General features: G+C 46.9%; 4 protein-coding genes across 6 annotated transcripts in view; 1 reads left to right on the top strand and 3 right to left on the bottom strand.

The window, feature by feature from the left end:
• The window catches only part of Gp6 (glycoprotein VI platelet), a 14,396-nt gene extending 13,355 nt beyond the window's left edge, over window positions 1–1,041 (bottom strand). Inside the window, exon 1 of the mRNA XM_027430714.2 lies at window positions 1,008–1,041. Within this exon, the coding sequence (XP_027286515.1) occupies window positions 1,008–1,041 (34 nt within the window). The remainder of the gene's footprint in view (window positions 1–1,007) is intronic.
• A 10,202-nt stretch (window positions 1,042–11,243) lies between these two features.
• LOC113830773 (leukocyte immunoglobulin-like receptor subfamily A member 4) lies at window positions 11,244–79,578 on the bottom strand. Its single transcript, XM_035449176.1, is given in 8 exon segments — window positions 11,244–11,408; window positions 11,492–11,544; window positions 24,268–24,552; window positions 43,979–44,071; window positions 48,091–48,324; window positions 48,327–48,374; window positions 67,796–68,080; window positions 79,485–79,578. Coding segments are annotated over 8 exon segments (1,257 nt in total).
• A 24,989-nt stretch (window positions 79,579–104,567) lies between these two features.
• On the bottom strand, window positions 104,568–124,414 carry Rdh13 (retinol dehydrogenase 13). Of its 2 annotated transcripts, none has more exons than XM_027430712.2 (7): window positions 124,227–124,414; window positions 122,927–123,045; window positions 120,503–120,658; window positions 110,461–110,565; window positions 108,324–108,536; window positions 107,077–107,178; window positions 104,568–104,985 (listed from the first exon to the last, which is right to left on the bottom strand). In XM_027430712.2, the coding sequence occupies exons 1-7, from the start codon at window positions 124,289–124,291 to the stop codon at window positions 104,741–104,743; spliced, it is 1,005 nt and encodes a 334-aa protein (XP_027286513.1). In that variant the 5' UTR covers window positions 124,292–124,414; the 3' UTR covers window positions 104,568–104,740. The 2 variants fall into 2 exon arrangements, with proteins under 2 accessions (XP_027286513.1, XP_027286514.1); XM_027430713.2 differs by lacking the exon at window positions 124,227–124,414 and adding an exon at window positions 123,389–123,542.
• A 17,715-nt stretch (window positions 124,415–142,129) lies between these two features.
• The window catches only part of LOC113831486 (epidermal growth factor receptor kinase substrate 8-like protein 1), a 16,695-nt gene continuing 14,645 nt past the window's right edge, over window positions 142,130–144,179 (top strand). Inside the window, exon 1 of one of the 2 annotated variants that reach the window (XM_035449565.1) lies at window positions 142,130–142,176. In XM_035449565.1, the coding sequence (XP_035305456.1) occupies window positions 142,160–142,176 (17 nt within the window). In that variant the 5' untranslated portion in view covers window positions 142,130–142,159. The remainder of the gene's footprint in view (window positions 142,177–144,179) is intronic. The other variant, XM_035449564.1, reaches the window with a different exon arrangement.

Here is a 144,179-nt window from a genome sequence, read left to right on the forward strand (position 1 = left end):
GAAATGAGGCCAATTACTGCCCCTGCCTCATTCAGCTATGGGGCATTAAATGAGTTATATCTTCTTTAAAACCAAGAGGGGAGGAGTCATAGACTAATGGCTAACCCATAGTAAGTATTGCATAAGTGTGTTACAGAGTGAGTGACAGGTTGCTTGCATTCAGAGGATGCTCAACAGCCCCCTGCCTGCTCTGCCTCTTTAGGCCACGAAGTTCTTCTGATAAAATGAGGCAACAACGGTGCAACCTGAAAGTACCAGTCTAGTGAAGAGGAGACCAGAGAAACGCCTGCTCCGCCGAGTATCATTTGGCAAAGATTCTAATGTGCTCTGCCATTAAAGCATTTACAGACAGATTGGATTTGTGAACTAGTCCAAATGCTGTCAAACCCACATGGAAACAAGAAAAGGTGAGATGAAGAGGGGAAAAGGAATGAGAAAGAAGAAAAAGAGAGGGGGAGAGAAGAAGCACGTGAAGAAAGAAGGAAAAGTTGATGACCTGAGTTCGATTCCCCAAGGCTCAACATGATGGAAGGAAATAAGATGCCCTCTGATCTCCGTGATATACAGGCGCAGGCACGCCCGTGTGTGTGTGTGTGTGTGTGTGTGTGTGTGTGTGTGTGTGTGTGTGTGTGTGTGCGCGCGTGGTGTGTGTGTGTGTATGCAAATACACACAGACACACAGAGAGAACAAACATAAATAAATGATTAATGTTTTAAATGGAGAGAGAGAAAGAAGGAGGAAGAGAGGAAAGAAAGCAGCCCTGGTGTTCCTTGTATATAGGGCAGAAGTTTGGCCAACCCTGGAACACCTGCTCAAGTGTTCTGGCCAAGCCAAAGCAAACCAAAACAATTAAACCACTTGTATCTCCTCTCTGTTTCTCCTTCCAACAAATGGAACTTCACAGACTTGTTCTTGTTCTGAAATTCACCCCTGACAAGATGTTTTTCATTCCTTTGTACACAGAGACTGTTTCAAAGTACTTCCCAGGTTAGCCCACAGGACTCACCAAGACAGAAGAAAGCAGGTAAGGCTGGAGACATGGCTCTGCAGCCCGGTCCTGAGTCCTGTGGCCAAGCAGGGAAGCTGTAGTTGCCTGGAACATAGGCACAGGATGTGATGAGGGTGAAGAATTCCCTCCTCCCTGATTCCAGAAGCCCCAGCTTTCCTAATTGAGAGACATCAAGACAGGGCCCTCTCCTCAATAGGATGACTTGCACACAAGCTCCTGACGTCACCACTTATCTCCTCTTGCCAGCTGTCTGCCTGCAGGAACACGACCTATGTCCTAGACTCCCACAAAATTCCTCGTAGTCACTGGGAAAGGCTGGTCCAAACTTCATATGTCTGTCTTCGTTTGGTCAGGTTCAAAGGCTATTCCAGTTCCCCAAACTCCAAAGGGCTGGGGATGTGTCCAGAAATGACTTTCTTGGCTCAACTCAAGCTGGACTACAGAAGGATCCTCGTGGTTAGATAAAAACCAGCATTCCTCAGAAACTTGTGAAACAGTCCCAGTCTTCCAAAATGAGCCATCTCCCTTACTTCCGAGGGAGATATGGTTTAACATTGACATATACCTATGGCTGCCTATCAAAGCCCATGCTAACCTACAGGCTTCCACAGTCCATATTCACAAATACCTATTATAATGCATTTAAAATCCCTCGAACTAGCATCCTGGCCCTTCTCACCTTCCCAGGCTTCTCTTCTCCTGCATAGCCATTTGTTCTCTACATAACAGCAAAGTTTACCCCTGTCCACCTCTCTCCATTGCTGTCTCTACTGTCCTCTGCTATTCCCACTTTCCTAGCCCCAGCCATGTCCAGTCTGTTTCTTTTTCTGCCGACTCTGGACTCTTCCAGATACCTCTGGATGTTCTCTCCATCTTGCTCACAATTACCTTCCCTCCTAGTGGAGTGGCCATTTAGTGGAGTGGCTTCTTTATTGTGCCTTCCCCCAAAACACATATACCTACTGGGTCATTATAATTCCAAAATGTGAAAAATTATATACCTCATTCCTAGACGACAGGGAGATTGCTTAGCAGTTAAAAGCACTTGCTGCTCTTCGAAAGGACCTTCATTTCAGTTCCCAGCACCCACATTGGGTTGCTCTCAACCGCCTGTAACTCCAGCTCCAGGGAATCCGATGCCCTCTTCTGGAGTCTGCTGTCACCTACACTAATGTGTACAAACTCACATACACACATATAATTATTTTTTTTAATTTTCCATGCCATAATTGATGAGCTTTTGGCAGGCAACGGCTGCTGATAGAGGGAAAGTCATCTTTCTTCTGCGGTTTGGCCCATGGTAGGTTGCCCATATTTCAGGGTGTGTGGGCAGCACTAATTGGATTTAGTAGGTTATAAAAAGAAGAGGAGGGGGGAAGAGAAAGTGGCCGGAGAAAGTGGTAAAGAGTACTTGCTGCTCTTCCAGAGGACCCAGTTTACATCCAGACATCAACACTGGGTGGCTGACAACCCCCTGTAACTGCAGTTCTGCGCAATCTGATGCCCTCTTCTGGCCTCTGCAGGTCCCTGCACACATGTGACATACACACACATGAAGAAAATTAAATCTTGAGAAGAAAAGGAGGAGAAAAGAGGAGGCCTGGAGCTGGAAGGACGTGTGGTAGGGGTTCTAACATGTTATACTCATGTATGAAATTACTACAGAATGATTAATGGGAAATGAAAGATAACAGATACTGGTAAGGATGTGGAGAAGTTGGAGCCTGGGTGCCTGACGAAGATTGTGTGATGTGGTGCAAGCCCTATGGGAAGAAAAAGTCTGCCCTGGCATATGTTTCTTGAATCTTGTCAAGCCCTAGAGCCAAAGCCATAACACTCTAACCACAGCACAATTTTGGTAGTGGCATTGCCATGTACACATCAAAAATGAGTCTTTTAAATTTTATTTCTATTAGTATTTTTTGCCATGTTAGAAATTGAACCAAGGCCTTTCATAGATAAGGCAAGTGCTCTAACCATTGAGCCACAGCCTCATCCCTTACTGGTAGGTTCGAGGCAAGCTTGCTAATGTTGAGCCACATCCGAAGCAGCTCGGTGGCAGACGCTGAACAGGCACTGTACTCAACAACAAATCCACACCCCCAGGTCCTCAGTGGTGAATTCTAGACCAGTGCTCAACCTCTGAGCCACATCTACACCTCTCAGTGGGGGATTCTAGGCAGGGGCTCTACCACTGAGCCACATCTACAACCCTCAGTGGGGGATTCTAGGCAGGGGCTCTCTACCACTGGGCCACATCTACACCTCTCAGTGGGGGATTCTAGGCAGGGGCTCCACCACTGGGCCACGCCCCTAGCCCCTCAGTGGGGGATTCTAGGCAGGGGCTCCACCACTGGGCCACGCCCCCAGCCCCTCACTGGGGGATTCTAGGCAGGGGCTCTACCACTGAACCACACCCCAGCCCCTCACTGGGGGATTCTAAGCAGGGGCTCTACCACTGAGCCACACCCCTAGCCCCTCAGTGGGGGATTCTAGGCAGGGGCTCCACCACTGGGCCACACCCCTAGCCCCTCCTAGGCAGGGGCTCCCCACTGGGCCACGCCCCCAGCCCCTCACTGGGGGATTCTAGGCAGGGGCTCCACCACTGAGCCACGCCCCCAGCCCCCCACTGGGGGATTCTAGGCAGGGGCTCTACCACTGGGCCACGACCCCAGCCCCTCACTGGGGGATTCTAGGCAGGGGCTCTACAACTGGGCCACGCCCCCAGCCCCACACATTTTAATATAAACTGCACACTGGTGTAAAAGTCATTCATCTGTCCATTGGACGCTTGGAGTTTATCACCTCCCTGTACCTCATCTCCCTGTACATCAGAAGAAGAACATTTATCTGCTTCTACCGAAGCATCCTCCACCACTTACCCAAAAATGACCAGGCAGATTATATCCAAACACCTTTACCGTAAGACTGTAAGCAACAATTGGCCGTCACTCTATGTGCACCCTTAATGGGCTTATGTGAGACTGTCTTAGATATACAATCATATGAAAGTTGAAAGGAGACCATTTGGAGGAAGAGGGGGACCAGTAAGAGGTGACTTCAGAAACTACCAAAGGTAAATATGAACAAAATACACGTTGCATTTGTATGAAGATGTCATTGTAAAATCCATATGTTACAGTGTAATTTTTAGAGTTAAAAAAAAAACTATCTATATCACATCCCCTCCTCCCGAGGCTCAGGAGCCATCCTGGAACTGGGGGCAGAAAGACTGTAAGAGCCAGAGGTGGTGGATTCCCATGAAGGATTGTTTGGACTACACAAAGTCAAGGTACATGCCGTATTGTTATGTGATCATCAGCGCAGTAGATCTGTTAAAACATGAATAATACATTGAGCCACCAAATGACTGTGATGTCAATAGTCAATAAGAATGCCTCAGCTCTATTATAATCTTATAGGGCTCCCATTGCATGTGTGACCCATGGATGAATGAAACAGCACACCAGTATGCAACACACAGCTTATGTACCCAGGAGGACACAAGCTTTCAAGTTTACCTCACTTGATGTCAAATTGCATTTAAGAGCTGGCACGCACTGGAGGTTTACCAGATGGTTCAGCAGGTAAAAGTGCTTGCTGCACAGCCAGGTGACGGCATTTGATCCCTACCTCAGTGGGTAAATGCACCTGCCATGCAAACCCAAGGACCTGGGTTTGATCTGCAGAACCCATTTAAAGGTGGACAGAGAGAACCAGCTCCATCAAGTTGCCTTTTGGCCTCTATATGTGAGCCTTGGTGCAAATATGTCCTTATATGCTGTTGTTGTTGTTGTTGTTGTTGTTATTTGTTGTTGCTCTTATTATTGCAATAAATAGTGACACACAAGCTTCATCTATTCCAGAAGAATGAGGGTCTCTGTATCCCCCCATACACCCCAACCTGGGGCCATTCAGCCTTCTAAGCTCTGCCAATCTGAGAGCACATCAGCCTGTGAGCTTGCTACAAACTACATAAACCAAGCCCAACTTGACTGGAAATCTGAAAGTGAGGGTGAGTTCCTTCAAAGAAGACTATGTTCTTCTAACAGACTTCCCCTTTTCTAACTTCCACCACCACCACCCCCAGTTACTGGAAATTCTTGTCACTTCTTTGTTTAAAGATGTAACAGCCCGGTATTTGCCTTTATTGTGAGATGGTGGTGGTGGTGGTGTGTGCGTGCGTGCGTGCGTGTGTGTGTGTGTGTGTGTGTGTGTGTGCAAGCTATGTGTACATGTTCTGTGTGGTGCGTATATGTTTGTGTTGTGTGTGTGTTTATGTTTTATGTGGTGTGTGTACATGTATGTGTGTTTGTGTGTGCATCTATGCATGTGCACTGTTAGGGTGTATGTATTTTCTGTGTGTGCTGTATGTATGCTCTGTATCCAAACTTCTTTTCACAAGGTCACTAGTTATATCAGGTTAGGCATCCACTATACTCCAATAGCATTTCATTTTAACTGTATTAGTTATACCTTCAACAACCTGTTTCTGAATAAGTTCACATTCTAAGCCACCAAGGGTTAGGATTTCAATATGCAAATGTGAGGACGCCATGTAACCCCATATAGTTGGTATGAAATAACATCACTTTGTTGCTGCAACTTTAAAATTTTGCTGTGGTGGAGGGCCCAAAGAGGAATGTGTTATGATAAATCTTTCTGCCAAAAGCTGCCAAGCCCCACCGCCACCTGTGCGCTTTACGCCAGCCGCCCACCCGAGTTAGGGCCCAAATTAATACCTAGAAACTTGTATTAGGTTCAAATGCTGCTTGGCCAATGACTAGGATTCTCAACTGTTAGCTCAGTCTCAATTATCATAAATCTATATATTTTATAAGACTTAAAGAGGATGCCTTTCGCTGGCACCCTCTCTTGCCAGTGGCTCACATGGCTCTGCTGGAGGAGGTGAAGGGGAAAGGGGCACTTCCTGTTTCTCCTTGCTTAAATATGAGTCTCCCTGCTATGTCACTTCCTGCCTAGATCGCCACTTCTCTACATTTCCCAGAATCCTCTTTGACTCCTAGTCCTGTCTAACTTGCTGTCTCATTGGCCGAACAGAACTTTATTAAACAATCAATAAGAAGTACTTCCCCTATCAGGAATGCATGAATTTCATTGGGAAGGGAAAATATAAGAGCTCTCCTGGGTAATCTGGGCGCAGTGGTGAGGGGGTGAAAGGACAAGAACTTGAGGATGTGGGTTGGGTAGGCTGGGTGCAGGAGGCAGATTGGGAGCAGGATGGAGGAGGGAGTAATAAGAGACTTCCTGATGGGAGGCCATTTCAGAGTTATGGAGAATCCCTGCACCAGAGAAACTCCCACGAATCCACAAGGATGAACCCAGATAAGACTTCTACTGGAGAGGGTGTCTGGATTGGCCATCTCCTGTAATCAGATTGATGACTAATTGTCCTCAGAGATACTCAATTCAATAACTGATGGAAGCATATGCAGAGATCACAGCCAAGCCCTGGGATGAACTCTGCAAATCTCGCTGAAGAGAGAGAGGAGGGATTGTATGAGCCAGCGGCTTCATGACAAGGGAACCCACAGAGACAGCTGCCCTGAGCACCTGGGAGCACATGACACCAACAGTTAGGGAGCCTGTGTAAGGGACCAACCTGGGTCCTCTGTGTGTATGTGACAATTGTGTAACTTGCTCAGGGGAGGTGAGGAACTTCTGTCAGTATGTAAAATAAATGAAAAAAAATGTTATATAAATAAAATTTTAAAAAGAGTTTTGTTACTGCTGCTGTTGCTGTCATTATTGATAACATTGCTTTGAGACAGGGTCTCACATACCACTGGCTGACCTAAAACATGTTATGTAGCCAACAGTGACCTTGAGCTCCTGATTCCCCTGTCTCCTCCTCCCGAGGGCTGGTATTACAGCCTCCTCACCCACTTCTACAATTTCCACTTCTCCAATTCCCAACGGTGCTGAACATTACCCTAATATGGTCATTTGGGGCTTGCATTTCTCTCCTCTCTTAAAGAACAACTCACCAGACACACGCACACTGTGAGGCCAGCAGGTGCAGAAGCAGAGTCTGAGCTACACCTCCAAGCGCCAATCACCCCTCCTTCCCCAGAAATGGCCACACTATTTCACCACCATCCCCAGTTCACGTCCACTCCACATTCTCGGTTTCTTCTAATTCTTCTACTCCCCACCCCAAAACTACCTCACAGCAGCTCACTGCCCCTGCATTCAGCTTTCTTCTTCGCTTTTTTTCATTCTTTCTCTCTTTGGTAAATCTTTAAATAATTTATTTATTATTCGTGCATGCATATAATGTGATTGGCTCGAATCTATCTCCCATTCCCTCCCTTACAACTTCTCCCTCACTTTTCCTGGTCAGCTATCTTCATATTTTTTAGAGACAAGGCCTTACATAAGAGTCAGTGCTCTCCTTCTACCATGTAGATCTCTTGGATCAAACCCAGGTCTTCGAGCTTCACTGAAAGCACCTCTATCCCGGGAGCCACCTGACCAGCCCAGGAACTCTCTCCAGCCCATATCGAACTGGGTTGCCCAGGGCCGGTCTTGATCTAGAAGCGATCCTCTTACCTCATGCTGCAGCTGAGGCTGCAGATGTGAAATGACCCCTGAGAGATAGTTCTTGACACCCACACTAACGAAGCCAATTCAAAGTATGCAACTCCTTTATTAGACAGCAGCCAAGATCAGGGTTCATGCCTCAGAGTCTCTTAGTGACAGAGCTCAGGGGTACAGCACTTGTTAAAGACAAAAAAATCACAATTACATCAGTGTTGGAAGAGAATCCGGGCAACATCTATGTCTTTGCAAAGCTCAGCAGTATTTTCCAGATAACACATGACAATTATTTCTCCTTTTTTTTGTTTTTGTTGTTCTTCTTCTTTTTTGGTTTTTCATGACAGGGTTTCTCTGTGTAGCTTTGGAGCCTATCCTGGCACTCGCTCTGGTCACCAGGCTGGCCTCGAACTCACAGAGATCTGCCTGCCTCTGCCTCCCGAGTGCTGGGATTAAAGGTGTGCACCACCAACACCCGGCATGACAATTATTTCTAATGTATACTTCCTTTTAGTTATTTTAGTTTTATGTTTTAGCCTACACAAATACCAGTTATTCTAGTCAATATATCTGGGCCAGAGTCATGAACAGTCCCAAAAGCATTGCCAAGGTGGGGGGTGGGGCTATGCTGGGGGTGAGGTGAAGGCTGAGGAGTTTCTAGACACAAAACAGAGTCAGGACAAGATGGCATCCCCTTGGCCATTTAATCAACATGTCTACTTCCTACCTTCTTTTGTCAACATTCATTGAAACCATTATTCTGTTATAATTTTTATTCTTTAAGAATTTCATACATGAATAGGATAAAATATCTACAGGGAACAGATGAAGTCCTGAATGAATGTGTATTATTGACATGGACACAGCCATATCAAGGACCTCAATGCCTCAGATGCTCGGAAATGGCAAAGCCTCCCCCAGGTAAGACTCAGAGGGATGGCAATGCCTTCCTCTGGTCCATGTAAGAGTGTTTACAAATTATTTGACCAGTGTGGGCAAAAGCTAGCAGCCACAGCTTCCTCTTCCATTATGACTACAATCTAACATTTCTCCCTTGCAGAGATCTCTCACTGAGACTAGTGAACCCCTCCTTGGGCTGTACATAATAACAGTAAGTAGTTGGGGCACTCCATCGGTGTTACTGGCGGTGAGAGAGTAGACCAGTTGTAGAGGTGGAAACACAAGACAATAATGGGGAGAGAGTATGAGCAAAGTACGATGGTATCCGTGTGTGAAAATGTCATAATAAAGCATATTACTTTATATGCTAATTAAAACAGTAATAAAAAACAAAATGAACAAAGACCTGGATTTTGTTTGTCTTCAAGAAGATATAAAATTCCCAGCAAGTATGCAGAAAGGTGTTTGATATCACTGTAAGGATTCAGGCATTATGCTGGCCTACCCCTGTCTCCTGGCAGAATGCACTCAGATGGTATCCTGGTCAGCCCAGGTGCAAAGGACCCCTTTAAAAGAAAGGCCTCTGCCCACTTACGCTCTCTTTCGCACTCCTCTCTTTCCCGCTCTCTTTCTGCTCTCTCTTTCCAGCTCTTGCTTCTCTCTTTCCCCCTCTCTTTCCTGCTGTTCCCCTGGGGCAGACAGGACTTTGGACTTTTCCTGTCTCCCTCTTCTCTTCTGTCCTCTCTGTGTCTCTTTACCTCTTTTCTCTTTCATTCCCTCCCCTTTCTAATAAAACTCCTCACTTAAGCTCTGTCTGCCTGGCATGTTTGTCCCTCTGCCTCCGTCACCCTCGCGTGCCATGGAATCCACCAACGTTCCCCATGCGCTCTATCATAACAATCACTAATCATCTTATACATGCTAACCAAAGACATCACCTCACACCTGTTAACATGTCCATCACCAAAGAGAAGAGGTGACAACGGGTTGACAAGGGTGTGGAGAATAGGGAATCCTGTGTATACTGTCAAAGGGAATATAGATTGGTAGAGCCTTTAGGGAAAGCAGTATGGAGGTTCTTAAATAAATTTGAAAAGTGTGTTACTAAATCACCTCTTCAATGTGCACTAGTGAAATAACATCACCACCTCATAAAGATTCTTGCACTCTGTGTTTGTTTCAGTGTGATTCACCATACCAAGTGATGGCAAGAATTCTCTTTATTCTTGACTTCTCCCTGGTGCCTGTAGGTCCCTTGAGCAAACCACCTGGAATCCCAAAGTTTCACCGAAAACGCCCTAGTAAGTGACTGCCTCCTCACCTTCTCTATTAGTAACTTTAATGGTAGCTGTGATAAAATTGGGTTGAAGAAGAAAGGGTGTCCTAGTTACTTTTTCTGTTTTGGTGATAAAACACACAGACAAAAACCAACTTGAGGGAGAGTCCAAGGTTACAATCTATTGCCGTGAAGAAGTTGTGCCGGCAGGAGCCTGAGGTACCTAACATATTGCACCCACAATCAAAAAGAAGAAAGTTATGAATACTTGTGTTCAATTGACTATCTCCTTTTTGTACAGTCTAGAATCTCAACCCAGGAAGTGTAGTGGGCAGGTCATCCGACCACAATTAACCTAATTCAAATAATCACTTACACACATGCACAAAGGTTAATCTCCCAGGAGACTATATATCATCAAGTTGACCATTGAGAGCAATCATCACCAAAGGTTTATTTTGACTTAGTTTGATGGTATGAGGATAGAGTAGAAAAGGGCCTCTAGGTATAGCAGCAGGAGCATGATGCAGCTGGTAATTCTGTATCCATAGCAGGAAGCAGAGAGAGGTCGCTGAATAATGATGCTACACTTACTTTCTCCTTTCTATTCAACGTAAGACCCCAGCCCATAAAATAATATCACCTATATTCAGAGTATGTCTTTCCACTTTCAGTAAAGATCTCTGGAACATATCTGAAAGACACACCTATGGATTATGTCTCTCAGGTGATTCTAAAACACATCAACTTGACAGCTAAGGTTTAAGATCACACTGTTGAGGTGTTCGTCACTAATCATCGGGAGTCCAGATTGCTCAGCTTGCTTCTTTCAGTAAATGATGGGAACTGTGTCTTACTAAGTTAACATGAGCCCAAGCAAATTGTCATCTGCACACACCTGTAGGCAGCATTTTCCTGTTATGACCACCTGCTCCCAAATAACCAGCAATCACTTCCCAAACAACTAACTCAGTGACTTAATATAATTTATAAATGTTCGGCTGATAGCTCAGGCTTGTTACTAACTAGCTCTTGCAACTTAATCCATTTCTATTCATCTATATACTGCCTTAGGGCTCATGGCATTTACCTCTATCCCATTTTGTATGTCCTACTCATTCTCCATCTGGCTGGCAACTCTTCAAACTCCCCCATTCCTCATGCCATCACTCTCGGTTTGGCTTTCCCACCCAAATTTATCCTGTTCAGCTATTGGCCAGTCAGCTTGTTTCTTAAACCAATCATGGTGCCACATACTCACACGGTGTACAGAAGGATTATTATTCCATGGCACATATCTGACAGGTACACCAGTCAGTGAGCAAATCACAAGGGATCAGAAGTTTGCTGAGCAATGTTTATGAGCTCCAGAGTTCCTTCACCACTAACAAGCTTCTCTACACTTGAGTCCCTTGGAGCTCTGTGCTAATGGCTTGAGTTGGAAACCGTGAGAAGCATCATTCACAGAGGCACCTGGTGCTGAAGAAACGCCTGCACACCTAGCTCTGACTCTCCTCTTGGGACAATGTGAGGCTGGCATACACACAAGTCTGTGAGGATGTGCCCTGGGGAGCATTGGATGGAAGAGGATCTATGATCTCTGTGAAGTTGTCTTGGCGTAGCTGGGCATAGGTCACCTCCCGTGAGTGTTCTGCTGCAGACACCTGCCATCATGAGACACAAAGTATGAAGAGAATTGCCAGGTGGGATTCGGGAAAAGGAGGGCAGGGCAGTGGGGAGGGCTCACCTGTGAGTCCACCTTCCTGTAGTCCTCAGGTTGACTGTCCTCCAAGTCACCATCTGGAAGGAAAGGTGAGAAAGTGGGCATGTTTCACATGAGTTTTTAAACTATCTTGTTTTATGCTCTATATTTTAGAGAAGACCAGCAGAACCTGAGTAAAAGACAGCAACGTCACACAGCAAGGTGGCACCTCCCACCCCTTCTGCTCGCCCCCGGAGGCCTCCTAAGCCCTACGAACACCCCTTTCCTCAGAGAGACTCACTCCACCTTACATTTATTTTTTTCCTCCATGTCCATGGCTGGGCTGGACCTGAGTGAGAAGAAGTGGAAATGTTAAAGTATGCCTGAGAAATTATCCAAATGGAATTTTTAGGGGTTGTGGGTGTAGCTCGATGGCAGAGTGCTTGTCAAGCATGTAGGGGCCCTGGCTTCAATCCCCAGGACTCAGACAAAAATCTTAGATAGAGATGCAGGGGTGTATTTATTGGGAGAGCCCAAAATTACCTACCTCTTATATTTCACTTGGCTGCTGGTCTCACCATTGGTGGCCCCTACAGAGAGACAACGATCAGTCTTAGAACCTACCATGCCCATACACCCCTCCCAGATTAATCCCCCACTGACTCTTGGGACGTACTGCATTTGGCACAATGGCAGCAGAGGCAGATGAGGAGGAAGAGGAGGAGGAGAAAGCAGACAGCAGCAACTGAGGCCCAAATCACAGTGTGGTTGTATGTACCTAGAATTAGAAAACAATAGTGATCCGTTATTAAATGTCAGTTCTATTAAGTCACTCATCCAATCAAACATTTATTGAACACCTACCTTACACCAAACACAAACCTAGGCATTTAGGAAACGATAGGCAACATCTGCAACAAAATAATTAAAGCAACCAATTCGTGCATTGTTGACCACATAGGCAGTATCTATTATGAGTCTTTTAAACACAGTCTTTTTTTCTTTCCATCTTTTTATTTGAATTAGAAGCAAGATTGTTTTACATGTCAATCCCAGTTCCCTCCCCCTCCCATACTCCCCTACAGCCCCCCCAACTAAAACTCTACCTATCACATATCCTTTCTGCTCCCCAGGGAAGGTGAGGCCTTCCATTGGGGTCATAAGAGTCCATCATATCCTTTGGGATAGGGTCTAGGCCCACCCCCGTGTGTCTTGGCTCAGGGAGTATTCCTCTAGGTGGAATGGGCTCCCAAAGTCCACACCTATGCTAGGGATAAGAGCTCAACTACTACAGAAGGTTGCATAGATTTCCAAGGTCTCCTCACTGAAACTTATGTTCCTGGGGTCTGGATCAGTCCCATGCTGGTATCCCAGCTATCAGTCTGGGGACCAAGAGCTCCCCGCTGGTCAGGTCAGCAAACACAGAGTCTTACTATGTAGCCCAGGACAACTTCAACCTTGAGACCTTCTTGCCTTCAACTGGCAAAAGCTGGGATCATGGGCAGGCACCAGCACACCCAACTGATGAGGCAGATTAAATACAATAGCAAAGAAAATTCATTTGGGGAGATGGTCCTTAAAGGATAAGAAACACCCAGCCCTCTGAGTCTCAAGGAGAGCTCTTCCCATATAGTCTATGAAGAACATACACTAATCTTGACCAGGAGCCTGAACGAACCATGTACAGAATGGACAATCAGGAGACAGCAGGGGAGGCTGCTTTCTAATAAAGATTAGAGATCAAAAGAGACATGAAACAGTCAGAAACTGAAAACCATTGCAAGCTACGAAGGCAAGTATAAATGAAATAACACCAACTTTGGGATTGGCGTACAGTGACTAACGCATTGTGTCCTGTTTGTTTTAAAAAGAACAGAGCCTCTTAACAAATGCTGGAAAACTCTGAGTCAGCATGGCTGAGGCTTACACATTTGTGTGCTGCACAAGTCACAGCAGCCAGGAAATTGAAGGAGGCCAGATTAGACGTGATGGGGGAAGTACTTCTGTGTGTGTCTATCTTATTGATTGTTTAATAAAGTTCTGTTTGGCCAATGAGCCAGCAAGTTAGACAGGACTAGGAGTCAAAGAGGATTCTGGGAAATGTAGTAGAGAAGTGGTGATCCAGGCCGGAAGTGACATAGCAAGGAGACTCATATTTAAGCAAAGATGAAACAGGAAGTATCCCTTTTCCCCCTCTGTTCTTCCTCCAGCAGTGCAATATGATCCACCGGCAAGGAGGGATGCCAATAAGGCGTCCGATAAGATAAGTCTTATAAAATATATAGATTTATGAAAACTAAGACTGAGATAACAGATGAGAATCCTAGTCATTGGCCAAGCAGCATTGTACCTAATACAAGTCTCTCTATGTATTAACTTGAGCCCTAACTCGGGCGGGTGGCTGGCGGAGAGCACCCACGTGGCAGTAGGGCTCGGCGGTTTTGGCGGAAAGATTTATCATAGCATAGATGTCCATCCACACATGAATGGATGAAGAAAATGTAGTGCATAGACAGAGTGGAACTTTACACAACTGGAGAGAAAAATGAAAACAAGGTACACATAAGAAAATGGATGAAACTGGACATTTTTGGATTACACCAAGTAAGCCCAACTCAGGAGTGATAATAACACATGATATCACTTATATATGAAATTTCCATTTAAAATGTGTGTGGTGTGCTGTGTGAGTGTGTGTGTGTGTGTGTGTGTGTGTGTGTGTGTGTGTGTGTGTGTGTCTGTGTGTCTGTGTGTCTGTGTGTGTGTTGAAACTAAGAAGGGAGTTAAGAGAAAAAAATTCAAAATAGGTAGGAAATTGAAAGTATAATGAAATTACATAATAGGAAAGCAGCAGCAGAGACTCTTGGTGGGGAAGGAGCAGTAATAACACATATGGCCTTGAACAGAGATCTCTGTGTGTGCACCATCATGCTTGGCCTGAAATTTTAATTTAAAAGGTTAATTGAGTCAGTCATTGGGTGGCACATGCCTTTAACCCCAGCACTTGAGAGGCAGAAGCAGGTGGATCTCTGTGAGTTGGAAGCCAGCCTGGTCAACAGAGCGAGATCCAGCACAGACATGGTTACACAGAGAAACCTGTCCCCAAAAAAGCAAAAGAGAAAGCATTTTAGTTAGAAGCAAAGAAGGCATAAGGCTGGTGAGATGACTCAGTGGATAAGCATAATTGCTTTAGAAGCATAAGGGTCTGAGTTCAAATCTCCAGCATCCACACACATACAAGCACACAGAGAAGCCTAGCTGGTTATGTTTGTGACCTCAACACTGGGTGATGGAGTCATTAGAGTTTCAAGAGGTCGGTAGTCCAGGCATGCATTAAGCTAAGGTCTAGGAGTCTTGCTGAAGAAAAGGAGGAGGGAATTAATGAGCCAACAGAGAGTCAGGATCATGATGGAGAGCCCACAAAGACAGCTGACCTGAACTCATGAACTCTGGACAGATAGGGAGATGGCATGGGACCAACCTAGGCCCTCTGCATGGGTGTGATGGTTGTGTGGCCTGGTCTGTTTGCAGGGCTCTTACCGGTAAGATCAGGACCTCTGCCTCGCACTTAGCTGGCTTTTGGGAACCTGTTCCACATGCTGGATTCCCTAGCCCAGCCTTGATGCAGGGGGACAGGGAGAGGAGCTTGTCCTGCCTTGACATGATGGGCCATGCTTTGCTCAAGCCCATGAGAGGCCTGCCCCTTGCTGAATGGAGCTGAGGAGGAGTGGGTGGGGATACGGGTAGATGGGAGGGGAAAACAGGAACAGAGGAGGAAGGGGAAACTGTGGTCAGAATTTAAAAATGTATGAAAAAAATATTCATTAAAAAAGAGTTTAGTGGTCAGCTAGCCTAGCCTAAAGAGCAAGCTGCAGGTTGGGTGATAGATCCTATCTCAAAGACATAAGTAGGGTGATAGAGGAAGACACCTGACACCTTGCTCTGGCTTCCATATGTGGGCATGCACCCACACCCTGTGAACATGCACCACACGCCGCACACATTTAAAAAAAAGAAGAAGACAAAAGCAGAAGTAGAATCTAATTACAGGAAGGAACGAAAACAGCTAACAGCAGAGACGGGACACGGGAGAGCACAGAGAGGGACGGTAACGATGAGACCAAAGAACAATGGCACATGTGTAAAGATACATGAGTCCAATCTATGACTTCATGTGTCCTAATAGGAAAACACTTTTCTTTTTTTTTTTTAAGAAAATGCACTTCTGCACCCACAGCTAAACACTGAACTGAACTGGAATCCAGATGCCGAGAAGGACAAGTGATGAGCAAAGGGGTCCAGACCAGGCTGGTGAAACCCACAGAAACAACTGACCTGAACAAGGGGGAACTCTTGCTCCCAGACTGATAGCTGGGATAACAGCATGGGACTGATCCAGACCCCAGGAATATGGGTTTCAGTGAGGAAACCTCGGAAATCTATGGGACCTCCTGTAGTATTGAGTACTTATACCTAGCATAGGTGTGGACTTTGGGAGCCCATTCCACCTAGAGGAATACTCCCTGAGCCTAGACACACGGGGGTGGGCCTAGGCCCTATCCCAAAGGATATGAGAGACACTGATGAACCCCTAAGGAAGGCCTCACCCTCCCTGGGGAGCAGAAAGGGTATGTGATAGGTAGGGTTTTAGTTGGGGGGGTGCGGCTGTAGAGGAGGATGGGAGGGAGAGGGAACTGGGATTGACATGTAAAACAATCTTGTTTCTCATTCAAATAAAAAAATCAGTGAAAAAAGTAAAATAAAATAAATACATGAGCGAAAGAAAAAAGAAAATGCACTTCTGTTGATGGTATTGATTAGCAATGTGACAGGATCTACCTAAGAGACAAGCTTTTGGGCAGGTCTGTGGGGGGTAGCCTAGATTCAGCTAGTCTCTAGCCTTGCCTCTGAGAGACCATACTGATCAGATTAGCTGAGGTGGGAGCACCCACCCTAAAGGTGAGAAACACCAGTCCCCAAGCTTAGACCACTGCACTAAAAAGGAGAAAGGTGGATGAGCTGAAGCAGCCATCTCTCTCTCTCTCTCTCTCTCTCTCTCTCTCTCTCTCTCTCTCTGCTGCCTGCTTCTTAAAGACTGATGCAATGTGACCAACGGCCTCAAGTTCCTGCCACCATGCCGTTCCCACCATCATGAATGCGCCTCAAGTACCTCAAACTGTGCAATAAAGTGAAGGAACCGGCTTCCCTTTTGGCAGCCATAATGGTCGAACACGTGCTTCTATGACCTTGACCTAGACACTAGAAAGTCAGATGCCTGTCTCGTGACAGGGAGCCAATCAGAAGTTACCTGGTGGCGCTATGCTTTACAACCCTGGGTGTGCTTTACGGACAAGCGCACGACAATGACGTAGAGAGCATAGCAACCACCCTGGGAGGGCCTATGAGCCATAACAACCAGTTGACCAATCAACACAGGGCAAGCCCTCCAAGCCTGGAGGCACACCAATCATGAGCCTGTGCGTACCCCTAGACACTCCCCTTACGCTGCCCTATAAAGATCTATGCGCAGCAGCTTCAAGCCGTCTTTTCTAGCCGTCCACCATGGCGGGTGGGTGAAAGACCCAAGCTAACATGGGGTTAGCTCGTTAAATTACAATAAAGCCTCATGCAGTTTGCAGCAAGCTCTCGAATCCGCCTGGTGATTGGGGTGACCGCGAACCTGGCCTGAGACCCCGGATACTTGAGTTTTCGGGGGTCTAACAAAAGTAAACCGTGACATCCTTAAATTATTTTTGTCACTAGCTTCATTACAGCAATAAAGGGGATAACTAGAACACTAACTAGTTTTGTTGCGGCCTGGCCGGCCTCAGCTCCAAACCACGACAGCCATGAGGTTCGGCCCGAGTGGGGGACGTGGTCTTGAAAACTCCTAGCAACCCAACAGCGACAAAGACTAAACACAGGCATCTTGTCATCTCTAGAGAGCTCTCGGTTCCATTTTGTAAAACTAGAGTCTCTTGTTTATTTAGCATCTTTTTGGCTGTTTTCTAACCATGCTTCCATGGCCACGAGGAGGCCATTTCTGTCCATCTGTTGAGTCCTCTCTGCTCCCTCGCTCCTAACTCTCTGTCCTCACATGTTATTTACACACCTAGCCCCTCCATCCAGGTGGAGGCCTATTCAAATGCTTAGATGTGAAATAGGGGACATTCCCCACTGAGACCATGTCATTCAATAGCAAATCAGTTAGCATCCACTATTCAATGCAGACCGGAGCTCCTGGTTCCTGGAACCGCTGGGAATTTCATAATGGAATTTCCCTCGCTCCCGACATACTAGCATATACAAAAGATGGGAATTTTTTCAGCCAGAAAGATGGAGTAACTGATGTAAATGCCAGAACGTAGAAGAAAACATGGGTCCTCATATTGAGCAAAATAAATCAGATTCAAATAGTATGTGTTCAATCGCCTATGTGGAATATGGATAGATACATACATATATACATACATGCATACATACAAAGATTGATACAACCCACAGTTAAACCTTGAACTGAACTGAAATCCAGATGCAGAGAAGGAGGACTGATGAGCAAAGGGGTCCATACCAGGCTGGTGAAACCCACAGAAACAGCTGTTTCTGAACAAGGGAAAACTCTTGGTCCCCAGACTGATAGCTGGGAAACCAGCATGGGACTGATCCAGACTCCCTGAATGTTGGTGTCAGTGAGGAGACCTTGGAAATCCATGGGGCCTTTTGTAGTGGATCAGTATTTATCCCTACCATAGGAATGGGCTTTAGGAGCCCATCCCACATGGAGGAAAACTCCCTGAGCCTAGATACAAGGGTGTTGGCCTAGGTCCTATTCCAAAGACTATGACAGACTTTGAAGACCCCCTATGGAAGGCCTCACCCTCCCTTGGGAGCAGAAAGGGTATGGGATAGGTAGGGCAATAGTTTGTGGGGGCAGGGAAGGAGGGGAGGGAGAGGGAACTGGTATTGACATGTAAAATAATTTTCTTTCTAATAAAAAATATTAATACATAGATAGACTATAGATACATGAGAGATAGATGGATGGACAGACAGATAGATGTGGACTCTGTCAATACAGGGATAGACATGAGGGGGATGCATGAATGCTTTCCAATTGGGGGCTCTGTAGATATGTGTGTTAAATGTCTGCAGGAATGAATTTCAAATATCTCATTGGATATATAGTTCTGAAGATCACAGAGATATCTTGGCTGCCGCAATAAAATTAAAATCCATCAAAAATGTTGCATAGAGTGGACACTTAGATATGTGCAGCCCCCTACAACACCCTGTGTGCCACCTGCTCACATAAAAACTCATCATGTGCCATCGCCTTCTCTATTCTACAGGGATTTCTTCCTCCTGCCTCCTCAAGTCCATCTTTCCATCTTTAACACGTGTACTTGACGTTTTCTATCCCAAGCCTTCAATCGCAAGTGTTCCCCAAGTTGAACCTCTATGGCCCGGTCCATTTTGGTTCCCATACCTGAAACATGTCCAATCTCTAAAACCCCAAGACATCCCAAATGACCAGAAGTTCTAAGATATAAAGGAATAAGTCTCCTCCCTAAAGAAATCTGGCACTGCTGTTCTGAGTTCTCTTCTGTTAATGTTTCCTACATTCTTCACTGGACTTGAAGGGCCGATGGTTGTTCAGAGGTGGCACTATAGTAACAAAAGGTGATGGGTCAGGGAAGTGTAGTACTCATCCCTCATCAAGGAAACTTCATTATGCAACAGACAAAGACCTTTACACATTACATTACATATAATACTACAAACATAACAAACAAAATGCAAAGTTGTCGAGCTCAGCCACAATGAATACGTATACAAAACAACCCCTACATTGTAAAAGAGAGGAAGGAAAGATTGTAGAAGCCAAAAGATCAAGGAATATGTTGTGGGATTGTGTCTCCTGCAAATGTCAGAAGTAACACCCAAAAAGTTCTACTAACATGACTGCCTAAACATGAGCTGGACAAAGACAGCAGAACAGAAATGTCAAAGTGGATGGAAGAAAGCCCATGAGCCCTCAACCCAACATAAGTAACTACAGAGAACTAGGAATTTCCCACTGAGAGTGGGAGAAATAGTCTTCCCCAGAGAAGAGAAGACCAACTGGTTATGCAATACCAAATGGACAGCTCTGGAAACACACAACACCATAACACAGACTGAGCAGGTATTAGACTGAACATATATTAGAAATATATATGTATATACATGTATGCATATAGAAAAATGTGAAAAGAAGCCATGGATTTGAAAGAGAGCAAGGAGGGGTAGGGGGAGAATTTAGGGAGAGGAAAAGGAGGGTGGAAATGATGTGTTATAAAGGTAAAGATGATCTCTTAAGACAAAAAATTGATATCAAAAAATCACCATCAATGGAGGAACTAGCAGATTTTCCATCACCATAGTCTAGTGATGTACTTGTCTCACAGACAACACAGAAACGAACATTGGAGGATAACGGTCACCAGTCAAGTGGCACACCGTCTTTTACAATGGTTGCCATTATGGATAGGTGAATACTTCTATTCTCCAGATGGATCTCCACTTGTATCCGTCCCCAAAATAATACAATTAACACTTGATGTTCAGAGTCCATAATGTAAATGAAGCGATTACACTCAGAATAGCAGCGCCCTGGGCAACATACAGCACACAGGAGACGTAACAGTGGAATTCATATATGCCACATGGATCTCTTGAGTCTCTCTAAGCACAAGCATAAGGAACAAGAACCAGACATACTTACCCGGGATGGACAACTCAAGGGGATCACTAGGGAGTGACCACAAGTAGGGATTGTTTTTGTAAGAGCCAAAGCATCTGTAGGTCCTCCTGTGTCCTGGGCTCACAGGGGAGGTGAGGAATGTGTTGTGAGACTGACTTGAACAGTTCTGGGGAAAGGAAGCATTTCCACCTCTGCAGAGGATGAAGATGTCAAAGAAACGAGGTGGCTGACAGAGGAGAGTCACATTTCTTCCTGAGAAACCCTGAGGTCCTGAATCCACAGTAAGGGATGGCTTCACCCTGTAAACACCTGAAATAAAGAGACCTTGCTATTAGTTGGTCATGGTGACACGTGTCTTTAATTCTAGCACTCAGGAGACAGATGCGGATGGATCTTTCTGAGTTTAAAAACAACCTGCTCTATACCCAAGTTTCAAGGTCAGACAGAATTACATGGTAAGTCCCTGTCTCAAAAGAATTACAAAAAGACCCTTCTCTTAGTTAAGACCTCTATTGTAGTGATGAAACGCCATTCACAATAAACAAGTAGAGGTGGAAAGGGTTTATTGGCTTACCCTTCAACATGGCTGTTCATCACTGAAGAAGCCAATACAGGAACTCACACATGGCAGGATGCTAGAGGCAGGAGCTGATGCAGAGGGTGCTACTACCTGGCTTGATTCCACTGGCTTGCTCAGCCCACATTCTTATAGAACCCAGGACTCCTGCCCAGGGGTAGCAGTGCCCACCATGGGCAGGGCCTTCCACATTAATCACTACTTAAGAAAATGCCTGGCAGCTGGATCTTTTTTTTTATATTAAGATTTAATTTTATTTTTTCTCCATTTTTAAATTTAAATTAGAAGCAAGATTGTTTTACCTGTCAATCCCAGATCCCTCTCTCTCCCCTCCTCCTCTGCCCACCCCCACTAACACCCTACCTATCCCATATCCTTTCTGCTCCCCAGGGAGGGTGAGGCCTTCCATAGGAGGTCTTCAGAATCTGTCATACCCATTGGGATAGGGACTAGGCCCATCCCCCGTGTGTCTAGGCTCAGGGAGTATCCCTCTATGTGGAAAGGGCTCCTCCCAAAGTCTAGGGATAAATAATGATCTACCACAAGAGACTCTATAGATTTCCAAGGCCTCCTCACTGACACCCATGTTCTTGGGGTCTGGATCAGTCCCATGCTGGTTTCCCAGCTATCAGTCTGGGGACCAAGAGCTCCCCCTTGTTCAGGTCAGTTGTTTCTGTGGGTTTCACCAGCCTGGTCTGGACCCCTTTGCTCATCACTCGTCCTTCTCTGCAATTGGATTCCAGTTCCGTTCAGTTCAGTGTTTAGCTGTGGGTGTCTGTCTGCTTTTACCTTGCAGCTGGATCTTATGGAGGCCTTTCCTCAACTGAGACTCCTTCCATTCTGACGACTTTACTTGTGTCAAATTGACAAAAAATTAGGCAGGACAGCCCCGTTACTTTTAGACTGATTAAAAATGGCCTACAATTCACAGAGTCTGACCAGAGAGAAGAAAAGATGAAGACAAAAGGAAAGTCATCTCTTGCTAATCTATCAGGATCACAAAATAGGTTTCTATTATTTTTCCATGAACCAGGATCATAGAGAGGCTCTACATATGTAAGAAGGCTGGTGGCAAATCCATGAACTGCATCCGTTAGGAGCTATAGTCACAGTTCTGAGGAGAGCCCAGAACAGGATCAGCACAGAGGGAGGATCACAAACTAAACCAGGGGGTCTGAGTTGGAATCTTAGATGGTGGAGTTCTTGCCTAATATGCAGAGTGCCCCTTGTTCTATGCCCACCACCCTATGAATGGTGTCTTTGTCCAGGTCAGTAACGCTAGTGCTAGGAGACGAGAAGCAGAGGGATCATAAAGTCAAGGTTATGTTTGGCTACATAGAAAGTTCAAGGGCAGTAATTCATCTCATGTCGATCTGCATTGGCTGCATTCGCCGAGGCTGTGTAGTGAGCGTACAGGCCTGAGCCTTCATGGAGATGGAGCCTTCCCTGGAATCCTCAAGCCTCTGGCTGGCCTTCAGCACCACAGGGACACGTTCTCAGTCCCTGTTTCTGGAGGGATTCCTTTGAATTGAGCCATCTATTATGACTGCAAGGTCTTGCCCATTTATATCAGAACTGTTCTGTTAACTCATGAAACGTATAGTTAAGCATTCCCTTTCTCCATTCCAAAAGAGCTTCTCTCTCCTTCCCCTTGCCTTTTCTGAGCTGTAAGGAAACCTCTTGAAATTGGTGTGAGTTTACTGAGGTTTCATCACACAAAGGGAATCTTTCTTGTGCCATTAACCACGTAGTTGGTACACAGCACTCCAGGCTTGGAAATGTGCACACACACACCACTGCTGGCCAAGCAGCAAAATCTTGAGATGGGAATGAAATCCCCTAGCATGTGTGGCGTGATTCAGATCAAAAACAAAGAAACAGGACTCTAATCAGTTTTTTTTTCCTCTCAGACTTTATGGATAATGTGACCTACTCATATGCAAATTTTCTATTTCTAAAATTCCTACTATGACATTCAGTGCTGTTCAGCATAATTAAACAATGGTTTTTTTCCAACTTTTTATTTGAATTAGAAACAGGATTGTTTTACATGACAATCCCAGTTCCCTTCTCTCTCCCGTCCTCCCCAGCCTCCCCCCAACTAACACCCTACCTATCACATATCCTTTCTGCTCCCCCTGGATGGTGAGGCCTTCCAAGGGGGTCATCAGAGTCTATCATATCCTTTGGGATAGGGCCTAGGCCCACCCCCGTGTGTCTTGACTCAGGGAGTATTCCTCTATGTGGAATGGACTCCCAAAGTCCACACCTATGCTAGGGATAAGTACTGAATTATTACAAGAGGTCCCGTAGTTTTCCGAGATTTCCTCACAGAAACCCACGTTCCTGGGGTCTGGATCAGTCCCATGCTGGTTTCCCAGCTATCAGTCTGGGGAGCAAGAGATCCCCGATGTTCAGTGGAACTGTTTTCTTGAAATTAGATTATTCTTTTATTTCAGGATGTTTCACTGCTGACACTGGAGATGAAATGTAATTCATAACTTGCACTAAATGTATATTTCTTTTCTTAAACATTTACCATTCTTATTTATATTTTTATGGATTAAAATTTATAAAACACAGATCAGTTAATATTGCACTTAAATAATTTTACCTTTTTAATGTGTTTTTTTACTAGACTAATTCTGACTTAAAAACGTGGAGGCATGAACAGAGTTTACAGTGGGCGCAAGCGTTTGGGAAGAGGTGGTCGCTTCTCTGTGATCCAGAGAGCACATGGTGTGCCTTCTGGGTTCTCACTGCCATTTCCTGGGTTACACCCTCTGACTTGTCCATTCTGACTCGAAAACTAGAAAGTTGAACTTACCATAAATTACTACTAGTAGATTAAAACCAAACCTTTGAAGCAAAAATGAAAACAATAAAATCATAATCTGAGTAGAAAAAAAAGAAAGTTCAAGGGCTGTATGAGACACGTGAGAAGATGTCTCAAAGAAACCTGTCAATAAAAATGGAAACTGAAACGGAAAGGCTGAAATGAGAGAAGAGAAAGAGGCGAGAGAAAAAGAGTAGAGTAGAGCAGATAGGGGAGGGGAGGGGAGGGGAGAGAAGAGGAGAGGAGGGAGGAGGGGAGAGGAGAGAAGAGGAGAGGAGGGGAGAGGAGAGAGGAGAGGAGGGAGAGGAGGGGAGGGAGGGGAGAGGAGGAGAGGGAGAAGAGAGGAGGAGAGGAGGGGGAGAGGAGAGGAGAGGAGGGGAGGGAGGGGAGAGGAGGAGGGGAGGAGGAGAGGAGAGGAGGAGAGGAGGGAGGGGAGAGGAGGGGAGGGGGGGAGGGGGGGAGAGGTGGGGAGGGGAGGGGAGGGGAGGGAGAGGAGAGAGGAGAGGAGGGGAGGGGAGAAGAGGGTAGGGTAGGGGAGGGGAGGGGAGGGGAGGAGAGGGGAAGGAACGTGAAGAGATACAGGGCAGGTGTTGGGCAGATGTGGTTCAGTGAAGGACACATCACAGACTGATGCTGAAGAACAGTGTCCTTGGGCAGTTACTCACCTGTCACCACCAGCTCCACTTTGTCACTAATTTGTGACCATTCACCTCCCTTGGTGTATTGACAGTAGTAAATCCCTGCACTGCTGTGTGTCATATCCTGCAGCCTGAATTCAAACACCTCCTGGGCTCCCTCTGGGGTATGTTCAAACCATTTTCCATCGGGTGTAAAATGGCTTAGACGAGCTGTGGTCACCCCTGGAGGGGTCCTGCAGAAGATGCTCACATCACTGCCTGTGGAAACCACAGCTCCTGGAACTGCCCAGATGGAAGGTTGGGGTGGTGGCCCTGGAGAGACACAGGAAAGAAGCCCTAGTCTACTGATTTCAGGAGAGACAGCATACCAAGCAGCCATACAGTCGCCCAAAACAATTACTAATCAAAAGAATGCCCCAGAGACACGACCATAGGGCAATATGTGGGGACAACGCCTCTGTGGATGTCCCTTCTTCCCAGATCACTCTACCTTGTGTCAACTTGAAAGAAAACTAATCAGCTCACCTCCAAAGTGAAGCCTCATCAGTTTCAGAATTCAGTTTCTGGCATATTTCTGAAGACATAATCATCTTTACTGTTCACAAACAATGTAAGAATAACTCTCACACCTTAGTGCTATCAACTGTCCAACTCCTTGTCTCCCCAGAGTCCAGGAATGAACCCAGGGGTTGGCATTCCGATCACCACAGCTCCCCACTTCCTTGGCCCAATCAACAGGAAATCGCATTAAATCACTAACCTATGTCTGGCCTGTCTCTTACTTCCATTAAAACCCAACCACTATGACCACCTCCAAAAGCACACAAAGTATGAGAACCTCTGAAAAAACTGAACCCCATGTATGAAACACCCACATTAGACTTCATTTATTCACCTCTATTCATTAAGCTTGGATCTTCCAAAGAACAGATCTCAGTAATAGTGCCAGAAACAGCCAAGGTGAGAAGAGGCAGGGAAGAAAGAAAAAAATTGACACCAAGTGTCATATCTTCAGGAGGGAATATTGTGTGCAGGTACCACCTCCTTGGGGGCATTTGTTTCAATATCCATCAGAGGCAGATATCAAGTGGGCATTACTAGCATTTGATGGAGGATCTCCACCTCAAAGATGTCTACAATAGCAAGGACTAATCATTAAGTAAGTGTGCCAGTGGCTGCCAATGAAAATCCCATCTCAGGATCTACCAAAGATGCCACAAGCTCCTCCCATGCTACTCCCAGGCAAACTCAGTTTCCCTTGGATAAAACAGAGAACAGACTCACCATACTGTGCCCAGATCCTCTGCTCCATTAAAAACACTGAAAACAAAGCAAAAGGCCTGATAAGAGAAGTCTGTCTTGTTATACACTGATCCCAACCCCAGAGCTCAGATCAAGAGACCACAGACAGATGGACAGGCTGGGGCCAGGGAAGACTCCTCTGCAGCCATAAGGCCAGCTCTTCATAGAGAAAATGATCTGTGAGAGGAGCCCAGGATATAAATCTCTGATTCTCTATTCCTTACCACTCTGGCTAAAAAATAATGACCCCCTGTCTCACCAAGTCCCAGAAGAGCAGCTCCAAGGCCCATGGCAGTGCTTCATGACAGATCTCCACATAAACAGAACTCAGAACCAGTGACAGAGTCCACACAGAGGGACACACTCATGAGAATGAGAAGGCTGAGGGACAGGGTGGTGACATCCACCACAAAAGAGGAACAGGATATGTTCTTACACAAGACCTCTCTCTGACTTCATTCTACCCCACAGCTCTGGGATGGGCAACAGTTCCTCTGTGCACTTACAATTCTGGCTTTAAATTCTCAATGACACAATTTAAAGGCATAGGGGGATGCTGTTCCCTGGTATCCCCATATCTGGTGTAGGAGACTTTAGCCAATATTTCTGTCTGAATTGCAGCCAGACAACACAGATCATGAATGTAAAGTTTACTGGAACAGCTAGACTCTTCTTGTTGGGACACAGGCAGACACCAAATGTGACAGCATGGACGCTGGGGACCAGTGCCTCTGTAGTGTGTAGATGTTCTCAGTAAATTCCCCTGACCAGATAACTACAGAGCCAAGTCCCTACATCTGACTGACAAATCAAAAACGAAAAATTGAAAACAGAAGATGGAACTAAACAGAGAATTCTCAGAACAAGAAATACACATCGCTAAGAAATATTTTCCAAAGTGTTCACCATCCTGAGCCATCTCAGACATTCAAATTAAAACTAATTGGAAATTTCATCTTACTCTAGTCAGAAGGGCTAAATAATAAAGTGAAAGTTGACATCCAGTTCTCTTGGAGTATGGGCTAGGGAGAGAGGCAGACCTGGAGAGGTGATGGAGGTGACAGGTGACAGGAAGGAATGAGGTCTACTGTCACTGCCCAGTACTCTAAAAAGGATGCTATGCAACACTCTGGAGCTCATGCAGACTCAGTCCCTGAACCTGCCTCCTGGCCACGGGATACTCCAGGCTCTAGGCGATGATGGAGGCCTGAAATGAGGAAAGGTTCACTGTCTGGATTGGACCTCCTAGAGTGCCCACCATGGTCTGAGATACATCAAGAGACCATGTCGGTATGGACGGTACACAATGCTGCCCCAAGCTACGATAAAGTCTGAAATCCATGTGTGCATCAGCCATTGCCTGATGCCTTGGTGATGTCCTTGGGTTTTTCTGTCTCAGGGAGCCACGCTGGTGGGAAAGACGAGTGAAATCACCTCACACCATTTGGAGGCTCATGGTCTGTGCAGCCACCTAGGGTCTTGAGTGCAGTTCTTCAGCAACAGTGGCAAGAATTCATTACAAATGCCACAAAACAATGAGGAAGGTGATTAAGAAAGGGGGAAGTAGAGAAGAGAGCAAGGAGCTGGCAGCACTTGATTAAAAGGGACCGTTTGTCCATGCATACAGAGCCGTACATAGCCACACAACACATGGTGTAGTGACTTATGGCCATAGGGCCCCTGGGTTGCCTGAATGATAGCAGAGGCATCCTGCCAGATGACAGGGAGTGGGCCAGCATAATGCCTGAATCCTAAGAAGGAGTGGTCAGAGCTCCTGATATGGCCAAGGGCCATGTTGCTGTCTGTGGCCCACATTACCACAGAAACCCATGCAGATGCCTGTGTTGGGGCTGCCTGCTGATGCCAGGTTCATGTCTCTGGGTGAGGGAGATCTGGCCCTGCCATGCTTGGAAGAGCAGGCCCCAGCAGAACTCTTCTCAGTTGGTGACTTCTTGTGTGATGGTACCAGAGACTTATCCTCCCTTGGGAGGCTTGAATTAGGAATCTGACCATGCTCCAGTGAATATATAGACAACACAAAATGGATTTTTTTCTTTTTGTTTGAGGTTGGCGGGGGCAGGTCAGAGGGGAGGGGACAGACAAGGGAAATGGGGAGGGAAGTCAAATTATAAATAAAAACATAATTTTTAAAAAGGAAACAAAAGATATTCACTTGAACATACCAGAGTAGCAGAACAAGAAAAAAGCCACCATCTAAAGTAAACTGCCCTGAGCTAACACACATTCTATGCCTGAGACATACAATACCCACAAAATATATCTCTCTGATCACCCAGATCCAATACTCCAGTCTCATTCAGCTCTGTAGCAAACATACTTGGCAAACCAATCCCTGATTTCATCTCTCTTGGATCCCAGAGATCTTCTCCCTTCTACCCAACCCACTCCCACTCATTGTTTTATCCCAGACCCTAATCCAAAAGGGACCCCTTGCTAACGCAAGGGCCTCTCTCCTAGAGCAACAAATAGGCTGAAAGAAAACCCATACCTCTTCTACTACGCCTGAAATCCCATACCTCTAGTTTTATTCCAAGCCCAGAAGCAGGAAATATGTTGTGGTCTCCTTTTCGCTCTACCTCCATCCCTACGGTGTAACAAAAACATTCTCCACCAACCTACCTTCACCCAACTCATCCCATTATCCTAGCCTTCAACAGCAGAGAAATTCCCTGTGAAGATAGAAGAACAGGCCAGCAAAAGAGGCAAAACAGCCATCACACTCTCCACAATTCCAGACAGGAGACAAACCAAGGAAAAAACACACACACCAAAAATAAGAAATATAGAAATCGTCACATAGACCAACAAACCCAAATTCAGATGCCTATATATGACTGTAAAAGAAAGCAAGAAAAGCAAAAGAAATTAAATAGGTAAAGGAAAAAATTCAAAGACTTCAAGACTTGAAAATTGTAATAGAGGCAATAAAAACACATAAACTCAGGGAATGCTGGAAATAGAAAATCTGGGTAAATTATCAAGAACTACAGAAGCAAGCATAACCAACAGAATACAAGATATGGAAGAGAGATTCTCAGCTGTTGAAGATACACTAGAAGAAATAGATTCATCAACCAAAGAAAATCTTTTATTTTATTTTTTTCTTTTTTATTTAAATTAGAAACATGCTTGTTTTACATGTCTATCCCAGGTCCCTCTCCCTACTCCACTCCCCTGCCTGCCACCAAGCCCCTAACCTATCCCCTTTCTGCTCCCTAGGGAAGTAAGGCCGTCCATGGTGGTCTTCAAAGTCTGTCATATCATTTGGAGCAGGGCCTAGATACTCCCTCCTCCGTGTGTCTAGACTGAGAGAGTGTCCCTCTATGTGGAGTGGATTCCCAAGGTCCATTCATGTACTACAGATGAATACTGATCCACAACAAGAGGCCCCATAGATTGTCCGGACCTCCGAACTGACATTCACCTTCAGGGGGTCTGGAACAGTCCTGTGCTGGTTTCCCAGCTATCAGTCTGGGATCAGCTGTTTCTGTGGGTCTCTCGAACCTGGTGTTGACTACTTTGACCAAAGAAAATCTTAATTCAAACAAATCCTTAACACAAAATATCTAGGAAATATGGGACACCATGGAAAGACCAAACCTAAGAATAATAGGTATAGGAATCTCGATCTTCTGTGCCGGGAGGTGGTGGCACACGCCTTTAATCCCAGCACTCAGGAGGCAGAGGCAGGTGGATCTCTGTGAGTTCGAGACCAGACTGGTCTATAAGAGCTAGCTCCGGGATAGCCTCCAAAGCCACAGAGAAACCCTGTCATGAAAAACCAAAAAAAAAAAAAAAAAAAAAAAAAGAATAATAGGTATAGAAGAAGGCAAAGAAGCTAAGCTCAAAGGCACATGAAACACAGTCAACAAAATCATAGAAGAAAACTTTCCCAACCTAAAGAAAGAAATGACTACAAAAGTACTAGAAGCTTACAGAACACAAAATAGACTGCACCAAAAAAGTGCCCTACTACATAATAATCAAATTGCAAAACATACGGAAAAAAGAAAGAATATTAAGAGATCCAAAGGGAAAAGGCCAAGTAACATATAAAGGCAGACCTATCAGAATCACTCCTGATTTCTCAATGGAAACAATGAAAGCCAGAAGGTACTGGACAAACGTTCTATAAACACTAAGAGACCACGGAGCCAGCCCAAACTACTATAACCAACAAAACTTTCAATCACTATAGATGGAGAAAACAAGATATTCCATGACAAACCCAGATTTAAACAATACATATCCACAAATCCAGCCCTAAAGAAAGTACTGGAAGGAAAACTCTAACCCAAGAAAGTTAGCTACACTCAAAAAAAAAACATAGGCAATAGATAATCCCACATTACCAAAAGTAAAAAATGGGACACACACACAATACCAACAAAAACAACAAAATCAAAACTAACAAGAAGCAACAGTCAATGGTCATTAGTATCTCTCAATACAAATGGTCTTAACTCGCCTGTGGAAAGACAAAGGCTAGCCAAATAGCTATAAAGACAGAATCCATCTTTCTGCTGTGTACAAGAAACACACCTCACCTTCAAAGACAGATGTTACCTCAGAGTGAAGAGTTGGTATAAATCGAGGTCTTAATTGGTCTAGATTATGAAAAGCCAGAGTCAGATATAGAGGAAAATGCTGAAAGAGCAGAGATAAGGAGCAAGCCACTTCACACCTTAACTTTGAAGCATCTCAGGAGAAAAGAGAGTGATTTCCTATTTCCCTCTGCTTGTATCGTGCTTCTGTCCAGCTACCTCACTTCCTGTCTGTCTGTACAGACATCCAAACCTCTATAATTAGCTAGTGGCAAACTCCATTCTCTGACCTCCGGACTAGCTTTATTAGTTCAAGCAAGATATCACCAAAGGTTGGGAAAAGATTTTCAATCAAAAAGACCTAAGAAACAAGCTAGTGTATCAATCCTAATATCTAACAAAAACACCTTCAAACTAAAATTATTCAAAAGAGATGAAGAAGGTCATTTCATATTCTTCACAGAAAATATCAATAAAGAAGAAGCCTCAATTCTGAACATCTATGCCCCAAATACAAATGCACCCACATTCTTAAAAGAAACATCACTAAGATTTAAATCATGCATAAAATTCCAAACACTTAGAGTGGGAGATTTCAGAACCCCAATTTCACCACTGAAGAGGACTTCCAGATGGACAATTAAAAATAATTAAAGGAACTAACAGGAGTTATAACTCAATTGGGTTTAACATGCATAGAATGTTCCATTCAAACACATAAGAAAATACCTCATTCTCAGCACAACTTAGAACCTTCTCTAAAACTGACCACATACTCAGCAAAAAATCAAACATCAACACATATTAAATATTGGAATGACACCCCGTATCTTATCGCATCACCACGGTTTAAAGTTAGAATTCAACAACACAAATTACAGAAAGCCTACACACTCATGTTCAATTGCATCACTCCTGGGTCAAGGAAGAAAGAAAGAAAGAAATTAAAGACTTAATAGAATTCATGAAAATGAAGCCACAACATACCCAAACATAAGGGAAACTTTGAAAGCAGCACTAAGAGGAAAGTTCATAGCACTAAGTGCCCACATAAAGAGACTGGAGAATAATCACACAGGAGACTTAACAGAATATATGAAAGCTCTAGAACAAAAAGAAACAAACTCACCCAGGAGGAGTACACACCATGAAATAATCTAATGGAGGGCAGAAAAGAATAAAGTAGGAAGAAAGAAAACAAGACAAAGAATCCATGAAAAAAACAGTTGGTTCTCCTGCAAAATCAACAAGATAGACAAACCCTTATTCGAAGTACCCAAAAGACAGAGAGAGATTGTGAAAATTATCAAAATGAGAATGAATAGAGGAACATAACAACAGACACTGAGGAAATCCAGAGAATCATCAGGTCATACTTTGAAAACCTGAACTCCACAAAATTTGAAAATAAAAAGGAAATGCACGAATTTCTGGATAGCTGTCACTTACCAAAATTGAATCAAGAACAAATAAGCAATTTAAAAGGACCTATAACCCCTAATGAAATAGGAGAAGTAATCAAGAGTCTCCCAAACAAAAAAAGGCCAGGGGAAGATGGGTTCAGTGCAGAATTGTACCAGAAATTCAAAGAAGAGCTAATGCCAATGCTCAAATTGCTCCACACAGCCGAAGCAGACAGGTCACTGACAAAAACTTTTTGAGAGTCAACAATTACTTTACTACCCAAGCCACATGAAGACACAACTAAGAAAGAGAACTGCAGACCAATTACCCACATGAATTTCAATGCAGAACTACTCAATAAAATACTGGCAAATTGAATCCAATAGCACATCAGAAAAATCATCCATCATACTCAAGTAGGATTTATCAAGGGATGGTTCAACACAGGAAAATCTGTCAAAGCAATCCACCAAATAAACAAACTGAAATAGGAAAACCACATGTTCATCTCACTAGAAGCTGAAAAAGCCATGACAAATCCAACCCTTCATGATAAAGGTCTTGGAGAGATCAGGGATAATAGGAACATACCTAAACATAATAAAAGCAATAGACAGCAAGCCAGGAGTCAATGTCAAACTAAATGGGAAGAAACTCAATGCGATTTATCTAAAATCAGAAAAAAAGGAAAGTTTCCACTCTCTCCACACCTCTTCAATATTGTACTTGAAGCTCTAGATAGAGCAATAAGGAGATCGGGGGGATGCAAATTGGAAAGGAAGAAGTCAAACTTCGACTATTTGCAGACGATATGATAGTTTACATGAGTGACCAAAAAAAAATCTATCAGGGAACACCGACAGCTGATAAACACCTTCAGTAAAGTGGCAGGATACAAGATTAACTCACAAACATCAGAAGCCCTCCTATGAATAGACAATAAATAGACTAAGAAATACATCAGAGAAACATGAGACAATACAATATGCACAAACAAAATAAAATAAGATGGAATAATGCTAACCAAACAGGTGACAGACCTGTATAACGAGAACTTTGAGTCTTTAAAAAAAGAAATTAAAGAAGATACATGAAAACAGAAAGATTCCCCATGCTCTTGGATAGGAAGGATCAACATGGTAAAAATGGAAATCTTGCCAAAAAGCAATCTACAGATTCAATGCAATCCACATCCAAATCCCAACACAGTTCTTCACAGACCTTGAAAGAACAACACTCAACTTTAAAAGGAAAAACAAAAGACCCAGGATAGCCAAAACAACCCTGTACAATAAAGGAACTTCTGCAGGCATCACCATTCCTGACTTGATGTTCTACTATAGAGCTATAGTCCTGAAAACAGCTTGGTATTGGCACAAAAATAGACAGGTAGACCAATGGAATTGAATTAATATACAGATATTAACCCACACACCTATGAACACCTGATTTTTGACAAAGAAGCTAAAATTATACAATGGAAAAAACAAAGCATCTTCAACAAACGGTGCTGGCATAATTCTGGAGTGAAAATGATTGGAATAGAATACAGGTAGATTTTTCTCACTTCCACATCTGTAGAACCAGACAGATGACCCTGGCGAGCCTTCACGGTCTCAATGCATTTACGTGTGGGTGAGATCCAGGTGTCCTCCACAGCAGAGACAGTGTGTGTTTTCTTACTCGGGACTGTCGGGTTCGCACAGGACATGAATTGGAACACATTTATAATATATAACCGTCACCACATGACTCTTGGATTACACGAAAAATGCAGTCTGAAAATAACAGCTTGCTTCAGTGTGAAATATAAGCAGCTCTACATTCTAAAACCTGAAGAGGTTCATTTGCATAAATGCTATAAATAAGCCAATTGCAAAAAAAATCAATAAATCCTAGAGTTGAGAGCAGAAATACATATTATATGAAATAATTAGCCAATGAATTTAAAGGAGTTTTTTAGAAAAATCAATAGTATGGATAACTGGACTTCAAAGGCTTTTCCCAAACCATCTGATACATAGACTAGATTTCCAGGTCCCGTGGAGACATTGGAAAGACACAAATGCAGTAGTCAGTGCTAATGGGAAGGGCATAGGACATTTTTAGGCAGAAATCTATTCATTCAGTTGGTTTGGGGGGGGGGGTTATTTCAAGACAGGGTCCTGCTTCAGTCCTTTGAGCGCAGGGATTAGAAGTACTGCCACCACACTGGCTTGAACTCAGCTCCATGAGCCGGCTAAGCATGTGTTCTGCCACTGAGCCACTCCCAGCCCTCTTTATTTCCCTGAGACATGGCCTTGCTGAATTGCCTAGGCAGGCCTTGAACTCATGGGCCCCTTAAATTAGCCTCTCAGATAGCTGGGATTACAGACCTGCCACCAGGTACAGCTAGAAAATCATGCTGCTATAAAATCGTTTGTCGACTGTTATAGCAGTTAAATTTGAAATGTTTAGAATGAATTTTGTGTGAATATATATACATTTTTCTGGTTGATTCACAAACCTATAGAATAAAGCCATTGTACTCTTAAAAAATAGAAAATTGCGTTACCTTAAAGGAAGCATGTGGTAGTCTTCTAGAGAGGAAGGAAGTGTTTGAGACAGGGCCTCATGTGACCCATGCTAGCCTCAATCTCTGTCCTGCTGAAAGTTCCCAGGTGCTGGCATACTATATAGCAAGGAAATCTGAAACAGATTTGTCAACATAATGCCTTTGTGAGTCCATCCTTTTATAATGTTAAGGAATCTTCTTAATGAAAAAAAGAAAAATTATCAGTGTTAGCTGAGTATGTTGGTGCAGTCATGTAATCCTAGCACTGGGAAGAAAGTGGATGTAGGAAAATAAGGACCATTCAAGCCCAAATGGGCCACATGAGACCCTGTCATATGCTAGAATCATTAAGAGAAGGTAGCTATAAAAAGCAACCAGGACTCAAAATAAGACAGCAAACAAAGACAGAGAACATAGAAGTAGCCAATGGGAACTTGTGTGGTAGAATGGTAGACATAAATTGTATTAGTAATTCCAAAAGCTCTACTTGTTTGTATGGGTTTTCTTTTGTTTGTTTTTTGAGACAGGCTTTCTTTGTGTGTAGGCCTGGCTGTCCTGGAACTCACTCTGTAGACCAGGCTGGCCTCGAACTCACAGAGATCCACCTGCCTCTGCCTCCCCAGTGCTGGGATTAACCCAAAAAGAATTTGAATAGGCTGGTTACTATGGTTGAAAGGACACTCTTTTTCTTGTTTAAATGGAATACTAGGTTGCTGGGCGACATACCTAGAATTGGATCCCTCGGGAGGCAAAGATAAGATTGCTGTTGTTTCAGACTAGCTTAGGGTACATAGAGCAACTCCACCTCAAAAAAAACAACCAACCAACCAAAAAAGATAATGCTACAAAAGGATTGAAATTAAGTGATGGGGGAGAGAAACCATGCTGTCGAGATATTAACCAAAGAAATCATACCAGGAAGAGTTCAAGAAGAAACAACAAAAATGATTTACCAAAAAAGTAGGGGGGAAGATGACATAATGTGCAAAGACTCATTTCATTAAAAAAGATCTGAATATCTTTATTTGTATGTAACTAATAGCATGGCCTCCATAAATAAAAAGCAAAGGTTAATCAAATTACAAAGACAAAAGACAGCTAGGCTTTAAGATCCCTGTCTTGAGCAAAATCTGGACAGAACATTTGAACAAATACCACTGAAAGGCCTAGCAGACATGGACTCCAAATTTACAAGCTATTCTTTTATATATGAAATTGTATTTTGTGTCTGGAACTTCAAGTCTGAATAAGTATCAACCAGTTCAAATTATACACAATGCCTTCTTGCAAAGGACTAGGGCTGTCTCACCATATATTTGGAAATATATTTGAAATCCCACCAGCAATGGAGGAGTGTCCCCCTTACTCTGCCCCACCACCACATGTGAGCTTTATGCCAGCCGCCAGCCAGAGTTAGGCCCCAATGAATACACAGAAACTTGTATTAGCTACAATGCTGCTTGGCCAATGACTAGGATTCTCATCTGCTAGCTCAGTCTTAATTATCATAAACCTATATATTTCATAAGACTTATCTTTATAGAGGATGCCTTTTGCTGACACTCTCTCTTTTTTTTCATTCATTTATTTAGTTCATAAATAAAGTCATGCACAATGATGATACAGAATACAGTATGTTCACAATGGCATGGCTAAATTAAACCAATTAACATGTTATATCACATATATTCATCATTTTTGTTTTGAGAACACTTAAAGTATACTATCTCACAACTTTTAAAATATAGCATATTGTTATCAACCATATTTATCATGCTCTCAGTAGACCTCAAGACTTCACAGAGTCCATGCCTCTTGTCCAACTGCAGTTATATATCCTTAAACCAATCGTTTCCCCATTGTTATAAGACCCACATTGAAGCCTAATAGCCACAATTCTGCTCTCTGTTCCCATAAGTTCATCATTTCTAGGTTACACATAAAATTGAAATTGTGTGACATTTGTCTTCCAGTGTGTCACTTATTTTTTTTTGGCAAGCATAAAACTTTACTACTTAATAAGATGAAATCAAATTTGCATGCACAGGTGAGCACTCTCTGAAACACCTTGGATTCATCACATACTTGAGTTTCAATGAGTGTATATATATATATATATATATATATATATATAGAGAGAGAGAGAGAGAGAGAGAGAGAGAGAGAGCAATATTGGCAATATGTTATGCATCAATAGCAGCAACAGCTTTTCCAGGATCTGCAGTCCTCTGAACAAAATTGTAGAGACATCCAGAACACTCCATTTAAAAACAAAACAAAAACAAAAAAACAAACATCAACAACAAAAAAGTAAAAAACAAAATCGCAGAAGACAGCACAGTTGTATTACTCTTGTGGCACCCTCTCTTGCAGTGGCTCACATCCTGCCGCTGGAGGAGGCAAGGGGGAAAAGGGAACACTTCCTCTTTCTCCTTGCTTATGAGTCTCCTTGCTATGTCATTTCCGGCCTGGGACACCACTACTCTACTACATTTCCCAGAATCCTCTCTGACTCCTAGTCCTGTCTAACTTGCTGTTTCATTGGCCAAACAGAACTTTATTTAACAATCAATAAGATAGACATACAGAAGTGCTTTCCGCATCAGCCCACTGCATCAACTAAGCAGGGTTCTTCAGAGCTCAAGAGACTGCAGCATCGACCTTGGGACACACGGAGTCTGCACCAGGTCCTCTGCATATATGTTATTTTGTTAGCTTGGTGTGTTGTGAGACGGCTAACAATAAAAGCAAGCTTGTCTCTGCCTCTTTTGCCTGTTCTAGGGACTCTTTCCTCCTATGGAGTTGCATTATCCAGCCTTGATATAACAGCTTTTACCTTCTGTTATTCTATCTTGTTTTAATTTGTTTGGTTGTTACCTCTTGTAAGCCTGCTTATTTTTCTGAAGGGAAACGGAGGAGGAGTGTATCTGGAGGAAATGGGTTTTGGAAGGGAAGGAATAGTCATGTGGAGAGTGGAAACAGTGATCAGGATGTATATTATAAGAGAAGAATCTATTTTCAATTTTTAAAAATTAAGAACAGACAGGCAAAGCTCAGGACAACCAGATTCCACCTGCCCAGACCTGAAGCCCAAAAGGGGTAAAGGCCAGGCATTTCAAGAACCAGCCCCCATCTGGCCAGACTCCTCTGCTTCACTTCCAGTCCACAGCCATCCCCTTGTAGATCAGCCTGAGATTACTGTTCATCCAGACTGCTGGCGGTGCCCTGAGGGCGATCTGCACCCCTGGCGTGGGTAAAGAGCAGCCCTGTCCCGGGCCACCCTGGAGGAGGACACCCAAGGCAGGCTGGCACTGTGTCACCCCTCGGGCCTCCAATGCAGTCCCTGGCTGGCTGGAGCTGGTGCTGAGCAGAGACCAAGCCCCCTCCCCAGCCGCCCTGTCCACCTTGCCAGGAAAGGCAGAAGATGCCAGTGAAGACAAAAGCAAAAGACCACAGAGTGGTAGCGACAGTCGCAGAATACGCGGGCCTCAAAGTATCAAATCTCCAGCTATTACACTTCCAAGCCTCCTGCTAGACTAATCAGTGAAGACGGAGATTTTTCAAGAAAGAGGTGCCTGGCGTGGTTTTATGAATATGCAGGTCCTGGTGAATTTGTAGGGCCAGAAGAACGGAAGAATTTTGTGAAGACATTGGTGTTGAACCTGCAAAGATTATGGTAGTTTTAGCGTGGAAATTGGAGACGGAAAGCATGGGATTTTTGCCAAGCAAAAATAGTTAAATGGAATGACTTCATTACAGCGTGACTGCACAGAAAAGTGGTGGATTAGTATTTTTCCCTGGTGCAAGAAGGGACTTTGAGAGCCCATCCCACGTGAAGGGTTACACTCTGGCCCTGGACACATGGGGAAGGGCCCAGGACCAGTAAAAGAAGATTTGGTGGACTTTGCAGAGCCCCCGTTGAGGGCCCTACCCTGCCTGGGGAGTGGTGGGTGGATGGGGTGGGGGGGGTTGGGGGTGGGGGAGGAGGGATGGGGATGAGGGGAGGGAGAGGGAGAGGGAGAAGGGACTTACATGTGAAACAAGCTTGTTCCCTAACTTGAACTAATAAATAAAAAAATATTTCCATTTCTTTAATCAAATACAAATTTTAGCTAAAAAAAAGAAAGAAAGAAAATCTTCAGATAACGCCATTGATTTTGCAAGGGATAAAAAACAGAGAAGCCTTGATGATACTGCTAAGTCTATGTTAGCTCCTGTCATAAGTTGTCCCCAAAGGAGAAGAGTCTGATGCCATCGTCATCATGGATGAGGAAGTTATTTGTGAAACTTACTCCACTCACAATGAACACCTACACAGGGACCAGGGAAAGGCTTTGACATTCCCATGCCTGTAGGGTGTTGGCATTGGTGACAAATCTGTATTGATGTCAACAATGCAATACACTCACATTCCTAAATAGGATGTCCACGGGGGAGCGAGGAAGAATGAAGAGGAAAGCAGTCCTATGCAGAGAAATAAGACAGGAAGAATTGGCACTACACAGGGATGCCCTACAGGATACAGAAGAGAGAAATAGGGACCAACTGCTAGGGGGATCTCTCCTACAAACACCACACAAAGAATTCTGAGAGCAGAATTGTGTCTATTAGGCTTCAATGTGAGTTTTTACCAATGGGGAAGCCATTGGTTTAAGGATATAACACTGCAGTTGGACAAGAGGCATGGACTCTGTGATGCCTTGAGGTCTACTGAGAGCATGATAAATATGGTTGATACAATATGCTATATTTTAAAAGTTGTGAGATAGTATACTTTAAGTGTTCTCAAAACAAAAATGACAAATATGTGTGACATAACATGTTAATTGGTTTAATTTAGCCATGCCATTGTGAACATACTGTATTCTCTATCACAATTGTGCATGACTTTATTTATGAGCTAAATAAATGAATGGAGAAAAAAAAGAATTCTGAAATTCCAGTCACATCACAGGTATTGAACCACATTTGCAGACACGGAATACTCAGCAGAGATATCACGTCTCCTTTTAGACACTTTATTGCAAGCATATTCTTGAGGTGTAGAATGGGGCAGCTAGGTTCTCATCTTAGGACTCTCTGAAGGCCCCCATGGGCTCTCTTCTGCTGTTCCAAGCATCCAGCAATAGAACCCCAAGGGTTAATACAATGATGATAGCCATACTGAGCCGGATGATATTCTCTAATCCATAATTTGGAGGAGAAGACTCTGTGGAGGAACACAAAAACAAAATTTAAACATTTTATGTCAGCAAGCATCAACTTTACTTTGGGCTGATTTCTCGTAAATGACCGATTGAGTTCGTATATCATTTATGATTTATTAAAGCTAGCCTGAGGATTCAGAAAACATAGTCAGCCTCCAGTTATAGAGATCAGGTAGTGGTGGCACACACCATTAATCCCACCACATGGTAGGGAGAGGTAGACAGATCTCTGTTAGTTCAAGGTCACACTGAGGAACTTGAAATATATCCAGTCCTAAAGAGAAATAGCTCATATAAAGATGGTCTCAGTACTTGGGATCACACACCTTTAATCCCAGGATTTATGAGAGGTATTTAAGACAGGAACAGGTTATCAGAGCTGGCATTAATATTCCAGCCACACTGAGGAGAGGAAGGCTCAGTCTCAGGATTCTCCAGTCATGTAACAGAGAGCATAACAGTCTGGGATTTCAGTCTGAATTTGGTGGAGCTAGGATCATCCTTTGAGCATGAGGTAGAGGAAAGAACTGGTGGCTGGATGCTTTGTTTCTCTGATCTTCTGCTTGAACCTTAAATCACAATTTTAGTCCCTGGTTCTTCTACTTATTGTGCTCCAGTTGGTGCCCAATGTTAAAGTACAAATCCATGTAAAGACCTCTCTGGGGCCACCAGGCTAGGCCCAACCTGAGCTGCAGGCAGGACTCCTGCCTGAGTCCCTGCAGGACCAGCTAGGTTTTCATTTGTTTTCTGCTCAAATCTTTTAGCAAGTGTGAGATTTTCCAGTTGTAGCTTTTCTAAACAGTCTTCAGATGCTACCAAACTCCGCAAGCTTTGGGGTTCTCCCTAGAGCCCTCTCCTCAGGCTGACACATTCAGCTCACAGCCAGAGCTACTTATCTGATTCATGCTGGCCCTCACAGTTCCCTGACATTGTCAGCAGTTTTGGTAAGTCAATTGAAAATTCTTAAGGAAGGGATTAATTAAAAAGGAGCATTTTCAGCCAGGCAGTGGTGGCAAACGCCTGTAATCCCAGCACTCAGGAGGCAGAGGCAGGCAGATCTCTATGAGCTCCAGAGCAGCCTAATCTACAAGAGCGAGTTCCAGGACAGCCTCCAAAGCCACAGAGAAACGCTGTCTCGAAAAACAAAAAAAGGAGAGTTTTCCCCCAAACTAAAAAAATGGAAAACATTATTTAAATGGAGAAAATTAGGTGTGCGTGTGTAAGTAAAAATGGAGCGTTTATAATGGAAAAAGTAAGTTAAGGAATAATCAACTTAACTGGGATTGATCTACTCTTAATTAACATTTTTATAATCTTTGTTGTTGGTTTGATAACTCTTGGTTTATCTCTAAAAACAATTGATTGATATGAGTGCTAAGATGCAGGCCTTACTGTCCACTCTCTCCATATCCCTTCAATGTTGTACTTGAAGTTCTAGCTAAAGCAATAAGACAAGAAAAGGAGATCAAGGGGATACAAATTAGAAAAGAATAAGTCAAAGTCTCACTATTTGCAGATGATATGATAGTCTACATAAGTGAACCGAAAAACTCTACCAGGGAACTCCTACAGCTGATAAACACCTTCAGCAAATTGGCAGGAAATAAGATTAACTCAAAAAATCTGTAGCCCTACTATATACCGATGACACATTGGTGGAGAAAGAAATCAGAGAAACATCACCATTTAAAATTGCCACAAACAACATAAAATACCTGGGAGTAATGCTAACCAAAAAAGTGAAAGACCTGTACCATAAGAATTTCGAGTCTCCAAAAAAGAAATTAAAGAAGATACCTGAAAATTGAAAGATCTCCCATGCTCTTGGATAGACAGAATCAAGATAGTAAAAATGGCAATCTTGCCAAAAGTAATCTACAGAGTAACTGCAGTCCCCATCAAAATCCCAAAACAGTTCTTCACAGACCTTGAAAGAACAATTCTCAACTTTATATGGAGAAACAAAAAACCCAGGATAGCCAAAACAATGCTGTACATTAGAGGAACTTCTGGAGGCATCACCATCCCTGACTTCAAGCTCTATTGCAGAGCTATAGTCTTGAAAGCAGCTTGGTATTGGCACAAAAATAGACAGGTAGACCAACGGAATAGAGTTGAAAACCCTAATATTAACCCACACACCTACGAACACCTCATTTTTGACAAACGAGCTAAATTTATGCGATGAAATAAAGAGAGCATCTTCAACAAATGGTGTTGGCATAACTGGATGCTGGCATGTAGAAGACTGCATATATATATATATATATATATATATATATATATATATATATATATATGAATGACACAAATTGACAGACACTGAGATCAACAATTAATAAATGCGACCTTATGAAACCTAGAAGCTTCTGTAAGGCAAAGGACACAGTCAACAAGACAAAACGGCAGCCCACAGACTGGGAAAAGATATTCACCACCCCCACATCTGACAGAGGGCTGATCTCCAAAATATACTAAGAACTCAAGAAGCTAGCCTCCAAAACACCAAACAATCCAATTAAAAAATGGGGTACAATATACTATCTCACAACTTTTAAAATATAGCATATTGTTATCAACCATATTTATCATGCTCTCAGTAGACCTCAAGACTTCGTTCTCAAAACAAAAATGATGAAAATTTGTGATACAACATGTTAATTGGTTTAATTTAGCCATGCCATTGTGAACATGCTGTATTCTGTATCATAATTGTGCATGAATTTATTTATGAGCTAAATAAATTAATGGAAAAAGTAAGTACAGAATTAAATAGACAATTCTCAACAGAAGAATCTTAAATGGCTGAAAGACATTTAAGAAAGTGCTCAAAATCCTTGGCCATCAGAGAACTGCAACTCAAAACAATTCTGAGATACCATCTTACACCAGCCAGAATGGCTAAAATCAAAAATACCAATGACAATCTATGCTGGAGATGATATGGAGAAAAAGGAACACTCCTCCATTGCTGGTGGGAGTGCAAACTTGTAAGACCACTCTGGAAATCAGTATGGCAGTTGCTCAGGAAAATGAGAATCAGTCTACCTCAAGATCCATCAGTTCCTCTCTTGGGCATGTACCCAAATAATAGACTTCATACAACAAAGAAATATGTTCAACCATGTTCATAGCAAAGTTGTTTGTAATAGCCAGAACCTTGAAGCCACCTAGATGCCCCTCAAATGGAAGGATAGAGAAAATGTGGTACATTTACACAATGGAGTACTACTCAGCAGAAAAAAACAATGGAATCTTGAAATTCGCAGGCAAATGGATGGAACTAGAAGAAAACATCCTGAGTGAGGTAACCCAGTCACAAAAAGACAAACATGGTATGTACTCACTCATATATGAATTTTAGACATAGAACAAGGGATTTCCAGCCTACAATCCTCTTCACCAAAGGAACTAGGAAACAAGAAGGACTCTAAGAGAAAAAAGCATGGACCCCTGAGAATGGGAAGGGCCAGGTTCTCCTAAGCTAATTGGGAGCATGAGGGTAGTGGAGAGGGAGCTGGCAGAATGTGAGGAGGAGAAAAGGAGGAAATGGAGGAGCAGAAATGTTGAGTCGGGGGAAGAATAGAGGACAGCAGGATGAGAGATATCATAACAGAGGGAGCCATTATAGGTCCGAGGAGAGATCTGGCACTAGGGAGATTTCCAGAGATCTACAAGGATGACACCAATTGACAATCTAGGCAATGGTGGAGAGGATAACCTAAATGCCCTTCCCCTATAATGAGATTGATGACTACTTTAAATGCCACCCTAGAGCCCTCATCCAGTGGCTGATGGAAGCAGAGGCAGACATCCACAGCTAAACACTGAACTGAAATCTGGAACCCAGTTGCAAAGAGGGAGAAATGAAGATCAAAGGGGTCAGGACCAGGCTGGTGAATCCCACAGAAACAGCTGGCCTGAACAAGGGGGAGCACATGGACCCCAGACTGCTGTCTGGGAGGCCAGCACAGGACTGATCCAGACCCCTGAAAGTGTAAGTCAACGAGGAGGCCTCGGGAAACTATGGGGCCTCTGGCAGTGCATCAGTATTTTTCCCTTGTGTAAGAAGGGACTTTGAGGGCCCATCCCACGTGAAGGGATGCACTCTTGGCCTGGACACTTGGGGGAGGGCCTAGGGCCAGCCCAGCATGATGTTGTGGATCTTGGGGAGCCCCCGTGGAGGGTCCTACCTTCTATGGGGATCAGAAGGGGAGGGGTAGGTGGGGGGTTGAGGGGAGAGAGAGAAGGGATTGACATGTGAAATTATAATTTTATAAAAATGAAATAAAAAAAGAAATTTAAAAAATCATGATCAAAAAATCACCATCAATGGAGGAACTAGCAGATTTTCCATCACCATAGGCTAGTGATGTACTACTCTCACAGACAACACAGAAATGAACATTGGAGGATAACGGTCATCAGTCAAGTGGCACACCGTCTTTTACAGTGGTTTCCATTATGGATAGGTGAATACTTCTATTCTCCAGATGGATCTCCACTTGTATCCGTCCCAAAAATAATACAATTAACACATAATGTTCAGAGTCCATAATGTAAATGAAGCGATTACACTCAGAATGGCAGTGCCCTGGGCAACATACAGCACACAGGAGACGTAACAGTGGAATTCATATATGCCACATGGATCTCTTGGGTCTCTCTAAGCACAAGCATAAGGAACAAGAACCAGACATACTTACCTGGGATGGACAACTCAAGGGGATCACTAGGGAGTGACCACAAGTAGGGATTGCTATTGGAAGAGCCAAAGCATCTGTAGGTCCTCCTGTGTCCTGGGCTCACAGGGGAGATGAGGAATGTGTTGTGAGACTGACTTGAACAGTTCTGGGGAAAGGAAGCATTTCCACCTCCACACAGGATGAAGATGTCAAAGAAATGAGGTGGGTGACAGAGGAGAGTCACATTTCTTCCTGAGAATCCCTGAGGTCCTGAATCCACACTAAGGGATGGCTTCTCCCTGTAAACACCTGAAATAAAGAGACCCTGCTATTAGTTGGTCATGGTGACACATGTCTTTAATTCTAGCACTCAGGAGACAGATGCGGATGGATCTTTCTGAGTTTAAAAACAACCTGCTCTATACCCAAGTTTCAAGGTCAGACAGAATTACATGGTAAGTCCTTGTCTCAAAAGAATTACAAAAAGACCCTTCTCTTAGTTAAGACCTCTATTGTAGTGATGAAACGCCATAAACAGTAAACAAGTAGAGGTGGAAAGGGTTTATTGGCTTACCCTTCAACATGGCTGGTCATCACTGAAGAAGCCAATACAGGAACTCACACATGGCAGGATGCTAGAGGCAGGAGCTGATGCAGAGGGTGCTACCACTTGGCTTGATTCCACTGGCTTGCTCAGCCCACATTCTTATAGAACCCAGGACTCCTGCCCAGGGGTAGCAGTGCCCACCATGGGCGGGGCCTTCCACATTAATCACTACTTAAGAAAATGCCTGGCAGCTGGATCTTTTTTTTTAGATTAAGATTTAATTTTATTTTTTCTCCATTTTTAAATTTAAATTAGAAGCAAGATTGTTTTACCTGTCAATCCCAGATCCCTCTCACTCCCCTCCTCCTCTGCCCCCCCACTAACACCCTACCTATCCCATATCCTTTCTGCTCCCCAGGGAGGGTGAGGCCTTCCATAGGAGGTCTTCAGAGTCTGTCATACCCATTGGGATAGGGCCTGGGCCCTCCCCCATGTGTCTAGGCTCAGGGAGTATCCCTCTATGTGAAATGGGCTCCTCCCAAAGTCTAGGGATAAATACTGATCTACTTCAAGAGACTCTATAGATTTCCAAGGCCTCCTCACGGACACCCATGTTCTTGGGGTCTGGATCAGTCCCATGCTGGTTTCCCAGCTATCAGTCTGGGGACCAAGAGCTCCCCCTTGTTCAGGTCAGTTGTTTCTGTGGGTTTCACCAGCCTGGTCTGGACCCCTTTGCTCATCACTCGTCCTTCTCTGCAATTGGATTCCAGTTCCGTTCAGTTCAGTGTTTAGCTGTGGGTGTCTGTCTGCTTTTACCTTGCAGCTGGATCTTATGGAGGCCTTTCCTCAACTGAGACTCCTTCCATTCTGACGACTTTACTTGTGTCAAATTGACAAAAAATTAGGCAGAACAGCCCCGTTACTTTTAGACTGATTAAAAATGGCCTACAATTCACAGAGTCTGACCAGAGAGAAGAAAAGATGAAGACAAAAGGAAAGTCATCTCTTGCTAATCTATCAGGATCACAAAATAGGTTTCTATTATTTTTCCATGAACCAGGACCATAGAGAGGCTCTAAATATGTAAGAAGGCTGGTGTCATATCCCATGAACTGCATCCCTTAGGAGCTATAGTCACAGTTCTGAGGGGAGCCCAGAACAGGGTCAGCTCAGAGGGAGGATCGCAAACTAAACCAGGGGGTCTGAGTTGGAATCTTAGATGGTGGAGTTCTTGCCTAATATGCAGAGTGCCCCTTGTTCTCTGCCCACCACCCTATGAATGGTGTCTTTGTCCAGGTCAGTAATGCTAGTGCTAGGAGACGAGAAGCAGAGGGATCATAAAGTCAAGGTTGTGTTTGGCTACATAGAAAGTTCAAGGGCAGTAATTCATCTCATGTCAATCTGCACTGGCTACATTCGCCGAGGCTGTGTAGTGAGCGTACAGGCCTGAGCCTTCATGCAGATGGAGCCTTCCCTGGAATCCTCAAGCCTCTGGCTGGCCTTCAGTACCACAGGGACATGTTCTCGCTATTTCTGGAGGGATTCCTTTGAATTGAGCCACCTATTATGACTGCAAGGTCTTGCCCATTTATATCAGAACTGTTCTGTTTAGCTCATGAAACATATAATTAAGCATTCCCTTTCTACATTCCAAAAGAGCTTCTCTCTCCTTCCCCTTGCCTTTTCTGAGCTGTAAGGAAACCTCTTTAAATTGGTGTGAGTTTACTGAGGTTTCATCACACAAAGGAAATCTTTCTTGTGCCATTAACCACGTAGTTGGTACACAGCACTCCAGGCTTGGAAATGTGCACACACACCACTGCTGGCCAAGCAGCAAAATCTTGAGATGGGAATGAAATCCCCTAGCATGTGTGGCATGATTCAGATCAAAAACAAAGAAACTGGACTCTAATCAGTTTTTTTTTTCCCTCTCAGACTTTATGGATAATGTGACCTACTCGTATGCAAATTTTCTATTTCTAAAATTCCTACTATGACATTCAGTGCTGTTCAGCATAATTAAACAATGGTTTTTTTCCAACTTTTTTATTTGAATTAGAAACAGGATTGTTTTACATGACAATCCCAGTTCCCTTCTCCCTCCTGTCCTCCCCAGCCTCCCCCCACTAACACCCTACCTATCACATATCCTTTCTGCTCCCCCTGGATGGTGAGGCCTTCCATAGGGTGTCATCAGTGTCTATCATATCCTTTGAGATAGGGCCTAGGCTCACCCTCCTGTGTATAGGCTCAGGGAGTATTCCTCTATGTGGAATGGGCTCCCAAAGTCCACACCTGTGCTAGGGATAAGTACTGAATTATTACAAGAGGTCCCATAGATTTTCGAGGTCTCCTCACTGAAACCCACATTCCTGGGGTCTGGATCAGTCCCATGCTGGTTTCCCAGCTATCAGTCTGGGGAGCAAGAGATCCAGGATGTTCAGTGGAACTTTTTTCTTGAAATTAGATTATTCTTTTATTTCAGGATGTTTCACTGGTGACACTGGAGATAAAATGTAATTCATAACTTGCACTAAATGTATATTTCTTTTCTTAAACATTTACCGTTCTTATTTATATTTTTATGGATTAAAATTTATAAAACACAGATCAGTTAATATTGCACTTAAATAATTTTACCTTTTTAGTGTGATTTTTTTTTACTAGACTAATTCTGACTTAAAAACGTGGAGGTATGAACAGAGTTTACAGTGGGCACAAGGGTTTGGGAAGAGGTGGTCGCTTCTCTGTGATCCAGAGAGCACATGGTATGCCTTCTGAGTTCTCACTGCCAATTCCTGGGTTACACCCTCTGACTTGTCCATTCTGACTCGAAAACTAGAAAGTTGAACTTACCAAAAATTACTACTAGTAGATTAAAACCAAACCTTCCAAGCAAAAATGAAAACAATAAAATCATAATCTGAGTAGAAAAAATAGAAAGTTCAAGGGCTGTAGGAGACACGTGAGAAGATGTCTCAAAGAAACCTGTCAATAAAAATGGAAACTGAAACGGAAAGGCTGAAATGAGAGAAGAGAAAGAGACGAGAGAAAAAGAGTAGAGTAGAGCAGATAGGGGAGGGGAAGGGAGGGGAGGGGAGGGGAGAGGAGGGGAGAGGAGAGAAGAGGAGAGGAGGGGAGAGGAGGGGAGAGGAGGGGAGGGAGGGGAGAGGGGGAGAGGAGGGGAGGGGAGGGGAGAGGGGAGAGGTGAGGGGAGGGAGGGGAGGGGAGAGGAGGAGGGAGAGGAGAGGGGGAGAGGAGAGAGGGAGGGGAGAGGGAGAGGACAGGAGGGAGGGAGGGGAGGGAGGGGAGGGGGGGAGAGGGAGGGGAGGGATAGGAGAGGTGGGGAGAGGAGAGAGGGAGGGAGGAGGGGAGGGGAGAGGAGAGGAGGGTAGGGGAGAGAGAGGAGGGGAGGGGACAGGAGGGGGGGAGGGTGGGGGGGAGGGGAGGGGAGAGGAGAGGAGGGGAGGGGAGGGGAGGGGAGGGGAGAGTGAAGAGATACAGGGCAGGTGTGGGGCAGACGTGGTTCAGTGAAGGACACATCACAGACTGATGCTGAGGAACAGTGTCTTGGGCAGTTACTCACCTGTCACCACCAGCTCCAGTTCGTCACTAATTTGTGACCATTCACCTCCCTTGGTGTATTCACAGTAGTAAATCCCTGCACTGCTGTGTGTCATATCCTGCAGCCTGAATTCAAACACCTCCTGGGCTCCCTCTGGGGTATGTTCAAACCATTTTACATCGGGTGCATAATGGCTTAGACGAGCTGTGGTCACCCCTGGAGGGGTCCTGCAGAAGATGCTCACATCACTGCCTGTGGAACCACAGCTCCTGGAACGGCCCAGATGGAAGGTTGGGGTGGTGGCCCTGGAGAGACACAGGAAAGAAGCCCTAGTCTACTAATTTCAGGAGAGACAGCATACCAAGGAGCCATAGAGTAGCCCAAAACAATTACTAATCAAAAGAATGCCCCCAGAGACACGACCATAGGGCAATATGGTGGGGGCAACGCCTCTGTTGATGTCCCTTCTTCCCAGATCACTCTACCTTGTGTCAAGTTGAAAGAAAACTAATCAGCTCACCTCCAAAGTGAAGCCTCATCAGTTTCAGAATTCAGTTTCTGGCATATTTCTGAAGACATAATCATCTTTACTGTGCACAAACAATGTAAGAATAACTCTCATACCTTAGTGCTATCAACTGTCCAACTCCTTGTCTCCTGAGAGTCCAGGAATGAACCCAGGGGTTGCCATTCCGATCACAACAGCTTCCCACTTTCTTGGCCCAATCAACAGGAAATCGCATTAAATCACTAACCTATGTCTGGCCTGTCTCTTGCTTCCATGTAAAACCCAACCACTACAATCACCTCCAAAAGCACACAAAGTATGGGAGCCTCTGAAAAAAATAAATCCCATGTATGAAACACCCACATTAGACTTCATTTATTCACCTCTATTTCATTAAGCTTGGATCTTCCCAAGAACAGATTTCAGTAATAGTGCCAGAAACAGCCAAGGTGAGAAGAGGCAGGGAAGAAAGAAAAAAAATTGACACCAAGTATCTATATCTTCAGGAGGAAATATTGTGTGCAGGTGCCACCTCCTTGGGGGCATTTGTTTCAATATCCATCAGAGGCAGATATCAAGTGGGCATTACCAGCATTTGATGGAGGATCTCCACCTCAAAGATGTCTACAATAGCAAGGACTAACCATTAAGTAAGTGTGCCAGTGGCTGCCAATGAAAATCCCATCTCAGGATCTACCAAAGATGCCACAAGCTTCTCCCATGCTACTCCCAGGCAAACTCAGTTTCCCTTGGATAAAACAGAGAACAGACTCACCATACTGTGCCCAGATCCTCTGCTCCACTAAAAACACTGAAAACAAAGCAAAAGGCCTGATAAGAGAAGTCTGTCTTGTTATACACTGATCCCAACCCCAGAGCTCAGATCAAGAGACCACAGACAGATGGACAGGCTGAGGCCAGGGAAGACTCCTCTGCAGCCATACGGCCAGCTCTTATAGAGAAAAAGATCTGTGAGAGGAGCCCAGGTTATAAATCTCTGATTCTCTATTCCTTACCACTCTGGCTAAAAAATAATACCCCCTGTCTCACCAAGTCCCAGAAGAGCAGCTCCAAGGCCCATGGCAGTGCTTCATGACAGATCTCCACATAAACAGAACTCAGAACCAGTGACAGAGTCCACACAGAGGGACACACTCATGAGAATGAGAAGGCTGAGGGACAGGGTGGTGACATCCACCACAAAAGAGGAACAGGATATGTTCTTACACAAGACCTCTCTCTGACTTCATTCTACCCCACAGCTCTGGGATGGGCAACAGTTCCTCTGTGCACTTACAATTCTGGCTTTAAATTCTCAATGACACAATTTAAAGGGGTTGGGGGATGCTGTTCCCTGGTATCCCCATATCTGGTGTAGGAGACTTTAGCCAATATTTCTGTGAGACGATTTGAATTGCAGCCAGACAACACAGATCATGAATGTAAAGTTTACTGGAACAGCTAGACTCTTCTTGTTGGGACACAGGCAGAGGCCAAATGTGACAGCATGGACGCTGGGGACCAGTGCTTCTGTAGTGTGTGGTTGTTCTCAGTAAATTCCCCTGACCAGATAACTACAGAGCCAAGTCCCTACATCTGACTGACAGAACAAAAACAAAAAATTGAAAACAGAAGATGGAACTAAACAGAGAATTCTCAGAACAAGAAATACACATCGCTAAGAAATATTTACCAATCCTGAGCCATCTCAGACATTCAAATTAAAACTAATTGGAAATTTCATCTTACTCTAGTCAGAAGGGCTAAATAATAAAGTGAAAGTTGACATCCAGTTCTCTTGGAGTATGGGCTAGGGAGAGAGGCAGACCTGGAGAGGTGATGGAGGTGACAGGTGACAGGAAGGAATGAGGTCTACTGTCACTGCCCAGTACTCTAAAAAGGATGCTATGCAACACTCTGGAGTTCATGCAGACTCAGCCCCTGAACCTGCCTCCTGGCCACAGGATACTCCAGGCTCTAAGCGATGATGGAAGCCTGAGATGAGGAAAGGTTCACTGTCTGGATTGGACCTCCTAGAGTGCCCACCATGGTCTGAGATACATCAAGAGACCATGTCGGTATGGACGGTACACAATGCTGCCCCAAGCTACGATAAAGCCTGAAATCCATGTGTGCATCAGCCATTGCCTGATGCCTTGGTGATGTCCTTGGGTTTTTCTGCCTCAGGTAGCCACGCTGGTGGGAAAGACGTGTGAAATCACCTCACACCATGTGGAGGCTTGTGGTCTGTGCAGCCACTGAGGGTCTTGAGTGCAGTTGTTCTGCAACAGTGTCAAGAATTCATTACAAATGCCACAATACAATGAGGAAATTGATTAAAAAAGGGGGAAGTAGAGAAGAGAGCAAGGAGCTAGCAGCACTTGATTAAAAGGGACCGTTTGTCCATGCATACAGAGCCGTACATAGCCACACAACACATGGTGTAGTGACTTATGGCCATAGGGCCCCTGGGTTGCCTGAATGATAGCAGAGGCATCCTGCCAGATGACAGGGAGTGGGCCAGCATAATGCCTGAATCCTAAGAAGGAGTGGTCAGAGCTCCTGATATGGCCAAGGGCCATGTTGCTGTCTGTGGCCCACATTACCACAGAAACCCATGCAGATGCCTGTGTTGGGGCTGCCTGCTGATGCCAGGTTCACGTCTCTGGGTGAGGGAGATCTGGCCCTGCCATGCTTGGGAGAGCAGGCCCCAGCAGAACTCTTCTCAGTTGGTGACTTCTTGTGTGATGGTACCAGAGACTTATACTCCCTTGGGAGGCTTGAATTAGGAATCTGACCATGCTCCAGTGAATATATAGACAACACAAAATGGATTTTTTTCTTTTTGTTTGCGGTTGGCGGGGGCAGGTCAGAGGGGAGGGGACAGACATGGGAAATGGGGAGGGAAGTCAAATTATAAATAAAAAAATAATTTTTAAAAAGGAAACAAAAGATATTCACTCAAACACACCAGAGAAGCAGAACAAGAAAAAAGCCACCATCTAAAGTAAACTGCCCTGAGCTAACACAGTCTATGCCTGAGAGAAAACAACATACAATACCCACAAAATATATCTCTCTGATCACCCAGATCCAATACTCCAGTCTCATTCAGCTCTGTAGCAAACATACTTGGCAAACCAATCCCTGATTTCATCTCTCTTGGATCCCAGAGATCTTCTCCCTTCTACCCAACCCACTCCCACTCATTGTTTTATCCCAGACCCTAATCCAAAAGGGACCCCTTGCTAACGCAAGGGCCTCTCTCCTAGAGCAAAAGTAGGCTGAAAGAAAACCCACACCTCTTCTACTACGCCTGAAATCCCATACCTCTAGTTTTATTCCAAGCCCAGAAGCAGGAAATATGTTGTGGTCTCCATTTTGCTCTACCTCCATCCCTACGGTGTAACAAAAACATTCTCCACCAACCTACCTTCACCCAACTCATCCCATTATCCTAGCCTTCAACAGCAGAGAAATTCCCTGTGAAGATAGAAGAACAGGCCAGCAAAAGAGGCAAAAGAGCCATCACACTCTCCACAATTCCAGACAGGAGACAAACCAAGGAAAAAACACACACACCAAAAATAAGAAATATAGAAATCGTCACATAGACCAACAAACCCAAACTCACATGCCTATATATGACTGTAAAAGAAAGCAAGAAAAGCAAAAGAAATTAAATAGGTAAAGGAAAAAATTCAAAGACTTCAAGACTTGAATATTGTAATAGAGGCAATAAAAACACATAAACTCACGGAATGCTGGAAATAGAAAATCTGGGTAAATTATCAAGAACTACAGAAGCAAGCATAACCAACAGAATACAAGATATGGAAGAGAGATTCTCAGGTGTTGAAGATACACTAGAAGAAATAGATTCATCAACCAAAGAAAATCTTTTATTTTATTTTTTTCTTTTTTTATTTAAATTAGAAACATGCTTGTTTTACATGTCAATTCCAGGTCCCTCTCCCTACTCCACTCCCCTGCCTGCCACCAAGCCCCTAACCTATCCCCTTTCTGCTCCCTAGGGAAGTAAGGCTGTCCATAGTGGTCTTCAAAGTCTGTCATATCATTTGGAGCAGGGCCTAGATACTCCCTCCTCCGTGTGTCTAGACTGAGAGAGTGTCCCTCTATGTGGAGTGGATTCCCAAGGTCCATTCATGTACTACAGATGAATACTGATCCACAACAAGAGGCCCCATAGATTGTCCGGACCTCCGAACTGACATTCACCTTCAGGGGGTCTGGAACAGTCCTGTGCTGGTTTCCCAGCTATCAGTCTGGGATCAGCTGTTTCTGTGGGTCTCTCGAACCTGGTGTTGACTACTTTGACCAAAGAAAATCTTAATTCAAACAAATCCTTAACACAAAATATCTAGGAAATATGGGACACCATGGAAAGACCAAACCTAAGAATAATAGGTATAGGAATCTCGATCTTCTGTGCCGGGAGGTGGTGGCACACGCCTTTAATCCCAGCACTCAGGAGGCAGAGGCAGGTGGATCTCTGTGAGTTCGAGACCAGACTGGTCTATAAGAGCTAGCTCCGGGATAGCCTCCAAAGCCACAGAGAAACCCTGTCATGAAAAACCAAAAAAAAAAAAAAAAAAAAAAAAAAAGAATAATAGGTATAGAAGAAGGCAAAGAAGCTAAGCTCAAAGGCACATGAAACACAGTCAACAAAATCATAGAAGAAAACTTTCCCAACCTAAAGAAAGAAATGACTACAAAAGTACTAGAAGCTTACAGAACACAAAATAGACTGCACCAAAAAAGTGCCCTACTACATAATAATCAAATTGCAAAACATACGGAAAAAAGAAAGAATATTAAGAGATCCAAAGGGAAAAGGCCAAGTAACATATAAAGGCAGACCTATCAGAATCACTCCTGATTTCTCAATGGAAACAATGAAAGCCAGAAGGTACTGGACAAACGTTCTATAAACACTAAGAGACCACGGAGCCAGCCCAAACTACTATAACCAACAAAACTTTCAATCACTATAGATGGAGAAAACAAGATATTCCATGACAAACCCAGATTTAAACAATACATATCCACAAATCCAGCCCTAAAGAAAGTACTGGAAGGAAAACTCTAACCCAAGAAAGTTAGCTACACTCAAAAAAAAAAACATAGGCAATAGATAATCCCACATTACCAAAAGTAAAAAATGGGACACACACACAATACCAACAAAAACAACAAAATCAAAACTAACAAGAAGCAACAGTCAATGGTCATTAGTATCTCTCAATACAAATGGTCTTAACTCGCCTGTGGAAAGACAAAGGCTAGCCAAATAGCTATAAAGACAGAATCCATCTTTCTGCTGTGTACAAGAAACACACCTCACCTTCAAAGACAGATGTTACCTCAGAGTGAAGAGTTGGTATAAATCGAGGTCTTAATTGGTCTAGATTATGAAAAGCCAGAGTCAGATATAGAGGAAAATGCTGAAAGACCGGAGATAAGGAGCAAGCCACTTCGCACCTTAACTCTGAAGCATCTCAGGAGAAAAGAGAGTGATTTCCTATTTCCCTCTGCTTGTATCGTGCTTCTGTCCAGCTACCTCACTTCCTGTCTGTCTGTACAGACATCCAAACCTCTATGATTAGCTAGGGGCAAACTCCATTCTCTGACCTCCGGACTAGCTTTATTAGTTCAAGCAAGATATCACCAAAGGTTGGGAAAAGATTTTCAATCAAAAAGACCTAAGAAACAAGCTAGTGTATCAATCCTAATATCTAACAAAACAACCTTCAAACTGAAATTATTCAAAAGAGATGAAGAAGGTCATTTCATGTTCTTCACAGAAAATCTCAATAAAGAAGAAGCCTCAATTCTGAACATCTATGCCCCAAATACAAATGCACCCACATTCTTAAAAGAAACATCATGATTTACCAAAAAAGTAGGGGAGAAGATGACATAATGTGCAAAGACTCATTTCATTAAAAAAGATCTGAATATTTTTATTTGTATGTAATTAATAGCATGGCCTCCATAAATAAAAAGCAAAGGTTAATCAAATTACAAAGACAAAAGACAGCTTGGGCTTTAAGATCCGTGACTTGAGCAAAATCTGGACAGAACATTTGAACAAATACCACTGAAAGGCCTAGCAGACATGGACTCCAAATTTACAAGCTATTCTTTTATATATGAAATTGTTTTTAGGGTCTGGAATTTAGAGTCTGGATAAGTATCAACCAGTTCAAATTATACACAATGCCTTCTTGCATAGGACTAGGGCTGTCTCACCATATATTTGGAAATATATTTGAAATCCCACCAGCAATGGAGGAGTGTCCCCCTTACTCTGCCCCACCACCACATGTGAGCTTTACACCAGCCGAGAGCCCGAGTTAGGCCCCAATGAATACACAGAAACTTGTATTAGCTACAATGCTGCTTGGCCAATGACTAGGATTCTCATCTGCTAGCTCAGTCTTAATTATCATAAACCTATATATTTCATAAGACTTATCTTTATAGAGGATGCCTTTTGCTGACACTCTCTCTTATTTTTTCATTCATTTATTTAGTTCATAAATAAAGTCATGCACAATTATGATACAGAATACAGTATGTTCACAATGACATGGCTAAATTAAACCAATTAACATGTTATATCACATATATTCATCATTTTTGTTTTGAGAACACTTAAAGTATACTATCTCACAACTTTTAAAATATAGCATATTGTTATCAACCATATTTATCATGCTCTCAGTAGACCTCAAGACTTCACAGAGTCCATGCCTCTTGTCCAACTGCAGTTTTATATCCTTAAACCAATCGTTTCCCCATTGTTATAAGACCCACATTGAAGCCTAATAGACACAATTCTGCTCTCTGTTCCCATAAGTTCTTCATTTCTAGGTTACACATAAAATTGAAATTGTGTGACATTTGTCTTCCAGTGTGTCACTTATTTTTTTTTTGGCAAGCATATAACTTTACTACTTAATAAGATGAAATCAAATTTGCATGCACAGGTGAGCACTCTCTGAAACACCTTGGATTCATCGCATACTTGAGTTTCAATTAGCATATATATATATATATATATATATATATATATATATATATATATAGAGAGAGAGAGAGAGAGAGAGAGAGCAATAAAGGCAATATGTTATGCATCAATAGCAGCAACAGCTTTTCCAGGATCTGCAGTCCTTTGAACAAAATTGTAGAGACATCCAGAACACTCCATTTTAAAAAAACAAAAAAAAAACAACAACAAAAAAGTAAAAAACAAAATCACAGAACACAGCACAGTTCTGTTACTCTTGTGGCACTGTCTCTTGCAGTGGCTCACATCCTGCCGCTGGAGGAGGCAAGGGGGAAAGGAAACACTTCCTCTTTCTCCTTGCTTATGAGTCTCCTTGCTATGTCACTTCCCGCCTGGGTCACCACTTCTCTACTACATTTCCCAGAATCCTCTATGACTCCTAGTCCTGTCTAACTTGCTGTTTCATTGGCCAAACAGAACTTTATTTAACAATCAATAAGATAGACATACAGAAGTGCTTTCCGCATCAGCCCACTGCATCAACTAAGCAGGGTTCTTCAGAGCTCAAGAGACTGCAGGACACACGGAGTCTACACCAGGTCCTCTGCATATTTGTTATTTTGTTAGCTTGGTGTGTTGTGAGACGGCTAACAATAAAAGCAATCTTTTCTCTGCCTCTTTTGCCTGTTCTAGGGACTCTTTCCTCCTATGGAGTTGCATTATCCAGCCTTGATATAACAGCTTTTACCTTCTGTTATTCTATCTTGTTTTAATTTGTTTGGTTGTTACCTCTTGTAAGCCTGCTTTTTTTTTCTGAAGGGAAACGGAGGAGGAGTGTATCTGGAGGAAATGGGTTTTGGAAGGGAAGGAATAGTCATGTGGAGAGTGGAAACAGTGATCAGGATGTATATTATAAGAGAAGAATCTATTTTCAATTTTTAAAAAGTGAGAACAAAGAGGCAAAACTCAGGACAACCAGATTCCACCTGCCCAGACCTGAAGCCCAAAAGGGGTAAACGCCAGGCATTTCAAGAACCAGCCCCCATCTGGCCAGACTCCTCTGCTTCACTTCCAGTCCACAGCCATCCCCTTGTAGATCAGCCTGAGATTACTGTTCATCCAGACTGCTGGTAGTTCCCTGAGGGCGATCTGCACCCCTGGCGAGGGTAAAGAGCAGCGCTGTCCCGGGCCACCCTGGAGGAGGACACCCAAGGCAGGCTGGCACTGTGTCACCCCTGGGGTCTCCAATGCAGTCCCTGGCAGGCTGGAGCTGGTGCTGAGCAGAGACCAAGCCCCCTCCCCAGCCGCCCTCTCCACCTTGCCAGGAAAGGCAGAAGATGCCAGTGAAGACAAAAGCAAAAGCCCACAGAGTGGTAGCGACAGTCGCAGAATACGCGGGCCTCAAAGTATCAAATCTCCAGCTATTACACATCCAAGCCTCCTGCTAGACTAATCAGTGAAGACGGAGATTTTTCAAGAAAGAGGTGCCTGGCGTGGTTGTATGAATATTCAGGTCCTGGTGAATTTGTAGGGCCAGAAGAAGGGAAGAATTTTGTGAAGACATTGGTGTTGAACCTGCAAAGATTATGGTAGTTTTAGCGTGGAAATTGGAGACGGAAAGCATGGGATTTTTGCCAAGCAAAAATAGTTACATGGAATGACTTCATTACAGCGTGACTGCACAGAAAAGCTACAAAGCCTCTGGTGGTGGATTAGTATTTTTCCCTGGTGCAAGAAGGGACTTTGAGAGCCCATCCCACGTGAAGGGTTACACTCTGGCCCTGGACACATGGGGAAGGGCCCAGGACCAGTACAAGAAGATTTGGTGGACTTTGAAGAGCCCCCGTTGAGGGCCCTACCCTGCCTGGGGAGTGGTGGGTGGATGGGGGGGGGGGTAGGTTGGGGTTGGGGGAGGAGGGATGGGGATGAGGGGAGGGAGAGGGAGAAGGGACTTACATGTGAAACAAGCTTGTTCCCTAACTTGAACTAATAAATAAATAAAAAATTCCATTTCTTTAATAAAATTCAAATTTTAGCTAAAAAAAGAAAGAAAATCTTCAGATAACGCCGTTGATTTTGCAAGGTATAAAGAACAGAGAAGCCTTGATGATACTGCTAAGTCTATGTTAGCTCCTGTCATAAGTTGTCCCCAAAGGAGAAGAGTCTGATGCCATGGTCATCATGGATGAGGAAGTTACTTGTGAAACTTACACCACTCACAATGAACACCTACACAGGGACCAGGGAAAGGCTTTGACATTCCCATGCCTGTAGGGTGTTGGCATTGGTGACAAATCTGTATTGATGTCAACAATGCAATACACTCACATTCCAAAATAGGATGTCCACGGGGGAGCGAGGAAGAATGAAGAGGAAAGCAGTCCTATGCAGAGAAATAAGACAGGAAGAATTGGCACTATACAGGGATGCCCTACAGGATACAGAAGAGAGAAATAGGGACCAACTGCTAGGGGGATCTCTCCTACAAACACCATACAAAGAATTCTGAAAGCAGAATTGTGTCTATTAGGCTTCAATGTGAGTTTTTAGCAATGGGGAAGCCATTGGTTTAAGGATATAACACTGCAGTTGGACAAGAGGCATGGACTCTGTGATGCCTTGAGGTCTACTGAGAGCATGATAAATATGGTTGATACAATATGCTATATTTTAAAAGTTGTGAGATAGTATACTTTAAGTGTTCTCAAAACAAAAATGACAAATATGTGTGACATAACATGTTAATTGGTTTAATTGAGCCATGCCATTGTGAACATACTGTATTCTGTATCACAATTGTGCATGACTTTATTTATGAGCTAAATAAATGAATGGAGAAAAAAAAAGAATTCTGAAATTCCAGTCACATCACAGGTATTGAACCACATCTGCAGACACGGAATACTCAGCAGAGACATCACATCTCCTTTTGGACTCTTTATTGCCAGCATTTTCTTGAGGTGTAGAATGGGGCAGCTAGGTTCTCATCTTAGGACTCTCTGAAGGCCCCCATGGGCTCTCTTCTGCTGTTCCAAGCATCCAGCAATAGAACCCCAAGGGTTAATACAATGATGATAGCCATACTGAGCCGGATGATATTCTCTAATCCATAATTTGGAGGAGAAGACTCTGTGGAGGAACACAAAAACAAATTTAAACATTTTATGTCAACAAGCATCAACTTTACCTTGGGCTGATTTCTCGTAAATGACCCCTTGAGTTCATATATCATTTATGATTTATTAAAGCTAGCCTGGGGATTCAGAAAACATAGTCAGCCTCAAGTTATAGAGATCAGGTAGTGGTGGCTCACACCATTAATCCCACCACATGGTAGGTAGAGGTAGACAGATCTCTGTTAGTTCAAGGTCATACTGAGGAACTTGAAATATATCCAGTCCTAAAGAGAAATAGCTCATATAAAGATGGTCTCAGTACTTGGGATCACACACCTTTAATCCCAGGATTTATGAGAGGTATTTAAGACAGGAACAGGTTATCAGAGCTGGCATTAATATTCCAGCCACACTGAGGAGAGGAAGGCTCAGTCTCAGGATTCTCCAGTCATGTAACGGAGAGCATAACAGTCTGGGATTTCAGTCTGAATTTGGTGGAGCTAGGATCATCCTTTGAGCATGAGGTAGAGGAAAGAACTGGTGGCTGGATGCTTTGTTTCTCTGATCTTCTGCTTGAACCTTAAATCGCAATATTAGTCCCTGGCTCTTCTACTTATTGTGCTCCAGTTGGTGCCCAATGTTAAAGTACAAATCCATGTAAAGACCTCTTTGGGGCCACCAGGCTAGGCCCAAACCTGAGCTGCAGGCAGGACTCCTGCCTGAGTCCCTGCAGGACCAGCTAGGTTTTCATTTGTTTTCTGCTCAAATCTTTGAGCAAGTGTGAGATTTTCCAGTTGTAGCTTTTCTAAACAGTCTTCAGATGCAACCAAAACTCCGCAGGCTTTGGGGTCCTCCCTAGAGCCCTCTCCTCAGGCTGACACATTCAGCTCACAGCCAGAGCTACTTATCTGATTCATGCTGGCCCTCACAGTTCCCTGACATTGTCAGCAGATTTGGTAAGTCAATTGAAAATTCTTAAAGGAAGGGATTAATTAAAAAGGAGCATTTTCAGCCAGGCAGTGGTGGCAAACGCCTGTAATCCCAGCACTCAGGAGGCAGAGGCAGGCAGATCTCTATGAGCTCCAGAACAGCCTAATCTACAAGAGCGAGTTCCAGGACAGCCTCCAAAGCCACAGAGAAACCCTGTCTCGAAAAACAAAAAAAGGAGAGTTTTCCCCCAAACTAAAAAATGGAAAACATTATTTAAATGGAGAAAATTAGGTATGCGTGTGTGAGTAAAAATGGAGAGTTTATAATGGAAAAAGTAAGTTAAGGAATAATCAACTTAACTAGGATTGATGTACTCTTAATTAACATTTTTATAATCTTTGTTGTTGGTTTGATAACTCTTGGTTTATCTCTAAAAACAATTGGTTGATATGAGTGCTAAGATGCAGGCCTTACTGTCCACTCTCTCCATATCCCTTCAATGTTGTACTTGAAGTTCTAGCTAAAGCAATAAGACAAGAAAAGGAGATCAAGGGGATACAAATTAGAAAAGAATAAGTCAAAGTCTCACTATTTGCAGATGATCTGATAGTCTACATAAGTGAACCGAAAAACTCTACCAGGGAACTCCTACAGCTGATAAACACCTTCAGCAAATTGGCAGGAAATAAGATTAACTCAAAAAATCTGTAGCCCTACTATATACCGATGACACATTGGTGGAGAAAGAAATCAGAGAAACATCACCATTTAAAATTGCCACAAACAACATAAAGTACCTTGGAGTAATGCTAACCAAAAAAGTGAAAGACCTGTACCATAAGAATTTCGAGTCTCCAAAAAAGAAATTAAAGAAGATACCAGAAAATTGAAAGATCTCCCATGCTCTTGGATAGATAGAATCAAGATAGTAAAAATGGCAATCTTGCCAAAAGTAATCTACAGAGTCACTGCAGTCCCCATCAAAATCCCAAAACAGTTCTTCACAGACCTTGAAAGAACAATTCTCAACTTTATATGGAGAAACAAAAAACCCAGGATAGCCAAAACAATGCTGTACATTAGAGGAACTTCTGGAGGCATCACCATCCCTGACTTCAAGCTCTATTGCAGAGCTATAGTCTTGAGAGCAGCTTGGTATTGGCACAAAAATAGACAGGTAGACCAACGGAATAGAGTTGAAAACCCTACTATTAACCCACACACCTACGAACACCTCATTTTTGACAAACGAGCTAAATTTATGCGATGAAATAAAGAGAGCATCTTCAACAAATGGTGTTGGCATAACTGGATGCTGGCATGTAGAAGACTGCATATATATATATATATATATATATATATATATATATATATATATATATGAATGACACAAATTGACAGACACTGAGATCAACAATTAATAAATGCGACCTTATGAAACCTAGAAGCTTCTGTAAGGCAAAGGACACAGTCAACAAGACAAAACGGCAGCCCACAGACTGGGAAAAGATATTCACCACCCCCACATCTGACAGAGGGCTGATCTCCAAAATATACTAAGAACTCAAGAAGCTAGCCTCCAAAACACCAAACAATCCAATTAAAAAATGGGGTACAATATACTATCTCACAACTTTTAAAATATAGCATATTGTTATCAACCATATTTATCATGCTCTCAGTAGACCTCAGGACTTCGTTCTCAAAACAAAAATGATGAAAATTTGTGATACAACATGTTAATTGGTTTAATTTAGCCATGCCATTGTGAACATGCTGTATTCTGTATCATAATTGTGCATGAATTTATTTATGAGCTAAATAAATTAATGGAAAAAGTAAGTACAGAATTAAATAGACAATTCTCAACAGAAGAATCTTAAATGGCTGAAAGACATTTAAGAAAGTGCTCAAAATCCTTGGCCATCAGAGAACTGCAACTCAAAACAATTCTGAGATACCATCTTACACCAGCCAGAATGGCTAAAATCAAAAATACCAATGACAATCTATGCTGGAGTTGATATGGAGAAAAAGGAACACCCCTCCATTGCTGGTGGGAGTGCAAACTTGTAAGACAACTCTGGAAATCAGTATGGCAGTTGCTCAGGAAAATGAGAATCAGTCTACCTCAAGATCCATCAGTTCCTCTCTTGGGCATGTACCCAAATAATGGACTTCATACAACAAAGAAATATGTTCAACCATGTTCATAGCAAAGTTGTTTGTAATAGCCAGAACCTTGAAGCAACCTAGATGCCCCTCAAATGGAAGGATAGAGAAAATGTGGTACATTTACACAATGGAGTACTACTCAGCAGAAAAAAACAATGGAATCTTGAAATTCGCAGGCAAATGCATGGAACTAGAAGAAAACATCCTGAGTGAGGTAACCCAGTCACAAAAAGACAAACATGGTATGTACTCACTCATATATGAATTTTAGACATAGAACAAAGGATTACCAGCCTACAATCCTCTTCACCAAAGGAACTAGGATACAAGAAGGACTCTAAGAGAAAAAAGCATGGACCCCTGAGAATGGGAAGGGCCAGGTTCTCCTAAGCTAATTGGGAGCATGAGGGTAGTGGAGAGGGAGCTGGCAGAATGTGAGGAGGAGAAAAGGAGGAAATGGAGGAGCAGAAATGTTGAGTCGGGGGAAGAATAGAGGAGAGCAGGATGAGAGATATCATAACAGAGGGAGCCATTATAGGTCCGAGGAGAGATCTGGCACTAGGGAGATTTCCAGAGATCTACAAGGATGACACCAATTGACAATCTAGGCAATGGTGGAGAGGATAACCTAAATGCCCTTCCCCTATAATGAGATTGATGACTACTTTAAATGCCACCCTAGAGCCCTCATCCAGTGGCTGATGGAAGCAGAGGCAGACATCCACAGCTAAACACTGAACTAAAATCTGGAACCCAGTTACAAAGAGGGATAAATGAAGATCAAAGGGGTCAGGACCAGGCTGGTGAATCCCACAGAAACAGCTGGCCTGAACAAGGGGGAGCACATGGACCCCAGACTGCTGTCTGGGAGGCCAGCACAGGACTGATCCAGACCCCTGAAAGTGTAAGTCAACGAGGAGGCCTCGGGACCCTATGGGGCCTCTGGCAGTGCATCAGTATTTTTCCCTTGTGTAAGAAGGGACTTTGAGAGCCCATCCCACGTGAAGGGATGCACTCTTGGCCTGGACACATGGGGGAGGGCCTACGGCCAGCCCAGCATGATGTTGTGGATCTTGGGGAGCCCCCCGTGGACGGTCCTACCTTCTATGGGGATCAGAAGGGGAGGGGTAGTGGGGGGTTGAGGGGAGAGAGAGAAGGGATTGACATGTGAAATTATAATTTTATAAAAATGAAATAAAAAAAGAAATTTAAAAAATCATGATCAAAAAATCACCATCAATGGAGGAACTAGCAGATTTTCCATCACCATAGTCTAGTGATGTACTTGACTCACAGACAACACAGAAATGAACATTGGAGGATAACGGTCACCAGTCAAGTGGCACACTATCTTTTACAATGGTTGCCATTATGGATAGGTGAATACTTCTATTCTCCGGATGGATCTCCACTTGTATCCGTCCCAAAAATAATACAATTAACACATAATGTCCAGAGTCCATAATGTAAATGAAGCGATTACACTCAGAATAGCAGTGCCCTGGGCAACAAACAGCATAGGAGACGTAACAGTGGAATTCATATATGGCCCATGGCATCTCTTCAGCCTCTCTAAGCACAAGCATAAGGAACAAGAACCAGACATACTTACCTGGGATGGACAACTCAAGGGGATCACTAGGAAGTGACCACAAGTAGAAATTGTTTTTGTAAGAGCCAAAGCATCTGTAGGTCCTCCTGTGTCCTGGGCTCACAGGGGAGATGAGGAAAGTGTTGTGGTACTGACTTGAACAGTTCTGGGGAAAGGAAGCATTTCCACCTCCACAGAAGATGAAGACGTCAAAGAAACGAGGTGGGTGACAGAGGAGAGTCACATTTCTTCCTGAGAATCCCTGAGGTCCTGAATCCACAGTAAGGGATGGCTTGTCATTGTAAACACCTGGAATAAAAAGACCCTGCTATTAGTTGATCATGTTGACACATGTCTTTAATTCTAGCACTCAGGAGACAGATGCTGATGGATCTTTCTGAGTTTAAAAACAACCTGCTCTATACCCAAGTTTCAAGGTCAGACAGAATTACTTGGTGAGTCCCAGTCTCAAAAGAATTACAAAAAGACCCTTCTCTTAGTTAAGGCCTCTATTGTAGTGATGAAACGCCATAAACAGTAAACAAGTAGAGGTGGAAAGGGTTTATTGGCTTACCCTTCAACATGGCTGGTCATCACTGAAGAAGCCAATACAGGAACTCACACATGGCAGGATGCTAGAGGCAGGCGCTGATGCAGAGGGTGCTACTACCTGGCTTGATTCCTCTGGCTTGCTCAGGCCACATTCTTATAGAACCCAGGACACCTGCCCAGGGGTAGAAGTGCCCACCATGGGTGGGGCCTTCCACGTTAATCACTACTTGAGAAAATGCCTGGCAGCTGGATCTTTTTTTTTTAGATTAAGATTTAATTTTATTTTTTCTCCATTTTTAAATTTAAATTAGAAGCAAGATTGTTTTACCTGTCAATCCCAGTTCCTTCTCACTCCCCTCCTCCTCTGCACCCCCCACTAACACCCTACCTATCCCATATCCTTTCTGCTCCCCAGGGAGGGTGAGGCCTTCCATAGGAGGTCTTCAGAGTCTGTCATACCCATAGAGATAGGGCCTGGGCCCTCCCCCATGTGTCTAGGCTCAGGGAGTATCCCTCTACATGGAATGGGCTCCTCCCAAAGTCTAGGGATAAATACTGATCTACTACAAGAGACTCTATAGATTTCCAAGGCCTCCTCACGGACACCCATGTTCTTGGGGTCTGGATCAGTCCCATGCTGGTTTCCTAGATATCAGTCTGGAGACCAAGAGCTCCCCCTTGTTCAGGTCAGCTGTTTGTGTGGGTTTCACCAGCCTGGTCTTGACCCCTTTGCTCATCACTCGTCCTTCTCTGCAATTGGATTCCAGTTCAGTTCAGTTCAGTGTTTAGCTGTGAGTGTCTGTCTGCTTTTACCTTACAGCTGGATCTTATGGAGGCCTTTCCTCAACTGAGACTCCTTCCATTGTGTCAACTTGACAAAAAATTATGCAGAACAGCCCGGTTACTTTTAGATTGATTAAAAATGGCCTAAAATTCACAGAGTCTGACCAGAGAGAAGAAAAGATGAAGACAAAAGGAAAGTCATCTCTCGCTAAGCTTCAGGATCACAAAATAGGTTTCTATTATTTTTCCATGAACCAGGATCATAGAGAGGCTCTACATATGTACAGAAGGCTGGTGGCAGATCCATGAACTGCATCCCTTAGGAGCTATAGTCACAGTTCTGAGGGGAGCCCAGAACAGCATCAACACAGAGGGAGGATCGCAAACTAAACCAGGGAGTCTGAGTTGGAATCTTAGATGGTGGAGTTCTTGCCTGATATGCAGAGTGCCCCTTGTTCTATGCCCACCACCCTATGAATGGTGTCGTTGTCCAGGTCGGTGATGCTAGTGCTAGGAGACGAGAAGCAGAGGGATCATAAAGTCAAGGTTATGTTTGGCTACATAGAAAGTTCAAGGGCAGTAGTTCATCTCATGTCGATCTGCACTGGCTGCATTCGCTGAGGCTGTGTAGTGAGCGTACAGGCCTGAGCCTTCATGCAGATGGAGCCTTCCCTGGAATCCTCAAGCCTCTGGCTGGCCTTCAGCACCACAGAGACACGTTCTCAGTCCCTGTTTCTGGAGGGATTCCTTTGAATTGAGCCATCTATTATGACTGCAAGGTCTTGCCCTTTTATATCAGAACTGTTCTGTTTAACTCAGGAAACGTATAGTTAAGCATTCCCTTTCTCCATTCCAAAAGAGCTTCTCTCTCCTTCCCCTTGCCTTTTCTGAGCTGTAAGGAAACCTCTTGAAATTGGTGTGAGTTTACTGAGGTTTCATCACACAAAGGGAATCTTTCTTGTGCCATTAACCACGTAGTTGGTACACAGCACTCCAGGCTTGGAAATGTGCACACACACCACTGCTGGCCAATCAGCAACATCTTGAGATGGGAATGAAATCCCCTAGCATGTGTGGCGTGATTCAGATCAAAAACAAAGAAACAGGACTCTGATCAGTTTTTTTTCCTCTCAGACTTTATGGATAATGTGACCTACTCATATGCAAATTTTCTATCTCTAAAATTCCTACTATGACATTCAGTGCTGTTCAGCATAATTAAACAATGGTTTTTTTCCAACTTTTTTATTTGAATTAGAAACAGGATTGTTTTACATGACAATCCCAGTTCCCTTCTCCCTCCTGTCCTCCCCAGCCTCCCCCCAACTAACACCCTACCTATCACAAATCCTTTCTGCTCCCGCTGGATGGTGAGGCCTTCCAAGGGGGTCATCAGAGTCTATCATATCCTTTGGGATAGGGCCTAGGCCCACCCCCGTGTGTCTTGGCTCAGGGAGTATCCTCTATGTGGAATGGGCTCCCAAAGTCCACACCTATGCTAGGGATAAGTACTGAATTATTACAAGAGGTCCCATAGATTTTCGAGGTCTCCTCACTGAAACCCACGTTCCTGGGGTCTGGATCAGTCCCATGCTGGTTTCCCAGCTATCAGTCTGGGGAGCAAGAGATCCCGGATGTTCAGTGGAACTTTTTTCTTGAAATTAGATTATTCTTTTATTTCAGGATGTTTCACTGCTGACACTGGAGATGAAATGTAATTCATAACTTGCACTAAATGTATATTTCTTTTCTTAAAAATTTACCATTCTTATTTATATTTTTATGGATTAAAATTTATAAAACACAGATCAGTTAATATTGCACTTAAACAATTTTACCTTTTTAATGTGATTTTTTTATTAGACTAATTCTGACTTAAAAACGTGGAGGTATGAACAGAGTTTACAGTGGGCGCAAGGGTTTGGGAAGAGGTGGTCGCTTCTCTGTGATCCAGAGAGCACATGGTATGCCTTCTGGGTTCTCACTGCCATTTCCTGGGTTATGCCCTCTGACTTGTCCATTCTGACTCAAAAACTAGAAAGCTGAACTTACCATAAATTACTACTAGTAGATTAAAACCAAACCTTTCAAGCAAAAATGAAAACGATAAAATCATAATCTGAGTAGAAAAGAAAAGAAAGTTCAAGGGCTGTAGGAGACACGTGAGAAGATGTCTCAAAGAAACCTGTCAATAAAAATGGAAACTGAAACGGAAAGGCTGAAATGAGAGAAGAGAAAGAGACGAGAGAAAAAGAGTAGAGTAGAGCAGAGAGGGGAGGGGTGGGGAGGGGAGAGGAGGGGGAGAGGAGGGGAGAGGAGAGAAGAGGAGAGGAGGGGAGAGGAGGGGAGAGGAGGGGAGGGAGGGGAGAGGAGGGATGGGATAGGAGGGGAGGGGAGAGGAGGGATGGGATAGGAGGGGAGGGGAGAGGAGGGGAGAGGAGAGAGAGGAGGGGAGCGAGAGGGAAGGAGGGATGGGGGATAGGAGGGGGAGGGAGAGGATGAGGAGGGGAGGGGAGGGGGATAGGAGGGGAGGGAGAGGAGGGGAGGGGATAGGAGGGGAGGGTGTGAGAGGAGAGGAGGGAGGGGAGGGGAGAGGAGGGGAGGGAGAGGAGAGGACAGGAGGGAGGGGAGGGGAAGGAGAGGGAGGAGGACACGAGGGAAGGGGAAGGAGGGGAGGGGAGCGGACGGGAGGGGAGGGGAGAGGAAGGGAGGGGAGGGAGAGGAGGGGAGGGAGGGGAGAGGAGGGAGGGAGAGGAGGAAGGGGAGAGGAGGGGAAAAGGAGGAGGGAGGGGAGGAGGAGGGAGGGGGAGAGGAGAGGAGGGGAAAGAGAGGAGGGGAGGGGAGGGGAGTGGAGGGGAGGGGAGGAGGGGAGGGGAGGAGAGAGGTGAGGAGGGGAGGGGAGAGGAGGGGAAGGGAGGGGAGAGGAGGGGAGGGGAGGAGAGTGAAGAGATACAGGGCAGGTGTTGGGCAGACGTGGTTCAGTGAAGGACACATCACAGACTGATGCTGAGGAACAGTGTCCTTGGACAGTTACTCACCTGTCACCACCAGCTCCACTTTGTCACTAATTCGTGACCATTCACCTCCCTTGGTGTAGTCACAGTAGTAAATCCCTGCATTGCTGTGTGTAATATCCTGCAGCCTGAATTCAGACACCTCCTGGGCTCCCTCTGGGGTATGTTCCAACCATTTTACATTGGGTGCATAACGGTTTAGACGAGCTGTGGTCACCCCTGGAGGGGTCCTGCAGAAGATGCTCACATCACTGCCTGTGGAAACCACAGCTCCTGGAACTGCCCAGATGGAAGGTTGGGGTGGTGGCCCTGGAGAGACACAGGAAAGAAGCCCTAGTCTACTAATTTCAGGAGAGACAGCATACCAAGGAGCCATAGAGTCGCCCAAAACAATTACTAATCAAAAGATTGCCCCAGAGACACGACCATAGGGCAATATGGTGGGGGCAACGCCTCTGTGGATGTCCCTTCTTCCCAGATCACTCTACCTTGTGTCAACTGGAAAGAAAACTAATCAGCTCACCTCCAAAGTGAAGCCTCATCAGTTTCAGAATTCAGTTTCTGGCATATTTCTGAAGACATAATCATCTTTACTGTGCACAAACAATGTAAGAATAACTCTCATACCTTAGTGCTATCAACTGTCCAACTCCTTGTCTCCTGAGAGTCCAGGAATAAACCCAGGGGTTGCCATTCCGATCACAACAGCTTCCCACTTTCTTGGCCCAATCAACAGGAAATCGCATTAAATCACTAACCTATGTCTGGCCTGTCTCTTGCTTCCATGTAAAACCCAACCACTACAATCACCTCCAAAAGCACACAAAGTATGGGAGCCTCTGAAAAAAGTAAATCACATTTTTGAAACACCCACATTAGACTTCATTTATTCACCTCTATTTCATTAAGCTTGGATCTTCCCAAGAACAGATCTCAGTAATAGTGCCAGAAACAGCCAAGGTGAGAAGAGGCAGGGAAGAAAGAAAAAAATTGACACCAAGTGTCATATCTTCAGGAGGGAATATTGTGTGCAGGTGCCACCTCCTTGGGGGCATTTGTTTCAATATCCATCAGAGGCAGATATCAAGTTGGCATTACCAGCATTTGATGGAGGATCTCCACCTCAAAGATGTCTACAATAGCAAGGACTAATCATTAAGTAAGTGTGCCAGTGGCTGCCAATGAAAATCCCATCTCAGGATCTACCAAAGATGTCAAAAGCTCCTCCCATGCTACTCCCAGTTAAACTCAATTTCCCTTGGATAAAACAGAGAACAGACTTACCATACTGTGCCCAGATCCTCTGCTCCACTAAAAACACTGAAAATAGAGCAAAAGGCCTGATAAGAGAAGTCTGTCTTGTTATACACTGATCCCAACCCCAGAGCTCAGATCAAGAGACCACAGACAGATGGACAGGCTGACCAGGGAAGACTCCTCTGCAGCCATAAGGCCAGCTCTTATAGAGAAAAAGATCTGTGAGAGGAGCCCAGGTTATAAATCTCTGATTCTCTATTCCTTACCACTCTGGCTAAAAAATGATGAACCCTGTCTCACTTACCAAGTCCCAGAAGAGCAGCTCCAAGGCCCATGGCAGTGCTTCATGACAGATCTCCACATAAACAGAACTCAGAACCAGTGACAGAGTCCACACAGAGGGACACACTCATGAGAATGAGAAGGCTGAGGGACAGGGTGGTGACATCCACCACAAAAGAGGAACAGGATATGTTCTTACACAAGACCTCTCTCTGACTTCTACCCCACAGCTCTGGGATGGGCAACAGTTCTTCTGTGCACTTACAATTCTGGCTTTAAATTCTCAATGACACAATTTAAAGGGGTTGGGGGATGCTGTTCCCTGGTATCCCCATATCTGGTGTAAGAGACTTTAGCCAATATTTCTGTCTGAATTGCAGCCAGACAACACAGATCATGAATGTAAAGTTTACTGGAACAGCTAGACTCTTCTTGTTGGGACACAGGCAGAGGCCAAATGTGACATCATGGACGCTGGGGACCAGTGCTTCTGTAGTGTGTGCATGTTCTCAGTAAATTCCCCTGACCAGATAACTACAGAGCCAAGTCCCTACATCTGACTGACAAAACAAAAACGAAAATTTGAAAACGGAATATGGAACTAAACAGAGAATTCTCAGAACAAGAAATACACATTGCTAAGAAATATTTTCCAAAGTCTTCACCATCCTGAGCCATCGCAGACATTCAAATTAAAACTAATTGGAAATTTCATCTTACTCTAGTCAGAAGGGCTAAATAATAAAATGAAAGTTGACATCCAGTTCTCATGGAGACTAGGGAGAGTGGCAGACCTGGAGATGTGATAGTGGGGACAGGTGAGGTCTACATACTGTCATTGCCCAGTAGACTCAGCAGGATGCTATGCAACATTCTAGAGCTCATGTAGACACAGACTCAGCCCCCAACCTGCTTCCTGGACATGGGATCCCCACGGCTCTGGGCAACGAGGAAAGCCAGAGAAGAGGGAAGTCTTACTTTTCAGACTGGACCTCCTCCAAGGCCGACCATGGTCTTGAGATACTTCAGGAGGCCATGTTGGTATTGGTGGTACACAATGCTGCCCCAAGACATGATAAATCCCGAGATCTGTGTGAACATTTACAGGCTGTACCTTTGTGAGACGCCTCAGTGAAGTCCTTGGCTTTTCTGCCTCAGGGGGCCATGCTGATGTGTGTGGTATAAGACCTTAGACCATGCTGAGACTCATGATCTGTGCAGCCACTGAGGAGCAGGAGTGTCGTTGTTTAGTAGTGCTGGCAAGAATGAGCCACATAATACAACAAACCCAGGTGGAAGTTTATTTAAAAGCAGGGTAAAGAGAGAGCCATGGCAGTTGACCAAGAAAGGAGATAGTGAAGACAACAAGGATCTAGCAGAGCTTGATTAAAAGGGACTTTTTTTACATTCTTACAGAGGCTTACATGGCCACCCAATGCATGATGTAGTCCACTGGGCTGCATGAATGCCGGCAGAGGCATCCTGCCAGATGGCAGGGATTGGGCCAGCATAATGCCTGAATCCTAACAATGAGTGTGTTGGAGGTCCTGATATGACCATGGGCAATGTTAGTGGCTGTGGTCCAAATTACCAGTGAAGCCCATGCAGATATCTGTGTTGGGGCTGCCCCTGAAGCCAGGTTGATGTCTCTGGGTGAGGCTGGACCTGCCCCACCATGCTCAAGAGTGCAAGCCAAAGTGGAACTCTTCTCAGTGGCTTCTCATGTGATACCGGCAGAGAGTTGATCTCCCTTGGGAGGCTTGCCACTAGGAATCTGACCATGCTCCAGTGAATATTTGGACAACAAACAAATGGATTTTATTTTATTTCTTGGTGGGGGGGGGCAGGTCACAGGGGAGTGGGGCAGACATGAGCAGACTGGGAGGCGAGCACAAATTGTCAATAAAAACATAATTTTAAATAAGAAAACAAAGACATTCCCTGGAACACACCAGCCGAGCAGAACGAGAAAAAGCCCACCATGTACAGCAAACAGCCCTAAGTTAACCCGCCAGCTATGCCTGCCAGAAAACTCTAAACCTTGCCCACAAAACATCTCTCACTGTTCCCCCTCTAGCCTCATCTTCAGCTCTGTAGAAGAACACACTTGGCAACCCAACCCCTGCTTCCTGTCTGTCCCTTGGATCCCAGAGATCTTCTCCCCTTCTCACAAACCTTCTTCCTCTCATTGCTTTATCCCAGACCCCAACCCAAGGCATGATAACTCAAGGGCCTCTCCTCTAGAGCAACAAGTAGGCTGATGGCAGGCCCACACCTCTTCTACTACCCCTGAGATCCCATACCCCTAGTTTTATCCCAAGCCCAGTGGCAGGAAATCTGCAGTGGTCTCCCTTTCTCTCTGACTCCACCCCTAAGGGGGCACAAAAACCTCCTCCTCCAACCTACCTCCCCCCCCCAGTTCATCCCATTATCCCAGCCTCTGACAGCAGCAGACATTCCCTGTGAAGATAACAGCAGAACAGGCCAGGAAAAGATGCAGAGCAGCCATCACACTCTCCAAAATTCCAGACAGGAGACAAAGGTAAAACAACCACAAAAAAAAAAAAAAAAAAAAAAAAAAAAAAATCTAGAAAGCATCACCTAGACCTATCATCCCAAACTCAGATGCCTAGATATGACTGTCAAATCACAATCAAGAACAGCCAGGGTACCATATCTCCTCCAGCACACAGATATCCTACCACAGCAAGCCCTAAATGTTCCAAGACAAGCATTTGGGTGGGGGAGGGAGTAGGCGGGATCTGTCATCATCAGAGAGGCTTTTCTCGGGCAGCAGATGCAGGCAGAGGGTGCAGAGACCCACAGACAGATATCATGCTGAGAGAATGTCTAAACTGAACATCTACATTGGGTCCTTCCTTTGAAGACTGAGGAATCCCACAGGAGAAGGGTAGGAAATACTTTAGGCGTCAGAGGGGATGGAAAACATTAGGAAAGCACAGTTTACTGAATCAAGTAAGCTGGGCTCAAATGGGCCCACAGAGAAGGAAGCATCAGTCTCAGGACCTACACATGGCTGAGCTATGTTCTGTACAAATATGTTATGGTGTTTTTCTGAGATCTATAATAATGCAACCCAGACAGCCTCTGACACTTTTGCCTGTTCTCGGGACATGCTCCTCCTTTTGGGTTGCATGGTCCAGTCACACTATGAGGGCTTTTACCTTTTATTTTTGTATCTCGTTTTGTCCTGTGTGGTTGCTGTCTCCCGGAGGCCTGCCTTTTTCTGAAGGGAAACAAAGAGCAGGGTGTGTCTGAGAGAGAGGGGAAGGAGGGATGGTTAGGAGTAGAGAGAAAGGAAACTGTACCCTAGTGCATGAACTGGCTCTTTGGAGCCCATTCCCGGTATGGGAATACCGGGATACTCTCTCAGCCTAGATACAGGAAGGAGGGCCTTGGTCCTGCCATAAATGGTGTGACAGATTACGATGGTCCCCCAGGGGAGGCCTCATCCCCTCTGAGCTGTGGGGGGGGGGCAGGATGGGGAGTGGGAGGAGTCCAGGGGATTGGTATGTAACATCAGATTTTTTTTCATTTAGAGTTTTAAAAAATTTAAATGCCATTCACTCACATTTAAAAGTAGGATGTCCACGGGGGAGCCGGGAAGAATAAAGAGGAAAACAGTCACATGAGAAGGACTAAGATTTGAGGGATGTGTACTACACACAGACGTCCCACGGGAGATAGAGGAGAGGAACGGGGAATCTCTCCTAAAAGGCACACCAAGTTTTCTGACATTCCAGTGACATCACAGGCATTGAAACACATCCGCAGACACTGAGTACTCAGCAGAGATCACATCTCCTTTAGAGTCTTTATTGCCAGCGCTTTGTTGAGGTGTAGAAAGGGACAGCTAGGCTCTCCACTTGGGACTCTCCGAAGGCCTCGTGGCTGTCTTCTGCTCTTCCAAGCATCCAGCAATAGAGCTCCAAGGCCTAACAAGATGACGATAGCCAGGATAAGCCGGATGCAATTCTCTAATCTGTAGAGGAAGACTCTGTGGAGGAAACAAAAAGCAAAATTTAATGTTTTTCTGCCAACAAACATCAACCTTATTTTCGGTTGATTTTTCTTTTTTTAATTTTAATTTTTTTTTAATTTGAAACAAACTTCTTTTACACCTCAGTCCCAGTTCACTCTTCCTCCGCTCCTCCCCTGGCCCCCACCAACTCCCTATCCATCCCCTTTCTGCTCCCCAGGGAGGATGAGGCCTTCCATGAGGGAGCTTCAAAGTCTGTCATAGCATTTGGAGCAGGCCCTAGACCGTCCCCCATGTGTCTAGGCTGAGAGAGTATCCCTCTATGTGGATTGGGCTCCCAAATCCATCGGCGAACTAGGGATAAATACTGATTCACCACCAGAGGCCCCATTGATTGGCTGGTTTTTCTTAAAGGACCACTACATTTGGTCTTAGAACAAAGCACATTTCTACATGACTTATAGAAACACTGCTTCCAACAAATACACGGAACTGTATGGAGAGCTAAGGAGGCTTTTGGGTTGGGTGAACTAGGGGCACTTAGATTACAAAATTAAGCTACTGCACTTTCTACTCATGGCAGGATCGTATTCCTTTGGAACAAAGCACGAAATGAGATGAGTGTCAGAGCCTGTACCAAAATCAATACAGACTATATAGAACTGAATTGGTTCTTATTACTAGGATAATGTTATTGTGGCTCTAGTATATCCACTAGACGCTGTGGTGCAACCCCAGCCACTAACTACTTAGGATCCAGTCTGTATTTGCAAGGTGAAAGTTCATACTATGTCGCTTAGCTGAAATCTCACAGTCCACATCGCAGTAATCTAGTTGGTTTGGTCAATACTGGATGTCGCTCTGTCCATGATTCTTGGACAATTATTCTAAGTGCTCAGGCTTCCTCACCTTCTATCTCTCGCCTGCCTCTACACACCCTCATCCTCTCCTCAAGTCCCTTTTCTATAGCAAAGTGTTTGTTTCTCTTGAGTTTTGAGATCCAACATATTTAACCAGAGCCATCCGTGTGACCACGAGTGTACAACTCTCCATGGAAGGTCAGTGGGTTCACAAATGGTCACACAGCCAATGGCAGTGATGCCTCGATGTCCAGAGCCTATCAGTGGTGACTAGGTCATCACCCGGATATCAGGAACCCTTTAGCCCTTGTCCCATTCATCTTCGGTCTGAGGCAGCCTCAGTGGCAAGAGCAGCTTCACTGGGTTCATAATGGAATGGCCAACCCAAAAGCCACCTCAGCTCTCCATACAGTTCTGTGTATTTGTTGGAAGCGGTGTTTCTGTAAGTCATGTAGAGATGTGTTTGTTCTAAGACCAAATGTAGTGGTCCTTTAAGAAAAACCAGCCAATCAATGGGGCCTCTGGCGGTGAATCAGTATTTATCCCTAGTTCACCTAGTTCATAATTATGAACACATAATGTTCATTTTGTGTCCAAAAATGGCATTTTTCCCCTGTTGCCATCTTCCACCCTGCTTTCTTTTCCCATCCGATTTATCACACACAGCATGAACGCAGGAGCATGGATGGAACACAAGTCAAACTTGAACATGTGAGTGAAAGAAAGCATCACGTTGTACAATGAATATGTAGCAATAAAAAGTTTTATGTGCTAGACAAAAGAGCTATAGGCAACTAAGGAAAATGGAGAGCAAGACTCAAGGCATTTCAGAGAGAAGAGAACATCAGCTGATTGACTGTCCAGTGGCAGAGGGCTAACACAGGAAACACATACACCAGCAACATTACACAGACATAGAGGTCAGGCACACATATAATATATATATATAACAAAACCATAATAAAACTGGTGAAGATAGAGGTCAGAAATTTGAAGTAGGGCAGATGTAGGAGGGTTTGGAGGAAAGAACGGTAAGGCAGAGATGTTGTGATTATATTATAATCCCAAAATATTTCAATTAAGTTTTGTCTGAACCTGCTGTGTGATAAATGGATGTCAGAGTCCAGAAGAAAGTGGAGAGACAGCTGGTGACCAGGGTAGCAGGAGAAAGGTGATGTTGCCATGACGGCCAAAGAAGGGAAGGAGTCTGGGGGAGGTTTGAAGAGAAGACAGGATGGGTTTGGTGAAGAACCATGTGGAAATAACTCAAAACAGAATCGATAAATAATATACGCAAGAGGACAATTTCAATCTCCTCCCATCGGGACATGAATATAAGAGAGATGCTTGGACGTTAGCCAACTAGGAACTCTGTTGAGATGTTACCAGGTGTCTGAGCTGAGAGATGCCACATTCTCCTTCAGCTACGCAACCCAGGCTCATGCAGGTTATCTTTGACCGTGGCAGTAAATTCAATGGCCGTCAGAAAATATTGCCCTTAAGCAAGTGTCTAAATATGTTTATCACTATTCTAGTTTCCTTTCTGTTGATGGAATAAAATGTTTATGATGAATACCAACTTGGAGAGGAAAGTTGATTTATCTTAGACGTCTAGGTCACACTGTCACTGAGGGTGGTTGGGTAAGAACACAAGCAGGAAACTAGAACAGAAACCATGTTGGAACACAATTTTCTGCCTCTCTAATTCCAGGGTCTTACAATTCTAGTGTTCACACCACGGGCACTGGCAGTCATATGCGAGACTGCTAAATTCATTCCATGACACTGACAAAGAATTGAATGGCAGCCAGGCACAGCATTGCCCACACGTTTAATGCTAGCACTTGGGAAACTGGGGCACTTGGATCTCTGTGAGTGTGAGGCCAGCCTGGTTACTTACAGACTACCAGGACACCTAAAACTACACAGTGAGGTAGTGTCTCAAAAAAGTTGAATAACAGGAAAAGACAGGAGACCATGCCTCGGAGAAAGAGAAGTTAACAGCTTTATCCACAGTCGTGGCTTGGGTATGTTATAGAACCCCTGGGTCCTCATTTTCCTTTTTCTCCTGTTTAGTTACCCATCTACACCTTCCTAACTTCTCTCCTCCCGGTATCTTTGGAGAATAAGAAGCCAGCATCTCAGGGAGCCTCATTTCCTTTTCTAGAATTGTCCCTCTGACCCTCCTTCATGAACATTCTTCTATAGCTCAACTGTCAAATAATGGTGCTATGGACAGTCGGCTGGGCTCTCCCCAGTCAGCTCAAGAGCAAAAGATTACACCACAAACATGCCTACAGGACTATCTGATCTGAACAATTCCTCACTCAGGGCTGTCCTCTCAGATGACTCCAGGGTATGGCAAATTCACAATGAAGCTAACTGGTGCAACCACCAGACACCCCCCACCTGATGACTGTTTACACCCAAGCTCATTACACACCATCCCCTACTTAGCTCTACCTGGAACATTCACACTCTGTATTCTATTGCTGCAGTTGGCTGTCTGACTTAGTGCAAGCAATGTGTGCACTTGGGTAAAGGTAACACGCTATTAGTGTTGTTTGGTTTATTTCCTAACAGTTTCATTCTTTGAAGTTTCATAGACATATTCAATGTACTGTGGTTCTTTTCATGCTTCTTTTCCAGCCCTCTTCCCATGCCCTGCTACACAAAACCCTCTCTTTAGCCAACAAGTCTCGCTCTGTCTTTCATCTGACATTTCTTCTTTCTGCCTCCTCAGGTCGACCCTTCCATCCTTAACACGTGAGCATTCACAATTCCCCATAGCTCTTAGAGAACACATCTGTGCCCACAGTCTCCATACCTAGAAGATGGCACTTCCACTGAACCTCTGAAACCTACCAAATAACCGGATGAGCTAAGGATACGGAACTCAATCGTATCCATCTTGGAGATTGGATGTACTCTCTCCCTACATAATCCTACAATGTCTTGACTAAGATTCCTCTTGTTCTCCTTGGCAAACGTCTTCATGCTTTCTCCACCCACGTGATGGCTACTCATAGGCAGCACTGTGTTCATAAAATACAATATGAGACAAAGACCAAAGTCTTCCTGAGTGAGGAAACTACCATAGACCCTGTCAAATTCTCTATCACTATTAGCTAGCAAGGGGTGTGTGTGTGTCTGTGTGTGCAAGCGTGAACACACTCCAGTAGCTTACACGGCCAATAAATGGGGGGAACACCATGTATCATGGTGGTTAATGGCATCTCTTTTCCAAAGGGATATACCTGAGTATGCCCTAATTTCACATAACCTGCAGATGACGTTTAGATTCCAGAATGGAAATGAAGTGACTCAAGGCAGGACATCGGTGCAGTGTGCAAAAGCCAACACATGCCTGACACACAGTGGAATTGCTGCATCCCACTTGACTGAGCACTGAGATAAGGAACAAGAACCAGACATATTTACCCGGGATGGACAACTCAAGGGGATCACTAGGGAGTGACCACAAGTAGCGATTGCTTTCGTAAGAGCCAAAGCATCTGTAGGTCCTCCTGTGCCCTGGGCTCACAGGGGAGATGAGGAAAGTGTTGTGAGACTGACTTGAACAGTTCTGGGGAAAGGAAGCATTTCCACCTCCACAGAGGATGAAGATGTCAAAGAAACGAGGTAGGTGACAGAGGAGAGTCACATTTCTTCCTGAGAAACCCTGAGGTCCTGAATCCACGGTAAGGGATGGCTTCTCCTTGTAAACACCTGGAGTAAAAAGACTCCACTATTAGTTGGTCATGGTGACACGTGTCTTTAATTCTAGCACTCGGGAGACAGATGCAGATGGATTTTTGTGAGTTTAAAAACAACCCGCTCTCTATTCCCTATGGAGGGATACTCTCTCAGCCTAGATACATGGGGGAGGGTCTTGGCCCTGCCCCAAATGACTTGACAGACTTTGATGATCCCACATGGAAGGCCTTACCCTCCCTGGGGAGAAGATTGGGGATGGGAATGGGGGCATCGGTGGGGGGCATAGGAGGATGGGAGAGAGAGGGAGACTGGGATAGATATGTAAAATAAGATTGTCTAATTTGTATATTTAAAAAAGGCAACCTGCTCTATATTGTGGTTTCAAGGCCAGACAGAGTCACATGGTGAGACACTGTCTCAAAAGAATTGCAAAAAGACCCTTCTCTTAGTTAGGACTTCAATTGCTGTGATTAAACACCATGACCAACAAGCAAGTTGGGGAGGAAAGAGTTTATTTGGCTCACACTTCAACATTGCTGTTCATGACTGAAGAAGTCAGGACAAGCAGGGCAGGATGCTAGAGGCAGGAGCTGATGCAGAGGCCATCAGCGGTTGCTGCTAACTGGCTTTCTTCCTCTGGCTTGCTCAGCCCACATTCTCATAGAACCCAGAACCACCAGCCCAGCCATGGCATCACCCACAATGGGCTCGGCCCTCCCCCATTGATCACTGCTTGAGAAAATACCTTGCAGCTGGATCTCATGAAGGCATTTCCTCAACTGAGACTCCTTCCTCTCTGATGACTCTAGCTTGTGTCAAGTTGACAGAAAAAAACTGGATGGTACAGCCCTGTTATTTTTAGCCCGGCTAAAAATAAGCCTACAGTTCACAGAGTTCAGCTGGAGAGAAGAAAAGATGACGACAAAAAGAAACTCAACTATTGCTAATCTGGAGAGATCACAAAACATGCTTTTATTATTCTCCATGAACCAAGCCCATCGAGAGGTCTAGGAAGGCAGAAAGGCCCTCTCAGTTCCATGAACTCTGTCCCTTGGGGGCTGTAGTCACCACACAGAAGGGGGGCTCTGACGCAGCCAGAAAAGAGGGAGGATCTCAAACCAAAACAGAAGGCTAGGAATGCATCTTAGTTGATCAAGTGTTTTCGTAATATGCGCAGTGCCCTGTGTTCTATAAACATCACCATTTGAATGGTGTCATTGTCCGGGTCTATAGTGAGAGTGCTAGGAGAGAACACGGAGACGGATCATAAGTACATGATTAAGTTTGGATACACAGCAAATTCAAGGCCAGTGTGATATATGTGAGAACATGTCCGAAAAAAAAAAATCAAGGAAAAAAAAAACGGAAATTGAAATGGAAAGGATAAAATGAAAGAAGAGGAAGAGAGACAAGAAAAGGAGTGGAGCCGAGAGAAGAGGGGGAAATAGCAGGGGAGGGGGGAGGGGAGGGGAGGGGAGAGGGAAGAGATTTAATATATGGGAGCAGAGATGCAGGGCCTGTGATGGGGCAGGTGTGGGTTAGTGAGGTAGGGATCAGAGACTGGTGCTGAGGAACAGTGTCTTGGGCAGTTACTCACCTGTCACCACCAGCTCCAGTTTGTCACTCTTTCCTGACCATTCACCTCCCTTGGTGTATTCACAGTAGTAATCACCCGCATTATTGGGTGTCATCTTCTACAGACTGAATTCAAACACCTCCTGGGCCCCCTCTGGGGTACCATCAAACCATTTTCCATAAGGTCCATAATGGGTTAAACGCACTCCGGTCACCCCCGGAGGGGTCCCTCAGAAGATGCTCACATCACTGCCTTTAGAAATCACAGCTGCAGGGACTGCCCAGATGGAAGGCTGGGGTGGAGGCCCTGGAGAGACACACTAGTCAACTCACGTCAGGAAAGTCGGATTCCCAAGGAGCCATAGAGAAGGTCCCACAATAATTACTAATCAAGAAAATGCCCCGGGGCTGGAGAGATGGCTCAGAGGTTAAGAGCACTGGCTGCTCTTCCAGAGGTCCTGAGTTCAGTTCCCAGGAATCACACGGTGGCTCACAACCATCTGTTATGAGATCTGGTGCCCTCTTCTGGTGTGCAGATATACATGGAAGCAGAGTGTTGTATACATAATAAATAAATAAAATCTTAAAAAAGGAAAAAGAAAAGAAAATGCCCCACAGACATGACCATAGGCCAATAAGGTGGGGGCAATTCCTCCTTTGACGTCCCTTCTTCCCAGATCACTCTACCTTGTGTCAAGTTGAAAGAAAACTAATCAGCTCACCTCCAAAGTGAAGCCTCATCATTTTCAGAATTAACTTTCTGGCATATTTCCAAAGACATAATCCTCTTTACTGTACACAAACCATGTAAGAATAACTCGCTAAACACTGAACTGAATTCCTGGAATCCACTTGCAGAGAGGAGAAGTGATGAGCAAAGGGGTCAAGACCATGATGGTGAAACCCACAGAAACAGCTGACCTGAACAAGGGGGAGCTCATGGACCCCAGACTGATTGCTGGGAAACCAGCATAGACCTGATCCAGACCCCCTGAGGGAGGAAGTCAGTTTGGAAGTCTGGACAATCTATGGGGCCTCTGGTAGTGGATCAGTATTTATCCCTAGTACACAAATGAACTTTGGGAGCCCTCTCCACATAGAGGGATACTCTCTCAGCCTAGACACACTGGGGAGGGTCTAGGCCCTGCTCCAAATGATGCAACAGATTTTGAAGATTCCCCCCATGGAAGGCCTCACCCTTCCTGGGGAGCAGAGAGGGGTTGGGATGGGGGATCAGTGGGGGGCAGGGGAGGAGGGGAGGGAGAGGGAACTGAGATTGACATGTAAAAGAAGCTTGTTTCTAATTTAAATTTAAAAAAAAATAAATTACAAAAAAAAGAATAACTCGCATACCTTAGTGCTATCAACTGTCTCCTTGTCTCCTGCCAGCCCAGGAAAGAACCCTGTGGGTTGCTATTCTTTTTTTTTTTAATTTTTTAAAATTTTGTGTAATTAATTATTTTAGTTCAAATGAGGAACAAGCTTGCTTCACATGTCAATCCCTTCTCCCTCCCCTCCTCCCAATCCTTCCCCCAACCCCCCACCTGCCCTTCACCCCATCCACCGTCCACTCCCCAGGCAGGATAGGGCCCTCAACGGGACTCCCCAAAGTTCACCACATCATCCTGGGCCGGGCCTAGGCCCTCCCCCATGTGTCCAGGCCAGAGTGTAACCCTTCACGTGGGATGGGCTCTCAAAGTCCCTTCTTGCACCAGGGAAAAATACTAATGCACTACCAGGGACCCCTATCACCAAACCTTCCCACTCAATGGGGACAATCAACAGGAAACCCCATTAAATCACTAACCTATGTCTGACTTTGTCTCTTGCTTCCATGTAAAACCCAACCACCATTCCACCTCCAATATCACACAAAGCCTGGGAGCCTCCGAAAATAAATGAATCCCATCTGTGCCATGCCCACATTTGACAAGGTTTATTTCAACTCTGTCTCATGGACGAAGTGTCTTGTCAAGGGCAGACCTCAATAAGAGAGCCAGACAATGGCCCAGGTGAGAAGAGATGGAAGGAAAAAGAAAACCAATTCCAAATCAAATGTCTGTATCCTCAGGAGGAATCTTGTGTGTGCAGCTATGCCCTCCTCTGGGCCATTTGTTTCAATAGTCATCAGAGGCAGATTTCAAGTGGGCATTACTAGCACTTGGTGGAGAATCTCCACCCCAAAGATGGCTGCAATAGCAAGGACTAATCACTGAGTAACTGTGCCAGTGGCTGCCAAAGAAAACACCATCTCAGAATCTAATCAAGATGCTTCAAGCTTCTCCCATGCTACTCCCAGCCAAACTCTCTTTCCCAGAGCTAAAACAGAGAACAGACTCACCATACTGTGCCCAGATCCTCTGCTCCGTTAAAAACACTGAAAATACAGCAAAGGGGCCTGATAAGAGAATTCTGTCTTGTTATACAATGATCCTGACCCCAGAGCTCAGATCAAAAGAGGAGGGCCAGAGGGACAGGCTGAGGCCAGGGAAGACTCCTCTGCAGCCACCAGGCCAGGTCTTCAGAGAAGAAGAGAACTGTGAGAGGAACCCAGGTTATAAATCTGGGATTCTGTATTCATTACCTTAGCCCTCCTATAAACAAATGATAAGTGGGCTGAAAAAAAACAGAGAAACATCACCCTTTACAATAGCCACAAACAAGATAAAATATCTTGGGGTAACTCTAACCAAACAAGCGAAAGACCCGTATGACAAGAACTTTAGCCCTGGACACATGGGGAAGGGCCTGGCACGGCCCAGGATGATGAGGCAGACTTCTCGGAGTCCCATTGAGGGCCCTACCCTGCCTGGGGAGTGGAGGGTGGATGGGGTTGGGGGTAGGTCGGGTGGGGTAGGAGGGATGGGGGTGAGGGGAGGGAGAAGGTATTGACATGTGAAACAAGCTTGCTCCTAATTTGAACTAATTAAAAAAAAAAGAGAGAGAACTTTAGGTCTTTGAAGAAAGCAATTGAAGAAGACACCAGAAAATGGAAAGATCTCCCATGCTCTTGGATAGGTAGGATTAACAGAGTAAAAATGGCAATCTTACCAAAAGCAATCTACAGATTCAATGCAATCCCCATCAAAGTCCCAACACAGTTATTCACAGACCTCGAAAGAAAAAAATTCGGCTGCATATGGAAAAACAAAACACCCAGGAGAGCTAAAACAATCCTGGACAATAATTGAACTTCCGGAGGCATCACCATCCCTGACTCCAAGCTGTACTATAGAGCTATGGTAAAGAAAACTGGATGCTGGAATAGTAGAAGATATCCATCAACACACACAAAACTCAGTCCAAGTGGATCAAAGACCCCAGCATAAATCCAGTTACACTGAGCCTCTTAAAAGAGAAAGTGGGTGGTTGAATGCTCTGGCACAGGCGATCGCTTCCTGAACATAACATCAGGAGCACAGACACTGAGATCAGCAATTAATAAACGGGACTTCCTGAAACTCAGAAGCTTCTATAAGCCAAAAGACACAGTCAGCAAGACAAAACGGCAGCCCACAGACTGGGAAACCATCTTCACCAGCCCCAATCTAACAGAGAGCTGATCTCCAAAACACATAAAGAACTCAAGAAACTAGACCTCAAAATACCAAATAAATCAATTTTAAAAACGGAGTGCTAATCCTCAGAGCCTCCTGGGGGTCTCCAGGTTCTCCCTTCTCCTGCTTCCTAGGTGTAAGAGGCCAGGTTACCCACCCCCATTCACAACACCTAAGGCAATCTATCGGAGCAAATGAAGTGGCAAGCCTAACCGCAAAGCGCGCTATCTTCCCATGTATCAGGCACCACAAGAGATGAAAAAAAAAAAAAAAAAAAAGAACGGAGTACTGATCTAAACAGAGAATTCTCAATAAAAGAATCTCATGCTCAACATCCTTACGCAAGTTGGGGGAGAGACAGAGAGAGAGAGCAATGAAACAGATATCTTTTTTTTTTTTTTTTTGGTTTTTTTCAAGACACGGTTTCTCTGTGTAGCTTTGGAGCCTATCCTAGCACTCGCTCTGGAGACCAGGCTGGCCTCGAACTCACAGAGATCCGCCTGCCTCTGCCTCCCGAGTGCTGGGATTAAAGGTGGGCGCCACCAACGCCCGGCAAAACAGATATCTTGATAGAGGGAGCCATCATGGAGTTAGGGAGAGACCTGGTGCTAGAGAAATTTCCAGAAATCCACAAGGACGACCCCGTCTAAGACTCCCAGCGATAGCAGAGAACGTGCCTGAACTGACCTCCTGTAATCAGATTGGTGAGCACCCTAATTGTCATCGTAGAACCTTCATTCAGTGACTGATGGAAGCAGAAGCAGAGATCCACAGCCCATCTCTGGACCGAGCTCCTGGAGTACAGTCGAAGAGAGGGAGGAGGGATTATGTGGAGGGCGGGTGGTCAAGATCATGACTGGGAAACTCACTGAGACCGCTGACCAGTGAGAGCTCCTGGAGTCTGGACTGACGGCTGGCGATTCTGCATGGAACTGAACTAGGCCCTCTGCATGTGGGCAGCAGTTGTGTAGCTTGGTCTGTTTGTGAGCGCCCTGGCAGTGGGACCAGGAGCTATCCCTGGTGCGTTTGGAGCCCATTCCCTGTAGTGGGATGCCTTGCTCAACCTTGATGCAGGGAGGAGTCTTGGTCCTGCCTCAGCTGGATGTGCCAGGCTTTGTTGCCTCTCCACGGGAAGATTTATGCTTTCTGAGGAGGAGCGGATGCGGGGTGGGGTGTGAGGATGTGTTGATGGTTGCAATGTCCCTCCAAACCCGGTGTCCTGTTGGCATTAACACACTGTGGCTAATCCCTAGTTTAAGGATAGCAAGGAATAAATGGGAAGTGGGTTTGATCTCATTTCAGGATCAGCACGAGGTTTGTCTCACTCTTCCCGTGCTAATCCCATGCAAACTTGAATCCCCCTGGGGAAAAAGAGGGGAGACTTTCAATAGTGTGCGCAGATCCTCTGCTTCTTGAAAATCACTGAAACAGAGAAGGACGTCTCACTAATGACAGACGTCCATCCTGTAATACACTGATCCCAACTACAGAGCTCAGGGCCAGAGATTAGGGTCAGACAGAAAGGCAGGTACCAGGAATGACGCCTATGTAGCCACCTGGGAGAAGCCCATATTAGAAACCCCGGTGTTTGTAGTCATTACCCTTCTCTCTAACAATAATGACCCGTGTAGCACTTACCGAGTCCAAACACCAGTATAACCATGAGAGCCATGGCAGTGCTTCATGCCGGATCTCCATACACACAGCACTGAGAACGGGTGACACGGTCTACACAGGGGGGACACACCCATGGGATGGAGCAGACTGGAGTCCAGAATCCCTGTCAAGAGGATGGCATCCGTTGCGAAACAAGAGCAGGGAGCTTCTTGTTGCACAAGACCCGGCCCTGCCCTCTCAATTCTCTAATGTATTTCTAGGGATGACCAGAAATTCCTCTCCACACTTCCTCTTCTGACTTTCAGCCACAAAGACAAGCGAGGTGTGTGATGCTGTCCCCTGGTCTCTGCATATTTGATGTAGGAAGCTTGTGAGAGGTGCTATCATGAGATCCAGCAGGTCAGCACGGAATGTAAACGTGGACTCCATCATACAGTTAGACTATTCTGGGTAGAGCACAGGAAGACACCAAATCTGAGAACATGGAGGATGGGAAGTGAGGACCAGGGAAGGTGCAAAGGACCAACACTTCTGTTGCAGAGACATTCCTGCGACCATCTAACTACACAGCCAAGTCCATATAGCTGGCAATACTACATTATGTACATAAATTTCCATAAGAGGGTTATTCAGTATTCTTTTTACTTTGTGTGTGTGTTGAGCAGAGATCAGAAGAAGGTATCTGGAGTTATGAGTGCCTGATATGGGTTCTTGGAACTAAATCCAACTTTTCTGAATGAGCAGCAAGTGTTCTTCACAAGAGATGCATATTTTGTGTCTTCCGTGGTGAGGTAAACAAACCACACAACCTTCCACCTTAACCATTCTTTGAGGCACAGTTCAGTGACATTAAATACATTCACTCTGTGAATGAGAATTCCTGGAAAGACACTAGACTGTGTCTTAGTTAGGGTTTCTATTGCTGCGATGAAACATCATAACCAAAAGCAAGTTGGGGAGGAAAGGGTTTACTTGGCTTACACTTCCATATTATAGTCCATCACTAAAGGAAACGAGGAATGATTCCTGCTGGCTTGTAAGATCATACTCTTCAGATTTATTAAACATCCCAAGACACCCTGTCCAGGGAATGCTGCTACCCATAGTAGGCTGAATTCTTCCACATCCGCTAACAATCAAGACAATCCCACACCGACATGCCAACAGGCTGACCTGATCTGGACATCCTTCAATTAGAACTTGTTTCTTGGATAACTCTAAGCTGAAAGAGCCAACTAAGACTGTCCCTGTTGTGGTTTGAATGTGAAATGCCATGCATAGGCTCATACATTTGAACAGTTGGTTGCCAACTGGTGTGCTTGTTGAAGAGGCTGTAGAACCCTTAAGATGTAGGTCCTAGATGGCAGGCAGGCCACTAGAGTAGGGCCTGAAGGTGTTATCTTCACTCATGAACATAGTAATTCTCTTCCTACAATGAAGGACTGATATCCCTTGATATCTACCCCATGTTGTATTTCTCTCTGTGTCCCCAGAGAATCTGAGTCACCCCTTCATCACCAGGGACACTGACAGACACAATGGGTAGGGATCTAAGATCCTACGAAAACATCTTCACTCCTCAGCTAGGTCTTGTAATGTCGGGGGCTCACTAGTGTCTGACTATTAAAAAGGGAGCGTTGGGTAGCTTAGGAACATCTGTAGATGTTCCTGCAGGCCTTCCAGTCAGAGTCCATGGTAAGATTAACCTGAAAGAGCCTGTGTCTGAGCCGGGCGGTGGTGGCGCATGCCTTTAATCCCAGCACTCGGGAGGCAGAGGCAGGAGGATCTCTGAGTTCGAGACCAGCCTAGTCTACAAGAGCTAGTTCCAGGACAGCCCCCAAAGCCACAGGGAAACCCTGTCTCGAAAAACCAAAAAAAAAAAAAAAGAGCCTGTGTCTGTACTGAGATTTCAGATGTTGGGTAGTTTGTGTTGCCCTTCTGGGGCAAAAGAAACACATCACACCCTATCTCTGACTGACACTGCAGGATGGTCTTCTTCTGGATGTCACAGAGCAGCTGATCAGAGCTGAAAGCTGAGGCTTTTTGTACTCTCCTAGAGAAAGACAAAGCCAAGGTAAGTGAAAAGGATACAACTGCTCACTACACTTAGCTCCTCCACTCTCTGGAAAGAAGTTCTCAATATGGCCAATATAAGACTGCCATTTCTCTGCCGACATCTACAGTCTACCACATACACACTCGGCTACATCCATGCTGCGATCCTTGTTCTTCGCTGAATACAGCAAGCTTGTCTACCCTCCAGACCTTTGCATGCTCTGTTCCCACATCAAGGTCTGCTTCCCCCACCCACAATACACCCCATAGCTCAGTGACTACTCTCTTGGTAAAGGGTTTTGATGGAGGATGCCCTTCTGTATATATGTTTCTCTTATTGGTTGATGAATAAAACGCTGTCTGGCCAATGAGGCAGGAAGATAGGTGAAACTAGGACGAGGAGAACTCTGGGAAAGGTAGGCAGAGGGAGCCCGCAAAAGACGGTCACCATGTAAGTGGCAAAGGAGTAACAGTCCGGGCATTCTCTGGTAAGCCAAGACCACATGGAAATACATAGATTAACAGAAATGGGTTAATAATTAAGCCAAAAAGAAGCCCAATTTACTGGCCAACAGTTTAATAATTAATATAGCATCTTTGTGTTTATTTGGGGCCCAAGGGCAGTGGGACCTGATGAGCCAGAAAACCTGCAACAGGTTTTCCTTCCCATTGCACCAATGAGGTACCATCATCCCTCTCTACCTCACAGCCTCACCCAGTTTTTCTTCAGTAACACTGGCCACCATGTGACAACATACCCTCTGTTCTATTTTTGGTTCGGTTTGTTCTCTCCTTCTCCAGAAGAATAAGCATTCATTAAAATCCCTCTGTTGAGAATGAGGAGATGGCTCCGTTCTCTTTTTTTATTTTTTTATTAGTTCAAATTAGGAGCAAGCTTGCTTCACACGTCAATCCCTTCTCCCTCTCCCTCCCCTCCCCTCCAGCCCCCCACCTGCCCCCCACCCCATCCATCCCCCCTCCACTCCTCAGGGAGGGTAGGGCCCTCGACAGGGGCTCCCCAAAGTCCACCATGTCATCCTGGGCCAGGCCTAGGCCCTCCCCCATGTGTCCAGGCTGAGAGAGCATCTCTTCACGTGGGATGGGCTCTCAAAGTCCTTCCTGATGGCTCAGTTCTTACGAGTATACATATACAATGAAAGTTAAATAATCACTCAGTCAAGACAAAGCTTGCCAATATGATATGACATGAAAAGACAGGACACAGAGGGGCAATGACCTACAAGATAACCAATGTATGAAGTCAAGGGCACCCAAAACTATGTGTGGAGAGCCAGGCCAATCCAAGGCTTCTCAGAAGCCCTGAAGAAAGGATGAAAGGAACCTAGTTCTTGCCTAGGGATGGACTTAGAAAGACCAGTCCAGGATGAGGACGGGGCTTCAAAGGAATTAAGGTTTTGGTTCCTGAGAACTTGGCTTTTCCCCCTGAAGAGAAGTTCTCAGACATGGAATTATCAGTCTGTAAGGCTTTTGAGATATCCTTGGATTGTAAATCTAATTAATAGGTCCCAATAATAAAATCCCAGAGGCAAATATCAGGGTAAATGCTAAAGATCAGAGAGGTAAAGGAGCCAGCCACTAGAGAGATTTCTTACCTCTCCCAAATCCTCAGACCAAAAGGGTGAGCTCCTGTCTCCGTCCGCCTTATATTCCTCTCTCTGCCCAGCCATATCACTTCTTGTCTCTGCCTCCCAAGTCCTGGGACCAAAGGCATGAGATCCCAAGTGCTGGAGCAAAGGTGTGTGCCACCACTGTCTGGCCTCTATGGTTAACTGTTGTCTAGCTCCACCCTCTGATCTTCGGGCAAGCTTTATTTGTTAGTGCACAAACAAAATGTCAGCACATACCCTGTGTCCCTTTCATAAACCATTGCCTGATTAGCCTCCTGCTGACTTGATCCCATTGTATAATAGTTTCTGCTGACTCCATCATCCAATTTCTCCCCTGGAATGTAAGATGCTGTCCTTTTTATTTTTCTTATAAAGAAAACCTTTAATTGGGGTGGTTCACTTGCAGTTCAGAGATTTAGTCCATTTTCCTGGTAGGAAGCATGGCAGCTTGCAGGCAGACGTGGTGCTGGAGGAGTAGCCAAAAGTCCCACATCTTACAGGCAACAGCGATGGTGGCCTTAATAAGTTTGCTTGGCATAAGACATAGCTTTGCAAGACGTTCTGATCCCAAGCCTTCTCATCTGCTCTACCTCCTATCCTCTTTATCTTCTGATCTCCTGGTCACTCTCAGGACTGTCACTGAAGAATGACCCACTGGTCCGGGTCAACTGTGTGTAATAGAGTCCCTATACGTGGTGTTTAAAATGACCTAAAAGTGATGATGATGATGATGACAGTGGTTGTTATTGTGATGATGGATGATGATGGTGGTGGTGGTGGTGATGGTTATTGTGATGATATTGATGATGGTGGTGATGGATATTGTGATGATCACGGTGGTGGTGGTGGTTATTGTGTTGATGGTTATTGTGTTGATGGTGATGATGATGGTGGTGGTGATGATGATAATGGCGACACAGGAGCTCTGCTTTGGGTCACCTGGACTGTGCTACCAGTTTGATTGACAGTGCCTTGGAAAGATGGGTCACATGCTGTATGACAAGATCCTCCAAGGAACTATTAGTGTATTTTGTTCCATGCAGTACTCAAGAGGAGCCAAAGTTGGGTGGTTATTCCAAGCACCTCCCCTCCAAGCCTCATGAGCCTCTGGACTGGACACCCAGTGCCAGTGTCCACTACTCAGTGCCCCCATCACGAAATTACGCCAAGAGGCCAGGTGAGCCTGGCAGTTTCTGTGGCTGCTGGAAGAACAGGTGCTGCCCAGACCTTGGCCCTCAAGGAGGTAAAGTCAGGATGATGACCTTGGAAATACAGGCTCTGTGTGGCTGCAGGGATAGATGGGCAATAGGTGGACAAACAGGGATCCCAGAGGCAGCTGCCACCCTAACCTGTGAGGCCCAGGATACTCTCTGTTCTGACAAAATGCCTAACTGCTCTCAGTGTATATGCCTTAAACCTGGAGAGAACCCATTATTTACACTTACCAAAATATTTCAAAGTTAAAAAGCATGATCTCATTTTGTACAAAAGGAATAAATGGAAAAAATTAAGTAGATTGTTAAGTGTTTTTTTTTAATTTGGTATATATAGAAATATAGACAAATCTGTTTGAACTACTGTGTAAAAAGAGTATATCACATGTAACTTGAATTTCATGTAAATGTTAGTGTATGCTAAATGTTTATTCAATATATAAAAAAAAGACCTAAAAGGAAAAGCATGTAAGTGGTGAATATGGGTCACAGTAAGGGCTCCCCCTTAGGCTCCAGGGAGAAGCAAGCTCCTACCCTGTTATGTTCACAAATGTTCATCCCAATAACAAAGATGTCTGCAAGAAAAGCTCATCATGAATCGTGTTTTAAAATCCTATTTTATGTCTACTAAAAATATCAAACAAGACAGCCTATTATCCTGTGCCTTTTAGAATGCTGGGACTTCACCCACCATGTAAACAGTTACACTACCCCATAGTCGTGACAAACAACATGTCCCTAGATATTAGCATCTGACCTCTGTGCAGCAAATCATGCCCACCCCACCCCCCAGAGCTGAAAAACTACTAACACCCCCTACCTAAGAGGAAGTTCCCAGCTGCAGACATTAATGCTGGTCCAACAACAGACACCTGACAATTTCCTAATGCTGTTATCTTTTGCCCCCTGAGCCACCCACTTGGCTGATGGCCAGCTAAATTGATGACCAGTAGCTTCCTGACCCAGCTAAACTCAAGCCACAAAGCCCTCCCCACTTCCTGTTTCTTCCATAAGCCCAGCAATGTGGTTGCTAAGCCTCTGTAACACTCCTCTCAGCCTTCTCTTTGCTTGCTGTTTCTGTACTGTGGGTCCTGAAGACTCCTCAATTCTCACCCCCTGGCCACAAATTTCTACCCATCCATCAAACCTCACCTCAGTAGTGTGGGTCCTGAAGACTCCCCATTCTCCCCCCACCCCACCGTCACAAATTTCTACCCATCCTTCAAACCTCAACAAGGAAACCAGTTCTGATGGTCCCGAGCTGCATGTTCTGTGAGGGTGTAAAGTCAGAGCCTGATCTCCCTCTCAAGCTCACTGGGGCCCCTGGGAGTCACTTCTGTGGCCCCAGGAATTGACTGTTTTCTTGTTTTCTATATTCCTAATATTCAGGAATCTTGAAGCCTAACTGGTTCTCTGGAGAATTCCCTGCTTGGGAATAGCTGATTCAGATGGAGCAACCCCTGTCCTAGTTATTCCCAAACCTACCAAAACAGAGCCCACACTCTCACACACCTCCACTTGTCTGGCACGCCATTCCAGGTCTCAATGTTTCTCTGACCTAATGACCCCAGGGTCGGGCTGGAGAATTAAGATGGCTCATGCGCCCTAGAGATGCTAAAATTATTCAAATGAAGCTATCTGAATCCTGTTTATCCTGCCGTTCTCATGAAATCACAATAAAGGATACTGGCCTGCCTCCTCTCTTCTCTCTCCTCTCTCTCTCTCTCTCTCTCTCTCTCTCTCTCTCTCTCTCTCATTTCTCCTCTCCCCCCCATTCTCTCCTCTCCTCTCTCCCTTTCTCCTCTCTCCTGCAGCACTGCAGCCAGCCCTACTTCTCCAAGTGGCTCTGCATGGTGTGGCATGCCCCCCCCCCAATAACTACCTCTCCTTGTCAGTCATCCCCAACCCTTTGGCCTCACCACAGCAGAACACTAATAAAAGCTGTACTCAACACACCTCAGCATCACCCAACGAATAGTCACAAGGAGTCCTCGAGTTGAAAAGGACCGAGGCCTCCTCACCTTTAACCATCACCTCCAGGAGGTCACTTGTGGAGGGACACATTGACCGAACCAAAGCATCTCTAGGTCCCCACGTGGGCCTGGGAGACAAAGGGTATATTGAAGTCCTTCTGGTCTTCTTGGATAAAGTTTGGAAATAAGTTTTACGTTTTCGATCCCTGTCTACACCCTGCCCTTTGTCTGGCGGCCGGTGCCCCACCCTCAGAGACCTCATCCAGTGGTAGATGGAAGCAGAGACAGACATCCACAGATACACACTGAACTGAACTCTGGAACTTAGTTGCAGAAAGGGAGGAATGAAGAGCGAAGGGGTCTGTACCAGGTTGGAGAAACCCACAGAAACAGTTGGCCTGAACAAGGGGGAGCACATCGACCCCAGATGCTGTCTGGGAGGCCAGTACAAGACTGATCCAGACCCCTGAACATGGATGTCAATAAGGAGGCCTCTGCACTGCAGGGAGACTCTGGTAGTGGATTCGTATTTTTCCCTGGTGCAAGAAGGGACTTTGAGAGCCCATCCCACGAGAAGGGTTACACTCTGGCCCTGGACACATGGGGAAGGGCCTAGGTCTGGCAAGATGATGTGGTGGACTTTGGGGAGCCCCCGTTGAGGGCCCTACCTTGCCTGGGGAGTGGAGGGTAGATGGGGTGGGTGGTAGGTCGGGGGTGGGGGAGGAGGGATGGGGGTGAGGGGAGGGAGAGGGAGAAGGGACTTACATGTGAAACAAGCTTGTTCCTAATTTGAACTAATAAAAAAAAAAAGTTTTACATTTTCTTTTTCAGACCAAAGAAACGTGTCATAGGTGTTTGGCAAGTGACAATGAAAGGCCACATTTTCTCCTAAAGAGACATAGCACTTGGATGGGCAGAGAGAATAGTTTTGTCCTTGTAGACACCTAGAAAAAAGAAAGAAAGAAAGAAAACTATCATCACAACAAGGCCATACAAGTAAGCAGTAACATTTCAAAAAGCTTAGACTGGAGGGGCATTCATCTCTCCCCCCATGAAAGAGAGCAGGGGTGTTCCTCCCCCATCCAGGCCAAGATGCTCCTGAAGGGGATCCTGCTAAGCTACAACTGGGGATGCTCCTAGAGTCTGGTCTAGGTGTGGAGGGGTAAAATCACTGTATCCTAAGGATTCATTAGTAACTATATGTATATGTGTGTTTCTTTGTGTGGGGTTGTGGACATGCATTCAGTGCCTGTGGAGGCCAGAAGAGCATGTTGGATCGCCTGGAGTTAGAGTTATAGCCAGCTGTGAACTCTCTTTTGTGGGTGCTGGGAATTAAACTTGGCTTTCTGGAAAAGCACCAGCCGCTCTTAACCTGCTGCTCTCCTATTTCTTCCTCTAGATGAAATTCCAAGAGCTTAAGATTAATCATTTGGCAGAAGTGGTCGAAAGGCCCCAACCCTCACTAAGAAACTATTTTCATAGTTGTTGGGGAAAGAGAAGTCATTGTCTTCACTATCACAGCCACTGGCAAGCGCTCCAGAAAATAATGCCCCCAGCATCTAACTCACTGGGTCACACACACACACACACACACACACACACACACACACACACACACACACACACACACAATTAATAATAATAATAATAATAATAATAATAATAATAATATATTGTAATAAATTAACTTTAAAAAATAAAATCGAGCTGGGGTTGGCGGTGAACACCTTTCATCTCAACATTCAGGAAAAGCAGGTGGATCTCTATGAGTTCGAGGGCTACATAGTGAGACCCTATCTCAAAGGGAAAAAAGAAAAGAATGAAACAGAGACTAACTATGTCCACTTCTCAAGTGTTAGGGTTACAGGTGCCACCACATCCAGATGAAACATGGCAAACTTTTATTAAATGTCACATAGTAATTTCCACAAGCTGACATTCGGTGATAACCATTCATGGAGAGAAGGTTGAATGGCAATCAATCTCTAAGAGTAATCTTCACTTGCCGGGCGTTGGTGGTGCACGCCTTTAATCCCAGCACTCGGGATGCAGAGGCAGGCGGATCTCTGTGAGTTCAAGGCCAGCCTGGTCTCCAGAGCAGTGCCAGGACAGGCTCCAAAGCCACACAGAGAAACCCTGTCTCGGAAAAAAAAAAAAAGTGTAACCTTCACTTGCCTGACAATGCATTGCTTGATGGTGTCCCATGACCCAACAGCAGAGTCCTACTTTCAAACTCAAAGGAAGAATGAGGACCAGTGGCTCGCCTTCCTTAATCTAAAATACAGGATCATCATCACCTCAGCTGTTTGCTGCTTTCTTGCTTGAGCTCCCCCGCCCCAGCCCAAATACACACCTGCAAAAAAAAAAAAGGAGAACATTAGTTCCCACAGCTGTGATCCATAGCTATACACCAGCCCTCGTCCCAGACACCCAAGAAATGGATCTCTTTATTCTTTCGTTTTTTATTCTGGTCAATTTCCACCTGGGCCATTTTCAAGTCTTTGCTGGTGTGAGTCTAAGCCCGTTCGCTACACAACATAGTCTACGTGTCTGTAGAATTCACAGATGCCTAATAGTGGATTTGAAAATAAAACTCTACATTCCCAATGAACTGGAAATACAACTGCTTAAGACAGAATGTTGAAAGTGGGTGTGGGGTGCAAGCCTGTGATCCTAGCTCCTGGGAAGGCTAAAGCAGAAAGATTGCAAGTTCTGGGCTTTCCTGGCTACAGAGTGAGTTCAAGATCACTCTGGGCAATTCAATGAGTTCTTGTATCAGTATAAAAAAAGGAAAAGAGAGCTGGAGTTATAGAGCCTGCCTAGAGGTCCCCCACAGTGAGGGCTGAGCATGTGGTTCAGTGATAAAGCACATAGCTGCCTAGAATCCCCCAGTGAGGGGCTGGGGGCGTGGCTCAGTGGTATAGCCCCTGCCTAGAATCCCCCAGTGAGGGGCTGGGGGCGTGGCTCAGTGGTATAGCCCCTGCCTAGAATCCCCCAGTGAGGGGTTGGGGTGTGGCTCAGTGGTAGAGCCCCTGCCTAGAGTCCCCCAGTGAGGGGTTGGGGTGTGGCTCAGTGGTAGAGCCCCTGCCTAGAATTCCCCAGTGAGGGCACAAGCACTTACATAGAATCTACTAATGAGGGCCTCAGGAGAAGGGACAGAACCCGAGCGCTTGCCTCTCCTTCACAAGGCCCTCTCTTCGATCCCTAGCAATGAAAAAGGAGAAGAAAGGTACATCTCTGGGGCCCCGTCCCCACCCTCTCATGTACTCGTCATTGAGTACATGACTTCTAGGCTATGGTGGCAGATTAGGGAGATAATTGAAACTCTGATCAGATGGTAGTTAAAAACTTATGAAAGAGGGTGAGGAAGCCGCTCCGTTGGTAGAGTGCCTGCCCAGCCTTGGCCTCCATCTCCAGCATCCCATAAAACAAGTGTGGTGGCACACGCCTGCACTCGGGAGGTGGAAGGAGCGATTACAAATTCAAGATCATCCTCAACTACATAGTGAGTTCAAAGCCCGCCTGGAGTGCATATGACTCTCTTTCCAAATGAGAAAGGCTGGGGGTATAGCTCAGTGGTAGAGCCTGACATACATAAGGACCAGGGTTCGGTCTCCAGCACAGACAATAACCTGCCACTTAAGCCTAGGGTAATTCTCAGCATCCTACTGTCCACATGAGGCGGGCCCTGGCCTGTCAAAGGTGAGGATGAGCCAAGGACTAGATCAGTTTGCCCAGTGCTGCTGCTGGCAGTTAACCCTTCAGGTGCTGGATCCTACGGTGCCCAGGAAGACCTGAGAGGACCCAGTGGAGAAAGATGCTGGGTACATTTAGGAAAACAGCTATCTACTGAAGGAAAAAGCTTGTAGATTCAAGATACCTTTATTCAGATAAATACCAGCCAAACGCAAGCCAGAGAGAAGGGGCAGCAGAAGGGGAAGAGAGCATTCCATGTGCTCGTTAAGAGCCCATGCTGCAATGGAATCTTGAAATTCGCAGGCAAATGGATGGAACTAGAGGAAAACATCCTGAGTGAGGTAACCCAGTCACAAAAAGACAAACATGATATGTACTCACTGATAAATGAATTTTAGACATAGAGCAAAGGATTACCAGCCTATAATGCTCTTCACCAAAGAAACTAGGAAACATGAAGGACTCTAAGGGTTAAATGGTCCCCAGGAATGGAAGTGGCATGAACTCCCGAACTAATTGGGGGCATGAGGGTGGGGGGGAGGAGCTGCTACAATAAGAGCAAGAGAAGAGGAGAAGAGGAGAGGAAATGGAGGGGCAGAAACATTGAGTTGGGGGAAGAATAGAGGAAAGAGAGCAGGATGAGAGATACCATATCAGAGGGAGCCACTATAGGTCCGAGAAGAGATCTGGAACCAGGGAGATCTCCAGAGACCTACAAGGATGACACGATCTGACAATCCAGGCAATGGAGGAGAGGATAACCTAAAAGCCCTTCCCCTAAAATGAGATTGATGACTTCTCTTTATGCCATCCTAGAGCCCTCACCCAGTGGCTGATGGAAGCAGAGACAGACATCCACAGATATACACTGAGCCGAAATCGGGAATTTAGTTGAAGAGAGGGAGGAATGAAGAACGAAGGGGTCTGTACCAGGTTGGAGAAACCCACAGAAACAGTTGGCCTGAACAAGGGAGAGCACATCGACCCCAGATGCTGTCGGGGAGGCCAGTACAAGACTGATCCAGACCCCTGAACATGGATGTCAATAAGGAGGCCTCTGTACTCCAGGGAGCCTCTGGTGGTGGATTAGTATTTTTCCCTGGTGCAAGAAGGGACTTTGAGAGCCCATCCCACGAGAAGGGTTACACTCTGGCCCTGGACACATGGGGAAGGGCCCAGGACAGCACAGGAAGATTTGGTGGACTTTACAGAGCCCCCGTTGAGGGCCCTACCCTGCCTGGGGAGTGGTGGGTGGATGGGGTGGGGGGTAGGCTGGGGGTGGGGAAGGAGGGTTGGTGGGGAGGGGAGGGAGAGGGAGAAGGGACTTGAAATAAGCTTGTTCCCTAACTAGAACTAATAAAATAAAAAAAAAAGCCCATGCTGCATCATTCTGACCTCACCTTGACCACGCCTTGGCAGGCGTGGCCAGGCACACCTGTAGCCAGCCCTTAGGAGGCGTGGTTACGGTGTCTCCTTACAACCTACCCACTGGCTTCCATCGGATCTTGATGTTTCTAGAGTTGATGAGGCTGTGCGGGTACCGATCCATTGTGTGTCTGCCCTACAGTGTTTGAAGAGCTGTAATCCCACCACTCAGGAGGTAGAGGCAGGAGCATCCACAGCTGAAGGTCATCTTCTGCTACTTAGTGAGTTTAAAGCTAGCCTAGGCAACAAGACCCCATCTTAAAAAAAAAATAAGTAAATATCAGCCCAGTATGTACCCTTTGGACATTCTGTTACTGTGGGTCACCAAAGACAACAGGACAGAATTCCCCAGCTCCAAAGAACAAGGTCTGTCGAAAGTTCAGTTCCTCTCCGTGCTGAGCCACCACACAAAGCAGATTTTTGTGGCTGTTTCGCTGGTCTGTTTTTGTTTTATTTTGGGTTAGTTTTTGTTGTTGTTTTTTATCTTTGCTCATTGTGGTTTGACTTTCAGTTTTTTTAGATAGAATCTCACTAGTGTAGCCCAAATTAAGACTCAACTTCAAGATCCTCCCGTCTCAGTCTCCCCAGGGCTCGGGTTACAGGTCTGTACTGTCATGCCCAGCTTTTTTTTTTTTTTTTTTTTTTTTTTTTTTTTGAGACATGGTTTCTCTGTGTAGCTTTGGAGCCTATCCTGGCGCTCGCTCTGGAGACCAGGCTGGCCTCAAACTCACAGAGACCCACCTGCCTCTGCCTCTGCCTCCCGAGTGCTGAAATTAAAGGCATGTGCCACCAATGCCTGGCTAATGCCCAGCTTCTTTAGGTAGCTTAACTACTTGCCCACAAATTCTTCTCTAGGCCATTTTTTTTTCAAGTATACTTTGTCATCTTTCGTATATCTTAGGGTACTGCTGTTTTCGAGCCCTCTCAGGCCTCAGGATTAGGATGGTATAGCATTTGTGGTACTTGAGGTCTCTTGATTTTGAAGAGGAAGTGGATGTTGGGCTTGTGGCTAGAAGCAGCTACATCCATCTGCAAGAAAGACAAATCCCCCCCCCAGCATGAAAGACATCCCCATTGATCAGCCACCTTGGTAGCCTGGGCTCCACATAAATTTAGACTTAACTGTAACTGGAGTTTCTTGTCCTGCCAAGTCCCGCCGCCCTTCAGCCCCAAATAAGCACACAGAGACTTATATTAATTATTAAACTATTGGCCAATGACTAGAGCTTCTTATTGGCTAACTCTGTCTTAAGTATTAACCCATATCTATAAATCTATGTATCTCCACGTGGTCTTGGCTTACCGGAGAATGCCCAGACTCCTGTCCTGTTACTCCTTTTGCAGCTACATGGCATCTCCTTACGCTCTCTCTCTCTCTCTCTCTCTCTCTCTCTCTCTCTCTCTCTCTCTCTCCCAGAATTCTCCTCGTCTCCTAATCCCGCCCATCTTCCTGCCTCTATTGGCCAAACAGTGTTTTACTCATCAACCAATAAGAGAAACACATATACGTAAGGACATCCCCCATCCTTTAACTCCTTCAGGATGCATTCCATCTCCCAAGAAAGACACCCTGTGGTGGTGAAGATTGCCAGCTTGACAGTATCTAGTGTCATCTAAGAGACAGGCCATGTCTGTGAGGGAGTTTCTAGGTTGACTTAACGGCGATGAGTGTGAGCAGCCAATACACTATGGCCCGGAGCCCAAAACCAATTAAAAGGGAGAGCACAGAGACTGGTGAGATGGCTCAGCGGGGAAAGGCGCTCGCCACAAAAGCCTGACAATCTGCCTTTAATCCTCAGAACCCAGGTCACGGTGGCAGGAAGGAACTGACTCTATGAAACTTGTTTTCTCACTGCCATACATGTGGTGTGGGGTTCATCATCCACCACCACCACCACCATACACCGAGCTGGCAAGGTAGTAAGAAGAACACTTGTCATCAAACCTCCCACAAGGAAGCTGGGCGTTGGCGGCGCACGCCTTTAATCCCAGCACTCGGGAGGCAGAGGCAGGCGGATCTCTGTGAGTTCGAGACCAGCCTGGTCTACAAAGCTACACAGAAAAACCCTGTCTCAGAAAAAAAAATTAGGAGAGGCTACCTTAACTGCCCTTCCCCTATAATGAGGTTGATGACTACCTTAAACGCCATCCTAGAGCCTTCATCCTGTAGCTGACGGAAGCAGAAGCAGAGATTCACAGCTAAGCACTGAGCTGAACTCCTGGAATCCAGTTGTACATGGGGAGGAGTGATGAGCAAAGGGGTCAAGACCATGTTGGGGAAACCCACAGAAACAGCTGACCAGAGTGAGTGTGAGTTCACAGACCCCAGTCTGACAGCTGGGGAACCAGCATTGGACTGAACCAGGTCCCCTCAACGTGGGTGTCAGTTGGGAGGCCTGGCCAGTCTGTGGAGCCTCTGGCAGTGGAACCAGATTGATCCCTAGTGCATGAATGGGCTTTGGGAGCCCATTTCCCCCATGGAGGGATACTCTCTCAGCCTAGATACACCGGGGAGGGACTAGGTCCTGCCGAAAATGGTATGTCAGACTTTGGTGATCCCTTATGAGAGGCCTCACCTTCCCTGGGGAGTGGATGGCGGGTGGGATGAGGGTTGGCGGGGGAACATGGGGGGGACATGAGGAGGACGGGAGGGAGAGGGAACTGGGATTGTATGTAAAACAAGATTGTTTTTAATTTAAACGAAAATTTATTAAAAAAATAAAACCTCCTGCCGGGCGTTGGTGGCGCACACCTTTAATCCCAGAACTCGGGAGGCAGGAGGATCTCTATGAGTTCGAGGCCAGCCTGGTCTCCAGAGTGAGTGCCAGGATAGGCTCCAAAGCTACACAGAGAAACCCTGTCTCTAAAAACAAAACAAAAAAAAAAGGGGGGGGTGAGGTGATGCTGAGGTGGCACATACCTTTAACCCTAGTGCTCCAGAGGCAGAGGCACACAGACCTCTGTGAGTTTGAAGCCAGCCTGGTCTACAGAGCAAGTTCCAGGACATCCAGAGCTGTTATACAGAGAAACCTTGATGGTTAATTGTTGCAGGAGCCCATTGTGGGTAGTGTATCCATGGACCAGTAGGGCTGGGCTGTATAAAAGCAGCTAGCAGAGCAAGCCACAGGGAACCAGACAGTAAGCAGTAAATTGCCGAGGTTTTTTTCTGCTTCAGGTTTCTGCCTTGGTTTCACTCAGTGAAGAGCTCTAACCTGTAGGGTAAAATAAACTCTTGCTTTCCGAAGTCGCCTTTGGTCATGCTGTTTATCACAGTAACAGAAAGCCAAGAGGAACAGAGGGTACACTTTGGTCAGTGGTATTTGTTCTGAGGCCTGAGAGATGAACCAATCTCCCCCTGAAATTCTATATGATTATATTATTATTTTATGGGCTTGGAGAGATGGTTCAGCTGTGAAGAGCACTGGCCCCTCTTGCAGAGGACACGGGGTTCAATTCCCAGCACTCACATGGCAGCTCACAGCTGTTGTGGGATATTAGTTGAAGGTGTGTTACATTCTTTTATGCTGTAGAACATTTGTTTGATGATGTAAAGATGTGTTACATTCTTTTAGGTTGCATCTGTTTAACTCAGTGAAGCTGTGTTACTTTGCCTGCCTAACACACCTGACTGATCTAATAAAGAGCTGAACTGTCAATAGCTGGGCAGGAGAGAAGGATAGACAGGACTGGTGGGCAGAGAGAATAAACAGGAGAGAGAGAGGAAAAGGGAAGGAGGAGAAAAGGGGGAAAGAGAACACCAGCCACACAGCCAGCAATGGAGTAAGAAGGAAAGAAAGAAAAGTAAAAGCCCAGAGTCACAAGGAAGATTTTTTTTTTTAAGATTTATTGATTTAGAGCTGGAGAGATGGCTCAGAGGTTAAGAGCACTGGTTGCTCTTCCAGGGGTCCTGAAGCCGGGCATTGGTGGCGCACGCCTTTAATCCCAGCACTCAGGAGACAGAGGCAGGTGGATGTCTGTGAGTTTGAGGTCAGCCTGGTCTCCAGAGCAAGTGCCAGGACAGGCTCCAAAGCTACAAGAGAAACCGTGTCTCGAAAAACCAAAAAATAAAAATAAGAAATAGAAAAGTAAAACCTCCCACAAGTCTTCCTCTGGCTTCCACGAGCACACCATGATACAAGCACAACACACACACACACTCACACTCATACCACACACACACACACACACACACACACACACACACACTCACTCATAATAATGCACCAAAACATAAAAGTCAAAGAGGAACTAAGCACCAGCATCCGTTTCTCTGCTTCCTGACTACAGATGCAGTGTGGACGAGCCGCCCCAAGCTCCTGCCATCATGCCCGCCCCACCACGACCCCGCCATGATGGGTCGTCCCCTGGAGCTGCCATCCAGACTAAACCCTTCCTTCCTTAAGTGGCTTTGTCAGAAATTCTGTCCCAGCAAGAGAAGTACACGTGCCAAATAAAACAGAAGGACAGTGACTAGTTAGTGACCAGAAAGTGTATTTCTGTTATTTGATTGTAAGCACTGGGAGTTGGCAGCATGCGGTGGGCCTGTAATCTCTGCCTGAAGGACTGATCTACAGTTCAAGTTTAGCCTGAACTACATAGTGAAACTGTCTCAAAAAAAAAAAAAAAGTGGAGTTTACCCAGCCTAATTTAAGCAGAACAGAATGGATGAGAAATATGGGTAGTCGTTGGAAAATCTTAAGATCCAGATTTTATGAAGGAGAGTATAGTGAGCGGAGCAATGGCCTTCCCCAAGACAGCTAGAATCCAGGACACCAGAACACAGGACTGTGCTACTTTACCTGGCAAACAGGACCAGAAACCCGATAGAGCTAAGTCGACTCTACTGATTTGAAAACAGTGGAGCACTGTTTTGGATTATCCTGATGGGTGGAAGATGGCCACGGTGATCCTGAAGAAGGAGGAAGAAGGCAGAAGAATCTAACAGTGTCAGGATTCCAGCCCTAAAGATGGAGAGAGATGGCTCAGCAGTTAAGGGCTCGCTCTTCCAGAGGACTGGGGTTCAATTCCCAGAACCCATCTAGAGGCTCACAACGGTCTGTAACTCCAGTTCCGGGGGATTTGGAGTCCTCTTCTACCCTTCTCAGGGACTGCGTGCACATGACACAGACATACATGAAGTATAAACAGATAGATAGACAGACAGACAGACAGACAGACAGACAGACAGACAGACAGACAGACAGATAAATGCTATCCATGTTATACATCCACCTTGATACTTATGATTTGGTTGCAAACTATACCCTACTAGGAAGAGCGCTGTTAAAGTCTGTGAACAGCGGTAGCTTCGGGGTGGATGCCAAAGAGCTTTCAATTCTGACCTCTAGTGGCTGCAGCATGATCAGCACCACTTACCAAGTTGCTTGGCGTCACTGTGCCAGCAGAGCAGGTGCTAGGTGGCTGGCTGGGCTTTGCAGCCGCTTGGCAAGTGACAATTCTAGGCCAGTTTTGTTCTAAGTACCCAGGGGTCTACTGAGTTGTTTTTTGTTTTTTTTTTGGGGGGGGGTTGTTTGTTCTTTTCTTTTTTTTTTTTTTGTCGTTGTTATTGTTTTGAGACAGGATTTCCCTGTGTAGCCTTGGCTGTCCTGGAACTCACTCTGTAGACTAGGTTGGCCTTGAACTCAGGAATCCACCTGCCTCTGAGTGCTGGGATTAAAGGTGTGTGCCACCACCTATTCTAATGGAGGCACTTTCCTCCTTCAGCTAAGGCTTCTGTCTCTATTCCTGCCCCAAAATGCAGACAGCTTGAAGACACCCCCCCCCCCCGCTAAGCTTTTTGAGGATCTGAGTGTCACATTTCTGAAGCAGAAGTTTCCTAGGACACACTACCATGTGCTGAGCTGTGCGTTCCATCCCTATGAAGTCTGAAGCTGCTTGCTTCATTGCCTTGATAACTTAAAACTTGGGTTTGGGGAGGAGGGGTTTGTTTGGTTGGTTGGTTTTGGTTTTTTGAGACCGGGTTTCTCTGTGTAACAGTCCTGGCTGTCCTGGAACTCACTCTGTAGACCAGGCTGGCCTCGAACTCACAGAGATCCACCTGCCTCTGCCTCCCGAGTGCTGGGATTAAACTTGGTTTCTTAAAAGGAATAAATACACAAGTTGTATGTAGAATAAATTCCACATACAACAGATAAAAATAAAGCCTATGACTCAGAGTCATATGGCAACATGGTTCAGAGGGTAAAGGTCATTAAAGGTCATTGTCACCAAGCTTGACAATCTGAGTTGGATCCCCAGGACTCCCAAGAAGAACAGAATCCCACAAGCTGTCCTCTGAACTCCATCACAGAACACAGACACACAAGGGCACACCTGTGCACGTGCACTCACACATACGCGCTGAGTAAACGTTTGTTTTTATTTTAAATCTGTGGCTCGGCCACATTTGGAGATGTCATTGTTTTGACAGGACCTTGTGTAGCCCAGGCTGGTACAGGCGGATGACCTTGAACTCTCCATTCTCCAGCTCTTAAGTGCTGGTGTTACAGAGCTGTGCCACTACCCCCGGCGAGTTATTATAATCAAAGAACACGCTTGGGGGAGTCTAAGGTTAAAATCACCTCAGGGACTGGAGAGATCATGATCCCAGGCCATGCCGGTCTTCAAGGCAGCAACCCTACACTCCATTCCAGCCTGAGCAATGCAGGGCTAACAGAAGCAAGGCCTATGCCAGGGTCGCCACCGAATCCCAGCACCTCAGCTTGGACCCCAGTACCCAAGAGGTTCAAGCTGCCCTTTACTGAGCCAGGCAGAGTTTAATGCCCAGACCATCCGGTGAGGTAGCAGTTATCCTTCATTTGCAATGGAGAGCCGTCCCGTCAGTATTTATCCCTGGTACACGAACAGACTTCGGGAGCCCATTCCACATAGAGGGAGGCTCTCTGAGGAGGGGGGCTTAGGTGCTGCCCCAAATGATGTGACAGACTTTGAAGATCCCCCATGGAAGGCCTCACCCTCCCTGGGGAGCAGAAAGGGGATGGGATAGGTAGGGTGTTAGTGGGGGGCAGGGGAGGAGGGGAGGGAGGAGGGAACTGGGATTGACACGTAAAACAAGCTTGTTTCTAATTTAAATTTTTAAAAAGAGAAAGAGAAAAGAAAAAAAGAGCTGCCCTGGTTTGTTTGGTTATCAACCTAGAACCTCGAGGGACTGACTGATCCCCAACCAAAGAATTGCTTGGAACAGATTGTCCTTTGGGAATGTCCGTGGGACACTTTCTTGATTGTTAATTGATGTAGAAGGGACAAGTCCACTGTGGGCGGTGCCATCCCTGGGCAGGTAGGACTGGGCTGGAACCTGGCCTGGGCATGGTGACACATGCCTTTAATCCCAGCGGGCAGATCTCTGTGAGTTCAAGACCAGCCTGGTTCCAGGAAAGGCAGAGTTACAGAGTAAAGACCCTCTCTGTAAAAAATAACAATGATAAAAATAAAAGATAACAATGATAAAAATAAAAGAAAGGTATTTGAACGTAGGCCAGGGAGCAAACCTCCACTGGTATCTGCTTCGAGCTCTTGCCTTGAGTTCCTGCCTCGGCTTCCCTCCTCCATGAGAGACTATATATAACCTGTAAGCTAAAGTAAGCCCTTGTCCTCCAAGTTGCTTTTGAAACAACAAAGTCTCAGAGAGGAGACAGAAGTGTGCAAAGGCCCACAAAGAACTATGACTGGCCAGATCTGTCTGATTACCCGCTCTTCAACACCGAAGCTGACCACTGTCTTAGGACACTGCCCAAAACCACTCCCAAGGGAGACACCTGACAGACCAGCTCCCCAGTAAGCAATAGAGTACATTATACCTGCCACCACCACACACCCCCAGTCAGTGCTCAGCTGCGGTCAAATTGAATGTGGCCAGCTAACAATAAAAGCTAGGGCCAACATTGCCACCTAGAGAAAATGAGAGCAAGGCAGCCAGCAGCCATGGTCTTGAGAATCTACAATGCCAACAATGCTAACACTGCCCCTAGAGGATGATTAGGGCATGGCAGTCAGCAGCCATGATCATTAACAGTGTCAACACCGCCCCTAGAGGATGAAGAGGGCATGGCAGCCAGCAGCCTTAGTGATTCAGCTCCATCTGGATCTTTGAAGGTTATCTGGGGAGGGAATGTCCTCTTCCAGGGGACTCATGAGCCATGTCCAAGCCCACCAAGTGGGCACTTTCAGCCCAAAGCCTCCGGGCTACTTCCTCATCTTCAGCCTCAGGAGATGGAGCCTTCTCTCTGAGTCCATCAAAGTACTTTCCAGAAACACTCTCTAGTTCCTCTGCCACCGCCAGGTATGTGCTGGGCTGGGCCGCCAACTGGGGACTCTTGAACAGCAGCCAGAAGAAGGGCCCTACAATCAACCACAGAACAATCAGTCAAAAGAAAAAAGAAAAAAAATTCCCTGCTCTACCTTCAGGGAACCCAAAACCCAAGGCTGGAAGCTGTCCTGAAGTCCCATGGAGCACACTTGCAGGCCGTTGTCCTTGCTGTTCCCTCTAAGGGCCCCTTCCCTGGCAACATCCCTCCAAATCCGTGGCATGCTAGCCGAGCAGTCTGCCAACTGAGCTCAAGTTACCAAACTGTACTCTCGTGTCAAGGTAATTCTTGATACATGCCCACTGAATGATTCTCAGGGATAATAAACACCAGTTATAATGCTCTAGTGACTCAGACTGCATTCTTATTCTTTTTAAGTCCTCTCTCATACAATACATCCTGCCACAGTTTCCCCTCTACTCCTCCCAGAGCCCCCCCAACACTCTCGCCCCCCAGATCCACTGCTCCTCCGTTTCCCTTCAGAAAAGAGCAGGCCTCCAGGGATAACCACTGGACACCACACAATAAGATGCAGTAAGATTAGGCACAAACCCTCACATCAAGGCTGGACGAGGCAACTTAGTAGAAGGAAAAGGGTCCCAAGAGCAGACAAAATAGTCAGAGACACCCCCCCCCCCGCCACCTCCTATTGTTAGGAGTCTCCCCAAAAAAAAAGCTAACAATCTTAACATGACACAGAGGGCCCAGTGCAGACCCATAAGGCCCTGTGGTTGCTGCTTCAGTCTGTGAGAGCCCCTAGGAGCCCTGCTCAGTTGATTCTATGAGGCCTGTTCTCCTGGTGGCCTCGACCCTCTGGCTGCTACAATCCTTCCTCCCCCTCTTCTGTGGGGTTCCCTGAGCTCCAAGGAGGGAAGGGGGACTCGACGGAGACCTCCCATTTAGGCTCTCTCCACCTAATGTTTGGCTGTGGGGCAAACTACATTCTTGGCCAGGCACTGCGCAGGCCTGGGCAGGCTCACCTCATCTTCCCAATGGCTGTGAGCGTAGGGTTATCGTGGACCTCACCATGCAGATAAGGCAACTAGAAGGCCAAGCAATGCACAGCAATGCTGAGGAGTATCTGTGATCCTAGCACTCAGGGGGCAGAGGCCGGAGGATGACAAGCTCCTGGCCAACCTGGTCTACACAGCAAGATGCCATTAAAACCGGGGGATGTGTCTCCCTGGGTGACACAGTTTTGAATGAAGCTGGGGCTACCCTGTGCACAGCCTGACTCTAGGGGTCAGCTCAACACTTATCCTCCAAGACGTTTTCTTTCTTTTATTTGAATTAGAGCTTGTTTTACATGTCAATCTCAGTTCCCGCTCCCTCCCCTCCTCCCCTGCCCCCCACCAACCCCCTATTCCAACCCCTTTCTGCTCCCCAGGGAGGGTGAGACCTTCCATGGGGATCTTCAAAGTCTGTCATAGCATTTGCAGCAGGGCCTAGGCCTCCAGTGCAAGACGGTTGTTTGTTTGTTTGTTTGTTGTTTATTTGTTTTTTTCACTTATTTTACATACCAACCAGTTTCCCCTTCCTCCCCTCCTCCTGTTCCGTCCCTCCATTTCCCTTCTACCACCCGGCCCCATCCACTCCTTCTCTACCAAAACAGTTTTCTTATTTATCAGTGGGTCTCTAGCCTGTTTTCTGTTGATCTGAGGCCAGAACCACATAGAAAAACGACCCATCTTCTACCCCAGGAAGACATGGGAGAGAGCACAGAGAGGCAGAGCCGGCAGCAGGCATATTGGCTCACACCTGCAATCCCAGCACTCAGAAGATGAGAGGATCAGAAGTTTAAGACGAGCCTCACCTACATAGTGAGCTCAAGTCCAGCCTAGTCTACATAAGGCCATGATGAGGGAAAAAAAATTGCCAGACGTGATGGCACATTTATTTAATCCCAGCACTCAGGAGGCAGAGGCAGGTGGAGCTCTGTGAGTTCAAGGCCAGCCTGGTCTACGAAACAAGTTCCAAGCCAGTCAGAAATATATACTGAGACCTAGTCACAGAAAAACAGAGTCAAAGAGAAGTGACGGTCTCTGAGGAAAAGTCCAGGTTCCCCAGCTCAGAGGGCACAGGGAGAGGGCTCTGTGAGGGGACACCAAGCTGAAAGGGGACTCACCAAGCGTGAAGCTGGAGAAGGTAGAGTTGTGCATGCCTGTATGTCTTCCCAGCTCCGTCCTGGCCACACCGGGGTGCAGAGCATTGACCGTCACACCTGAGCCTGGGAAAAAGAGATTGCAGAGTGGTAGGAAGAGAGCTCAGCTGTTAAAGAGCTTGCCACATGAGCAGGAGGTCCTGAGTTTGGTCAAAACGCATGTCTGTGGTGATGTGGGCTTCTAATCCCTAGTGAGTGCTGAGGAGACAGAGACAGGTAGATCCCGGGGCTCGCTGGAGCTAACTTAGCCTAGGAGGTGAGCTCCAGGCCAAGGAGAGACGCTGTCTCAAATAAAAAAAACGTGGATGGCACCCAACATTGTCCACTGATTCACACACACACACACACACACACACACACACACCACATGCTCATGCACACACAGAAATGTGCTCACACAAAGACTAGTGAAAAAGACCAGGCTGGCCCCTTGCCTGCACAACTACTGCAGCCACCACTACACTCCCGGTATTCCCAATTCTAGGCGGTTTCCCACACTTGAGCCCACATTATCCTCTGTGCTGAAACCTCCGTCTGAAGTGGCTTCCTCTTACAAGGTGGCTCTGTCTTGTGTGGCTTCCCCAAGCACAGCAGCCCTGGAGGCATGATAGGCCCACATCTCTGAGCTCCACTGTTCCCTCTGGAGTCTAAAGCAGGGGACTGGAGTGGTATCTAAGACGCTACCGTTATGACTATCTCCCAAAGGGGGCTGGCACAGACAACTTTTGAGAAGCAAGAAGCCGGGGAAAGCTTTTTTTTTTTTTTTTTTAATCCCTGACACTACATTCCTTCCATTAGATTGGAAGGAACTGGGGAACCATCCAGGAGGACCCCTGAATTCAACCCACTAGATGCCAGGAGCAACCTCTCGCTAACCTGTTTGTGACAGGCATGTCCGCAAACATTGACAGATGTCCCCTGGGGATCAAAACCACCCCCAGTCCACAACCACTGGCGTAGAACACCAGAGGCTTAGGAAGCAATCTAAGATAAGCATGTCTGATGAAGGCAGGCTGGTTGAGACTAAAGAGCAATCATTAGAACCATGATCTATTAGTGATGTCTGCCTCCGGCACCGGAAAGGGGCATGGTAACACAGGTGCCATCCTTTTGACTACAGTATCTAAAGCTACTACTTGCCCTTTCACCACCACCTCCAGACACAGAAAGAAAGGAAAGAAGAAGAAAGGAAAAGACCGCCACGTGCACACCTTGCAGCCGGCGGCTCAGCTCCTTGGTGAAGAGGACAACAGCCAACTTGCTCTGGCAGTAGGCCGCCTTGGTGTCATACTTCTTCGTCTCCCAGTTCAAGTCATCAAAGTCTATGTGCCCAGCAACATGAGCCAGGGATGACAGGTTGATGATGCGCGAAGGGGCGGAGGCCTTCAGCTTGTCCAACAGCAAGTTTGTCAACAGAAAGTGGCCTGGATGAGGGATGACCAGAAAACACTTTTTTCCAGTGGCTATTCCAGTTTACTTTTTAAAATATATATATATATATATTTTACGTGTAGAGTATTGTGTCTGCATATATCTGTGTAAAACATGCTGCAGTAACTATGGAGGCCACAAGAGGACAGTGGATCCCCTAGAACTGGAGATACAAATGTTTGAGAGGTCATGGGAATGCCGGGAATTAAACCCAGGTCCTTTTGCAAGGGCAGCCAGCGCTCTTCACCACGCAGCCATCTCTCCAGCCCCACCATTTTAATTTTCATTCCCAGCAGTAGTATAATCCTCCTCTTCCTCTACATGCTCACTCAGTTTTGTGATTTTGTTTGGAGTTGTTTTGTTTTTCTAAGGAGAAAAAAAATTAAATTTATGTTCAGTTGATTTTTTTTCTTTTTTTTCTTTCTTTTTTTGTTTTTGTTTTTGTGTTTTTCAAGACAGGGTTTCTCTGTGTAGCCCTGGCTGTCCTGGAACTCACTCTGTAGACCAGGCTGGCCTTGAACTCAAGATTTTTTTCTTGATTGCATTTATTTGGGAAGGGGTGGACACCTGCACCACATCGCGCACGTGGAGCTAAGACCACCCTTCAGGAGCTGGTTCTCTCCCTCCACCACACAGGTCTCAGGGAGCAAACTGGGGTCGCCAGGCTTAGCAGCAAGGGTTCTGTTTTTGAGACACGGCCTCACTATGTAGCCCTGCCTGATGGGCACGGGAACACACTCGGTTCATTAGATTAGCAGGAAATCCTCCTGCCTCTGCAGGGATTAAAGGTGTACACCACTTGGATGTGAGGGCAAGCTGGCTGTGACACCAGTCATTCCATTAATCTCCAGGGCTGACCCCAGGTGATCCTTCAGGTTAGGCAGATGTCGTGTCTCCCCACCCCCCACCCCCCTATCCCCCCACCCCCCACCCCCCACGTTCCATGTATGTCAGAAGCTGGGCACTTGGTCGAAGGTAACCTTCTCCCTTCCATGAAGGGTGTATTAGTGGCTGTGCTCCCACACCAGAGCCACCGAGCAAGCTCTCGAAGTCATTTCCACTGTCAATCAATCTGGCACAACCTCGCCTGGAAACAGAGCCTCAGAGAGGAGCTGCCGAGGTCACGTTGGCTGTGGCCTTGTCTGTAGGAGGGTATCTTGATTGTCATCACTGGTGTGGGGAGATCTGTCCTGAAAGTGGTTGGTGCAAATGCGTCTCTCTGCTCTTGACTGCGGATGTGACGTGACCGGCCACTTCAAGTGCCACCAGCTGCCTCGACTTCCCAAAGTGATGGGACTGGAACTGTGAGCCAGATAAACCCTTTCTCCCCCGAGCTGCTGTTTTTGCCAGGGTGTTTTATCATGGGCCGCAAAAATAAAACTATGAAAGAGAAGCCGGGCGGCGGAGGCCCACGCCTTTAATCCCAGCACTCGGGAGGCAGAGGCGAACTCTGAGTTCGAGACCAGCCTGGTCTACAAGAGCTAGTTCCAGGATAGGCTCCAAAGCCACAGAGAAATATAGTAAGAAATTACCAATACGGAGCCAGCCCCTAAGAAGGCGTGGCTACAGCTTCCCCTACAGAGAAACCCTGTCTCAAAAAAAACAAACAAAAAAAAAAACCAAAAACAAAACAAAAAAAAAAAACTATGAAAGAGGCCTAACTGGGGGAAGAGAGAGAGGACCTGAGGGACAGGAGGCAGGCGAGAGTAACAAGTGAGACCCAGGTGTAAGGACACATGCATATCAAACCATCTTCATTTGTGTGATGACCTAAACACTAACTTTTAAAACAGAAGAAAAAAAAGGAAGACTCACTCAGTCTATGAGACATTAATAAATTTGAAAAGAATGGAGCAGCCCCCACCCCCCAGAGTGGGTGTCTCCCCAGCGAGAACCCACTGTCATCCCAGACCTCACCCAGGTGGTTGACACCAAACTGCATCTCAAAGCCATCCTCAGTGGTCCAGTGTGGGCACCTCATGACGGCTGCATTGTTGACCAGAATATCCACTCGCTCCTCCTCTAGAAGACACGGGTGAGGACAGGCTCGTCAGGGCTGAGGATGGACTCCACCCCTGCCTGAGGGGAGGGCAGTGTCCCACACACATTCTTGTCTACCTGGCGCCTGCCAAGGTGGATATTTTAGGAAATAGGATCTTGGTAGAGACGAGTGAATGCCATTCAGGTAAGATCATGGAACGGGCCTTGATGCAACAGGGCTAGTGTCCTCCTAAGGGAGACCAGCCAGGCTAAGGCAGAGGGAGGAAGTCCTGTGACAACAGACACAAAGACTAGAGTGATGGGCACTGACTGGTGGAATCTGGTTGCTGGGGAAGTCACCAAGGTGTCCTGGGTTCTAGCCCCACTCTGCTTGCTTACTGGCCGTCCAGGATGTGAGCAGCCTCTACTCATATTCCCACAGCCGTACACTGAGCCTGAGCCCAAGTAGCTCAACACATAACCTTGACTAGAAGTAAAATTGTCAGAGAGGTTAAAGTGAGTTCATGTGAGGGCCTCGGGGCTGAGGATATAGCTCAGTTGGTACAAGAGTGTTTGTCTAACGGGCACCAGACTCCGGCTACCATCCCCAGTACCACATAAAGCCGGTATTGTGGCAACACCTGTAATCCAAGCACTTAGGAGGAGGTAAGAGGACCAGAAGGTTGAGGTCATCCTCAGGCTACATAGGGGGTTCAAGGACAACCTGGGCAGGAACTGGACAGACAGCTCTGCAGATAGGAATGCATACTGTTCCTAAAGAGGACCCCAGATGCCAGGCGTTGGTGGCGCACGCCTTTAATCCCAGCACTCAGGAGGCAGAGGCAGGTGGATCTTGTAAGTTCGAGGCCAGCCTGGTCTCCAGAGTGAGTGCCAGGATAGGTTCCAAAGCTACCAGAGGAACCCTGTCTCAAACCCCCCCCAAAAAAAAAAGGAAAAGAACGCTAGACATTTGTTCTGGCTGACATCACAAAATGCTACAAACCAAGCAACTTAAACAACAGGAATTGGGGCTGGAGAAATGCCTCAATGGTTAAAACCACACGTTGATTTGGAGGAGGGCCTGGGATCGGTTCCCAGAACCCCCATGGTAGCTGCCCTGGATAGTTTTATGTTAACTCGACTCAAGTTAGAGACATCTGACAGGAGGAAACTTCAGTTGAGAAAATGTTCCCGTAAGATCAAACGGTAGGCAAACGTGTAGGACATTTTCTTAATTAACGATCAGTGGGGGGAGGGCTCAGCCCATTGTGGGCGGTGCCATCCCTAGGCTGGTGGTCCTGGGTTCTATCAGAAAGCAGGCTGAGCAAGCCAGGGGAAGCCAGCCAGTTAGTAGCCCCTCCATGGCCTCTGCATCAGCTCCTGCCTCCAGGCTCCAGAACTGCTTGAGTTCCTACCCAGACTGCCTTCGATGTGGAAGTGTGAGCCAAATAAACCCTTTCCTCCCCAACTTGCTTTTGATCACGGTGTCTCATCACAGCAATAGAACCCTAACTGAGACAGCGGCTCACAAAACTGTCCATACGATCTCCAGTTCTAAGGGATCCAGTGCCTTCTTGCAGCCTCCTTGGGCACCAGGCATGAACATGGTACTACATACATGCGGCTAAGACGCTGGATCAGGACCTAAGCGAGAGCTGGTCCAGCTGGGCTGAAGAAGGGAATGAATGGCCAGCTCCTCCCTGTGCTCCTTCTCATCCTCTTTAGCCCTCTGTGTCCCAGTTTTCCATGATGACGACACCAGGGATTCTGACCTAGGACCTCTCCTGATGCCCTCAGTTCAACCCGATAATCTCTGCAAAGTGCCTATCTCCAAACAAGGTCACCTTCTGAGATCTAGGAGTCAGGGCCTCCCACACAGAGACGAATCTGAATCCACAACACTTCCAAGACATTTTCAGTGGGGATAAGGAATTGGGTGCCTAGAACCTAGGAGACCGGGACAAGGCTCTCTTTCTTCACTTTGTTGGGGGGGGGGGCGCGATATAGGACACCAATGAAGAACACAAGTTCCAAGCCACGGCGGGGAGCGCAAGCTACTGGGGAGGCTAGGGCAGGAGGGTGACAAGTTCAAGGCCAGCCAGGGTGATAAAGCAAAACCTTGTCGCAGGGCTGGAGAGACGGCTCAGAGGTTAAGAGCCCACGTTGCTCTTGCAGAGGACTGGGCTTCAGTTCCCAGCACCTACATCAGGAGTCACAAGCACCTGTAACTCCAGCTCCAGGACCTCCATTGCCCTCTCTTGAATTCTGTGGGCACCTGCCCACACGTGCACAAATAGGCACGCACTGATACATGTAACCAAGAATAAATGTTAGTAAACTAAGATAAGTCATTGCTGGGGCCAGTGGCACACACCTTTAATCCCAGTACAGTGATAAATGCTCAGATCGATTCTCCTTTTTACTGCATCCAGGACCCTGGTCCATGGATGGTTCTGCCCCCAGGTAGGGTGGTTCTTCCCAAATAACCTAATCTAGAAACTCCCTCACAGACATGCCCAGAAGTTCATCTCCTAGACAATTCTAGGACCTGACACGTAGACAACCAACCGCCACAAGTCTGCAAAGTCCAGGGTTTGATTCCCGGTGTTGGGGCGGGGAAAGGGTGGGGGTAGACCAGATCTGGAACCTCAAAGACAGGAGTTCACATCTTACACCGAAAGCCTGACACGGTGACTCGTGCCTCTAATCATGGCCAGCCTGGGCTACAGAGTGAGGCGGTCTCAAAACATAAAAACCTGACCGGATTTTTGACACCGGCCAGTTCACATAGCTTCCCTGCGACTCAGTTTCTTGCTTGATTAAAAAAGATAATAGTACCTGCCTGGTAGAATCATGTAATTACTATTCGGTCAACAAGTATTCTCTAAGCAACTATAATTGGGCACTGGAAATACGGGGTGGACAGGTGAGTCCAGGTCACCGCCTTCCTGAAACAGGCATTCCAGCAAGACTGAGAACCAAGTACACACAAAAGAGGCAAGCTCGATTCGATTCCCAGCACCCACGTCAGGTACCTCACAGTCTCCCACAATCCCAGCTACAGGGGATCCAGTTCCCTCACATACCCACAGACATTCGCGTAATTAATTAAAAAGAAAAGAACTCACCAATGGTAGCTGTGCAGGGAACAAATGGGCTGGAGAAATGGCTCGGTGGACAAAGGTGCTTGGTGATGCCATCTCACGTGTGTGTAGGCGCGCTCGCGCACGCGCGCACGCACACACACACACACACACACACACACACACACACACAGAATAGAGGCCCATATTTCTGAACACTTAGTCTCCAGCTGGTGTCCCTGTTACAGGAGCTTGTAGAATCTTTGGTACCATGGGCTCAGCTAGCTGAAGTGAGTCACTAACTGCAGGTCACTCGAACTGGGTCACTTGAAGGTAATGCCTGCCACTGGTTCCTGCCACAAGAAGCTAGGGACAACCTGAGTTTGATACCCGGGACCCACTTGAGAACAGGCTGCTGCTGCAAGTTGTACTCTGACCTTCATATGTGTGCTAAGGTACACCTGTACTCACACATGCTAGACAGATTGATAGATACTTACATACATACATACATTAACAGATGACTAGATATTTATAGATTAATAGTTGGATAGATTAGATGTAATGAAAAGTTAACAAGGGCCAATCAGTGGTGGCACAGGCCTTTAATTCCATTACTAGAGAGGGAGAGGCAGATAGATCTCTGTAAGTTCCAGGCCAGCCTCCAGGACAGCCAGAGCTATGACTGTTTGTCTTCAAAACAAAAACAAACTAACCAGAAAAAAAAAAAAAAGTTAACAGAGGCTGGGCAATTCCACTCTTAGGTATATACCCAAAGGATGCACATTCATATAAAAAGGACATCTGGTCAACCATGTTCATAGCAGCACTATTTGTAATAGCCAGAACCTGGAAGCAGCCTAGATGCCCCTCAACCGAAGAATGGATAGAGAAAATGTGGTACATTTACACAATGGAGAACTACTCAGTGGAAAAGACAATGGAATCTTAAAATTTGCAGGCAAATGGGTGGAACTAGAAGAAACCATCCTGAGTGAGGTAACCCAGTCACAGAAAGACAAACACGGTATGTACTCACTCATATATGGATTTTAGACATAGAGCAAAGGATTACCAGCCCACAATCCACACTTCTAGAGAAGCTAGGAAACAAGGACCCTAAGAGAGACACACATGGACCCCCAGAGAAGGGGAAAGGGACAAGATCTCCTGAGCAAATTGGGAGCGAGGGGGGAGGGAGCTAGGAGAGAGAGGAGGGGAGAGGAAGGGGGAGGGGAACGTGAGGGGTCAGGAATGTAGAGCTGGGGTTAGAACAGAGGAGGAGAGCAAGGAAACAGACACCTTAACAGAGGGAGCCGTTATGGGCTTAGCGAGAATCTGGCACTAGGGAAATCTCCAGGAATCCACAAGGATGACCCCAACTAAGAATCTAAACAATAATGGAGAGGCTGCCTTCAATGCCCTTCTCCTATAGTGAGGTTGATGACGACCTTAAATGACATCCTCCAGCCTTCATCCAGTATGTGGTAGAAGCAGAAGCAGAGACCCACAGCTAAGCACTGAGCCGAACTCCTGGAGTCCAGTTGCAGAGAGGGAGGGGTGATGAGCAAAGGGGTCAGGACCATGCTGAGGAAACCCACAGAAACAGCTGACCTGAGCAAGTGGGAGCTCACAGACCCCAGACTGGCAGCTGGGGAACCAGAACCAGGCCCCCTGAACGTGGGTGTCGGTTGGGGGCCTGGGCAGTCTATGGGGCCTCTGGCAGTGGAACCATATTTATCCCTAGTGTACGAATGGGCTTTGGGTGTCCATTCCCTGTGGAGGGATGTTACCTCAGCCTAGATACACAGGAGAGGGCCTAGACCCTGCCCCAAATGATGTGACAGATTCTGATGATCCCCCCCCCATGGGAGGCCTCACCCTCCCTGGGGAGTGGATGGGGGTGGGACGGAGGGTGCTGGGGAGAATGGGAAGACGGGAGAGAGAGGGAACTGGGATTGGTAAGTAAAATAAGATTGTGTTTAACTGAAATAAAAATTAATTAGCTGGGTGTTGGTGGCGCACGCCTTTAATCCCAGCACTCGGGAGGCAGAGGCAGGTGGATCTCTGTGAGTTCGAGGTCAGCCTGGTCTCCAGAGCGAGTGCCAGGACAGGCTCCAAAGCTACACAGAGAATCCCTGTCTCGAAAAACCAAATAATAATAATAATAATAATAATAATAATAATAATAATAAATTTAAAAAGATAAAAAATTAAAAAACCAAGGGGCTGGGAAGACAGCTCAAAGCACTGGCTACTCTTCCAAAGGACCTGGGTTTGATTCTCAGCACCCACAGGGCAGCTCACAACCTTCTGTAATGAAATCTGGCGCCCTCTTCTGGAGTGCAGGCAGATATACATAAAAATAATAAGTAATACAATAAAATAAAAGGTAAGTTAAATTAAGGAAGCTAGCACGCTGAACATGCTTTGCACTCCCTGACTCCAGGTGTTCCAAGCTACGCTCGTAATCAAAAGGCTGACACGTGACACCTTTGACATCGCCTGGAAGGAAACCAGGGGGTGAGTCAGCCCTCAGTGAGACCGAAATACAGAATCTGCCAGCGGAGCCCTGGGATTATCAAGGGGAACTCAACAAAAAAGAGGCGCAGGCGCTGCCCTCCAGCAACACAAGACCTGACACACAGGGCCCTTGTGACTTTCTGACTCATCTGTGCCCTTAGCATCACCAGAAACCCGGAGCAACGGCGAGCCGGTGTCATGGCCGTCTCCGCTCACCGCCCAACGTCAGACGTGATTCTGCAGCGAGCACAACCCCAGCCGGACGCTAACCCTGCCAGCTGCTCACTGCAGCACTGTGTCCCACTCCCGGATCTGACCCTGGGTCCTCCGTGACTTCCGTCTTCCCACCTCACGGATGCCGTGTTTTTAATCACTGTAACACATCCCCACACATCCCCACCGGGTCCATCCATCATCCTGCATAGTCAGCATCGGCTGTGATCCTGACTCCTAAAAAGATAGGGCGGGACTGAGTGAGAATAGAGCTCAGCGGTAGAGCCTCTGCCTAGAATCCCCCAGTGAGGGACTGGGGGCGTGGCTCAGCGGTAGAGCCTCTGCCTAGAATCCCCCAGTGAGGGGCTGGGGGCGTGGCTCAGCGGTAGAGCCTCTGCCTAGAATCCCCCAGTGAGGGGCTGGGGGCGTGGCTCAGTGGTAGAGCCCCTGCCTAGAATCCCCCAGTGAGGGGCTGGGGGCGTGGCTCAGTGGTAGAGCCCCTGCCTAGAATCCCCCAGTGAGGGGCTGGGGGCGTGGCTCAGTGGTAGAGCCCCTGCCTAGAATCCCCCAGTGAGGGGCTGGGGGCGTGGCTCAGTGGTAGAGCCCCTGCCTAGAATCCCCCAGTGAGGGGCTGGGGGCGTGGCTCAGTGGTAGAGCCCCTGCCTAGAATCCCCCAGTGAGGGGCTGGGGGCGTGGCTCAGTGGTAGAGCCCCTGCCTAGAATCCCCCAGTGAGGGGCTGGGGGCGTGGCTCAGTGGTAGAGCCCCTGCCTAGAATCCCCCAGTGAGGGGCTGGGGGCGTGGCTCAGTGGTAGAGCCCCTGCCTAGAATCCCCCAGTGAGGGGCTGGGGGCGTGGCTCAGTGGTGGAGCCCCTGCCTAGAATCCCCCAGTGAGGGGCTGGGGCGTGGCTCAGGGGTAGAGGAAATGTATCCACCGATCTCCTGCGTCTAGAGTTAGCAAGCTGCAGACCTGGATCCTGTCAGCTCCACACCTGTGTGAGCCAATTCCCCATAGTGTGTGTGTGTGTGTGTGTGTGTGTGTGTTCACACTTTCATGTGTTCATACACACTCACACACACACACACACACTCACACACACACACACAGACACACACACACAGACACACACATACTCACACACACACTCACACACACACACACATACACACAGACACACTCACACACACACACAGACACACACACACACAGACACTCACACACACACACACAGACACACATACACACACACACTCACACACACACAGACACAGACACACACACACTCACACACACACACACACACTCACACACACACACAGACACACATACACACACACACCACACACACACACACACACAGACACACATACACACACACACTCACACACACACAGACACAGACACACATACACACACACACAGACACACACACTCACACACACTCACACACACACACACACTCACACACACATACACACACTCACACACACACACTCACACACACTCACACACACAGACACACAGACACACACACACTCACACACACTCACACACTCACACACACTCACACACACACACACACTCACACACACACACACACACTCACACACACACACTCACACACACTCACACACACAGACACACAGACACACACACACTCACACACACACACACAGACACACATACACACACACACTCACACACACACAGACACAGACACACACACACAGACACACACACTCACACACACACACATACTCACACACACACTCACACACACACACACATACACACAGACACACTCACACACACACACAGACACACACACACACATACTCACACACACACAAGACACACACACACACACACACATCACACACACACACACACACACACACACACACACTCACACACACACACACACACACACACACACACACACACACACACACACAGACACACACACACTCACACACACTCACACACACACACACACACACACACACTCACACACAGACACACACTCACACACACACACACACACACTCACACACACACTCACACACTCACACACACTCACACACACAGACACACACACACACACACACTCACACACACTCACACACACACACACTCACACACTCACACACACTCACACACACAGACACACACACTCACACACACACACACTCACACACACTCACACACTCACACACACACACTCACACACACACAGAGACACACACACACACACACACACACACACACACACACAGAGAAAAATAGAGCTGGATCCTATTGGCTCTGGTTCCCTATAGGTGTTGGGCCCTAAGGACGGAACCTCCGGATTAGCTTTACACTCACAAAAGAGGCTTCCTCCCCATTCCACCACTGACACACCCATGGTGCTACTCACGAACCAGGAAGTGAGGCCTCACAGAAGCAGATCTGTGGTGATATCCTGCCTGTCTGAAGGTCGGAGAATGGAGCTGGCCACTAGCTAACCATAGAGGTCTGGAGGTCTGTACAGACAGACAGGAAGTGAGGTAGCTGGGCAGGAAGAGGATATAAGCAGGGAGAAGCCGGAAATCCCTCTCCTGTCTGCTGAGATGCTTAGGAGGTAAGGTGTGGCTGTGGCTGCTCCTCCTCTGACCTCTCAGCATTTCCCTCTATATCTGACTCTGGCTTTTTATTATCTAGACCAATTAAGCGCTGCAGTTACACAGATCTGCCAGTGTCCTGCACTTCCAGCCTCCAGAAGAGAAAGGGGGAAATGTCTGCTGCTACTCACGGCCCAGACTCCGGCCACCGGAACAGCCGACCTGCCCAGATTCCAGACTCCCAGCAGGGAAACAAGTCTTCAGCGTAAACCCTGTGGTTGGAACAACCAGTGTGGGCGCAGCGAGCCCCTCTTCCTAGCTCTAGAAACAGTGGGAGCCTCCACTAGGAAAGGGTGACTCAGAGGCCTGAGCTGCCCAAACCCTACAAACCATGCTTACTTCCCTTTCCTCCTTGCAGAGTCCCACGGAGCGGCCAGAGAGATGGCTCAGTGGTTACACATATTTGGGTCTTCCAGAGGACCCAAATTTTGTTCCCAGCACCCACAAAGAGAGGCTCACCACCATCTGTAATTCTAGCTGGAGAGGATCCAACTCCTTCTTTTCATGTCTGAGGACACTCAAGCATACACATAAATAAAAATTTTAAAAAAAAATCTTTAAGATAAAATAATAATATTATTAAGGTCCCAATGGCAAACCAAAATTCCATTCCATGAGGTTCACCCTGGGAAACCCACTGGTTTATTGGGCTTACTTACAGACCATACATAAGGGGTTGTAGGCAAGAGTGAGGTGACCCCAAAGCTGCATGGCAGGTCTGTATTTATGGCCACACAGATAGATTCCCCTCTCAGTTAGCCATCCCCAGCCTACATATTTTAGTCCCTTCCCCAGGCCCCAGACGCCATGTGCAATCTGAGGAAAAACCATATAGAAATGGCTGGAAGGAGTGTCTAGACACTCAGATAAGGGTCCAGTGACCTTCCCCAACCCCTGTGTCTTAGTTCCTTTTCTATTGCTGTGGTAAGTAAGACACCATGACCAAGACAACTTATAGAGGAAAGAGTTTATCCGAGGAGGCTCACAGTTTCAGAGAATGAGACCATGACCATCCCGGTGGGGAAAATGCAACAGACAGGCAGGCATGGTGCTGGGGCAGCAGCCGAGAGCTCCCAACTGATGGATAACCATGAGGCAGAGAGAGCTAACTGGCAATGGTGTGGGCTTTTGAACCCTCAAAGCCCCACCCTCAGTGACACACCTCCTGCAGCAAGACCACACCTCCCAATCCTTCTCAAACAGTCCTACTACCTGGGGACCAAACATTCAAACGTAAGAGCCTACGGAGGCCATTCTGATCCAAACCACTACCCGCTCCTACTCCGAGGGAATGCCAACAGTCCACAAACCAGATCACGATGGACTCTCATGAGTAGGCACACGTGATCTTCTGAAAACGACAGAAAAAACAGGGCGGCCGAATTCAGTCAGTAGACCACATTGACCGGTCTCTTCTCTAGAATGCACTGGCTTCGGGTTCTCAGAGAACCGGCTGGAAGCTCCAAACCTTGGCTGGAAAAGGCAGTGCCCTCCCGCCTACCTTCGATGATCTTGCTAGCAAACTCTCGGATGGACTTGAGGGAAGCCAAGTCTAGGTGCTGAGCGCGTACACGGGGATTCAAGGTCTCTCCGCGGATGTCCTTCGCGGCCGCCTCACACTTCTCCATGTCACGACAGGCCAGGATGATGTTTCCTCCTGGATGCCCAGGCAAACAAAACATGAAAAGAAAAAGAAAACAAACCTACCCCTACATATCTACCCAACGGACATAAAAGCATGCACCCACATAAAACCTGTACATAAGAAGTCTTAGTGATATATTCAATAGTCAAAAGATGGAAACCCAATTACTCAGGCTTAGCAGTGACTCTGGAGGCTGAGGCAGGAGGATTGCCAGTTCAAAGCCTGCCTAGGCTACAAAGTGAGTTCGAGACCTGCCTGGATAATTTAGTAAGAACCTATCTCAAAAAGTAAAAAAGAAAACAGGACTGAGGACTTAATTCAGCAGCAGAGCTTCTCCTAAAATTTACCAGTACAGGGCTGAGGGTGTGGCTCAGTGGTAGAGTGTTTGCCCACAGTCCCCAAATGAGGAGCTGGGAGCATGGCTCAGTGGTAGAGCCCCTGCCTAGAATCCCCCAGTGAGGGAGGGGCTGGGGGCGTGGCTCAGTGGTAGAGCCCCTGCCTAGAATCCCCCAGTGAGGGGCTGGGGTGTGGCTCAGTGGTAGAGCCCCTGCCTAGAATCCCCCAGTGAGGGGCTGGGGGCGTGGCTCAGTGGTAGAGCCCCTGCCTAGAATCCCCCAGTGAGGGGCTGGGGTGTGGCTCAGTGGTAGAGCCCCTGCCTAGAATCCCCCAGTGAGGGGCTGGGGGTATGGCTCAGTGGTAGAGCACCTGACTAATAAAGAAGCAGCCCTGGGTTCAATCCCCAACACACACACTCAAACAATAGCAACGGACTGATCAATACATAAACCAACTAGTTTATCCATGTGATAGTATATTGTTCAGCCATAAAAGGGAATGACGCAGACACATGACACAGTGAATGGACCTTGAAACCACTATACACAGTGTGTCAGACGAAAAATTCATAGATGCGCCATCGGTTGTGGCGCACGCCTTTAATCCCAGCACTCGGGAGGCAGAGGCAGGTGGATCTCTGTGAGTTCGAGACCAGCCTGGTCTACAAGAGCTAGTTCCAGGACAGCCTCCAAAGCCACAGAGAAACCCTGTCTCGAAAAACAACAACAAAATTCACACATGCTTCCACTTATATGAAGTGTCCTGAACAGGCAAATCCAGAGACAGAGAGCAGACACAGGTTTCCTGGAGCTGGGGAAACGGGGAAGATCGGGGCGTGGTGGGTGATGAGTAACGAGATGAAGGTCCCTTCAGGGTCACGAAATATTCTAAGAACAGGTGGGAGACGGAAACATTTTGGGGATGTACGGGAGTGTGCAATGAGTCTAGTGCTGCCGTTACTATGATATCCTGAGCAACGGCACCAGAGGCTGACTTGTGTCCTCCACAAGCATGTGCAAATGTACACACACACACACACACACACACACACACACACACACACACACAATTAAGCAGACTTATCAAGTTATACACAAATACAGGGGCTGGAGATTAGCTCAACAGGTAAAGGCAACTGCAGCCAAGTCTGAGGAGTTCAATCCCCAGGACCTACATAATAGAAGGAGACACCACCTTCCATAGTTGTCTGATGGGGTGATGTCCTTCTATGCATATGTTCCTCTTACTGGTTAATGAATAAAACACTGACTGGCTATTTGGCCAGGCAGGAAGTATAGGCTGGGCTAGGAGATAAAAATTCTGGGAAATGTAGGCAGTAGAGCCCAGGAAGAGAGGACATGCAAGGCATTCTCCAGTAAGCCAAAACCATGTGGAAATACATAGATTAATAGAAATGGGCTAATAATTAAGACAGAGGTAGCCAATAAGAAGCCCAAGCCACCGGCCAACATTTTATAATTAATATAGCATCTGTGTGCTTATTTGGGGCTAAAGTAGGGTGGCAGGACAAGAAAATCCACAACAGCTGTCCTCTGAAACACACACACACACACACACACACACACACACACACACACACACACACACGGCAACACCAACATAGATACAATACATAATAGAAATAGATTTAAAAAAAAAAAAAGAGTAACTACTCTAACAAACAAAATTACACAGTAGTCTTTTCTGTGTGTCTGGCTTTTTTCACTTAGCACAACAGCCTCTAGAATCACCACACAGGAGCATGTCCAAATTCCTGTCCTTCTGAAAGCTTGGTAATATTCTAGTGTACGGACGGACCACATTCTGTCTGTCTGCAAATGAGTGCCTCGAATGCTTCCACCTTTGAGCTATTTTAAACAAGGCTGCCACACACACCAGTGTGCACGAATCTCTTCAAAACCCCAAAGCTGGTGGTGCTCTTACCTCTTTTAGCCAGTTCTAAAGCAGTCTGTTTCCCGATACCTGTGTTGGCTCCAGTCACGATGACAGTCTTCCCAGGTATAGTGGCCTTGCTGGGACAAGCCCCACCAGCGACATAGTCCCTGAGGGTGAGAAACAGCAGAGTCAATTCTGTCTGCCTCCTGCCTGGATTTATGATCTGGGGCTAAGCACCCTTCTGAGATCACATCCCCCACCCAAGAACCAAAACATATGGTGTCTTTATCCTGGTCTCAGCGGAGGACTCCACTTGGGAAGTCTCCATGACGCCAAGGGTGGTGGCGCACGCCTTTAATCCCAGCACTTGGGAGGCAGAGGCAGGTGGATCTCTGAGTTCAAAGCCAGCCTGGTCTACAGAGCGAGTTCCAGGTCAGCCAGGGTTACACCGGGAAACCCTGCCTCAAAAAACAAAACCAAAAGACCGCAGCCAGGAGTGGTGGTGCACACCTGCAAGCCCATCACTGGGGAGGCATTGGCAGGAGGATGAGGACTTCAAGGTTATCCTGAGCTACACCGCAAGTTCAAGGCCAGCCTAGGCTGCATGACACCTTGTCTCCAAATAAGTCAATAAAATAAAGGACATGAAGTTGGAAGGGGGACGTGGGGGGGGGGGTCCAGGAAGTTGGAGTGAAAAGTAGATACGATCAAAATAACTATAGACAGCGTGGGGCTGGGGAGACGTCTCGGCACTAAGAGAACTGTTGCTCTTACAAAGGCTCCGGGTTCGGTTCCCAGAACCCACGTGGTGGCTCACAGCCATCCATAACTCCAGTTCCAGGAGATCTGAGACCCCCCTCTTCTAATCTCAGAAAGCGTGACATAAACACACACGCAAACCAAAATAAAAACTAAAAAATTCAAGAGGTGGGCGGTGCGTGGAGACACACGCTTTGATCCTAGCACTCCGGGAGGCAGAGGCAGGTGGCTCTCTGGTCTACATGAGTTCTAGGCCAGCCAGGGCTGCACGGTGAGAACCTGTCTCAAAAAACGCAAGGAAGGGAAAAGGGGAGGGGAGAGGGGCGGACAGGGAAGGGAAGAGGAGGGAAAGTAATGAGTGGTGCAGACAAAAAAAAAAAAAAAACTGCACAAGATCCGGGCTCCACCCCTTCTCCCCAGGTGACCTTGGGGAGGTGACGCCCCTCAGCTCGGTCCAGAAAGGCGGTGCCGGTGGTTAAGCAAACTGGGAGAATCCCGGACTGAGGGCTGGGGCTAAAAAAGGACCCTTCCCTGGCCTTGCTCGGCAGTCCCCTGCCGCAGGCCTTGCACCAAGCGCGCGCACACTCACTTGAGCAGCACGGTGCCGCCGATCACCGTGCCCACTACGGACACCGGCAGCAGAAAGCGGTTCATGCCAGGCTGGGGAACAGCGTGTTGCTGGATCTGCACCCCGGGCCGCTCCGACGCGGGGCTCCGGAACCCCACGTGCGTGGAAGAAGTGGCAGGACGCGGCCTCCAGAGCACGCCCTGGGGCGTGGCCGAGTGCGGGGCGGGGCTTCCTTGGGAGGCTGGCCCCCGGCGCACTTAATGCTGGGAATCGTAGTTTCAGGGGAGATGGGCGGGGCCGAGGTTGACGGGCGAGCCAGCCGCCGGCTCAAATGTCGTCACGCTCAACCAATCCAAAGGCGTCCTGGGGGCGGGGGGGGTGTTTTGTTTTTGGTTTTGTTTTTGTTTCTTCTTTTTTAAACATCTGGGAGCTACCCCCAGCACTCCAGAGACAGAGGCAGGAGGATCTCTGAGTTCGAGGCCAGCCTGATCTGCAGAAAGAGTTCCAGGATTACACGGGGTTTGGGGGTCGCACACGACATGGTACCATTTATTTCCAGACAGCGAGACCCCGTAGAATGAACCATGAGCTTCCTCCTCTACATAATATTTGACAATAGCACTTTCTGCATAGGTCTTGTGGAGGGAGGAGGAGGAAATGTGGGGCCTGGATCCCTGAGTCTGAGGGAGGGATGGGGGGGTCTGAACTCTTGTGTCTAAGTGAGGACGTGTGTGCGTGTGGTCTCCTGGGTTTGAGGGAGGAGGCTGGGACCTGGACCCCTGGATCTGAAGGAAAAGAAGGATATTGTCTTGAAAACGACATACCGAGCCCAGTGGGATGGCTCCCTGGGAAAAGGAACTTGTTATACAAGCTTTGCAAGTTGTGTTTCATCCCTAGAACTGGCATGGTGGAAAGATAGAACCAACTCCCAAAAGTTGTCCTCTGACCTCCCACAGTGGCTTGTGTATGGAGGAGGAGGAGGAGGAGGAGGAGGAGGAGGAGGAGGAGGAGGAGGAGAAGAAGAAGAAGAAGAAGAAGAAGAAGAAGAAGAAGAAGAAGAAGAAGAAGAAGAAGAAGAAGAAGAAAAAGAAGAAAATAAATGTTTAAAATACACTGAAGCTTTGGTGTCTAGAAGCAGAGGCGGGGTGGGGGTGGAGAGAGAAAAGAAAGACGGACAGAAGGAAGTAAGTTGGGGGCAAAGCTATATAGATTGTGGTAGAAAATTTCCCCGCACACATTGACATCTCATTTGTCCTCTTGACGGTGACAATGGGATAATATTTTTCGATTATCAGATTGGCAACACGGAAAGTCATGGTAAATATTCAGTGTTGGCAAGAACCGGGAGCCTCCCTGCTGGAGGGAGCGTCGATTATGTGGTGTTCCTGAAAGCCTAGTCACAGGATCGACCGTGCACACACTTGACCCAGACATCCCCTTTGTAAGACGTCACGCTTAGAGGTTGATTGGTCGTTCCAAAAAAGAAAAAATAACAACCAGACTTAGAGCGCATCTGTGAGTGCTCCATCGCTCACGGCTTCTTGAAACAATTATTTCTCGCCTCTCGTGTTCCCAGCACAGTTGGACCTGAATTCAATCCTTGCCCTCACGGTTCCCCTGACTGCAACAGTAAAAGTTTATTCTCCTAGCAGTGGAAGGATGATTCAGTGGTTAAGAGCACTTGCTGCTCTTGCAGGGGACTCGGGTTCGGTTCCCAGCACCCGACATGGCAGCTCACAACCATTTCTAACTCCAGTTCCAAAGAAGCAGGCACCCTCTTCTGACCTTTATGGGCACTACAAAAAAAAAAAATAGCACACAGACATACAAGCAGGTACAACATTCACTCACGTAAAATAAATAAATAAATTTTAACTTGAGTGTTTCAAAAACATCTGGGTCTCAGCCGGGCAGTGGTGGTTCGCACCTTCAATCCCAGCACTTGGGAGGTAGAGGCAGGTGGATCTCCAAGTCTGAGGCTAGCCTGGTCTACAAAGTAGGTTCCAGGACAGCCAGGGCTACTCAGAGAAACCTTGTCTCAAAAAATAAATAAATAAATAAATAAATAAATAAATAAATAAATAAAATGTCTGAGTCCCTTCATTTACCACCAATGTGAGTGAGTGTCCTAGTTAGGGTCACTATTTCTGTGAAGAGTATAGAGAGAGATCTGACACAGGGGAAATGTTAGGGGATCCACAGGGATGACCCCAACTAAGAATCCAAGCAGTGGTGGAGAAAATGCCATTGATGCCCTTCCCCTATAATGAGATCAGTGTCTACCTTGGTTTCCATTCCTAAAGCCTCCATCTGGTAGCTGTTTGAGCAGAAACAGGCACCTACTAAGCACTGAGCCATACCCCTGGAATCCAGTTGTGGAGAGGGAGGGGGGGTGAGCAAAGAAGCCAAGACAGTGCTGCAGAAACCCACAGAAACAGTTGACCTGACCTAGTGAGAGCATGGAGACCCTAGTCATAAAGCTGGGGAAACAGCATTGGACCAAACCAAGCCCTCTGAATGTGGTGCCAGCTAGGAGCCCAAGACAGTCTACGGGACCTCTAACAGTGGAGCCATCTTTAACCCTTGAGCACAAATGGACTTTGGGAGCCCATTCCCTATGGAGGGAGACTATTGCAGCCCAGATACAGCAAGGAGGGCCTAGGCCTCCCCCAAACATTATGACAGACTTGAAGATCCCTGGTGGAGGGCCTCACTATCCCTGGGGAGGACTTTGGGGATGGGTTGGAGGGGGTTGGTGGGGAACATGAGAGGATGTGAGGGCAAGGGAATGGGGGGATGGATATGTAAATATGAGTAGTAATTAAAGAATTTAAATTCAAAAATACATTAAAAAATTATTTCTATGATAAGACACCATGACCAAAAGCAAGTTAGGGAGAAAAGGGTTTATCAGAATGGCTTACAGGCTGTGGGCCAGCTAATCCAACAGTGGCTGTCTACCAGTGGTCAAAGAATCCAATAGTTGTTTAGTCCATGAGGCTAGCGTTCAGTATATGCCAGAATCCTGAAGAAGTAGGCTCCAATGCCAGAGAAGCCTGTGGTTAGAAAAATTGGCACCTGGATAGCCAGGTGTTGGTGGCACACACCTTTAATCGCAGCACTCGGGAGGCAGAGGCAGGTGGATCTCTGTGAGTTCAAGATCTCCAGAGCGAGTGCCAGGACAGCCTCCAAAACAATACAGAGAAATCCTGTCTCGAAAAACCAAAAAAAAAAAAAAAAAGGAAAAAGAAAAGAAAGAAAGAAGACGAAGAAGAAGGAGGAGGAGGTGGAAGGAAGGAAGGAAAGAAAGAAAGAAAAGTAAAAAGCCCTTAGACAAAAGGTAGATGAAGAAAAATAGGCTAACTAGGCTAATTTAAGTTTAAAAAACAGCCAGCAACAAGCATAAGCTAAAGTCAAGCATCCAAAACTGATAATAATGTCTCCCTGTCATGATTTTGGTGGCCCAAAAGAAAAAGCCTGCTACAGGCTACCTTTTGGGGTTTGTTTGTTTGTTTGTTTGTTTGTTTTGAAACAGTTTTCTTGTAGCTCAGGCAGGTCTCTAGCTCACCGTGTAGTTGAAGATAACCTTGAGTGCCAGCAGCCTAATACATCTCTACTGCTAGGCCAAATTCTCAACTGCCCTAGGAGTACAGTCACTCCACCACAGCAGCAGGAAACAGCCACGGGCGATACACAAACAAACCAGCATGGCTGTGTTGCAATAAAGCTTTATTTAGAAAACAAGCAGTGGGCCACAGTTTGCCAGCCCCTACCACGGGATTTCAAAAAGATGCCGTCATTTGTGTTCACAAGAACCTGGTCCACGGTGAGTCCCCGTACATGCTTGGCTGGCTAGGAACGTGGTTGTGACGAAGAAAAAGATGCAAGCAAACTCCTGCTTTGGTAGGCCTCCTACCCGATTCCCAGACACACCCAAGGTGCCTGGAATGTCTGTGTGGACTTGAGGTTGGCTGTGCACCCTTTGATTTTGTCGAGAAGAAACTGATAGGCACTGGGTGCTGTCCCAGGTGCTGAGAGGATTCGCCCACAGGGTCATCCGATCTCCCCAGTGCAGATCCTTCAAGGCACCCAGCAAAGGGTTTCTCAGTGCCTCCTGCCCTCCCTTGCCTCCTCTCTACCTCTCTCTGCATCTCTTTCTCCCTCCCTCCACCTCCAACACTGTGTTTTTGAAACAGGGTCTCTTGTAGCGCAGCCTGGCTCAGACTCCCTGTGTTGCTGAGGGATGACCTTGAACTCCTGTTCCTCCTGACTCTACCTAAGGTCTGGAATTCCTGGCTCACACTACCACACTCGGTTTGCACAGTGCTAGGGCTCCTGACTGAGCATCCTTTTTTTTTTTTTTTTTTTTTTTTTCCTTTTTTGAGACAGGGCTTTTCTGTGTAGTCCTGGCTGTCCTGGAACTCGCTCTGGAGACCAGGCTGGCCTCAAACTCACAGAGCTCCTCCTGCCTCTGCCTCTGCCTCTCAAGTGCTGGGATTAAAGACGTGTGCCACCACCACCAACACCACCACCACCACCACCACCAGGCTTCCTGCCTGGGCATCCTAAGAGCTAGGAAAACTTACGAATTTTACACAATACTGGGAATCAGACCCTAGACAAGCGCTCTACCAACTGAGCTACACCCTGTTCTCGGAGTGAGCCTTGTTTGAAGTTACTAGGTAATGGAGTCATTTGTTTCATGACGGCCACAGTGAGTAAAGCAAGCATTCTGCTTATCAGTACACCTTGTCAGAATAAACCTTGAGCAAACTCTGTCAGATCCTGACCAGGGTCCTATGTGGCAACTCCGGCCCCTTCCCTCTCATGGGCATTGCAAAACACAACCTCCCACTATGACCCACATCCTGTTAGCTGGGGCAAGGCAGCTTCTTAAGATGAAACGGCCTTGTCTGGACAAACAATTCCAGGAGGGAGAAACTGCGGGCTGGCCCGTAGCTTCCTGAAGGACCCATTTTCCAAACCTCCTATGAAAACTTTTAAGTATCCCCTCCCCCTTTCCTGCTATGTCAGCCCCTCGATGTTTGAAGTAAATGGTCAGTGTATTGGGGTCACTGTCCAGTCTCTTTTCTGCCTCCTATCTCCGTAAGCTGTCTCGGAAATCTAATATCCCTCACACTAGTGGTCCAGTAGTCCAGAGAAAAGAGGGGCAAAGAGAAGAGGGTGAGTGGGAGAAGACAAAAGATACGAAGAAAGGAGAGTTGGTGACGTTGCCTGCCAGGGTCCTGGGCAAAACAAAAGGCTGGGGGCATCCTGGAGAGGACAAAGAGGCTTCTGCAGGAAGGCAGGGCGCCACTGACCAGGAAGGGAGCTCCCACCTGTGAGACAGAGCTAGGGGGGAAAAAAAAGTAGGAGGCAGGAATGCCTCTGGGGTTGGGAGATGGGAGCAGCCTGATTTTGAGGTGAGGGTGCAAAGGAGATGGAAGAGAGGCTGCAGTCCTAGAAAAAGAACCTAGACCATGGCTGGCATGAAGTCTGGGCTGCAAAGCTTGTCTCGGCTCAGAGGGTACTGGGGAGCCACGGAGGAGTTTAGAGCAATGAAGGGTTATGAGTGAGATGGCTGTTTGCACGAAAGGGGGAAAAGGGGAGGTGTTTACTTGCTTGCTCTGTGTGTGTGTGTGTGTGTGTGTGTGTGTGTGTGTGTGTGTGTGTGTGTGCAGTTTTGTTGTCGCTGCTGTTTTCTGGCTCAGATGTAGGCTATGGACTGAGGAGGAAAAGCAGGGCAGCTACAGCATCAGGAACATCCCCAAGTGTCTAGCTGTACTCCAGTACCCATCTTTCCCTCCCTGCTCACAGTACTAGCTAGAGCTGGCGTTGGAGCAGTCCCCACCCACTTCTGGAAGACAGTTGTGATGACAGCAGTTAGAACGGCCATCTTGAGTCCCAAGCTGGGAACTGTGCAGCAGTCTATCCCTAACCCGTGGATTTGCTTTCCACGGTTTCAGATACACAAGGTCAACCGTGGCTCAAAATACTGAATGTAAAATTCGAGAAATGAATGAAATCCTTAAGTTTCGAATTGTGTCATTCTGAGTAGCATGATAAAATCCGGAGCCTTCTAAATGTGCGGGTGCCGTGTCTCCTACCAGCACCGAACTCCAGGAGAGCCACTCGGGGCTGTTTTGTCCTTAGCTCTAACCTCAGGACATACCACAATGCCTGGCATAGCATAAACGCTTAATGGACATTGGGTGAGGGAGCACCTTGAAGCAGTGGCCATCAAGAGTCCAGAGCAGATATGGAGACACAGGACACATCTCTCGGCTGTCATCGGGGAAGCCCCTGTCTGCAGGAGATGGTGACTCCCAACTGGTCAAGGTGCGAAGGAGGAATAGAGGGCTGCAGATGCCCTGGCCTGGACATCTGTGTCCGACACACTCTGACACCATTGTGGCAGAGCGGTGGAAAGAGTCTGAGACCCAGACTCTGTGGGTGACCACAAGGAAACGGTATCTTCAGGACACAGCGGGACAGCCCACTGTGTCCTGAAGTATTAGTATTAGTATTAGTATTAGTATTAGTATTAGTATTAGTATTTTTCCTTAGTGTAAGAAGGGACTTTGAGAACCCGTCCCACGTGAAGGCATGCACTCTTGGCCTGGACACATGGGGGAGGGCCTAGGCCCAGCCCAGGATGATGTGGTGGACTTTGGTGAGCCCCGTCGAGGGCCCTACCCTGCCTGGGGAGTGGAGGGTGGATGGGGTGGGGGGTAAGTCTGGGTGGGGTAGGAGGGGTGAGGGTGAGGGGAGGGAGAGGGAGAAGGGACTTACATGTGAAACAAGCTTGTTCCTAGTTTGAACTAAAAAAAAAAAAAAAAAAATTAAAAAAAAGAACCTGTCTAGCATTACCTGAGATCTTGGGTGTCATTCCCAGAACTACAAAGCCCAGGCATGGTGGCACACCCGTGTGGCCAAGTGCTCTGGAGGTAGAGGCTGGAGGATCACGAGTTCAAGGTCATTCTCAGCCACACAGCAAATTTGACGTCAATCTGGGCTACAGACGGTCTCCCAAAAATGAGAGGGAGGGGAAGAGAGGGAAGGAGGGGGGAGGGAGGGAGGAAGGAAGGGAAGGAGAGGGGAAGGAAGGGAAAGAGAAGGTGGGGGGGGAAGGGGCTTAGAACAGGAGGGGAAACTGAGGCTGGAGCCACTAAGGCAGCTAGCAGAATACAGAACTGCCGGTCCCCAGAGCCTTCCCGTTCATGTCACTTCGTGTCATCTTGGTTACTGAACTATTTGTCCATTCCTCTGCCTGGCTTTTCCTCATTGACCGGCCCAGCACTTACTTAACCGTGACACAAGCTGTTGACCTGTTTTGTCGAGTGCACAGCGAGGCCTTCCCAGCCGGCTGTGGAGGAACTTACCATAATTCACACCCATTTTAGAGAGGAAGAAACTGAAAGTCAGGAGCTCAAAAAGAAAAACTCACACTTGCTCCAACCCAAACCCACACTGGGGTCGGGCCACCCCCATGGCCACCACCCCCACTGCCACCAGCTTCTTGGAAGGCCAACTCTTCCAGTTTCAGTCAGGGGCTGGTGGGACGACCTCACCTTCTGTCCCTCCCAAATAACAAACAGTCCCTGCCACCAACCTGCTCCTCCACCTCCCTCTGCCAGCCAGGCCGGTTCTGGCAAGCCACCAAGCACCAGTCAAGCATCCAGGGTGTCCCTCCCTGCCCCCTCTCGGGCTGCCACTATCAGGAACTAACTCTGGGGGAATTCTGCTTGTCCCCAAAGCTCTATGAGGGACCCAGCCATTACACCCAGCTCACCCCGAGGTCCAGACTGGCCTAGAATTCCTTGTGTTGCTCAGGCTAGCCTGGCCTTGAGTTTGCAATGAAACACCTGCCACGGCCTCTTTGTGCTACCTGGCTTAAACAAGACGCCCCAAGGCATTTGCACCTGGTCAGCACTAGTTGAACTCAAGGGGCTACTGATAATAAAATAAGACTTGAACTCAGGAAGGAGACAGATTGGTGGATCCTGGGCCGAATTGGAGGAGGGAGTGGGGATGGATAAGATCAAGAGACGGCCACGCATGGTGGTGACCCATGCGTGAGTTCCAGGACAGCCAGAGCAACAAAGTAAGATTTTTAAAAATTAAAATATATAGTAAGATTTTTAAAAATTAAAATATGCTGCATACATACATGAAATTCTGCTTTTTTTGAACATTTTTTCCTTTTTTTTTTTTTTTGGTTTTTCGAGACAGGGTTTCTCTGTGTAGCTTTGGAGCCTGTCCTGGCACTCGCTCTGGAGACCAGGCTGGCCTCGAACTTACAGAGACCCTCCTGCCTCTGCCTCCCGAGTGCTGGGATTAAAGGTGTGCGCCTCCAACGCCCGCCTGGCTTCTGAACGTTTTTTTTCTACCAACATAATATTGTTATTGATTATTTGGGAATTTCACGTAATGCACCCCAATGACACTTCCAGTCCTCCCAGGTCCAACCCCTAACCCCTGTAACATCCCCCCAAAACAAGCAAACAAAACCCACACAAGTCCAATTTGTGTTGCCCATATACTCAGTGGGTCATGGCCAAACTCCCAGCAGCCAGACCCTTAAAGGGAACAGTCTTTCCCGCTCCCACCAGAAGAGTTCCCTTCAGTGGTTCTTTCCTGTCTAGACTGTTCCTTTTTGGGTGTTAGGTCAGGGCAGCGGGAGAAAGGTTGTCACAAAAGCCTTCTACGTCTTTCCTTCTCAACCCTGAGTCTGCAGTCATCATACCACTGCAGAGAAAGCTTCCTTGCTCTTTATAGTCATGGACCATGGACTTCCACATGGTTTCTGGCGAAAGCACGGACCACAGACCTCCATATGGTCTCCAGAGGCAGCACAGGCCACAGACATCAACAAGGCCTCTGAGGCAATGTGGACCACGGACACCAACGTGGCCTCCGTTGGCAGCACAACCCATGGACATCAACATGGTTTCAGGCGGCAGTACAGACCACAGAAATCCACGTGTCCTTTAGTGGTAATGTGGACCACAGACAGAAGTCGTTCCTTTTTGAGTGCTAGCAGCAGAACTCACAGCCATCCATGTGCTAGGCAGGCTCTCGACAGCTGAGCCATGGCCCCAGCAGCCCCTCACTGGTGGGTTCTAAGCAGATGCTCAACCCCTGGGACCTGTCCCCAGCCCCCTCGCTGTTAGATTCCAAGCAAGCGTTTGTTTTATCGCTTTATGGCTTGGAATCCACCAGCCCCCAGCTGGTGGATTCCAAGCCATCGCTCTACCGCTGAGCTACACCCCCAGACACAGGGACCAAATCCATGTGAGCCCCTCCATCACAGCTGTCCCCAGATTGGCCACCTTCACAGTGGCTGCTCCCGACTCATCTCTCACAGCCACGGCCGTGCCTCTGAAGACGTCATCAACCAGCCTCCTTAGGGACTACCTTCTCCAGCTCAAAATCCTCTGCACATTCTTTAAAATCCAGGTCAACACTCAGGAGACACCCTACCCACCCCAGAGAGACAACTGGCCCTGCCTGCCTCTCCTCACACCATTGCCTCACCTCTGCCCTGAGAGCTTCCTCCCTCAGCGTGATGACGGGGTGCACGTGGCATGTATGGCTTGGGTTTTAGGTTTTTCTCGTTGACTGTCCTTATGGTTATTTCTCATCAGGTTGTTGTTTTAGTGTGTGTGTGTGTGTGTGTGTGTGTGTGTGTGTGTGTGTGTGAGAGAGAGAGAGAGAGAGAGAGAGAGAGAGAGAGAGAGCATTGTGTGTGCACATGGGTGTGGCTCGCTGCACATATGAAGGTCAGAGCACGACTTTCAGAGAAATTGGCTCTGTCCTTCCGCCGCCATGGATTCCGGGGATCTAATTCAGGTCGTGAGGCTTGTGGCAAGTGCCTTGGCCCACTGAGCCATCTCGCCAGTTCAGTGAATTAATTAGTGAGGTGTACCACTGCCTCTGCATGGAGGTCAAAGGGCAGTTTTCAGGAGTCAGCTCTACCATTCCATTTGCAAGAGCCCTGGGGACCAGACTCACACCGTCAGGATCAGCAGCAAATACCTTTTCTGGTCTCACATAGCCCAGGCTAGCTTTGAATTTGGATATGAAGCTAAGGGTGGCCTTATATTTTTGATCCTCCTGCCTCCACCTCCTGAGTTCTGAGATTACTGGTGTGCCCACCATGCCTGGTATATATAGTGCTGGGGATTGAACCTGGGTCTTCATGAATGCTAGGCAAGCAATCTACCAACTGCTACAGCCTAGTCCCTGTGTTGTTGTTTTCTGTTTTGAGTCAGGGGCTCTCTACGTAGCTCAGACTGGCCTTCAGTGTGTGGCAATCTTCCTGCCTCAACTTCCCTGGTGGTGGGATAACAGGCACGGGCCTCCAAGCACAGCCTCAATTTGAAGTTCTATTCCCATCAGATCCTCTGAGGCTCTGAGGTGTCTCGGCAAGTGAAGGAGTCTCCACCAAGCCTGATGACCAGAGTTCAATCCCAGCAACCCACATGACGGAAGGACAGAACTCACTCCCACAAGCTGCCATCAGACTTGCATGTGTATACACACCATAGCATTCGTGCAGGGACACACACACACACACACACACACACACACACACACACACACACGCTAAACAAATAAAAACACTTTTAAATGTTTTGGTTTTGTCTTTTCCTCCAAGAATCTTTTTTTAAAATCATGTCTGTCTGTGTGTCTGTCTGTGTGTTTGTGCATGAGAAGGCAGTGCCCACAACAGGCCTGACTTCAAGTTCCCATCATGACTTCCCTCACAGAAGGACGGACTACGGTAACCTGTCAGCTAAAATAAATCCTTCCTCCCCTAAGCTGCTTTAGGGGGTTGTCATAGCAACAGAAGGAAACCAGAACAGAAAGCCATCCCTTTAGCCAGAGAAGACTCCTGATCCTCTCATACTCGAAACCCCTCACAAATACATTAAACACTTTCTCTGGGGACAGACGCAATGCCTCTGTCACCGACACTCGAGCACACACCACAAACAGACTAGGGTACATAGACCGGGTTATTTCCTCAATAAGAGTTTCCTGTTGAGGGAAAGGTTAAGGCAAACATTAGGAGTCAGGGCCTTTATGTATGTGTGACACTGAGAATAGAACCCAGGAGCTGGAAAGATGGCTCAGAGGTTAAGAGCATGTAAAAGTTCTTCCCAAGACCAGAGTTCACTTCCTACATCCACTTTGGGGGGCTCACATTCACCTGAAACTCCAGATCCTGGGAAATCTGATGCCTCTGGCTTCCTTGTGTGCCTGCACACACTCACTCAGAGACACAAATACAAACACGTTATTAAAAGTAGTAAAAATAAATCGTTAGGAGAGAAAATATATCCCAGGTCCCCCAGCAGACTCTACCACTAAGCCACACCCCTAGCCCCTCCCTTACTGGGGGATCCTAAGCAGGGGCTCTGCCACTAAGTCACACCTTTACTGCCTCATTGGGGGATTCTAGGCAGGGGCTCTACCACTGAGCCACGCCCCCAGCCCCTCACTGGGGGATTCTAGGCAGGGGCTCTACCACTAGCCCCAGCCCCTCACTGGGGGATTCTAGGCAGGGGCTCTACCACTGAGCCACACCCCCAGCCCCTCACTGGGGGATTCTAGGCAGGGGCTCTACCACTGAGCCACGCCCCCAGCCCCTCACTGGGGGATTCTAGGCAGGGGCTCTACCACTGAGCCACGCCCCCAGCCCCTCACTGGGGGATTCTAGGCAGGGGCTCTACCACTGAGCCACACCCCCAGCCCCTCACTGGGGGATTCTAGGCAGGGGCTCTACCACTGAGCCACACCCCAGCCCCTCACTGGGGGATTCTAGGCAGGGGCTCTACCACTGAGCCACACCCCAGCCCCTCACTGGGGGATTCTAGGCAGGGGCTCTACCACTGAGCCACACCCCAGCCCCTCACTGGGGGATTCTAGGCAGGGGCTCTACCACTGAGCCACACCCCAGCCCCTCACTGGGGGATTCTAGGCAGGGGCTCTACCACTGAGCCACGCCCCCAGCCCCTCACTGGGGGATTCTAGGCAGGGGCTCTACCACTGAGCCACACCCCAGCCCCTCACTGGGGGATTCTAGGCAGGTACTCTGCTCTGTCGTGCTCTTAATAACCCATTTACTTTTTTATTTTATTAATAATTTTTGTCTATGTGTTTTTCACATCATATATCCGATCCCATTCATTCCCCCTCTCTTGGCATTCACCCTCTGCCCCTTTAACTTTTATCTTAAGACAAGTTTAAGTTGTCCAGGCCCTTGGCAGACTGCCTTTTCAATCCTCCTGCCTCAGCCTCAGAATTACAGGCCTGTGGGTAAGCTGGTTGCTGTGGACTGATTGAACAAGTTCTCTTGTGCCCCAGCAGATATGCCTCTGATAACCAGTTCCTGTTTCGAGATCCCACCCTTCCTGATAGCCAGCAGCCCTAGCTCCCCTTACCTACAATGGCAGGATCTCGTGGGAGGGGTCTGAGGTAGGAACGGAGAAGATAGGGGTGATGAAAGCGTCAAGGGTCAGCACATCAAGACCCTAGGATCCCAACGCAAAAGAGGGAAATTCCACCTCCAGAACCACAGTGAACCAGGGTGGTCACAGAAGCAAGACTCAGAGATTATACTGGAGGCCCTCCACAGCCCAGTGACTAGGCACACGTGGGGAGGGGGACACAATTCCTCAGGTGAGTTTCCCAGGGAGACATTCGCAGCCTCCACCTGGGCTGTCTGGGTCAGGCTGGCTAGGGGTGGGAGCCTCGCTTGAATTTGGGAGCCAAAGCTACAGTTTAGAGAGAGGGAGGGGTTTCCTCCGCTGCACAGAAAGGAGGAAAAAACTCTCTGCTCTGGAATGAGGGTGGAGAGTCCGGTTTCCGTGTTGCCTGGACTGCACACAGCAGAAGTGGTGGGCAGGACGGGAGGGTGGGGTGGACGGTGGGTAGACACTCCTCCTCCACTCCTCAAAGAGAAGCAAGACTCAGCCCTCCTCCCTCAGACCAGGGTCAGCCCCAGCCCTCCTCCCTCAGACCAGGAGTCAGCCCCAGCCCTCCTCCCTCAGACCCAGGAGTCAACCCCAGCCCTCCTCCCTCAGACCCAGGAGTCAGCCCCAGCCCTCCTCCCTCAGACCCAGGAGTCAGCCCCAGCCCTCCTCCCTCAGACCCAGGAGTCAGCCCCAGCCCTCCTCCCTCAGACCAGGAGTCAGCCCCAGCCCTCCTCCCTCAGACCCAGGAGTCAGCCCCAGCCCTCCTCCCTCAGACCCAGGAGTCAGCCCCAGCCCTCCTCCCTCAGACACAGGAGTCAGCCCCAGCCCTCCTCCCTCAGACACAGGAGTCAGCCCCAGCCCTCCTCCCTCAGACCCAGGAGTCAGCCCCAGCCCTCCTCCCTCAGACCCAGGAGTCAGCCCCAGCCCTCCTCCCTCAGACCCAGGAGTCAGCCCCAGCCCTCCTCCCTCAGACCCAGGAGTCAGCCCCAGCCCTCCTCCCTCAGACCCAGGAGTCAACCCCAGCCCTCCTCCCTCAGACACAGGAGTCAGCCCCAGCCCTCCTCCCTCAGACCCAGGAGTCAGCCCCAGCCCTCCTCCCTCAGACCCAGGAGTCAGCCCCAGCCCTCCTCCCTCAGACACAGGAGTCAGCCCCAGCCCTCCTCCCTCAGACCCAGGAGTCATCCCCAGCCCTCCTCCCTCAGACACAGGAGTCAGTCCCCAGCCCTCCTCCCTCAGACCAGGAGTCAGCCCCAGCCCTCCTCCCTCAGACCCAGGAGTCAGCCCCAGCCCTCCTCCCTCAGACACAGGAGTCAGCCCCAGCCCTCCTCCCTCAGACCAGGAGTCATCCCCAGCCCTCCTCCCTCAGACACAGGAGTCAATCCCAGCCCTCAGACCCTCCCTCAGACCCAGGAGTCAGCCCCAGCCCTCCTCCCTCAGACACAGGAGTCAGCCCCAGCCCTCCTCCCTCAGACACAGGAGTCAGCCCCAGCCCTCCTCCCTCAGACCCAGGAGTCAGCCCCAGCCCTCCTCCCTCAGACCAGGAGTCCTCCCTCAGACCCAGGAGTCAGCCCCAGCCCTCCTCCCTCAGACACAGGAGTCAGCCCCAGCCCTCCTCCCTCAGACACAGGAGTCAGCCCCAGCCCTCCTCCCTCAGACCCAGGAGTCAGCCCCAGCCCTCCTCCCTCAGGCCCAGGAGTCAACCCCAGCCCTCCGCCCTCAGACACAGGAGTCAGCCCCAGCCCTCCTCCCTCAGACACAGGAGTCAGCCCCAGCCCTCCTCCCTCAGACCCAGGAGTCAGCCCCAGCCCTCCTCCCTCAGACACAGGAGTCAGCCCCAGCCCTCCTCCCTCAGACCCAGGAGTCAGCCCCAGCCCTCCTCCCTCAGACCCAGGAGTCAGCCCCAGCCCTCCTCCCTCAGACACAGGAGTCAGCCCCAGCCCTCCGCCCTCAGACCCAGAAGTCATCCCCAGCCCTCCTCCCTCAGACACAGGAGTCAACCCCAGCCCTCTGCCCTCAGACCCAGAAGTCTACACCAGCCCTCCTCCCTCAGACACAGGAGTCAGCCCCAGCCCTCCTCCCTCAGACACAGGAGTCAGCCCCAGCCCTCCGCCCTCAGACCCAGAAGTCATCCCCAGCCCTCCTCCCTCAGACACAGGAGTCAACCCCAGCCCTCTGCCCTCAGACCCAGAAGTCTACACCAGCCCTCCTCCCTCAGACACAGGAGTCAGCCCCAGCCCTCCTCCCTCAGACACAGGAGTCAGCCCCAGCCCTCCGCCCTCAGACCCAGAAGTCATCCCCAACCCTCCTCCCTCAGACACAGGAGTCAGCCCCAACCCTCCTCCCTCAGACACAGGAGTCAGCCCCAGCCCTCCTCCCTCAGACCCAGGAGTCTACACCAACCCTCCTCCCTCAGACCCAGGAGTCAGCCCCAGTGAAGAGCCTGTGGTAGGTTGGGATTTAGAGTTCAAGGAAAAGTGAGAGAAACCGTGTGCCCAAACGGTGATGACCGCAGAGGAGGAGAAGCAAGGTCTAATCTAAAAGACACCAGTTTTTATCGAAGAAGAATCCAGGAACCCAAGTGTGGATTTGGACCAGGGGAATAACAGTTCGATCTTGGGTCCTTCAGGGTCTCTGAATTTAGGTGACACTGGATTGGGGGGGGGGGACAGGTTCACAGCAGGGAGAGCCTTGTCCTGCTCCTGCATGACAAGGGAAAGAAATGATAGTGGCTGGGTGAGACCTTTTGGGAATCACAGAATAACGAGGGGGAGAGGCAAGGAGTTGGCCCCTCATCTGCTCTCCATCCACTAGCTGGCAGCCGGCATAGACAAGGGTCTCCTTGGCACTTGCCAAGACAGGATAGATCATGGAGTATTTTCTCAGAATTTGTCAAATGCAAATGGGCTAGACGTTGTTGATAGACTTCCTGCCTGTATGTATTGTACATAGTTATTGTACCTATTGAACATGGTTTTTCTTATATTAGTTATAACCTTTTTTTATATTAGACAAAAAGGGGAAACGTGGTGATAGCTTGCTTATGACCTGACAGATAAAGCTTGCCTGACACCTTGATATCAAGTCCCAGGAGAGGAAGGAGTGAACTGACTATGCAAGTTGTTCTCTGACCTACACACACACACACACACACACACACACACACACACACACACACGTGCACAAGCCGATAAAGATAAAAACATTCATATTACTTAATACGGTCATCTCTAGTTCCGCAAATGACACGATGCCATTTCTTCTTTGTGGCTGAACAGTACTGTGTGTGTGTGTGTGTGTGTGTGTGTGTGTGTGTGTGTGTGTGTGTGTGTGTGTGTGTGTGTGTGTGTGTGTGTGTGTGTGTGTGTGTGTCTGTGTGTCTGTGTGTGTCTGTGTGTCTGTGTATACCACATTTATCCATCCACCATTCTAGGCACCTAAGCTGATTCCGCAACTTGGCTGTTATAAATGGTGTTGGCCTAATATCTGAATATACTTGGCCTCGGCTTCCTCGTCTCCGTAAAGACACACACTCATCATGACTTGGGGAAGAAATGATGTGTACAGCTTAGTCACTGAGGACCATGGCACAGGGGAAGAATTTCCACAAAATACCTCAGGAAGGTGTGTGTGCTCATTTCAGGCGTGTGCCAGGTATACTGGGCTTTTGGTACGGGCTTGGGTTTTGTCGTTATCATTGTTGTTTGAGCCCACTGTAGCCCAGGCTGGCCTCAGACTCACTGTGTAACTGAGGATGCCCTTGAATTCACCCACCTTCTAGGTGCTGGGGTCACACGTGTGTTTATCCATGACCGGCTTCTGTGATGCTGGGGCTGGGGCCGGGGGGAGCTTTGTGTGTTCTAGGCAAGCATTGTACTAACTGACCTACAGGGTCTCACACTATATCCCAGGCTGGCCTTGGACTACAAACTCAGCCCAGCCCTCCTGCGTCAGCCTCCAAGCGGGTGGGTGTTACAGGAGTGAGCCGCCACATCCGACTTTGTGAGCGGCTCTCAACCCATGGGTCCTGACCCCTTTGGGGATTGCGTGTGAGACATTTACCTGGTGATTCATAGCAGTAGCAAAATTATAGTTATCAAGTGGCAACCAAATAATTTTATGATTTGGGGACACAGCAGCATGAGGAGCTGTGTTAAAGGGTGGCATGAGATAAGTCTTCACCCTCAGCTCCACGGGGGATGATTGAAGGAAACCTTCCAAGGAAGATAGATGCAGGCAGGTGGAGTCTGGAGCCAGGGAAAAAGCCAACTGTGGCTAGGTGTCCCGCGAGCCAGGACACATGCTGGCCCCGGAGACACAGTCATATTTGATCTCCTGTTACACACACACACACACACACACACACACACACACACACACACACACACGGTGACAGAGCTATATGAACAAGTGACCCAACCACTCCACACCTTAACTTCCTCACTGGTCAATAGGAAATCTACCCCACCCCACCCCCAGGGCCTCCGAGGACTCTCAGACATATTTGAGGAGGAGCTTTTCACTCAGGTGTGTGACAGCAAATTGTTGTTGTTATTAGTCTGTTGTTACAACGGAAACACACATGATTTCCGGGATCCCCTGCGGGCCAACCCAGCCCCCGCTCACACGCACGCACTTGAGACTGTGTGCCAGCCCCGCCCCTGAGGCACCTCGGGCCAGCAGTGCCAGGTGAGCGCTCAGGTATGCCGGTGCCTGTGCAAGGCCTGGGAGGAGGCAGGAGGAGGAGTCCGGACTACAAGGGAGGGAGAAGCTGAGAGCCAGACAGAACCAGCAGGCAGGTGAGGAGGCCAGACCCCGGAGAGAGGGAGGAGGGAGACCTGGGGGCTGGATACCTGGACCTGAGGGACCAGAGCTGGAGCCTGGACCCCTGGGTCTGAGGGAGCAGAGCTTGGGTCCCTGGGTATGAGGGAAGAGAGCTGAGGTCTAGACTCTTAGATAGGAGATAAGTCTTAGAAGACTTATCTCCTGCACCCCCAGATCTCAGCAAGGAGGCTTGGAGGCTAGAGTCTTGCATCTGAGAGATAAGGTCCGCCCTGGACCCCTGGGTCTGAACCAGGAGGTCTGAGGTCTAGACTCTTGTATCTGAGGGATAATGTTCTCTCTGGCCCCCTGAATCTGAGGGGAAACGGCTGGGGCTTGGTAATCTGGGTATGAGAAAGGAGCAGACTGGGGAGGTCTGGACTTGAGGGTCTCTTCAGGAAGAGAGTGGAGCCTACCTAGACTCCTAAGGAAAGAGGTCCCCTGGGTGAAGGGGAAACGTCAAGTCTTAATTCCTGGGCCTGAAGCAGGGATCCCTGGGTCCAAAGCAGCCAGGCTGGGGCCTGGGCAACTAGGTCTGAGGGAGGAAGGAGGGTTGAGCCAGGGTCAAGTCACCGAGCCAAGTCAGTGACTCACGTCTTTGCCGGCTCTCAAGGCACCTACCTCCAGGTGGACAGAGCACCTCATCCTGCCACCATGAACACCACCACGGGGTAAGTGGCCCCTGTGCCCCGCCAGCCCTCGCCCCTCCAACCCTTCCCCCACACCTGCCGATCCTGTTTCTACAACCCAGGCTCTACACACTGGGAGGAATGCTCCCCTCCCTGCCCAGCCTGTGGTCAGGCACAGACAGAAGGGCTTTGGTTGGAATATGCATAGCGTGTCACAGTGTGGCATGCCACCGCCTGGAACCCAGCCCCTCCCCTGGATAAATGGGAATGGGGACCTATTTTGAGAGCTGACAGGACTCAGCCAGCTGTTTGGCCATTCCCGCAGTAGGCACTCGGGCCTTTGGGAACTGTCATTTCTCTCCCATCCTGATCTTAGTATTAAACATCGGCCCTCTGCTAGAAAAGCATGAGGACAGTGCAGACTCGAATCTCCCGGAGAGAGTGGGCAGGAAGACAAAGGGGGTAGAAACGAAACCATTGAGTAGAGACATGCCACAAGCAGGATCCAGGTAAACGGCAGGAGTCTCACTAAACCTGACTGCCTGCCTAGCTCTGGCCCGCTGTTATTCTCATAGAAAGGGGGATTTAAGAAATTACAGGGGGAGGGGTGGCTGAGCAAGGAGAGTGCTTGCCTAGCATGTGTGAAACACGGGGGTCTAATCCACTGCACCGATACAACGTTAATCCCAGCACTCAAGGGGCAGAGGCAGAGGCTGGCAGAGCTCTGCAAGTTCAAGGCCAGCCTGGTGTACATAGCAAGTTCTGGGCCAGCTAGGGATCCGTAGTGAGGCCCTGTTTCAAAACACATCTAAATAAATTAACCAGTCTGAGCCGGGCGTTGGTGGCCCACGCCTTGAATCCCAGCACTCGGGAGGCAGAGGCAGGCGGATCCCTGCGAGTTCGAGGCCAGCCTGGTCTCCAGAGCGAGTTCCAGGACAGGCTCCAAAGCTACACAGAGAAACCCTGTCTCAAAAAACCAAAAAATAAAAATAAAAAATAATCAGTCTGGAGGATTATGCCTATATTCCAGTACTGAGGATATGAAAAGGCAGGAATATCAGGAGTTCAAAGTCATCTTCAACTTTGGGACCAGCCTGGCCTGCATGTGACTGTCTCAACAAAAGAGAATTATTGCAAGTGGTAATTTTTAAAAAAAAAACTTTATTTACTTATTATGCATACAGTTATCTGCATGCATGCTTGCACACCAGATCTCATTACAGATGGCTGTGAACCACCATGTGGTTGCTGGGTATTGAACTCAGGACCTCTGGAAGAGCAGCCAATGCTCTTAACCTCTGAGCCATCTCTCCAGCCCTGCAAGTGGTAATTTTAAGAGGAGACTGAAGACACTTGCCTGGGAAGACTTGAACCATGGCACGAGGGAAAGGAGATAATTCCAAGCGTACTCTGGCTACTGAAAGTCGTTGTATCAATTCCCATTTATCCTTGGTTGGGAGACTAGCCTTTCACGGCTGAGCCATCTCTCCAGCCCTCAATTCCCATTTATTGAGCAACCACTGTGTGCTAAACCCTGACCAAAATCAGATTATTAATCATTACTGAGACTAAAAAAATATTTCACCTACTGGGCTGAATTTATACAACGACGACACCAGGTAGACACTGATATGTTACAGGAAGGGAAACTGCAGTTGGAAAGATTAAGTCCCCTTACCAGGGTCTTGTCAGGGTGTTTTTTTTTTTTTGTAGGTTTATTTTTATTTATGTCTGTCTGTCTGTCTGTCTGTCTGTCTGTCTGTCTGTGTGTTTGTGCACATGAGTGTGGTGCCTGCAGAGGTCAGAAGAGAGCGTTGCATCTCCTGGAGCTGGAGTTGCAGGCAGTTGTGAGCTGCCTGACGTATGTGTTGGGAACTGAACTGCTCAGCCATCTCTCCAGCCCCGAGGTCTTAGTTGTTTGTGTTAGTTGGGGTTTTGTTTTGTTTTCTGTTGTTTGTTCTGTTTACAGGATCTTGCTCTTGTTTTTATATTTCAAGACAGGGTCTCACTATGTAGCCCAGGCTGGCCTCAAACATATAGAAATC

Source organism: Cricetulus griseus, chromosome 9 (assembly GCF_003668045.3).
Source record: "Cricetulus griseus strain 17A/GY chromosome 9, alternate assembly CriGri-PICRH-1.0, whole genome shotgun sequence".
NCBI lineage: Eukaryota > Metazoa > Chordata > Mammalia > Rodentia > Cricetidae > Cricetulus > Cricetulus griseus.

What these genes read in the sequence shown, in the direction of transcription:
- Rdh13 (XM_027430712.2), bottom strand. Translation starts at nt 124,291, where the DNA reads ATGAACCGCTTTCTGCTGCCGGTGTCCGTAGTGGGCACGGTGATCGGC. An exon ending in TTTAGAACTGGCTAAAAGAG is followed by an intron (nt 120,659 to 122,926) that starts GTAAGAGCACCA and finishes CTGGGCATCCAG; the next exon opens with GAGGAAACATCATCCTGGCC. An exon ending in TGCTAGCAAGATCATCGAAG is followed by an intron (nt 110,566 to 120,502) that starts GTAGGCGGGAGG and finishes CGTGTCTTCTAG; the next exon opens with AGGAGGAGCGAGTGGATATT.